This window comes from Aedes albopictus, chromosome 2 (genome assembly GCF_035046485.1).
Source record: "Aedes albopictus strain Foshan chromosome 2, AalbF5, whole genome shotgun sequence".
Classification (NCBI taxonomy): domain Eukaryota; kingdom Metazoa; phylum Arthropoda; class Insecta; order Diptera; family Culicidae; genus Aedes; species Aedes albopictus.
The window spans coordinates 190,698,034-190,829,385 of record NC_085137.1 but is presented as its reverse complement, the minus strand read 5'-3'; the positions used below and the strand labels follow the sequence as shown (position 1 = coordinate 190,829,385).

Genomic DNA, 131,352 nt, shown 5'->3' with positions numbered 1-131,352 from the left:
CTTTTGGATGAGACCTAGGGTTTTGAAATCGGACGCAAATTGGCAGAGATATGCTGCCGTAATTCTGCAAAGTGACGTAAGCGCCATTGAAAATGTCGATATTTTTTGGTATATTATATATAATATCTGGTGTAAAAATAATACTCTGGTATGATAGCTGTTTTAGAATGCAAGATCTAAACGTAATCTATCATCTATGGAAATAAACTTAGAGGATAAGCAAGAGTTGTATGCATAATAACCAAAAAATGGCCAAAACTATCAATGTCGCTTACGTCACTTTGCAGAATTACGGCAGTATGGGCCTAAAAAAATACATGTTTTTGAGGGGGTGACCCCAAACTTTTGATCGGGAGTGTAACTGTTTTCAAGAAGGTCCGCTCACATGATTCGGATGTCGACTCAACCATCTTAGCATGATGTAGTAAGTAAAAAGCACGATACATAGATTTTCGTTCCTCCCACTAAAGAATCGAATTATTAGTGCGAGTCGGACACACAACACGAATGAAAAACGATGGATTCGCAAAAGTTGCGATGTTCTGCCAACAATCATTATTAAAATGAGCAGCCAATCCCACTTTTCGGCAACTTGTTGGACTCGTATTGAACTTCAGTGAATCGTAACTCTTTTGAAAAGAATGATGACTCACTCACTCGGTTTCGCGAATCGATTCTTTGAGTCGATTCGCGAGTGAGTTACTCATGTATAGTGTCAGGCCCTACGAGCCAGCCGTAAAAAACATTGCAACGGAAAATCAGCAAGAATAATACGAACCGAGGCCAACGGCAACGACCCCTGCGAACAAAAAGGACTTGCGATTGGAAACTCGGAACGTGGAACTGCCGATCTCTCAACTTTATTGGAAGCACCCGCATACTCGCTGATCTACTGAAGGACCGCGGGTTCGGCATAGTAGCGCTGCAAAAGGTGTGTTGGACAGGATCCATAGTGCGAACGTTTAGAGGTAATCTACCAGAGCTGCGGCAACACACGCGAGTTGGGAACAGCTTTCATCGTGATGGGTAATATGCAGAGGCGCGTGATCAGTTGGTGGCTGATCGACGAAAGAATGTGCAGGTTTAGGATAAGGGCCGATTCTTCAATTTCATCATAATAAACGTGCACAGCACACACTCCGGAAGCACTGATGATGACAAGGACGCATTTTACGCGCAGCTCAAAGGCGAGTACGACCGCTTCCCAAACCACGACGTCAAGATCATCATAGGAGATTTAAACGCTCAGGTAGACCAGGAGGAGGAATTCAGACCGACGATTGGTAAGTTCAGCGCCCACCAGCAGATGAACGAAAACGGCCTTCGACTCATTGATTTCGCCGCCTCCAAAAATATAGCCATACGTAGCACCTTTTTCCAACACAGCCTCCCTTATCGTTACACCTGGAGATCACCACAGCAGACGGAATCTCAAATCGACCACGTTCTGACTGACGGACGGCACTTCTCCGACATTATCGACGTCAGGACCTATCGTGGCGCCAACATCGACTCCGACCACTATCTGGTGATGGTCAAACTGCGCCCAAAACTCTCCGTCATTAACAATGTACGGTACCGGCGACCGCCACGGTACAACCTAGAGCGACTGAAGCAACCGGGTGTCGCCTCAGCATACGCGCAGAATCTCGAGACCGCGTTGCCAGACGAGGGCGAGCTTGATGAGGCCCCTCTAGAGGACTGCTGGAGTACAGTGAAAGTAGCCATCAACGACGAAGCTGTGAGTGAGCACCGTCGGGTACGTGGAACGGAATCGACGGAACGAATGGTTCGACGAAGAGTGCAGAACGGTTTTGGAGAAGAAGAACGCAACGAGGGCGGTAAAGCTGCAGCAAGGATCCCGGCAGAACGTGGAACGTTACAAACAGAAGCGGAAAAAGTGGACCCGCCTCTTTCGGGGGAAAAGCGCAGCCTGGAAAAAGCGAAGTGCAAGGAAATGGAACTGCTGTGCCGTTTCCAAGAAACATGGAGGTTCTACCAGAAACTCAACGCATCCCGCAACGGCTTCGTGCCGCGAGCCGAAATATGCAGGGAAAAGGACGGACGGGCGAAAGGTGATCGAATGGTGGAAGCAGCACTCCGACGAGCACCTGAATAGCGTGGGGGACGTAGGCACTGGAAACCACGACAACGAATGGAACGACTAGGCCCAAGTAACAATCAGCATGCCTTGAAGGTTTATTCATGTTTTATCCTGGTTTTATACGAGCATGTTAAAAAGCTATTTGTTCTAAATTAGTTTTATGTGGTTGTTTTTTTTTTACTTTGAACCTTTGGCGTTCCATAAAACTATCATATAACTTCTGCTATAAACATCTTCAGTTAAAGACTTGCAAGTAGACATGAGTTGGTTTTATCACTTATTATATACCATTTCTCCCTCTTTCAAAATTTTTAGTTAAAAATAAATAACAATAACAATAATATATACCATTTCAATAAAACGTGCATTTGCGGTTGTTGTCGGGGAGATTTTTTTTGTAAACAAGTACACAAAACTGTGCGGCAATGCATAAAACCAACAAAATATTTCGTGGCCCTAACATAAACCAAAAAAATGCTGTGATAAAACTGCTAGTTCTATCATGAGCTCAGTTATGACTACCTCAGGAGGGTTAGCCCTATTGGAGAAATCATCAGGAACACAGAGTTTTATCAGAAAAATATGTCGCCTAGCCGGGATAATTTATGTAAATACAGAAAAATTATTACTCAATTTTATGATTTCATGTACAGCTTAAGATCAAATTAAACCATACAAAACGTTTCCGTCATTTTATTTTGTTAGAAAAATTACATTATGTCTTTTGAACTCCGCTGTGTTGAAAAAACCTTTTTTGCACCCAATTCCACCGAGTAAATTAAATGCATTTAACTTCCAAATTATTCATAGTTTGTGTGGCGCACTTAGTTTTTGTCATTATCACAGTCACATTCACCACAAATTTTCCGTGGCATGTCTCCTGACACGTATTAAATAGGAAAACAAATCTGAATTCCATATTTGTATCTTTCCAATTGATGGCTGGATAAACAACCAAGCATAATTTATTCTGACGATCGAACATTGAGAGTGAAAAATAATCAAAACAATTATTTGACAAGACAGAAGATGGTTTTATTTGGAAGATTGATAAAACTATGATACAACCCGAAATCCTAAGCCGGTTTGCATACGAAGTCCTGTAGACCCTAATAAGACTGGGCCAACTAGCCAGAACGTGGGCTTATTGAGGCAAACAAGAACTCGAGAGCATTTTCAAGTCGGCATCAATGGTTTTATGTTTAGGATTTTTGAATCGCTAAAAAACTTTGATAAAATTAAAATTGTTACTTGGGAGGGTAACGGTCGAATTTTGGACCCGTAGAGGACATTAGTTTTAATTTATGCGAAAATGAAATAGATTCAGAGGATTTTATACATGATGATGATGTTAGTATGGCACGGTAAAGGCTGGGTATGCTGCGCAATTCAGATCCCATTGTGATCCACTAGCCTCTGCCCAGCAACTCCTATCCCTACCTCCACGCGGTACCGGCCGGAAACTATGAGCAACCTTAGGGAAGATCGGGTAACCCCCGGTGGGAACTTTGGTCGTAGGCTGACAGGGAAGGGGGGGTTTGCTTCGGCAAACCTGAGCGTCTGTTCTCCAGGAGGAGCGGCTCACAACAGCGTCTGATCCCCATGTTAGGGGCGGCTGATCTACGTCCGAGTGCCAGGGAAGGACTCTAAGCTCAACTGTGCACTATGGTCCTCCGGAAAGTAGGGGGTTGGTGTCAGGCCCTACGAGCCAGCCGTAAAAAACCATTGTAACCGAAAATCAGCAACAGAATAATACGAACCGAGACCAACGGCAACGAAATATGCAGGGATAAAGACGGAGGCCTCTTGACGGACGGACGTGAGGTGATCGAAAGGTTTTTTTTTTTTTTTTTTTTTTCCTTCTAAACCATAGGGGGATAAATCTGCTCATCAGACACCCTAACAGGAAGGTTAGGGTAGTGTGGGGATGAGGCCGTCTTCTACAATGCCGGTAGAAGCCAGGACTACTCTCTCCTCGACCCACTAAAACACATTCCTATGGTCGCCAAACCCTACGTCCCTCCGGAACCACCAAGAAGGTATTGCTTCAGAGAGGGGCTAGTGCATATCGCACCCTCAAGGTTAGCTGCCGTAGCCTAGCAGCAACGAACATCGATGACTCGCACTGGAGAGTCCATCACGATAGCATGCTGGCGCTTAGCCAGTTTCCCGAGTGGTCCTCGCCACTCCCTTTGTCCTCGGAAGGCGGGCAGGGTCAACCCCGCCCGCGCCCTACTGCTGAGCGGACATCAAGAACTGATGCCCACATGCAACCCGATCTGACCTGCTGAAGGCAAGGGTATCACTACCCTTCAGGCCTTATCAGCTGCATCCGTAGGTTGCAGACAGCAGGGTCTCACCTACCCCGACCCTTGCCGGGGACCCCTTTCCAACCGCGGGCTCAGATCCAACCCAGTAGACTGACGCCACGACAGCACCGCTACCGGGACTTCCTCTCCGCGGCCACTTAATCGCTGTAAGGGTCGATCTCGACCGCAGGGCACCGGTATGACCTACGAAGCCGACTTCGAACCCCTGGACCACCTCTTGTACTGCATCTGGACTAGCCATTCTCTGAGTCCACGCGCCACCTCCTTTGTAGCTCCCAGACGATATGGGTGATAGCCGTTGAAACGGCATTCCAGCTAATCTCATCCCTACACATTCTCTGGACCAAGTTGTCCGGAGTTGTGTCCTCCCCGCATGTGGCAAGCATGCGGTCACGCATTGTGCGAAAACGCGGGCACACGAACAAAACGTGTTCCGCCGTTTCCTCTAAACCATTGCACACTGGGCATTCGGGAGAATCCGCATGCCCGAAACGGTGTAGATACTGTCGGAAGCAACCATGACCTGTAAGGACCTGTGTCAGGTGGAATGAAACTTCCCCATGGCGCCTATTAATCCAACTATCTACCCTCGGTATCAACCTATGGGTCCACCTTCCTTTGGTGGAACTGTCCCACGCGCGCTGCCATTTGACCATAGAGGCCATCCTGACAGTCTTGCGTATGCCTCTTGTGCCGCGCATTTCGAAGCACTCCATATCCTCACTGATAAGAATGCTGATGGGCACCATACCAGTAATGACACAGAGAGCGTCGTGTGACACGGTACGGTACGCGCTTGCAACCCTCAGACACATAAGCCTGTAAGTACTTTCCAGCTTCCGTCGGTCGCATTCAGTACTTAGCGCGGTACCCCACGCCGGGCCGCCATACCTAAGTATGGACGTAGCAACACTAGCCAGAAGCTTGCGCTTACTGGCGTACACCGCTGAGCTATTGGACATCATCCGGGACAGTGCCGCAATAGCTGTGGAGGCTCTTTTACAGGCATAATCGACGTGGCTACCGAAGGTAAGCTTATCGTCGATCATCACGCCCAAGTGCTTGACAGAGCGCTTCGACAGGATAGTGCATTCTCCTACACTGATCTCCGTCTGCTGCGCCGACTGCATGTTGTTAACAACCGTCACCTCTGTCTTGTGATGAGCCAGCTCCAGTTTTCTGGACCGCATCCACGCCTCCACAACCTTGATCGAGTGGTCGGTAGTCAACTTCACCTCCTCGATCGTTTCACCGTAGACTTCGAGCGTAATATCGTCGGCAAATCCGACAATCACCACTCCCACTGGGTACTCTAACCTCAACACCTCGTCGTACATGACATTCCATAACACCGGACCCAGGATGGAACCTTGCGGGACTCCTGAGGTTATGTGAAAGCACTTCCGACCCACCTCCGTGTCGTATACTAGTACGCGATTCTGGAAGTAGCTTCCGAGAATCTTGTACAAGTACTCCGGTATCCCCAGACGCAAGAGCGCATCAGCAATAGCAGCCCAACTGGCGCTATTAAATGCATTCCTTACATCCAGAGTCACTACCCCGCAAAAGCGAATTCCCCTCCTCTTAGGCTCGAGTGCTTTCTCGGCGGTTTTTGTAACCGACAAGATAGCGTCTACGGTGGACCTCCCCTTCCGGAAGCCATACTGATTGCTCGAGAGACCATTTACGCCCTCAGTGAACTTCAACATTCTATTGAGGATGATCTTTTCGAGCACCTTCCCCGCCGTGTCAATCAAGCATATTGGTCTATATGCCGACGGGTCTCCGGGTGGTTTCCCCGCCTTTGGCAATAGTACCAGGCTCTGCCTCTTCCAAGCTTCTGGGAAAACTCCCTCATCCAGGCATTTCTGCATAGCAGACCTGAACATCTCGGGAGCTTCTGCAATAGCTACTTTTAAGGCCAGGTTCGGAACTCCGTCCGGACCTGGGGCCTTACCTACGCTAAGGGACTTAGCTCTCCCCGCAAGTTCCACATCGGTGACCATTTCCTCATCGCCAGCCCCAGTCCCCGGCTGTCCTACGAAAGGAGGCCAAGGACTAGGATCATGACGCGGAAAAAGTCCTCCAATGATCCCCTCCAACATCTCTGGAGATTGCTCTGTAGGAGCCATCACACCTCTCGTCTTGGCCATAACGATCCTGTAGGCATCACCCCACGGGTTCGTATTGGCACTCTGACAGAGACCCTCAAAGCAGGCCTTTTTGGTGATCGAAAGGTGGAAGCAGCACTTCGATCAGCACCTGAACGGCGTGGAGAACGTAGGCACGGGAGCCCACGGCAACGGAAGGAACGACGACGCCAGTGCAGCGGAGGACGGAAATGAACCAACTCCCACGCTGAGGGAAGTTAAGGATGCCATTCACCAGCTTAAAACCAACAAAGCAGCTGGTAAGGATGGTATCGCAGCTGAACTCATCAAGATGGGCCCAGAAAAGTTGGCCACCTGTCTGCATCCGCTGATAGTCAGGATCTGGGAAACCGAACAGCTACCGGAGGAGTGGAAGGAAGGGGTAATCTGCACCATTCACAAGAAAGGCGACCATTTGGAATGTGAGAACTTCAGGGCGATCACTATTTTGAATGCTGCCTACAAAGTGCTATCCCAGATCATCTTCCGTCGTCTGTCACCTAAAACAAATGAGTTCGTGGGAAGTTATCAAGCCGGCTTCATCGACGGCCGGTCGACAACGGACCAGATCTTTACCGTACGGCAAATCCTCCAGAAATGCCGTGAATACCAGGTCCCAACGCATCACCTGTTCATCGACTTCAAAGCGGTCGATACTGTCGACCGCGCAGAGCTATGGACGAAAACGGCTTTCCTGGGAAGCTGACTAGACTGATTAAAGCAACGATGGACGGTGTGCAAAACTGCGTAAGGGTTTCGGGTGAACTATCCAGTCCATTCGTATATCGCCGGGGACTGCGACAAGGTGACGGACTCTCATGTCTACTCTTCAATATCGCGCTGGAAGGTGTGATGCGACGAGCCGGGCTCAACAGCCGGGGAACGATTTCCACAAAATCCGGTCAATTTGTGTGCTTTGCGGACGACATGGACATTATCGCTAAAACATTTGGAACGGTGGCAGAACTGTACACCCGCCTGAAACGCGAAGCAGCAAAGGTCGGACTGGTGATGAATGCCTCAAAAACAAAGTACATGCTGGTAGGCGGAACCGAACACGACCGGATCCGTCTGGGTAGTAATGTTACGATAGACGGGGATACTTTCGAGGTGGTGGAGGAATTCGTCTACCTCGGATCCTTACTGACGGCTGACAACAACGTGAGCCGTGAAATTCGGAGGCGCATCATCAGCGGAAGTCGGGCCTACTACGGGCTCCAGAAGAAACTGCGGTCGAAAAAGATTCACCCACGCACCAAATGCACCATGTACAAAACGCTAATAAGACCGGTGATCCTCTACGGGCACGATGGACCATGCTCGTGGAGGACCTACAAGCACTCGGAGTTTTCGAGCGACGCGTGCTAAGAACGATCTTCGGCGGTGTGCAGGAGAACGGTGTGTGTCGGAGAAGGATGAACCACGAGCTCGCTGCACTTTACGGCGAACCCAGCATCCAGAAGGTGGCCAAAGCCGGAAGGATACGGTGGGCAGGGCATGTTGCAAGAATGCCGGACAACAACCCTGCAAAGCTGGTGTTTGCAACGGATCCAGTTGGCACAAGAAGGCGTGGAGCGCAGAGAGCACGATGGGCGGACCAGGTGGAGCGTGACTTGGCGAGCATTGGGCGCGACCGAGAATGGAGAGCGGCAGCCTCAAACCGAGTATTGTGGCATACTATTGTTGATTATGTCTTGTCTTAATGATGTTGAACAAATAAATGTATGTATGTATGATGATGTTAGTATGATCGTAAAAGCCTCCACTATTCGTTTAAAATACCCACATTTCTGACTGAATATTTAATGATAATAACTGATTTTTTAAGCATCAGTTTTCACTGTTTTGGACACCCCAATACTTTTTGGACGCTCTTAAGTATATATTTTGGACACCCGGTGTTTAAACCCGTTTGAAACTATTTTCGAAGAATCTGCCACTTGAATATGCTGGTTCACATTGTAATGACTTGATTGACAACGGCTGATTAGACGAACATACGTATTTAATGCGCTAGAATGATGGACGTTTTTGTTCACATCTGCACAAGTTTCCTCAGCACCACATTCTCTTTTCGTAAACATGTTGCGACACTCGCACGGATGACGAGAATGACAAAAAAATAATTTCAAGGCAAATAATGATACTTCCAGTGGGGAAATGATTGCATCCCGTGCAGAGCCATCTAATTTAGCGAATGATTCAAAAAATGTTCGTCATCTCTTATTAAATCTGTGAAAATTGTGATAATACGACCCAGGGGGTCCAAAATATATGGGGGGTCCAAATTATATTGGTTACCCTACGCCAAAGCAGCAGAGGACGGAAATGAGCCCACGCTGAGGGAAATCAAGGATGCCATTCACCAGCTCAAAACCAACAAAGCAGCTAGTAATACCATCCTGCTGCTACTGCTACTGCTGAACTCATTAAGATGGGCCCAGAAAATTTGGACACTTGTCTGCACCGGTTGATAGTTAGGATCTGGGAAACTGTGTGGCAGTTTGTGTGCTTTGCGGACGACATGGACATTATCACCAGAACATTTGGAATGGTGGCAGAGCTGTACACCCGCCTGAAACGCGAAGCATTGTCTGTGCAATGTGAGTTGTGAAATTCGAAGGCGCATCATCAGCGGAAGTCGGACCTACTACGAGCTCCACAAGAAGCTGCGGTCTAGGAAGAGGACCTGCAAAAACTCGGAGTTTTCGAGCGACGCGTGCTAAGGATGATCTTCGGCGGTATGCAGGAGAACGGTGTGTGGCGATGAAGGAAGAACCACGAGCTCTGCACGCTACGGCGAACCCCACGTCCAGAAGGTGACCAATGCTATAAGGATACGATGGGCAGGGTATGTTGCAAAAATGCTTGACAACAACCCTGCTAAGTTGGTGTTAGCTAACGATCTGGTTGGCACAGGGAGCCATAGAGCGCAGAGAGCACGATGGACGGACCAAGTGGAGCGTGATCTGGCGAGCATTGAACGTGATCGAGGATGAAGAGCGGCAGCCACGGCTCGAGTATTGTTACGTCTTGTTGATTATATATTATCTTGATGTTGGACAAATAAATGTATGTAAATTTTTGCCTACTCTATTTATTACAATCATAAAAGGGAAAACTAAAATCACATTATATGCACAACATATTGCCTTCGCTCCAAGGGTTTCCAGACTTTTCAAAAATCTTAAAAGCTATTGGTTTGAGTCACTTTGTTCAATTCCTCGACAGATGCTGGGATAAGTGTTTTGAGTTAATTGTTCAAGATATCTGATTGTAAAGCGGCAGTTTTGTCCGCGCGTTTCGTTTACACACGCAAATAGCTTTTAGGATTTTGAACAGTATCGTGAACAGCAGAAATGCCAACGGTATGGCCACCACAATCACGTACGAGATCAGCTGATGGAAGCGCTTGGTGGTCCACAGTACCGTGTACTTGAGGTTGGTACCATCTGTGGAGGAAGCAGTTGAATGAAGATTAAGTCGAAGGGTGAATTCTGAGACAATTTTACCTATTACAGCAAATCCATAACCGATCTCTGGTACGCCCATTCGATATGAACAGGTGGGAATAACGATCTCCAGTAGCTCTTCGGTATCCTTGTGGTAGCTCAAATCGAACGTATGCACTTTGTAAGCCGTCTTTTTATCTCCGCTAAGTGGTTTGTAGGTTGCCGCTCGCAAATGCTTTCGATGTATTCGAACGTAGCGTGAGGCATGCAAATGCCCGGAAAATATCACATTGGGTTTAAGTTTTCCTATTGCCTCGTAAGTAAAGCTACCCGGGTTGCTCAAGAATGGCAAGTGACTCAGGAAGATACGGATATACCGATCGGAGCCATCATCTCCGTCTGTTATATCGAGACGAGGATCTTTTAGGGGTCTCTCCAGTGTTATTTTGTTGATATTGTAGATGGTAACGTTATCGTTGATGATCCATGCAGGCTTCTCGCTAAAATATTGTCGGAATCGGCGCACCTTCGAAGGTTTGAGTTCTTCACCATCATCACCCCCAATATCGTTATCGCCGGGTATATAGACTATCTAGATGAGGATGAAGTTTATTTTATTTTAAATACACTATCTTTAGCAAAGAAAGTCAGTTTCCCAACCAGCATACCTTCGCAGTCGGATGCGTTGGGAAAATTTGTCCAAACCGTTCGTAGTATTCCTCGAAATGTTGCTCATTGGCAGTGGTTCCCTCGTCCATCAAATCCCCCAAGAAACATATCACATCCGGGCGCACGTGTTCCACGGCTTTCTCATAGTACCACGCCAGATATCGATCCGAGTCGAAATTGGCCAGCGGCGAATAGTAACTGGAATCGTACGTTTTACCCAGAATCTGCGGATCTCCCACCAGTAGCATTCGCAAGCAGTGATCTAAAAGTTGGATTCTTAGCAATGTTTGTTATTGTTAAGGTATTATGATGTAATTCAACCTTCTTGACAGCTTATGTTGGACCATTTGAACTTCTGCAGAACATAAATAAAAACTTCATTGTATAGGGTAAGTAGAACAATTAAAATACTGTACACACGCCATATAGGATGAAGCCTGCAAGCAACCAAATCATTAATCTTCCAGGACATTCTACGTTTCAAAGTAGGTGCTGGGTAAACTCACCGCATAAATTTCTTTCTCATTCTGGAAAGTGATATTCTAGCCATTTTGCCCTGATGTCCCAAAAATTGAACGGCATACTTTACACGCTGCGGTTCGTCATCAATTAACACTTGTTATAGCTGCCTTATGCCCAATATGTGCAAAATATCTTAATTCGGCTAGGGCCTCGGGATATCTAACATATGAAAAATGTATAAACAAACGATACAATCACTCACAACCAGTAGTCCACCAACTACCTACATCGGTATATAGGAGATGCAAATGTCAACGAGAGGTTGTTATTTAGTTAGATGCAGTGTGCAGCTGTTTCGATCGTAAAGTGTCCACGCGTACAAACTTAGGCGTATGCTGACGTATAAGTAAGCGATGAATCCTATAGGAATCGTGAGAAGAAGGAAACTCACATGGCGAGGTGTGCTCAAAAGCTTGGGCTATGCTTGGATGATATGAGAAAAATTTAAATCGGCCAGTAAAACACCATTATCCCAACTGTAATAAATTGGATGCACAATAGCATTTCTCACGAAAAAGTAGAACACAAAGTTCCAGTTTGATTATTAAAGTTTTATTATTGAGAAGTCTGCTGAAAAGATCTTCAAATCTTTTGGCATATCTTCTGGACCTACATTACATTGAAACTTTTCAAAAAAATGATGGCGAAGTTTCACTTTCAAGTGTAGAACCAGCAATTAAATTAAAATACACAAAAATAAAAATTAGAAAAAATTTTTTCTTGGTGTGACGTCGCTTCTAATCTCGCTTTTTGTACTCAGCATTAGCGCTTTTTGCAACAAGCGCGCGTTACGGAAGGTTAAGGACCTTCTTAACCTAATCCAGTGATAGTTCCACTGCTTGCCTGTCATCCATTATGTTTATCCTGTTCCTGGGTGCTCCTTCACTGTACTGCCCATAACTGCATAACAGTCACATCCGACAAAAGTAGGCATTGGAGAAAATGGAGCTCAAATTTTGCAATTTGCATTATTATGGAACAGGATCATAATTTCAAAAATTTGGCAGAAATTCAAAATGAATCATTTTGCAATGAAATCTTCGATGGGTCTTCTTGTATGCTGGGCGAATAGTTGAAAAATTAATTAGATCAAAATATGATCGACGGTTTGCTATGAGACCAGTTTGTATTCCCAGTGTGACTGTTATGCGGTTACATTCGTGAATATTTGATAATGAGACAAAACGTACAACAAAACTTGGTATTTATTTCACATTTTGTAGAACAAACTTGTTAAGTTCATTTGGGTGGATGCAAGTACTGATGATTTGGAGATAATCCTCGGTATTAACTCAATATTGACAAAAACTGCGAATGTTACAAATATGCAGTTATGGGCAGTAGTAACCATTCAACAAATCTTTGGAGTGCTCCTTCTACCTTTGCAGATTTCATTTCCGCCCCTGCGGAAATTCCTGAAGGGATTATTGGCAGAAATGTTAGAGGGTTCTCTGGTGAAATTTGTAGCGAAGTTCCAGTAGGAATTTTTCGAATTCTTGGAGGGATTATTGGAAGTGTTCTAGGGGACTTCCGTGGAATCCGCGGGGAATTTTCGGAGGAATTCCTGAGGAACTTCTGAAAGAATTCCAGCATAGCTCCTGATGAAATTTTCGAGAAACTGTTGGAAATCTTCTGAAGAATTTCTTGGGAAGTCCTGAGACATTCCCTAGAAACTCGTAGAGGTATTCCCGGAGAACATCACGATGAACTTCTGAGGGACTCCTGAAGGAATTTCTGAGGAACGCCTTGAGGAATGCCAAGACACTTCCAAATACCATAAAGATCATTTGTATGTCAGTGGATGCACAAGGAACACAAATAAATACTCAACATATTATGAGATACAACAGAGGTAATCGTGGAAGAATTACATCGATAAAGTAAAGAGATGCAAGAGTAGAGCTTGTAGAGCTTGAAGGTCTCAATTCCAGAACAGTTTGGATGACCTAGATCACCAAGTGAATGTTGCCAAGTTATCAGAATTGCACTCTGAGGTTCTAACAGTAGCGTAGATTATATTCCGCGAGCATTCGCTACAATAAAAATATCCTAAGATTTACAGATATTACGACCCATACTTCAAAATACATTGGGTCCATTTATATGCCAATGGACACCCAAATAGCAACAAATAGAGATCCTCGCAATATAATAAGGTGCAACAAACACAATCGTGAAAGTACTATGCCGTTAGAGTGACGAAAAACAAGAGTAGAGCCTGCAGGCCTTGAAGTTCCTAACTCCAGAATAGTTTGAAAAGCCTGGAATATCCCATGAATATACCAAAAGCATTATAGATGTGCACTGAGGTTCCATCAGCAGTATAGACTACATTCCACGGAAAATTTTTACAACTAATACAGTATGTAGATATCGTAACCCAAACTTCAAAATGTATTGGAGGCCATTTGAATTTCACGGAATGTCCAACTACTACAATATCAAATTGTTCATAGCATTGTGAGGTCTAATGGACATCAACGTGACTAAATTTCTTGAACAGAGTATACACAAACGATGGTAGATGTTTTAGATCATAGGTTCCCAAACTTTCAGGTCGCGCGACCCCCTTTTGCCAGCAGACGTAGTTTTCGCGACCCCCCATAGAAATTCCCTCATTTGTTGTCTGTTACAGTAAAATATTTTACTGTCCCTCGCGACCCCCTGAATTAAGGCCGGCGACCCCCCTGGGGGGTCGCGACCCACAGTTTGGGAAACCATGTTTTAGATCTTAAGAAAATGAATTCCAGAGTAGTTTGGATGACCTAGATCACCCAAGTAATGTACCGTGAATTTTCTAGGGGTGCTTTGAGGCTTTTTGAGTACCGTAGACTATGTTCTGTGATCATTCAACGTGCATAAAATTTGGTTGAGAGTAATAGATCTGTGTCAGAAACTTCGGAGTACTTTGGAGGCCTTAGAATAACTCTGGGATCAAAACTTCAACAGACTATGATGGGTAGTAATACATTGCATGTCTAGGATCAGTGAAAACTATTGATTATTAGCAAAACGATGAAATTTGAGCAAAAACATGCGATGAGGAACAGTAGCGGTGATAGGATACATCCTTGCCTCACTCCAGCAACGACCCGGATGGGATCAGACAAAACACCGTTGTGCAGTACTCTGCACGAAAATGCCCTGTACTGTGCTTCAATGAGGCCGATGATTTTCTCAGGGAGACCCTTGTGCCGGAGGGCTTCCGACATGTTTTCGTGATTGCGACGGTCGAAAGCTTTTTGGTAATCAATGAACACCAGGTAGAGACTTTTGGAATTCATAGATTTGCTTCAGAATGATACGGAGCGTGATAATATAGTCCACATCGTCCGGCACGGAATCCTGCTTGCTGCCGTCGGAGAGTTGCGTCAATCTTCTCCTGTAACGACCAAAACGACCAAAATTTTTGAAGCATAATTTAGCGCTGATTTTGAAATCGTGCTTCAAAAAATTTAATGTAGAACAGTTTTTGAGTTAAAGCTCAATATCGAGTTTTACAACTTTTTAAAATATGGAACTCTCAACGTTTATTTGACATGTCATATGTAGGCGAGTTACAGCAAAAAATTCAGCTCAATCGGAGCATTGGTTATGGAGAATAAGATGTGTGAAGTGCAGGCTTGTAAACATTCGACACTTTTCACTACCTTCGTTTCGTTGCCGCGGTCGGGTGTCAGCTTGCTTTGTTTCATTCGAGCGCGACCGCTACCTCTTACACACAACACGAGCGGCAGAACGAAGATCAATAAACAAAAAAGTGGATCAAATCATCGTCGTCTGACACGGTGACATTTGTCTAATTCCAGTTTTTCGCAAGATTTCAGCCAGTTTTGATTAAGATTGGTATAATATTAGTTTATTCGTGTGTGATAAATCGATTACGACACATACATTTATACAAAACAGCTCTCTTTAAGGGAAAGACAGGAATAACAAAAACCGAACCATCTCCCGAAGACGCAATCGTGGTCAAGCGCATTCATTCGACATTTTTGTTCCGGACAGTAGTTTGATCGCTTGTGTTGCGAATGTTGGAGACAAAGGCAGCCGAATATCGACAAAAAGGTGTCAAAGACTGTTATCGTTAACAAGACTGGTGAAGTGAGCGACTTTGCTTAAAAATAGAACAAAAATCGGTTTCAAATCATCAACGATGTATGGAAAGTCGAAAAAATTCCGCTCCACTGTATTTTTTTCCTTCGCGTTTTCGAACTCAGGGCATGATTTTACACCAAAAACGATCATCAGCTTACCGAGTTCAAAAATGCTGTAAACTAGTGTTATCGCATACAGTTAGGTCACTCTTTTTGGGCACCTTTTCTAAGACGCCTTACATCCAGTCGGCCGACAATGTCGCGGTTTCCCATATGTTGCAGAATAATTGATGCAGTAGTTGTGCGGATACTACGTGGTCAGCTTTGAGCATCTCAGCTGATATGCGATCGACCCCTGGGGCCCTGTTCGATTTCATTCTACGGATGGCTGTTTCTATCACCTGCACTGATGGAGCTTCGGTGTTGATACGGGTTATGCGGCGAACCCTTGGCGGATCATGCTGAGGTGTTGATGGTGTGACCGACACTTGAAAAAGGTTTCCAAAGTGCTCGAACCAGCGTTTCAACTGGTCAGTCGGGTCGGTCAGTAACTGTCCAGATGTGTCTTTCACGGGCATCGTAGCATTCATCTTGATTCCACTAAGGCAACGTGAGACATCGTAGAGGAGACGGATGTCGCCGGTGATTGCGGATTTGTTCAATGTAAACCACCGGACAGTCTTTGCAGGAAATCTGGTGTGGGGAGATTCAAAAATTACATCCATCGTTTTTCGGGATTTCTAGACCCCCCTCCCCCCTCTGTCACGCAATTTCCCTATACCCAATACACGTACTGTCACACTTTTCTAGACCCCCCCCCCCTCCCCCAAATGTTGGACGTAATTTTTGAACGTTCCCTGTATGTCAGACTGCTCGTCAGGTGGAACCTTGTCATCGAGGTAGCAAAGCAGGTCACTCAGTGTTCTCATTTGGCAAGCTAACTCCTCTCTGGTGTCCGACTGTACTTACCTTACCGATGAGACTAAGGACTGGGTGGCCTCTGCTGTACATAGTAGCCGTCTCCATTCCACTCGGTCCATGGCTGTGTGTCTCCACTTCCACACTCTGCGTAGGGTCCGCAGATCGTCCTCCACTTAGTCGTCCCACGTAGCTCGCTGCGCACCACGTCTTCTTGTACCGGTCGGATAACTCTCGAGAACTATGTTAGTCGGATTGCTATCCGACATCCTGATGGCGTGACCGGCTTTAAGGTAGTTATATTGTCCCGATGTGTTTTCGGATGCTTTTATCCACAAAAGACCTGTCGTACCCATTCACTTCGGCTTCTGAATAAATACGGTCTTTCCAACACTTCCTTCGGTATATTGAACAACCAGCAGTTTGCCATAGAGTGGACGGCAGGTTGCTTTTGGGCACCGAGGTGATTCCGATGTCCGATGTGATATATCTATTGATGGAGTTAAGCTTGCGGTAGATCCGAAATTTTATCGTGCTGTCTTCTTTTCTGTAGATCAACAAATGGAGAAAGGGGAGTCTCCCGTGTACTTACTTCTCTACAGTAAACTTTATTGTATTGTGTTGGAAGTTTAATAAGCTCAACTTTTGATCCAATTATTCCTCTTTAACCAGAGCAAAAATATTGTCAGCAGACCGAAAACCTTTCGTAGTTTTTGAGTATATAGTCGTGAAAGCAATTCTCAGTAAGAAACAAGAATACGGTGAGTAACGAAAATTTAATGCACGAAGAATAAAGAATTGCGGTAACAATATTCAGCAGAGAAACATGTAGAGATCGGCGACGTTCAGGAAACTATAGGAACATCGCTCATTGAAGACGAAGATAGAGCTCTGTTATACGCTCGACGCTGGTGAAAAGTTTTGCTGTGGCCATCAAGGCATCAAGGCTGGCAACAAATTTTTAAAAATGAATCGAAGCGTAGGTTAAAGGCAAATCTGGATCACGGTAAAATAAAACATCCGTTGGTTTTGTCTGTTGTGTATTTATCAACTAATCATGTATTTCATTCTTACTTCTTATTCAGTATCATTTTGTTAATTTAACAGTAACAATCATAGTGGTAAATTTTGATAAAATCCTCCTACAAGGTTCCTGACTTAAATACGGAGGTACTCGGATTATGCTCGGGATGTTCGGTCCCCGCTAGTGGGCATTGATTAAAAACCTGATTTCCAACAAAAACATGAAAGCCAATTTGCAAAAGCTCCTGATAAACGATGCCGGAGCGTGTACACACACACTACTTACGTGATTATAACAGGTAGTATTCCACAGGTTTAACGTTCTTTTTGTTGCTTTTTATGAGGGTTAGAGAGTGACAGACTATGAACTACTCGCTCAAATGGTATGTGCTAAGTTTAATCGACACAAGACTGGAACATTTACTGCGGGTGACGGAAGCTCTTGCCGGCGAACTTGGCGGCAGAGCCGAGTTCCTCCTCGATGCGGAGAATTTGGTTGTACTTAGCCAAACGTTCCGATCGGCACGGGGCACCAGTCTTGATCTGTCCAGTGCTCAGACCAACGACCAGATCGGCAATGAAGGTGTCCTCGGTTTCTCCGGAACGATGCGACACCATGGTGCCCCATCCGTTCTTCTTGGCCAGCAAGTGGGCGTTGATCGACTCGGTCACGGTACCGATCTGGTTAACCTTCAACAGCAAGCAGTTGCAGGCCTTCTTCTCAACGGCAGTGGCAATACGCTTGGGGTTGGTCACAGTCAAATCATCACCGACGATCTGAATGCTAGTGTTGGCAGTCATCTTTGCCCAGGCATCCCAGTGGTCCTGGTCGAAGGGATCCTCAATACTGACGATGGGGAAGTCCTTGATGAAGCCCTGGTACATACCTTCCAGCGCATCCGGGGTCAACCAGGCGCTCTTGTCCGAGTTGGGGTTCTTGAAGTCCAGATCGTACTTGCCGTCCTTGTGGAACTCGGACGCAGCCACATCCATACCGATCTCGACCTTGCCGGTGTAGCCAGCCTTGGCAATGGCATCCTGGATCAGGTTCAGGGCTTCCTTGTTCTCCAAAATGTTGGGGGCGAAACCACCCTCATCGCCGACGGCGGTGGCATCCAGACCGAACTTGGCCTTGATGACGTTCTTCAGGTGGTGGTACACCTCCGAGCCGATCTTCATGGCTTCGGTGAAGGACGAAGCACCCGTGGGCAGGATCATGAACTCCTGCATGGCCAGCTTGTTACCGGCATGGCTACCGCCGTTGATGACGTTGAACGCCGGCACCGGCAGGATGATGTCTCCGTTTCCGGCCAATTCGGCAATGTGCTTGTACAGTGGGATTCCCTTCTTGGCGGCACCGGCCTTGCAGACGGCCAGCGAAACACCGAGGATGGCGTTGGCGCCCAGCTTGGACTTGTTCTCGGTGCCGTCCAACTTCAGCATCATTTCGTCGAGCTGGAATAGGGATGCAGAGAACGCGATTAATCGGTTAACTCTTTCAGTTATATTTTTGATGTTGCAGCACTTCCAACGTTTATCTTAATTCGCCATCCAGGATTCTGGATTCCGTTCCAATTAACTGATAAATTGAAGTAAAAATGCTTCAGTTTTCAAAGTAATTTGTATATAAGCTATTGTTTGTATAGAACTATTAGATAATTTCCTAAAAAATGTGCATAAGAAAGACTAATGTTCAATGGAAATTTATTTATGATGATTAACAGGTATTTGTTTACAGGAAAACTATATATCTGGCAAAATGCCATAAGAAACTATCGAAGAAAGTATAGAAGGGCATGTAAAATGTAAAGTTAGTGATAAACAGTGTTCAAGTTGGGCCCAAAAAACATTTCCCCTAAAACGTGATGGATATCCAAGCTTTCAAAAAGAACGAAAGTTCATCGGAAATCACATAAACCATGCAACATTAGAACCAAAATAAACAGAGTAGAAACTGAAGTCAATGAATTCCTATATTGCGCAATCGGCCGTTGATTCAACGTGAACATAAAAATAACATCTCCTCAGTGAGGAATCGCCAGTCAACGTGGCGACAGTCGGAACGACTATAAATAGATGCTTTCTTCGTCGCCTGAACTGAAGCCAATCAATTGAAAGAAAGCACTACTGTGAAGCATTCAATCTTAATTTCATGTTTGATTACATATATGGTTTGGATATACACATACCTCCTTCTGCTGAGTGACGCACAGTCCGGAGTTCAGCACGGCCGGGGCGATGGTCTTGTTGATGTTCTCGACGGCCTTTAGGACGCCCTTGCCGTGCCAGTCGGCCTTGACGTTGTCGCGCAGTTCCAGGGCCTCGTGGACACCGGTCGACGCACCGGACGGGACGGCGGCACGGAACAGTCCCAGGTCGGTCACCAGGTCGACCTCGACGGTTGGGTTACCGCGAGAGTCGAAGATCTGGCGGGCCTTAATACTCTTGAATGGCATTTTGGATCTGCGGGGAACGAAAAAAAAAACGGAAGATGATGGATTGCCGATGAGACCAAGTCGAACGATGGATGGATTGCGACTGAATGGAAGGTGATGAAGAGATGACCGCGAATTAGCAGTAACCGTCATAATTTCTCTTATCAGTGACGATAGACGGCAGCAGGTTGTTTTCGAAACTGGACAATGTTATTGTTAATCGCCTATAAACTACGTAAAAAGAAATGGAACGGTGCTTACATAACTCCTCGTATCATCACAAGCAACTCTCACTTCTAGGGTGGCCGAATTAAATTCCTCTTTCTTATCGGCTGTGTTTAAATATTATAACCTGAGGGGGTTTCTAGAACATATAACTAAATTTGCGACTAAAATATCTTCTAGAATGGTCTAAGGTAGTTAAAAATCTCAGAAAAGCAAGCTTGTCAAATATTGGTTGGCAGATAGATCCACGCATTTGCATGTTCTAGCCGAAGGACTCCACTTATAGTCAGGTGACACTTAATTTAGTGTGGTATGCAGCTATATGCTTGCCGTGAATGGTTAGCGAAATACAACCAAACCACAAGCGGAGCCTGTGGAGTGGAGTACCAGGGCGCCAGAGAGCAGGGAGCAATGGTGCAGTGGACCTTGTGTTTCTCCGAGACGATCAGCTGCCCTTCAGGCAGCTAAATAAGGGTGCGATAATGAAGATGCCATTTTTTAGTAGGAATATTCAACTATGTCATTTCGCATTATGCGATTTGCACAGTGTATTCTGTATATCCTCGCCTTTGGCGTTTTCCAAACGATACCGATCCGGTTTTATTGCTGCTGTTCTTTGTTATGCTGTGATTGTAAAGAGTTTAATCTTACCTAGTTTGGGCAGTGGCTACGGTTAGGATACACAGCGTAACAAAAATTTACCTTTTGCCTGTCTCAAGAGCAAACTTATGTGTCTCCGAAGGATTTTGGGCCGCTGAATCCGAATCCGGGCTCAGATTTGCTCTAACACGTCACAATTTTGAGTTATACCTCAATTTATAGGGCAAAATATGCGATTTTGGGCTTTTTTGACTGCAAGCCATTGAGCAAGGAAATATTTTTTTTAAGCAATCAAAAGGTTAATTGGTCAATTAACATCCAAATTAACGACTCATGCAAAATATTTCACTTTACCAAATCGAATTTGATAGTTTTAAGCGATTTATGTTAGGTACGATATTTCCCATACAAGTCATCCTCCAAAAGTTGCATGCAAGTTTTTATACTAACATAAAATGCTTAAATCTATCAAATTTGATTAGGTAAAACGAAATATTTTGCATGAGTCGTTAATTTAGATGTAAATTGACCAATTAACCTTTTGATTGCTTAAAAAAAATATTTCCAAGCTTAATGGTTAGCAGTCAAAAAAGCCCAAAATCGCATATTTTGCCCTATAAATTGAGGTATAGCTCAAAATTGTGACGTGTTGGAGCAAATCTGAGCCCGGATTCGGATTCAGCGGCTCAAAATCCTTCGGAGACACATAAGTTTGCTCTTGAGACAAAAAAATGTTGCGCTGTGATATCAATCAATCTTCAGCATAAAAGAATAGCAATGATCAATCTTTGCAGACTTGTGCAAAATGGTACAGAACAAGTGGCCTTAGTCCAAGAACCTTACTTTCGTAAAGGGAATTTCTATCTAGGAAACCTTGTAAACCTGATGTTTGAAACTTTCAGTAAAAATGAAATGACAAGCTCTCGTATCATGCCTCGAGCCTGTGTGCTTGTCAACAACACAATCGTTGCTACACTCGTCTCTCAATTAACCACCAGAGATGTATGTGCTGTCAGCTGTCACAAATGGTGTATCTGGTGGAAGACTAAACAGGAAATACGCCTATTGAACGGTTTATTTACCGCATGATGAATCATCCCCTACGAATGGTTCCAAATAAATCACTGCATAGTGCACTTCAACAGGCCTTCTGCTAATTGTTGGCAGTGATGCTAATGCTCACCAGATCATCTGGAGCAGCTCAGACATTAACTTGAGGGCGTCAGTTTGATGGAGTACTTAAGTGGTACAGGTCTTGGATTATTTAACAAAGGCAACCGCCCAACCTTCATGGTATCTGCTACAAAGAAAGTGTTAGGCCGTTCGCAATGCTGTTTTATTTTGTATGGCGAGTTTTAAAAATTTTAAAACTCGCCATACAAAATAAAACAGCATTGCGAACGGTCTTAGACATAACACTTTGCTCTAGCAGAAGTAGTCACGAGATGACCAATTGGCATGTTTCAGATGAAGCATCATTATCTGACCACCGCTACATCTTTTTTGAATACTTAAATGTTACTTCGCAAACTTTGCGTTTCAGGAATCCCCGGTCAACAAACTGGAATTGTCACTCCAAGTAATTTAGATGATGCCGTTGATACTACAACGACCTTCATCATGAAACATTTTGAAAAAGCTTGCCCTCTACGGTCTGTGAAGACCACAAGAGGAATCCCTTGGTGGAACTCTGATCTGGCGAAACTTAGTAAACATTTGTAGAAAGAGTTATAACAGACGACGTTTGGCTGATTCGAAGGCTTTCAGGTTTTGCTGGCAAGGCCTACCAGAAAGTTCTTCGGTCTACTGAACGATCCGGCTGGAAAAACCTTTGTACAAATGTTTCCAGTTTGAGTGAAGTCAGTCGGTTGAACAAAATCCTTGCAAATTCTGAGGATTTCCGAGTGGAAGAACTTCGTTTGTCAAATGGTGATTTCACTTCCTCTGATAAAGAAGTTTTGGAATGTTTATTCAGTACATACTTCTCCGAATGTGTGGATATTACATCTTCGGATGAACCTGATGTCTTTTCTCGTAGTTATGATTCTTTAGCTTCGGATCGGAGTAACATAACTTTAGAATCGATTGAATGGCCACTAAATAGCTTTGCTCCTTTCAAATCTCCTGGGGCAGATGGGATTTATCCTATTTTGCTTCAGAAGGGATTTGATTATTTCCAACATACAGCTACAGGGTATATTCCCAAATCCTGGCGCGATATTACTTGCGCGTCTCCGTGGTCGTGCGGCTAGGGTCACCAAGCTCTTAGTCGCATCGTGCTGAGGAGCGCGGGTTCGATTCCCGCCGCAGCTGTCAGGAAAAGTTTTCGGCTGTGCCACTGGGCGTTGCATGCTAGTCCGTTGTCTAGTGTCGTGCTTCCTTAAAAGAGCGAAAAGCTCACTGGAAGCATTGAACGTGTCCGCGTCTTTTACTGTTAAGTTTATTCCGAAAGTGGGTCATGCGTCGTACGAAGAAGCAAAGAGTTTCAGGCCTATCAGTTTTCTTCTGAAATGCTTAGAACGCATTGTCGATCATTACATCCGTGATGTTCATCTGGCCAACGTGCCTCTGCATGTGAACCAACACGCTTACCAATCTGGAAAGCCCACTGTAACTCTATTACACAAGGTTGTTTACGATATCGTGAAAGCATTCACTCAAAAGCAATCCTGCTTGGGAGTTTTCTTATATATCGGGTGTGCCTTTCGATGCGATATTGGAAGCCGCACGTAGTCATGGTATATCTCCAATGATTTCCAATTGGATTCACTAAATGCTCAAAAACCGACATCTCTTCGCGACATTGCGTCAAGCGGCGATTAGGAAATTGAGTGTTTATGGATGCCTACAAGGGGCAGTCTTATCACCACTTTTGTGGAATCTCGTAGCAGATACGCTATTGAGGCAACTCAATAATAGCGGTTTTCCTACTTATAGTTTTGCCGACGACTACCTAACATTGTTAGTCGGTATGTGAATCAGCACCCTTTTCGACCAGATGCAAAACGCTCTTCAGGTAGTTGAGGGTTGGTGTCGCCAATATGGCCTTTCGGTAAATCCGAGTAAAACATCTATTGTTCTTTTCACGGAAAAGGGAAACCGTAATGGTGTTCGACCTTTACGTCTCTTTGATTCTGAAATCAATAGTCCTGTTCAACGACATAGGTTGAACTTGCTCGAAGTTGTTGCATCCCACTCTTACCCGTTTGCTGACAAATGGGTAAGAGCAAGATGCAGCAACATCGAGCAAGTTCAACCTGCGTCGTTGAACAGGACTAATGTGACTATACAGGTAAAGTAGGTTGGAGTCTATCTTGATTCCAAGCTTTCCTGGACACCTCATGTTGAGATCAGAATCAAGAAAGCTTGTATGGCCTTCGGGCAATGCCGGCGTACTTTTGGTACAACTTGGGGTCTAAAACCCAAGTATATCGAATGGATTTACACAACTGTGGTCCGGCTAATATTGGCTTATGGATGTCTTGTGTGGTGGCAAAAGGGCGAAGTGAGAACGGTCCAATCAAAATTAGGCCATCTCCAAAGGATGTGCTTAATGACGATGTCTGGAGCGTTCTCTTCAACTCCCACGGCAGCGCTCGAAGTTCTCTTTGACGTTGCCCCACTACACATTCATCTCAAACAAGAAGTACTTCCTTGCACTTACCGGTTACGGGTACTCGGTCTACTAGAGGAAACTCCTATGAACCGCACATCAACACACACCTCGTTGTTTTCACTTTTGATGAATTGGGACAACATTGTTCTTGCTCCAAGTGATCTTACAATTGCTTGTAATTTTCCATATAGGACATTTTCCACGAAATTCCCTTCCCGGGAAGAGTGAGCATCTGGATATCTGGAAAGAAGTATTTCAGACGGCATCGTATGTTACACTGATGGCTCCCTTCTCGAAGGTCGAGCAGGTGCTGGTGTTTATTCTCGTGAGCTAAGGCTGTATCAGTCTTACTCACTTGGTAGACACTGCACCGTTTTTCAGGCCGAAATCTTTGCTCTTATGTGCGGAGTGCAATCAGCACTTCAGCTGCACGGAATGGGCAAAGTAATATACTTCTGTTCAGATAGCCAAGCTGCTATTAAAGCACTTTCTACGGCCAACTCCAGGTCGAAGATCGAACTCAAATCGAGGAGCTGAATTCAGCAAACGCTGTTCAACTTTTATGGATACCTGGCCATTCTTCCATCGCTGGAAATGAATTGGCTGATGAGTTAGCTCGCACTGGAGCATCACATGACTTAATTCGCCCTGAACCAGCTATTCCGCTATCCAAGGGTTGGGTAAAGCTTCAGATTGACACCTGGGCTGCCACTCAGCACAAACAATACTGGAATAGTTTGGAGTCATGTTGTCAAACAAAATTGTATTGTACTGAGCCATCTCTATAGGTTGCAAAGTATCTAACAAATCTGTCAAAGCTGAATCGCAGCATACTGGTCAAAGCATTGACTGGCCACTGCCGACTAAGCTATCTCATGGTGAATATTCAGCAGACTGATTTATTTGCCTGTGATAGCTGTGAATCCGATTATGGAACTTTGTATTATTTGATATGTAACTATCCAGTTTTTGCGCTACTGCGTTTCCGGATACTCAGTAAACACTTATTAAGTGAAACTGACTTCAGAAACCTGAATCTTCAGGATGTTCTGTTGTTCTTAAGGAGGAACTTCAGAGAATACAAACATGGCTACCACAATGGCCGACTTGGTCCCCTACTCACGTTATCAAGAGCACCAATCTTGAAAATTCGTAAACAAATGCTCTCGATTTGGAACAGCAGCCTCTTTTTGCAAGTGAGCAAAGCCAGGATATACAAGTGCGGCTTGGCTCGATGCTTCGTTCGTCAGATTTGTGCCTCTGAAGTTTGTATGCAAAATCGCAATGGGATTTCTTGATGTTTCACCTTAACTAGTCGTGGTAAAGAGCTATAAGCTCTCTTTACCCCATCCTTATCCTAATTTACTTCCTTTTCTCTCAAGTAGATGATGAAGTAGGCTGTTATTATGGTGATGGCACAAATGTCCCAAATGGAGGATAACGTGCCTCTGGAGCCGGCCTTATGATACCTGATCCTAACTGGACACTGCTCGAGCAGGTATCACTTAAATCATGCACGTGCTTACTTCGATCTTTGCATGTGATAGATATTTTTTGAACTTTATCCGATATAGGCTACATGTCAAGTCCATAAAACTAAAGCCCATATATGTTGCTGGCTGATCTAAAAGATCACTTTGAATGCAGCAAAATGTTCTTAACTTTTACAACAAATAAAAAAATGCATACCTACTTAGTTTTGCTACATGCTCTAAACAATGGCCAATCCATTTTTTTCATATTTCCAATTATTTATTTTTTGATTTGTTAAAATAATCATGCAATTTCTCAAACAAGTTAAGGATTACCTTATAATCAAAAAGAAAAGTAGTAGTATATTCGAATTATTAAGAACACGAGTGCATAGAAAAAACACCAGTTTCATCATATGTTCGCTACAAATTCAAGGTCAAACAACCGAATTTTGGACGAGCTGCATAAGATAAATTTGCAGCTGTCTGTTAACGAAGCAGTCAGAGCATATCACGACTTCTGATGTCGACAAATAAAAAAAAAACGATTTTTTCATTCGACCTCTATCCTCGCCGTAAGGTCACATCCACTATGGAACAGTCACCTCAACGAAACGAGACAAATGCTCATCACATCACCATCTAATTACGATATTAACCTATTGAAACACTTCTCAAAACGAGCAAAGCTATGCCAATCTGTAGAACTTCATTCGGATCGGTTATCTGCAGGACACATCTTATATAACGAGTACAGTCAGCCTTTTCCAAAATGAATCCTCCATCTTTTCCATTCACTGCAGACGCCCTAATGCAATGGAAAATTCCCCATTAAGATATTCCACAAGGGTTTTCCCTTTTCAACACGAAATGAGTCCGTGGTTTCATTATTCGGCACAAAATCTGGCATGCTTAGATCTATCCAGCTCAAACCAACTTTTTCACTTTCGATTCCATTTGAAAATCCTTGACATTGATCACTATGATTGACCGAAATGACACACCACATGCACCCCGGGTGCAATTTCACCTATATTCGATAGAACGCCCTTATCAATCACCGGCGAACAAATAAGTAACAAATCTACAATCACACTTCCAGCTATTAATCCCTAATAACGATCGTGTTACTGATAAGAGAACTTTTACTTCCACATTTGGCCACAGCTAAAACATTAAAAAAGTGAATTCAGCACATACAGAAAAAAAAACTTACACTTTGGAATATCACTGACTTAGACCGAATGCACCACACTGTACAGTACAAGCTCTCTGGATAAACTGATGGGTGAAATTTTCTGCCCGATGCCGAATAGCGGTCGTCGCTTCGCTTTCGTTTGTGGATGCGCGGAGTCGCGAGGTTGCGTTGGTCGACACACAGCCTGTATAATGTACAGCGAAAAGCCGCTACGACCTTGCTAGAGGTGAACAGAGTGGAACTTGGGAACCGGCGTAGGGCATCGCGGTATAACACGGTGACGGGTCGTAGTGAGCGATGAGTTGGTGGTTTCCCTTTTCACGATACGCGCGGGTTGCTATGCGATGCGATTGTGAGCTATGCGATACGTTCAGGCGTATAAGCGTGGCGTTTGTACTGACCGTTATTTCACCATCCAATTCGATTATTGCGGGAATGTTGTGTGGCTGCTGTGCTTTTATGAAATCCTAGATGACCCAACGTAGCTAGGCGGGCTAACCACGTTCAACAATAGTTATTTATGTAACGAGTTGCAAAAAGTTGATTTTTTCAGCACGAGTCGTACATTTATCCAACGAGGCTTGCCGAGTTGGATAAATACGAAGAGTGCTGAAAAAATCGAGTTTTGCAACGAGTTCCATACAAAATTTTATGCAATGACTTTTCATAATGCAACCCATTTGAGTTGCATAATATTCATAATGCAACTCAAATGAGTTGCATTATGAACATTATATAACTATTTTTCATTATGCAACTCATTTCAGTTACATAATGAACCAGTTCGGAAAAATAGGCCATTATGATACCAAATTGAGTTATATAAAATGTAAATTATGATACTGAATTGCATAATAGTAGTTTACGCAACAAGGTGCAGAATGAGGATTTTTACAGCACAAGTCGAACATTTATGGATAATTACGACGAGTGCTATAAAAATCGAGTTCTGCACCGAGCTGCGTACAACATTTTTTGCAATTTGATAAATTTCCACTTGAGGATAGTTTTTAACAAAACCTTTTCATCAAACTTCACACTGATGTTCACAGCCATGTTTAAGAAAGTCTGATCATAGCAGGTTATACTGTGCAGTTGTCACAATTTTTCAAAGTTGCGTCCATAAAACATCAAGAAGTTGATCAAAACTGAAAATAGTGCTGTAATGGTTCATTACGCAACGCAAATCGGTGCTGTAATGAACCATTACAGCACTGCTAATTTGGTGTGCGAAAGTAGGCCCTTTCCTGTCAGATTTGCGTGAGGTAAAACAGCCTATTACGATGAGAAATTGCAAAAAAGTTTATTCAGCACGATAACTTAAGGGCCTTTAACAATACTTATTTTTAGTTGGGCTATTGTCGAACGGAACCTGTACCTAATGTAATATATCTAAGAATCTATATATGTAAAAATGAGTTTGAAATTCCTTTGAGGCAACAAACCAATCAGAATGACTTTTGCACGGTTCGGTTCGTATTCGTGGTGGCTGTGTTTATATGCTAAAAAAGTTAGGGAAATGAACTAAAATGTAGGAAAATAGACAAAATGCTGATTATTTATGACCTGGGAAGAAAATCAACACGATTGAAATGAAACCAATCTCGAATGCCATGCTGCAATGACATTAACAATTGTCAAACCACCACAACTTTGGCAAGACAAAGTTTGCCGGGACTAGTCTATATATATATAAAAATGAATTTCTGTCTGTCTGTCTGTCTGTCTGTCTGTCTGTCTGTCTGACCGCTATGCATTCGGAAACTACTGAACCGATCGGTGTGAAATTTTGTATGCGGGTATGTTTGAGACCGGGGAAGGTTCTTAGCTTGGTGCGGGATCTCTCCGGTCTCTGGAACGGGGGGCTCCCATACAGATGACTTTGCGGGGGACGTCCCTATGGAGCTGTACGTCAAAAAACACAGTAGGCAGGCAGAACGACGTTTGCCGGGACAGCTAGTATGTATATAAAAATGAGTTTGAAGTACCTTTGAGGCAATAAAACTCACGAACAGCTGAACCGATCAGGATAAGTTTTGCATAGTTAGATTCGTATTCATGGTGGCTGTATTTATAAATAAAAAAAAGTTACGAAAATAAACGGAAAAGGTAAGAAAATTGATAAAGTACTGAATTTTCATGGCCTGGAAATAAAATCAACACGATCGAAATAAAACCAATCTCGAGTGCCATGCTGAAATGACCTTAACAATTGGGCATTCTTTTTTATTCCCGTGCGGGATTGGGCCGAAGGGTCCCAGATTTTCATGAAACTTTTTCCACAAACAGGGCTCATGGATATATGAACAAAAAAAATTGAGAAAAATTCAGGGTTGCATATTTTCCCGGAAAACTCAGGTGGAAATTCTTTGTTTTCCCCTGACACTACCTACCTTGAAAAATCATAACTCAAGAACGAAGCATCAAGTTTTTTTAGAAAATGAAAGCAAATTTTTGCAGAAATAAAAAAAAATGAAATGGAAAAAGTTTTCCACAAAATTTTCCACAGTTGAAAAAAATCGTAAAGAAAAGCCGGAAAAACAATGCCCGAACTCGTAAAAAAATATCAAAAAAAATATTTTTGAGAAGGTTATTCCATAAGCTTTAATCGCTGAAATTTTTGGAATGCATTTTTTGTTTCGTTTTTTAGTTATGGCCAATTTTGTTGAAAAATGTCCAAATGTGTCATATAATAAGCCTTTTCTTTAAAAAATCTTAACTCAAGAACGAAACAATGAAATAAGGTTTTTTTTTGGAAATGAAAGGAAATTTTCTCAGGAATCCAAAATATATGAAAAGGAAAAAGTTTTCCACAAAATTTTCCACAGTTGAGAAAATTCGTAAAGAAAAGCCGGAAAAACTATGCCCGAACTCGCGGGAAATTTTCAAACAAATACTTTAGAGAAGGTAGTTTCATAGTTTCAAATTTGATGGCTGAAATTTTTGGAATGCACTTGTTTTTCGTTCTTGAGTTATGGCCAATTATCACTACATTTTTTTTTTGATTCCTGAGAAAATTTTCTTTCATTTTCATTTAAAAACTTTGTTTCTACGATGCTTCGTTCTTGAGTAATAATTTTTCAAAGAAAAGGCTTATATACATTTGGCATCATATATGGTAAGTGGGGGCAGGATGGGTCACCTAAGAAATGGACCCCTATAACTGTCTGAATATAAATCGCATTTCTCTGTATTCTACCACGACTCTCAGATACACTAGTCAGCTATGATATAAAAGTAAAGAAAGGCCATATATTTTGAAACCTGCTTCTTGACAAGCAATTTTCAAAACATGACCCATCTTGCCCCACCTCATTTTTACGGGGGCAAGATGGGTCAGCTATCAGAAAACTCGATTTTTCTCCAACAAACAATACTATATCTTCTATTTTTCTCTATACATCTAAGCTTCACAGACGTAAAGATTACATGAAAAAAGTGTTGAAACATATCGGTAGATTATTCTCAGAACTAGAAGATTTTTGTTCAGGTAGCCATGAACGGACTTTGAAAACCTATATTTTTTGTAGGAAAATTTCAAAAATAGTTTCACAAACTCTCAGTGCTCTAATTGCTTCGATAATGTAGGTCACAGAATAGCCTTTCAATGAAGAATAAAACATTTTCAAAAACTATGCAAACATACCGAAAAATTAGGGTGACCCATCTTGCCCCGTCTACACAATACACGTAGTTATATGGGATGTATAGCATAAGGAGTATAACGAAAAAATATTTTATTTTTTTCTGTGCAAGGAGCGTAAAGAATTCCCAAAACAATATATCACTTTTTTGTGTATCCACTTCGTTCATCTGGGAAAATTATTGAAAGATTCAAAAAATATATAGTACGTTTGAAAACGGTACTGACCCATCTTGCCCCCACATACCATACATTTGGCATCATATACATTTGGACATTTTTCAACAAAATTGGCCATATCTCAAAAATGAAAAAAAAAGTGCATTCCAAAAATTTCAGCGATTAAAGCTTATTAAATAACCTTCTCAAAAATATTTTCGACGAGTTCGGGCATTATTTTTCCGGCTTTTCTTTACGAATTTTCTCAACTGTTGAAATTTTTGTGGAAAACTTTTTCTAGTTCATATTTTTTTGGATTTCGGAGTAAATTCGCTTTCATTTCTTAAAAAAAAACTTTGTTTCTATGATGCTTCGTTCTTGAGTTATGATTTTTCAAAGTAAGTACTGTCAGGGGAAAACAAAAAATTTCCACCTGAGTTTTCCGGGAAAATAGGCAACCCTGATTTTTTCTCATTTTTTTTTTGTTCATATATTCATGAGCCCAGCCTGTAGAAAAATTTTCATGAAAATCTGAGACCCTTCGGCCCAATTTGTACGATAATAAAAAAAAACAATTGTCAAACCACCATAATTTGGCAAAACAAAGTTTGCCGGGGCAGCTAGTTCTTAATAAAATGCCATTTTCGTCAATTTGGTTGGTTAGTCCCCTAAGACTTAACGCCGGCCCAACGTATTTGTAATTTAGTTTTGTTTGGAAATATGATACATCTAGAATTTTGTAAGCAAATAGCAATGCTTTATACAACTTCTTTTGTTAATCCACTTAAAGCCTGTACCCGCAATATTCGGGACACAGAAACACAGCTGTAACTCTGAAATAGATGCATTAAAATTGCTCAAATTTAGTCTAATAACATCTTAAGATGTGTTCATTTCACCTACAAAATTTCATGTGAATCGATGCAGTACTTTTTGTTGTAGCAACGAAAGAGTAAAATGTGCGCCATTGATTTTTGTACAGCCCCAAGTTTTGCTTGTCAGCGCTGTAACTTTTGAATTTGGCAAAGGAAATGGCTAAAATTTTGAACACAAACCTCTCAATCTATATTAGTTGCATGGGCAAAATTTCAAAAAAATCGATGCACTATCAACAATTTTATAGTCAAAACATGTATTGGGACTGAACGTGATTTTAGCCTCTCAGACAGAAATTAGTCAGCACCCTTTATTGTTTAGATTGTACTATTGAAAGTACTACACCAATAATCATCAAATTTTGCAGGCATAATATATACATAACAAACTAGCTTCTGTGAAAATTTCATGAAAATTGGCAGATAAATTCAAAAGTTATGAATAGGCAAAAATCGTACATTAAAAACACGGAAAATTTCCACCAACACTCACCCCTATCAACACCAGTAGCTTTCAAACCATTTGATCAAAGTTGATGAAATTTTGCAAGAAAGTGTATCTATAAGTATCATAACTGCTAACGAAATTTCATAATTATCATCAAAGAACTTTGAACTTTAGCGTAAAAGAACCATCTACTATGAGAATGAAAATTGGTCATGATTGTACAAAATGCTTAAAACCACGTTTGATTGTTTTTCATCCAAAGCTTAAAGTAATGCATCGATTTTTATGAAATTTGGCACAAATAATACACATACACCAAAGAGTTCTCAGTCAATTATTCGGCCAATTTTACCGATTCATTACAGAGCTACTGACGTACTTCTGTGTCCCGATTATTGCGGATACAGGCTTTAGAAATAAAATCTAAATGATAGTTTTCAAAAGAATTCCGAATTCTCAAGCGGCATTGCAAAATATTCTTAAGTGGGGAATATTCTGATATTGATATTCTGATTGTGGGGAAAAAATCTGGTAGAATTCGCAATGGAATTCCAGCAAAAATTTTTGAATCCCTAGAGAAAGTAGATGTCACATAATAAGTAAGGACCTATACTGCCGTAATTCTGCAAAGTGACATAAGCGCCATTCAAAGTTTCGACATTTTTTGGTATATTTATATATAATATCTGGTGTGAAAATGCCACAGTACCATGTCTGCTGAATTAAAATGCAAGATCTAATCGTAATCCATCATCTATGGAAAGTAACTTAGAGGATGACCAAGAGTTTTATGCATAATAACCAAAAAAATGGGCCAAAACTATCAATGTCGTTGACGTCACTTTGCAGAATTACGGCAGTATATAGCTAAAGTGTAAACGCGAGTGTATTCATTAAAACCATGCTGAAGGTGATTTCCAGTCGGTCATTATGAATTCTCTTGACTTTCTTGGTTATCGAGTATTTTGCGCGTCTATCAAACAAGGCACAAATTGAAATGGTCCTTGAGAAAGTTACTGCGCTGCCATAGTGCAGCGTCAAAGTGAGAGTGGGAGTGCGCGTCCAAAAATTTTCGTGGATTTGCTGTTGTTGATATTCTTCTTTGCGGCTTCGTACACGCGCACTCCCACTCTCACGCGTAAGCTAAGATTCAGGTGTTATCCTAGTTTCAACCTTACGCCAAAAAGAAAAAGAAGACAAGGGCGTAGTCAACTTTTCGGTCAGGGAAAGGGGGCGAGCAGCCTTAGCACATTTATAACAACTACCTTTTATAACTACACGTAACACGATGAAATTGAAAATAATAACATTTAATTCTGAACGTATTACTTCCCCTTTCAGCAGCCACGCTGTTGTATTTTGTACATTATTTAGAAAAAAACCTCGCCTATTCTATCTATACAAATCAGCTGATTTCCGGATAAAAATTTCAATACAACTACAATACAGTATGCGGCAGGAAAAATGCGAAAGTGTTTTTCAACTTCAAACCTCGTTTTCGTCCATTTGACGTTAACCAATCTATGTTTCAACGTTCCATGATATCTAATAGGCTAGTTTTCTGAAAAGTTAATTAAAAATTTTTCCATTTTGGTCACTAACCTTTACAGGGCGGCGCTTGAAGCTGAAGACAATCGGAATTTTCAAACCGCTGAAAAGTACACAGGTCGCTAAATTTTGTATCTGATAAAACACAATTTTTAATTTTCTTTACAATATCATCAAATATATGTACTTATTTCATATAATATGTGAAACTATATGGCTCTGGATCAGTGTGGTCTGGTTGTTCATCGAATTTAAGCTAATTTTGTTACTGTTATAGTCATTTTGTTTAATGACCATTGGGCGCGCAGTTTATTGATACTCGCTTATAAGGCTTACATTATCACATGTTAAACATCAAATATTGACCCCGGACATTGACTGATACACTGTCATGAAAAAATAGTCATATATATCTCATATTTAGCGTGTAATAGTGCCTTGAACTTTTCACATTTTTTCCTGCCGCACCCTGTACATATCAATAATACTACAATACATTATTTTGCAAACAATTCATTATATTGTTATTGTATGGTTATACAACAATACCATCTATTGTATAAAAAGTTCAAACAATATCAAAACAATATAATGTATGGTTTGCGTTTCACATTTGTTCGAGAAAAAAATATTTTTTGTATTGTTACGATACTTAACTATAATGCACATACATTATATTGTAAAATGTTCATTTACAATACATTTTATGGTGCATATTCTTGTTTTTATATTGTTCTTCTGTATGGTATCTAAAATGAAATGTATTGCGAATGTATTACTAACAGTACAATGTATTGTATTTGCAGTGTCGGATGTAGTGTGGGGGGGTGGGGGTGGGAGTGTTGGGGGGTGGTTCGGATGTAGTGGGGGGTAATGGGAAGGGTCCCAGGTGCACGGGGGTGTTTTATGGGGCCGTTTTTGCTTGTTAAACATTAACTTTGAGAAGAATCCCTGGAAAAAAAATCTGAAGAAATCTCTTGAGGAATTCCTGGAGAAATTGCTATACAATATTCTGGAGGAATCCCTAGAGGAATTCTTGGGGAAATCCTTGGAGGAACTCTTGAACAAATGCCTGGCGGAATCCCTGGGGAAATTCCTGGAGTAATTTCTGGAGAAACCGCTAGAGGAATCCCTGGAGCAATTTCTGAAGGAATAACTGGAGGATTTCTTAGAGGCATCCCTGGAGAAATTCCTGGATGAATTCCTGGTGGAATCTCTAAAGGATTTTTGGGAGGGATCTCTGGAAGAAGTCCCGGAGCAATCCCTAGATGAATTTCTAGAGAAATTCCTGGATGAATCTGTAGAGAAAATCCTGGAGGAATACCTAGAGAAAAAGATAAATTCCTGGAAGACTTCTTAGAGAAATTCCTAGAGAAAACCCTGGAAGAAATCCTGAAGGTATTCCTGGAGGTATTCCTGGGAGGAATTTCTGAATAAACCTCTTGAGGGATTCCTGGAGAAATCCTAAGAGAAATTCCCGGAGGATACCCTGGAAAATTTCCTGGGAGAAATTCCTGAAGGAATTGCTGTAGGAATTTCCGAAGGAATTCCAGGATCAACTTCTGGAAAAAAAAAATCCTGGAAGAATTCTAGAAGGAATTTCTGGATGAGTCCCTGGAGAAATTCCTGGATGAAATTCTGGAGGGTTGTCTGGAGGAACTTTAGGAAGAACTCCTGGAGGAATGTCTGGAGGAATACCTGGAATAACCCCTGGATAAATTCCGGGAGGAATTTCTGGGGGAATTTCTGAAGGAATCCCTGGAAGGATCTCAGGCAAAATTGAGAACACTCACTTGCTCAGCTCAGAAGCATGCAATCCAGGAACGACGCATGGACAACTTTTGCCTTGTGGTTTTGTCTAAAAGTTAGCCGAGTTAAGTAGGAGTCCCACACACATACCGAAGTCGTGAGGGAGCTGCGAAGGCTACTCTCCACGAGGTGAATGTAAATTATACTCACCTCGTGGAGAGTCGCTTACACAGCTCTGTCACGACAAAAGTTCGGCAAACTTTTAGACTAAACCACAAAGCAAAAGTCGTCCATACATCGTTTCTTGATCTCGCGCTTCTGAGTTGAGAAAATAGCAAGTGAGTGTAACTCTTTCCAAGTGAGTGTTCCCATACCTGCTCAGGAGATATTCATGCAGGAATCCCAGGAGGAATTCAAGGAACAATTCTTAGATAAACTCAGAAAGGCATTCCTGGGGGAATTCCAGAATGAATCCCTGGAGGATTTCCTTGAAATAAATCTTGGAGAAATTACCGTAGTAATTTCTGAAAGAAATTTTGGAGGAGTCCCTAAATTATATCCTGGAAAAATGCCTGGAGGTATTACTAAAAGAATCCTGGAGGAATTCTCAAAGAAATCCCCCTACAGGAATTCCTGAAGGAATGCCTGGAGGAACCCCTGGAGAAATTTCTGGAGACATGCCTGTAGGAATTTTTTAAGGATATTTAAAGAAATTCCTTGACAAATCTCTAAAGGAACTCCTGCATAAATTCTATGAGGAATCCCAAGAGAAATCCCTTGAAAAATCACTGGATCACTTTCAGGAGGAATCCCTGGGAAAAAAAATCCTTAGAGAATCTCTAAACAGTTCCTGGTGGAAGTCTTGGATAGTTCCTGGAGGAGTTTCTGAAAGAATTCCAGTACGAATTCCTGAAGCAACAAATATAAAACAATCATTTTGATTCCTCAAAGCTGCAATGCCGGTTTGCATATTCCAGTGCTTCCCAAATTGTGCGCCGCGGCGTCCTGGTGCGCCGTGAATATTTCGCTGGTGCGCCGCAAAGTTTTGAGCCAAATGTAATTCAATATCAGAACGTATTTTTTTTATTTGATGGATCTTTGAAGTGTTGTTGCAAGGCATTTTTCCAAAAATTATACCAACCTTCTAATATTCTTGCAATTCTGGTATCCTCTTAAAACATTTTGATTTTTATCAAATTTTTAAATTCTCGGAGTTTTGAGAAATTTTTGGTTAAGATTGAAAAAAAAATGATTGGATTTCTTATACTCCAGTTCAGTTTTCGATTCTATCAACAGCTTGTAACTGAAAGTAAATATTTCAAAGATCCTATTACAGTTCTTTCTTGATTCCATACATTTCCATACAGTTCTCAATGCTGTATTCTGCTTTTAGGGACGACATTTTTTACTAACGTCACAATCATAGACTACTTCTGCAAATTTTCGGTTATGTGCAAGTAGATCACATCTCAAAAATGATTTTATTGGAGCTGTGTACTCCATATATCTTGTCTTTAATGGAAAATTATGAAAAAGATAAGTAAATTTTGATCGACATTCAGACATTTTTTTATGAAGTTTTTGCACAAAAGGCACTTTTTTCAATTTTAGGACGAAATAGTCATCCAAAACTTATGTGAAAGGATAGACCTTCACGCTTTTCTCAAGACATATTGATCAAACGCATGGAAATGAATGATCCATCATCAGCCTAGATCTGAACATTATATGTTTGTACTTAAGTTTGCTGAAATTTACCACACTACATTCTTAAAAAACCGTTTTTGAAAATTTTGTACTTCCAACAAAAATCAAAGGTTTTTATAAAATTCTGTGAAATCATTTAAATGTACCCGGAATTATTGAAATATTGCAACAGTTTTACTATTTTTTGTTGAATTATAAGGCATCAGCAACTCGCTTTATCTCCAGAATTGTTTGATATAGAATAGAAGCTTTAGTTTTGGCCAGCCCGGACTTTTGGCCATAGTGCGGTATTCAGCCTGTTACGATATAAATTGATTTAAATTTATTTTTTACTAGTAGATTCTAATATAATATGATGATGGAAGAAAAAAATAATGTTCCTTAAAAAACAGCTCCCATATATCTATTTTGGCCAGGGTGCTTCTAATTTGGCCACTCCCATAAGAAATACACGTGATTGGCCAAAATAGAAACCAAAGCTGAGAATATGGCCAAAACTGCGGCAATGCTTCTATTTTAGCCAGAGCCATTTTTAATACAAAAATCAAGTATCAAGTAAGAAATCAAGCTAATTCCTGCATTTTTCTAATAAAGTATAGATCGAAACCTTTCATTTAACACATTGGTAGTTTAAGTTTTCATTGGATTATTGGTTATTTTCATAAAAATGATTTCCCTTAGACAGGCCAAAACCGGTGCCCGCACCCTATTGGTTTACCTTGTTCAAAAAATAAATATGGCATTTGAAATCTAACAAATATTAATGAAATTTTAAAGCATTTTTTATTGAAAATACGTTTTGACCCAAGAAATACAATTTTAATTGGATTTTGAGAAAACATGGTATTTTGGATTTAAATGTTTGAACTGAAAATTGTTCGAAAATAATGAAAAATCTCTGTTAAAAGATGTGCACTCAGCGAAACAAATAAGCGAAATTCATCGAAATACCTCATGAAAATTGGCTTCTTTAACGCTGTTGAGATAACTCAATATTCTGAATCTGCATGTCAAACTGAGCCAAAATCCAAATTTTCATGAATTTTGGTGCCTGGGAACCTATTTAAAAATCAATTTGAAGATTGTATGGGAGCGATTTCTCGCATCACCCCTCGTCGCAGTTTGTACTGGGCGGAGCTGTCAAACTGTAGCCCAGCTGTCAAAAGATGATTTCAAAAAATCTCTTTGAAATTGATTTTAGGTACCAAAATAAAGTTCTAAAAATCTGAAAAAAATCATAGTGGCTCAGAAAAAAGTGCTCTTTCGTATGAAATCAAAAAATCAATACATTTTTCAAAATTTAAAAACCCAATTTGCTATAATTAATTCTTATGGATGCCATAAGAATACCTTATGAAAATTGATCGTGCTTGCTATGACAAATCTCATAAGATAGACTTATGAAAAGAACAAAACAAATCCTCAAATGATGCAGACTGGATTCGATCCATGAACGTCGGGATCACCGAGCCCGTGTTTTATCCACACGGATACCGACGCTTGAGAATATCATGTTGCTAAACATGAATAAAAGCCAAGCTGTGAGACGATTTTACGTCATAGAGTGACCTTATGAAATTCATCCAAATCATTATGAGTTATTTAAAGGCCGTTTCATAAGTTGGGCCTTATGGAAATATTAAGGATATTTGGCTGAGTGTAGGTGCACCGCAAAATTTTTGAAAAAATCAAAAGACGCCGCGATAGCAAAAAGTTTGGGAACCTCTGTTCTAGGGGTTTCACGGGTTTTCCAGGGCATTTCAGCGACGTTCTATGGGCTTCCGGGTTCCAGGGGGTTTCAGAGGCGTTTCAAGGTTTTCCAGGGGTTCTTGGGGAGTTTCAGAAGCGTCAGAAGAGATTTTAGAGGTATTCCAGGGTTACAGGGACTTTCCGGTGATTTAGTGGCGTTGCATGAATGTTCCTGTGGATTTCATGAGTGTTTTAGGGGCTTTCATGAGGTTTCAGAGCGTTCCAAGGATATTCCGAGGGTGCCAGGGCTTTCTAGAAGGATTCTAGAGATATTCCACGGGATCTCCAAGTACGTTTCTGGAGTTCCTGGTAGGTTTCAGGATTTCCCGATAGGTTTCAGGAACGTTCTAGGTATGTCTAGGGGTTTTAAAGAATTGCAGCAGCGTTCCAACTGATTTCAGGGGCGTCCCCTCGATCCAACTACCGTGGATAAATTTAGAAGGTTTTGAAAAATGATTGGTTTTACATATTACAAGGAATTTTTTTGGAATTCACAGAAAAAAAATATTTGTGAAACTTTCCCACATAATTTTACAAAATATTTAGAAAATGGCAATACTGAAAACTACGTTATTGCACCCTATAGCGATTGAAGAAGTTTTTAGTGAATTATGTAATCTTCATGAAAATCATGTGAAGATTTTTCTGGCAAAATGTATCGATAATCATGCACATCTATTTCCGAATAATCAATCTTTGACGAATTGGAACGCCTAGGTAAAATAACACACTATGCTTCCTTAGTCCGAACCTGTGAAAAATGGGGAGCCCAACAGTCGACATAATATGTTACCGAGCTCTGCGCATGACCAAAACCGCACTTCGTGAATTTGAAACTTGCACGAAATAGGCACCTTCGGCCACCTACGTCATTTAAAAGTTTGTACAAGTTGGTTGGATGACGGCTTCCTAACGAATGTTGATATATCACTACACGGTTCGTTCGACGCGATAGCTAGTTGGCATTTACCCTTTGACCTACGGTTCTAAGATTGAATGAACCCGGTAGACGCGCGCTTTCGGTGGGCGTGCGACATTTCACTTCTATGCTTTTACTTTCTATAGATTGCTAATTATATCACATCGCACACGCAAGGCAGTGAAATGCCAGTTATATGCGAAACAGTAATTGCCATGAGTTACACGGTTCGAATTTCAGAGTGCTTCAGTGGATTTTCTTTTGATTGATTTCTTTCCTTTTATAGCTTTTCCAAGACGTTTGCTAATGTTTGATGAAGTTATTCAGGAATTTCCTCAATTCACTGAACATTTTAGGCATCAAAAATTTTACTGGAAGCTCTTTTTAAAGCTTCTCAGGTTTAGAAAATTATCAAACCCGAAGCTTGGTCTTGCTAAGAGTCTTACTATGTTCATTTCAGTAGCGTAGTTAAGGTTGAATCTCCATGATACTTCAATAAGTATTATCTTGAGTTTGGGTTGTAGGGGAACTTATGTATTTTCGGCAGTTTTGTTTTATTCGTCATGACGGAACCAATGACAGTGGCACAATGAATCAATTGAATGGTGGTTGACTGGGAGTGAGAACTATTCTTACTGTGCACGCTTTAAAGAATCTCTTTAACCCTTATGTGGCCGGCAGGGTACCCGGGTTCCCAGCACCCATTTAAAATACACGGTGTAGAAAAAAGCAAAAAGTTTGCCGGCCACATAACGGTTAACGGTACAATAACGGCGCTAGCCACGTCTTTGCAGTGAGATTGGAAGAGGGAAGAAAAACCTATTAGTACCAACTTTTACTCTGTGGAAGACCGCGTTTACCGCTGCGATTCCACCAAAATCTGTAGGAGTGCTTGTTGGAACGGTATCGTTAGGTCAGGATTTAGGGGTAGGCGGGGCATTATGGACACCCGGGGCAGAATGGACACCCTCAATATTTTGAAATATGCGAACTTTTTTGAACTTTTAATGAATGGAGAATATAGTCCATTTGCCTAAAACGTAGTTTCAGGAAAGAAACATTCGAAATTAAAATTATACTTGATTTTACACGAAAAAGTTGCGTCCTCCATTTTTTGTGCATGAAAATTATAATTTTCACACCATCCAAAATAAGATTTAGTGAATAATTTATTGCAGGTCGAATAAAACCTGATATTTCTAGAACACATGCAAGTAGTTTTGCTGTATCTACATGCTTAACATGTTTATATTTTCTTCTTTATTATATCAAAAATCAAGTTTGGAAATATCTTCTGCTGTCGGGGCAAAATGGACACTCACCTTTTTGAAAGAAGCGGCAAGGGAAAAATATAACCTAAATCACAAACCAACCAAATTCTTCGATTTCAGTATATTTTCGGTTAAATGTAGGGTGAAAAAATTGGTCAAAAAACGACAGATGTGAAAATAGTTGTTCTAGGCACAGCTGTACATGCCGACAAAAACGAAGCTTTATCCAAAACAGCCTAAATTTAAATTAACTGAACAAAAATTAACTACTTCGACGTATTATTCATCCATAATAGTTGTTTTGTAATGAAATTACTTAATAGGTGTAAATAATGTACGAAATTCGTAAAAGTCTCATGGTGTCCATATTGCCCCATGGGGGTGTCCATTCTGCCCCGTATGCTTGAAGACGGTCATGAAAAACTAAAAATTTTCATAACATTCTTTGAAGTGGAAAAATCATTTTTCCTCGTGAGCATTCTTATGCAATAGATACTAAATAGACTATAAAAGGATACATGTATCATAAAACTAAACTTTTTTGACATCTTGCCAGGTAAAATGGGCAAAAACCTTAGGGTGTCCATATTGCCCCGCCTACCCCTGCTTTGATTAGTAATATGACCATTTCACTGTAAATCATGCTATACAGACTGCCGCGTTATTGTTCGCTTCACGCGATAAATAATCGAGCTCAATACTTACTACAGTTGGATTCCGTTTTAAGCATGCTCCTAGCATGGCACTCCCCAAACTTGACAACAAAGGTATCATTTCCACGAGGAAATTTGATTAGTATGGCTTTCTTTCCAAAACGAATAGGTACTTCCATGAGTATTGCTTTGTACTTGGTCACACAAAAATGTCGTTAATTATTTGTAGAAATGTGAACGCTTTGACCCTACACTAGAACACACATGTAACTAGTAGTCAGTGTTGTATGGATGAAAATTTAAATTAAATACGAACATCAAAATAAATCAATAGAATACAATTACTTATCTTTAGTTGGCCTCGACAGAGACCTCCATCGGCTGCTGCTGCACTGGTTCCAGTACGTTTTCCTTCTGGGAGTCACTTTGCTCCAGCGAATCTTCCGTTTTCTTCTTCTCATCCTTGGGCACCGATTGATCGAGCCCCGGGTCCGACTGAAGGCTCAAATTGGGATTGAAGAACGACTGCGACTGCTGCTGGGTGGATGAATGGTGGAACTTGGGCGGATCGTTCTGGATCGTTACCGAGTTGGTGCAATCGGTCACCTTGTAGATTCCGACCAGGTAATCGGACAGTTCGAACATGTTCGACCGAAGCGAAATGATAACAAACTGGGCGTTTTTCGTTCGTTCCTGCAGGGAAGAAACATATGAGGAAATGTTGAAAACTGGGTTGAAATGTTTCTTTTTTTGGAAGTGAGAATTCAGTAAACCAAAAAGACCATTGCAAGAACAGCTGTGCTTTTGTAAGTACTGGTGTTCCCGTTCTTAAAAAAACTTCGGCGCTAACTGATAAACAACACATACCTTAATGTAATGAGCGACGATGGAAACATTCTTGAAATCCAACGCGGCATCGATTTCGTCCATCACGTACAACGGCGACGGCTTATAATAATGCAGGGCAAACACCAGCGCCAACGACGAGAGCGTCTTTTCGCCTCCGGACAGATTGGAGATCATCTTCCAAGATTTTTTCGGCGGTCGCACGCTAAACACGATACCCTCGTTAAACGGATCCATCGAGTCGACCAGCTCGAGTTCGGCATCGCCACCCAGCGTGATCATCTGGTACATCTCCTTCAGTTTTTTCGTAATGATGTGGAACCCTTGCATAAACTCGGTGAACCGCTTTTTCCGCACGTCGTCGTACAGTTGACGCATTTCGTTTCGCTTGGCGGTGATCTCCTCCAGAATGGCCACCCGTTGCAGGTAGGCTTCCTGCTTTTTCAGGAACTCCTCGATGACGGAGAGATTCGGTTTACTGGCGTTGAGTTTTTCCTCCTGGATGGAGAACTGGTACTGCAGGTCGGAGAGTTTGTAGCTGTTGAGCTCCTCTTCGGTGTATTCTTTCAGGGGCTCCGGAGTTGGTTCGCCGGGGATTTCGTGCAGTTTCAACGGTTTCAGCTAGAAATAGAATGGAGAACAACGATATTTTGAATGAGTTTGCCAATGGTGGAATTAGATGTTTTGCGCTAGATTACCAATGGAATACCATTAACATTTTCGATCCGAGAGTGTTTCTCGAACTTTCTGCCAGAATACTTCTGAGACTTCTTCTCTCGGAACTTTTTTACAAGTTTTCCACAGATGCAACACAAAGTTCGTTCTGGAAGTTTCATCAAAGTGCCTTTTGGGATCTCTACAATAGTCCCTCCCGGCATTCATCCTAGTATAGTTTTTTCGCGAGATTTCACCTAGATTGTTCCTGGTGCTACTCGCAAGAAATTCCGAAAGTTATCTTCGGAGGTATCTTAAAAGAAACTCCGTACAGTTCCGGAAAGAACGGTGTAGTTTTGGAAAACTCCAGGAATGAGCTCCGTATGAAATCTTAGAAAGAACTCCAAGCAAAGTCTCACGTGGAACTGCAGGAAAAATTCCAGAAGAAACCTCGAGAAGCAACTCCGGTATAGATCTGGGTAGAATCCCGAAAAAACATATGAGCATGAACATAGTTAGCCGTATGATTTTAGTTCAGCTATCATTACCATTATCGACGACAATTCAGCATGGATACTTGTTTGTGACTTCCAATAAAACTTCTAGAGGAACTCAGGTAGAAAATCCAAGAGAAATCTCGGGAGAAAACCCTTGAGAAATCCCGAAAAACTTTGGCAAAAATTCCGGAAATAACTTTAAAAGAAAGCTTTGATGAAACTTCGGGTTCAACTCTACGATAAATTCATGGATAACACCAGGAAAAAATATCATTAGAAATTCCTGGACAAACTCTGAGAGAGATTCTGAGAAAACCTTTGGGAGAAATCGTGAGAAGAACTTATGGGGGAAATCCGGGGAAAAACTCCAAGAAAACTCTCAAATTTGAAATAGCTTTTCCAGTCTTAACAAAAATCAAATACAACTATTTAGTCTTACAGAACTGGAAGAGATAGCTATATTTGAATTTTGTCAAAACTAAAAGAAAAACATTAAATTCTATCGCAGTTGAATCCGAAAACAGAATACATTCAAGAGCATCCCCCGCAGAAATCTTAGAAGGAACTGCAAAAAAATCCGCAAGAACCTCTTGAAAATATCTCGAGGAAAACTCTGAGAGAAAATCCACGAAAATTTCTTGAAGGTTGCACAGGAGAAACCCCGGGGGAGATATCGACAAAACATTTGGAAGAAATTCAAAGGAAAACTCATGCAGATATGTAGGGAGCACCAGGAGTTCCAGGAGATAGTGAATGACTTCGAAAAAATCTATGCATTTTATAGAAATCATGCAGTTCTGCGTGTATAATAGTTTTCAGGATATTCATAAAAAGTTAATGTGGAAGAATAGACATTTTTTCCAATTGTCCTAAAAATCCTCCAGGAGTTCTACCAGGAATTACACTAGAATATTCACAGGAAATTTCAATAGAAGATCCACCGAAAATACATCCAGATGCTATACTGAGCAGTCTAGGAGTTTCACCGGAAATTTCTCACGGTGTGCTACTGGTGGTTACGACACGAGTTTCACCGGAAATTCCTTCAGGAGATTCACTGAGAATCCACTAGAAGTTCCACCAGATTTTTTTTCTAAAAGTTCCAACGGAAATTCCATGAAAAACACCTGAACGATTTTCCGGAGGCTCTTCTAGAAGACCCCTGCTAGAGAAATTACCGGCAGATCCCCTACATAGCTTTTCAGTGGAACTTCTTGAGGAATTTCTGGTAGAACTGCTACAACAATTCCCGGCGAGATTCCTAGAAGAGTTACCAATGGATCGTAAGTAAATTTCAGATGAGGTTTCTAGAGGATTTTCTGATAAAACTCCAATAATAATTCCGGTGAAACTGCTGGGAGACTTCCAGGTGGAATTCCTAAGACATTTACCAGTGGAACTTCTACTGGAATCTCTGGTGGAACTTTTAGATGAATTCTCGGAAAAACTCCTGCACAAATTTGCTGTGAAATTCCTAGAAAAACTCCTAAAACCACCGGGAATTCTAAGCTAAATTTTCGATGGAAGTCATAAAAAAATTCCTTGTAGAACTCCCAGAGAAGTTCGTGGTGGAACTTCTAGATGATTTTTTCAAGTTACTTATACAGGATTTTCCGGCGAAACTCCTCGAGGAATTCCTGCTGTAAGGCGGTTGAACTTCCTACATACATTCTCAGCGAAAGTCTTAGAAAAAAATCCGATTGATCTCCTGGAAAAATGCCTGCTGGATCATCTGGACGAATTTACAGTAGATGCCCTTCAGGAATACCCGGGTTATAGAGTTCGGTTATTAGGTAGAGTTCTTACAGATATTCACGGAGGACTTTCCGGTGGAATGGTCAGAAAAATTATCGTTCAAACTTCTGGAAGAAGTTGATAGAACTCTTGTAGAAATTCTTGAGAGATCTCCCAAGGAAATTCCCGATCGAACCCCTAAAGGAATGTTCGGCTCGATTGTACTCCTAGAAGACTTAAATTTAACGTGGAACTCTTCAAAAAAAAAAATCCGGTGGAACTTCTATCTACAGGAATTTAGAGTGAAACTCCTTCTTTGGAGTTCCCGATGAATTTGCTAGAGGTTCCTGAAGTACTCTCAAAATAATCAGAAATCTCAGTGAAACTTCTTAAGTAATCCCTGATGGAATTCCTTGTGGAGATACCGATAGAACTGCTAAAGCTAGAGCTCCTAGACCAGTGATTCTGTACCTTGGTGCTTGCGACCCCTTAGTCCGTTGTTACCCCACATTTCGTAGAATAATTGAAGCGTGCCTGCAAGCAGTTTGGGGTCGCAAAACGAAGGTTGGGAAACTATGGCCTAGACAAATTAAGATACTACATCTAGAGGAATCGCCGTTGGGACCACTGTGGGAATTTGTGGTTGAACTTCTAGAATAATTTTCTAATTGAGCGATTGGAAAAAACTATCGGCGTAAATTTTAGAGATAGAACTCCAAAACCAATTTACAGTGGAACTCCTAGAAAATTCCCAAAGAAACTTTCAGAAGAATTCTCAGTGGAACTTCTGTGATAATTCGAGGTAGATCTTCTGCGAGGGATCTCGATAGCTTTCCTGCAAAAAAAATCCTGAAAATCCTAGGTGGAACTGCTGGAGAAGATTCTGACGGAACTCCTAGAGAAATTTGTGGTGGAACTTAAAAAGAATTTTTTGTTGAACTTCTGCAGGACCACCCTATGTAACTTAAAAAAAAAGTTCGGTGGAACTCATAGGAAAATTCTCTTTGGAACTTTTGGAACTCCTAGAAGAATTCCCAGTAAAACTTCTAGAGGAATCCCTGGTGGAACCACTCATCTAGAGGAATTCCCGGTGGAACTTCTAGAGAAATTCTTGATAGATCTTCCGCGAAAATTCACAATCGATCTTCTAAAGGAATTGTTGGTTGTACTTCTAGAATGCTTTTTAATTCAACGTGGAACTCTTAGGGAAATTTCCCGGTAGAACTTCTATAAAAATTTAGGGTGGAACTCTTTCAGAAGTTCCCAATGGATTTGCAAGAGATTTCTAAAGAACTTCTAGAAAAAATATCCATCTACGGTTGGCATTTCGGACCGGATAAATTATAAGCGGGGTGATTATTTTTCATCTGACGTTTCGGCCCTTGGTTTGGGCCATCCTCAGGGAGATTATAGGGGTACCGCTACTTGTTTGTCGTCGGTTGCTTGATTAAGTCTTGCGTTGGCTATTTGTGCGTAGATGATGAGGGTGTAGTTTTCTAAATTTCGATTTGCCACTGCACCGAACACTAACATGGCGTCTAGCCACTGAGCACTGAACTGCTAGAAAAATTTGTAATGGAACTCCTGCGGGAATTCGTGGTGGAAATCCGTTGGAAATTCTCGGTGGAACATCTAAACATCCCTGGTGAAACTCTTTGTGGACAAACTGCTAGAGGAATTTTCGGAAGAGCCCTTAGACGAATTTCTGGTGGTTCATCTAGAAGAGTTCCTGATGGAACTCCAGCGGGAATTTGTGGTTGAACTTCAAGAAGAATTTTCTAGGGAATTTTGAATAAATTCTCGGTGGAACTTCTAGAGCAATTTACTATACTTCTAGCAAATTCCCAAAGGAACTTCTAGAAGACTTCCCAGTGGAACTTCTACGGGAATTTTCGGAGGATCATTTGTGAGGATTTTTGCTAGATTTCCTACAAAAATGCCCAGAAATTCTTCGTGGAGCTCTTCAAAGAGTTTCCGGTGAAACTGCTGGAGAAGATACCGACAGAACTTCTAGTGAAATTACCTGTTGAACTCCTACGGGAATATTCGGTGGAATTCCTTGGAAAATTATCTCCTAGAACTCCCAATATAATTCGTAGTAGCTCTTAGAGGACTAATTGGTATAACTCTTAGAGAATTTCTCATTGGAACTGCTAAGAGGAGAATCCGGTTGAACTGCTAGAAGAATTTCCGGTGGAACTACTAGAGTAACTCCAGTAGAATCTTTGAGAAGAATTTCCAGAGGAATTTTTGGCGGAACTTTTCGAGGGATTTACGGTGAAATTTCTGAAAGATTGTTTAGGGATACTCCTAGAGGAATTTCCGGTGAAGGTTCTGGAAGAATCGTCAATGGAACTCTTACGGAAACTGTCAATGAAATTTCTGCGAAAATTCCAAGTGGGACATCTAATGGAATTTGCGGTGGAATTTCTAGCAGAATTCCTGGAAGAGGTCCCAATGGAATTCCTTCGGAAATTCTTGGTAAAACTTCTAGACAAGCTCCCAGTGGAGTTATTGAGGAAATTGCTAGAAATTTTAAGAGAAATACCAGTGAAACTCCTACGGCAATTCCCAGTGATACTACTAGAGGAAAAATCAGTAGAACTCCTAGAAGAATTTCCGGTGGAAATTCTAGCGCGCTTTGCAGTGGAACTCATGGAAGAATTTCCGGTGGTGCTCTTAGAGGAATTTCCATCGGGACTTCAAGAAGAATTCCCGGTGGAACTACCACAGGAATTCCCAGCGTAGCTCCTGTGAGAATTCCCGGTAGGATTCTATAGGTATTTCCGGCGAAATTCCTTGATCAATGTCCGGTGGAAGTGCTAGACAAACTTTGCAGCAGTTCCTAGAGAAATTCCAGATGAAAATCTTAGAGAAATTCCAACGGAACTCCTGGATACTTTCATAAACCCGGAACTGCTGGCGTTTTGCTTTGGTGATCTGTCAAATGCACAAAAGGGCACACAATTCGAGTTCCCCCGGTCATCTCTCCAGTAGTCTGGAAAGGCCAAAATCATCATTTGTTCATTTTTATACTAAAAGCATCACAGTCACGAACAATCATGGAAATCGCAACAAAATACAGATTTCTCCAGTGATCACTCCGGATAAAATGTATGGAACATTTCCTGCTCAACGTAGTAATCACGTAGACCCGGCCTTTTATTTTGCATGGTATTTGTTTTTCAATATTCTTCACTTAACTTTTGAACAGGGCATATGAAAAAAAAACTAATTTTCTTTTTCAAAAAAAAAATAACTAGAAGGCGGTTTGTTGGATTAAAATGACGTCCTCGGAGATGCCTGAGGATATTTGAAGGACTTTAAGAAAAAAATAAAATAAACTGAGTGTAATATTCATCGCGGATCTATGGTAGATGTCATATAATTTAAGTTCTCCCAAAAAAACCTTACCCTTCGATTTTTTTTTATTTTTCTATAGAAAGCTGACGTCTAGCCTCAAAATTTGCCAATCAACCTAGGTTGGTTCAATGCTTCTAACCATTTTTTTCTCGAATTTTTATTATTCATCGTCAACCATTAGAAAACAATGTTTGGGATTTTTTATATGGTACTGGTTCCCTTATTAAGCATGTGGCTCCCATTTTCATCCTACGAAAAACAAAGGATTGAAGCGTTGTTATTTTTGTTTTTTTTTTTCTTAGGAGTGAGCACGCATGAAAACAAAAAGAACGGAATCAATCGGTGCCGTAATCGCTAGTTTTCGAATAGGATGAATATGGGAGCGTGAGATTACTGATGGAACACATACCCTATAAAAAAAGATTCTACGTACAAGTTCCAATGAAAAAATTATAAGGTCTAGGACCATTTGGGCAGGGAGACCTATTTTGGGCACTTGCTGTTACAACTTAGTCAATTTTAAACCAATTGACTTTTGACCTTTTGAAATACGGTGAGATACTCACAGTATCTATCCATGTACAAAAAATCATATTGGTTTGACATTGACATTGAGCAAGTGCCCAAAATTGGTCCCCCTGCCGAAATGCTCCCAGACCCTACATATTTTTCCTTAGTCCACAGTTCCACAGTTATTAATTGAGAGCTTCCTCTACTAATCACCATTTTACATGTATATGTCGTGCGCCTGACACGAAGAACTCAAGGAAGGCTGTATAAAAAAGTCAAAATATTTTCATTCCGACCAAGAATCGAACCCGTTACCCTTAGTATTGTCTTTCTGAATACTCCCGCGATTATCGCACCGGCTATGTCATGACATTTTTTCATGAAGTTCCGTGACATTTCCCATCACTGCTTCGCAGAAACTACAAGATTTCGCACCTCATTGCATAAATATCTAATTCATTAGTAAGTTAGCAACCTCGCGTCCTTTGCTTGGTGCTACGAATATTTCTACCCAATAGCATTTGAAATCTGAACCCAAGCTTATCAACCGTAATCCCACACTGCATGATTTTTATCGCCTTATCATTAATTTATTCATCGCAGGCTAGACAATCTCCCTTCACACACACACATCACACCAACCGAATCGAAACAAAATAAACAGAGAGCGGGCGCCATATGATAATCAGCAGGAGGAGAGATTTCCCCAAACTCCCAAGAATGTGAAATTTAGCGTCTGCGCAGTGCATACATGACATGTGCTATCTCTCTGGCATTCTCCATCAGAACCAAACAGGCGGATGCATTTATAGGTACATGTGGAATTGTGTCATATAATAGATAGTACCTACTAGTGCACTTCTGGAGTGACAAATAATTAATATTCTGGAGAGCAACTTGGTAGCATTATGTTGTAATTTTGAGTGACAGACAGTAGGTAACAAGGCCAGAGCATCCGGAAGAGTATCGTAGAGACAATAAGTCTAGAGAAGTTACGTAGAATTACGAAAAATTGCCTTTTCCGATTTACGTTTCATTGAAAACACTGCGTGAAGGTTTCATAAAAGTTGGAAATAGTATAAAAGTGATTTAAGGTTGAACTGTGATATCCTCTGTTAACATTTGTAAACGATAACTGATAAGAAAATCCGAACAAAATGGGAAGCTTTTTCTCGCATCCAAGTGGGGCGGAAGTTCTCAAAAAGAACCAGGAATACATTTCCGAGATGAATAAAATCAAGGTGAGACCACGGAATTCCGTGAATCTATTCCAACCTCCAATTTCACCGAATTCTCATCATTCAGATGGAACGATGGATTCAGATGCACTTTCAAATGAAGGAACGGGAAGCGGCGATGGAAATTTCTCGAGCCCGTGAACTGTTCTATTGGCTTGCGTCGTTCTATTGTGTTTCGACGGTTGGCTTCATCGGGCGATTCAATCGGACGAAACGACCGGGAACGCTGGCACCGATAGTGCCCCTAACGTTCATCGTGGCCTATTATGCCGATTTGGCGTACGGCACGAAAGTTCATCGAATAATAGGTTTGAGAATAATTTATAAGGCTCTAATGATGGCGATAACGATCTTCTGTACGAACTTTTCAGCTGAAGCCGAGATGATCATGCAACACGAACCGGAGCTACTGGAATGGCCCAGTGGGTTGCCTACGATATCGGAAATCGATACCGCTCGATTGGAGAACGATGACAAGATTCGTTTACATCCCCATCAAAACTAGAACAGGACGGAACAAAACAATAGCTCAAAGTATAACCATCGCGATTGGTGGTGGTTGTGGTGACAGTGCGAATGACAGAGAGATAATACGAAGCAGTATTACAGAATAGGAGAAAGATACCTTATGCAATATGTAAGGTTTAAAACGGATACACATCATTGCATTGATAAGGATATATCATTCCAAGCGACCATAACAGCACATTGATAAATCGTGTAAGGTGTAAGGGTGTAAATTAAATTTTAATATGAATTCCTATATTTCCCCTCTAATGTTCTGCTAAACTTTCACGTATTCTCGAAGAGGTTATTCATAAATGACGTAATGTTTTTTTTTGTCGTGGACATTGATAAAACAAACAATTATTCGATCAACAACCGAAGTACGTAATTTATGGATAATCTCTGCATGTTACAGATAAGAAAGCGATAGAATAAGCGGTGTTGAATGTTTCTTCAATCTAGTCAATTTATTTGGTTCCATGTAACGTTGTAAGTGCCAACAGTCAGTACAAACGTTTTGGAAGCGTAGTTCTACACTTCTCCAGATCCTCAAGAGCACATATCTCAAGATGTAAGCTTCTAATAATCACAGTGGATTTTTTTTATAAGAAAATGACGAAAAATTTAATACCTCTGAATACCGCTGAAATATAGTCATGTTTTTGTTAAAATGAAGATATTTAATTAGGTAATTTTATGGTAGGATATTCGAACACAGCGATTATTTCTTACAGTTTTGGTAAATTAAAGGTAATTTTACCCTATTTGTAGTGCAAAGTAGATTCGAATGAGTGTAATCAGTTTCGTACCTTTTAATTCCGCCCTATGTTGCTTATCCTTTGACAGATACGCGTATTTCGACTACCACTTGTAATCTTCCTCAATGTCAGTTAAGGTATGCACACAGCAAAATCTAGCCACCGTATTTTGGATAGAATTTTTACCATTTTCAATGAATCATGGCAACCTATGGCGCAAATGAAAGCTTATTGTGTAAGGAATCGAAAAATATTTACTTCGGGTGATATTTTCACATTGTGTTTAAAATAGAGTCAAGGGATCAACAAGTCCTCGAAAAGTTTTTGCACAAACGTGCTGAAAATCTGACAATGTACATTAAAACGACCATCCCCGCAGACTTGAGTTAGCTTTCAAGTATTCGGTTCTATACATCATTGCAACGTGGAAAGGCTGCAGATTAACTTAAGACCAAGAAATAATCAAAGTTTAGCAAGAAATGCATAGTTTGGTCAACAATATGAATTTGTGGTTTGAAAAACCGAACTATCAAAAATACATGTACAACAAATCATCTTTTTCACTACGGGAAATGTCGGAAAAAATGGCTGGCATCTCTTTTTTAAAAGCTTAGATATTGTGTATTGATTTGGATTGATTTTTGTGCCCTGCTTATGGCGGAGAATCCTTGCGTTTGTATGCAGAAAACTATGTGGAAATTGTACCACATTTTTTCTAAAATCGTAAAATTTCATACACCTCAAAACCCAACCCAATTAAACAATATTGAGTAACCGTGAATTGGAACCTTCAAAAAATGTCAAGAAAGGCAGCTTTCATCGAAAAATAAGATTGATTTTGACACAAAGGTGGTAAGAATTTCTTGGCAAGCGATGGAAGGTACTGTGCAAAACTTTACGCAAGGACTCAAGCGCAAAGCTTGGGATGACGGATATAATAAGTCAAATCAACAATGTCTTGATGTTGATTTAAAGTCAATTAATGGTTTTTTTATGATGAAATGCTTCTGGTTTGGGAATAAGTTAGAATGCATTATTACTGCTTGATTTTCTTTGGCTAGATTTTGCTGCTTTTTTGGCTAGATTTCAGATGCAATATCTAGTCTAATCTTGTCTAGTCTATTTACACATACAAAGCCGTCACTTGGATGAATCCTGGAAAATGATAGATAGTCATTATCTATGCTTGCAGTGAATCAGTGATCCATAACAAGCATTGGAGTGGCCAGGGGCCAGTGTGCAGCGTCATTGAATATCAAGTTAAAACCATAGAACGGGGACATCTCGTACCAACCGTTCCGTATAGCGTGTGGTATGAAAGTACAGCAAAAACGATGGGAGTGACGTTGCTAAGAAAGTTAATGTCACTCCTTCTAAGCTCCTCTTCCTGGGATGGGACATAGGATTTTCCTCTTATGCGCTGGCTCAAAAGCCTAGATTTGAGCGCTATTGCTTGCTCTCTAAAACGAGCTAAAAACATGGCGATCCCTTTTCCGGTTGTACTAAAAAATTAAATTGTAAGTGATTGAACTATGAAACGTTTACAGTCTCCACACTTTAACATCAAGGTATCTAAAAAAAAATTAGAAAGATCTCACTAAATAATAAACCGTCCGGAATCCTTTTTTTTCATAGGTACAGCAACGCGCTTTGTTTAGTAAAAAACATAATCATAAGATAAGACAGCACGCCATCGCCATTTTTCCGCTTTTTTGGTAGTAGTAGTGCTCCGAAGAAGATTCCTACAACTAGGAACACCATTCTACCCACGAATTTTGTCAATGGCCTCACATAACCTTTCTGACTAGTTTACTAATACCACAAGTTTTTTTTTTTCAAATCTTCATCGCTGTTCATCAATGTCACATAAAATTCACTATACACAGCCGGTTTGTTGAATTTTTGTCGCCCAAACTGTTAGTCACTTCGAAGCGAGAAAATACGTGACGTTTCAATGCTTCTTCCGATGGAAAACATTACATAGAATAATAAAAACTTAACTGGATAGCGTAGCGCCACGAATCCACCGGCGATACAAAAAAAACACCGCCAAACTCACATTTTATTTAGATGCAATATCGTTTATAAACTCCCGATCAAAAGTTCGAAGTCATCCACTCAAAAACATTGTATGTGATTTTCAAGCCCTTATCTCTGCCAAATTGGATCCGATTTTTAAGTGATTAGGTCTCATTTAAAAGATAATCAAAGAAACTTTTGACAATAATCAGTCAAAATTGTAGAAAATATTGAAATCTGAAAAAATGTGAACATTTTCTAAAATATAATAAAAACTGGGTCGACTAAAGATGTTTTTATCATATTCTAGCGAAAAAGCAAGCACAATTTGAAATCTCTTACTTTATGTAAACAGCGGCCAGGTATCAGCGAGAATTACCCTGGTGTAGGAATGCTGAGAGGATTACTTCGATAACATTTCGAGTTATGTCTGAAAGTATCTAGGGAAACTTTTCTGGAAGAATCTTTAAATAGAAATCTTTCAGAGAGAATACCTGAAGGAAATACTTAACAAACACCTAGAAACTTTGCTGGGGAAATGAATGAACAATGATTCAAAAGGACCCTTCCTCCGCTGCTGGATTTCTGAATGAAATCCCCATGAGAATCACTAGAAGAAGAGCACTTCTGGAAAAATTACAGGACGTCAAAGTTGTTTTTTATGAGATTTTTTTTACTAGAATTCCTTAAAAATGTTCTTCAGAAAGCCAGTTTGCAATTCCTTTACTGTTTGTTCCGTTCAGCACTTCTGTAGGAATTCCAACGGTATTGTTTTAGGTGTCCCTAAAGATTCCTCAAGATTAAAAAAAAAGTTTTACCTGGAACTGCTTACAGGAATCTTTCTTAAAGAATTGTGTAGTGGATCACTGGTGACACAAGTAGATAGAGAAGAAGAGATGATAGGAATTCATTCACAAGGATATCTAGATAAGTATCAGAAGAGATCCATAGAGGAATTCCGGCACACATTGTGAATACCAAATTCGGTATTTTTTTTTGACGAAAGTGGAACACCGAACTTGTTCAGTAAGAACGAATTGTTTGTTTTCCAAGCGTCATTACAGTTGTTATACTGACCAGGGTCGTGCAATTTCGAAAGGAAAACATGACGTACGACGACTGTAGCAAATCGTTTCCCATGCGAACGGACTGCTGTGATGCTTCATCTCTCACCCAGCAACCCACTCGTTCGTTGCTGCTACAGAAACAAGTGTGTATGAAACATGGGATGATACACTTGGATTTTCGTTTCATTTATGAGTCATTGAAATACTTCAACATGCTAAAAACACTATTTAAACCACATTTTTAAATAGTGGTGCACGCCAATAGGGCACTGCATTGTTTTGATTTTGTATGGGATTTTGACGTTTCTTGGCCTTGTTGTTTACAAAATGTCTGTGTGAGTGAAAGAGAGGGAAAGAATTTCATGCAGTGCCCTATAGAATGATAATTATGTTTTATGAAAGAGGATAACAAATTCGACCACTTAAATCCAATTAACCGGCGCCCGTAACCATTGAGAGACTAGCGCGCACCAGTGAGACACTAATGCTCTGACGGGTGAAGCACAAACAATGCGACCGGGTGGGAGACTACCGAGTGCTACGATGAGTGGAAAAGTTTTTTTTAACGACCGAGTCATTAGAAAAATGTATGAAACACTTGAAGTGACTCATTCAAATGTTGCATGAAAGTGTATCATTGAAACGAAATTGTACGCCCCTGATACTGACTCTCAGAAAAATGATTACCAAAACTACCGAAATAGATCTCACACAGACAAATACACGTTAACGTTAACATTTTCCGATGCAAATCATAGCGACGAAAACATATTCACCCAACTCGCAGAAAAAATATGGTTAAATCAATAATATTTGAGGTAAACTCAAACAAATTGTCAATTTGAATAAAATATGAAATAGATTGCAGAAATTAAACGGCTAAGCAGTATTCAATACGGAAAATGAGGTTTATTGTTTGCCCGACGTTTCGACATTGGGGTTTAGTGTCATCTTCAGGGGTAACTAATTGGTCGTTTTTAATCTCATGTTTCGTCTAACTGCGCTAGCGTACGTAAGCGTACAGCCCGTTGCAAAACTAGACAAGCGAAAATTGTCATATACCAACAAAAAAAATCAACCAGACAGTTACAGTTAGACTCACTTGACTTGCAGTTAAAAAATTAAACCGTTTGCACCAATGCAATCGAACGTCTTCTGTATTGATGTGGAACATATGGTGAAAGTGGACAAAATATGAACATTTATTTCGATTGTTTTTTTTTTCATTAAAGAAAGGCCGGACAAGAAGGCCACCCTACCCTTGTAACAGAAAGGACGCATACCTAAAATTAATCAGCGTTCTTCGAGAAACGCCGTTTTGGGTGAATGTTCGTTTCACCGACATGCTGAACTCGGTCATCGCTTTGATTGTCGCGGTTAGGCTGGCGGATTTTCATTGTTTCCGCGTCGAAATCTGCTTACACCTACACACCGGACTCAATCGGTCACTACGAAATCACAATAACAACAGTTTGACAGTTGGATTCAAGGTTATGTTCAATCCAAAGTATGATTTAAATACTGTCCCTTTTGCCCCTAATCGACGAGATTTTTACGACGAGCCCCTAATTAACGAGATTTTTAGCCCTAGGTTAGTTCATCTCGGGACCCACGCCTTACTTTCCTTCCGAAGGAAGAATTCACATTTTGTGAGTTTGTCGGGAGTGTGATTCGATCCCAGGTCCTCGGCGTGATAGCCACGTGCTTTAACCATCACGCCAGGTCCGCTCCAAATCGTCAATAGTGCACAAATAATCAAAATGCATATTTTCAACAAAAATAACGCCACGGTCAGTAGTATTGTATTGCAAATATTTATGGTTATTGTTAACATGCTTTCAAATTCGAATAACCCTAAAGACATATGAAATACTTTTTGAAAATATTTGTTTTGTATTTTGGTATTACTGTAAGTGACTATATGCCAAACAAGTTTGTCGAAGACCGCAAAGTGATCCAACGTCTGTGAAAAAAAGTTATACCATAGGTAAAGTGAGGATAAACTTTATTGTTGTTTTTCCAATAGGGTAAGAAATCAAACTTTGAACTAGTCAAATTGTAATCTTAATTTGAACCATTTCGAAATTCATTAAAACGACGTACTTTTTAGGCAAATATTGTCCCGAAAAGGATGTAAAGCAGCTTTCCGTAATATAACCTGATAACATGGACTTTAAAAGCATTGAAAAAAAGCGTTTTTGTCATGGAAAACAGGCAATTGAAAAATCACTGTGATTTCACCCATTTCCCCCCAGAGAAAGCACATTTTCGGTGCACTCGTACAGCTCATGCATTGTATCACACGCAATATGTGAACACGTCAAATGAAAGCTTATTTATTGTAGAATCGACCAACCGAATAATATTCCGCATTATTTGTCATCAAAGTATCAAATTTAAGTAATTCTTACTTGGAGAATGTTATCTTAAGTTGAACCATTTGTAATCTAAATTTGAACTAGTAAACGGGGGCGAGCTTCCAGTGTTGGCCAGCAGATTGCGGTAGTAGTTGTTTTGTTTACTCTTTGGGGATGAAAAATTCCAAATTTAATTTCCAAGTTCCTGAAGAGTTTAGAACATTCTTAGTTGAAATTCCATTGCCTAATGAAAAATAGTTATGGGAATTAGCAAATCCATGTGTTTTTCTGTTGTTCAGCACGAAATTGGCTGTTGTAGGAGATGCTCGAGCTGCTGCCGCCAGTAGTTCAAATTAAGATTAAAATTGGTTCAAATTATGATTACGATGGTTCAAATTAAGATTAAAATCATTGTTGACGAATAATCGATTTTTTCAATGAAATTCGGTGCAAATACAAACTTTTTACCACTTAACAGAAAGCTTATACCCGTGGCTTTCATGTACATAAGATTTTGCCGTAGTAAATTATTTCCATGTGGGAAAAAAAATCACTCAAAATTTGCGCTACTTCGGAAAGCCTCAATTTGGTTCAAATTTTGATTACCTACCCTACATGTAAAGGAATAATATCAATAATGAAATCTCAATACTTTGCCTCACTTTGCCTAGGGTATAACTTTTTTCACAGCCGTCGGATCACTTCACGGTCTACGACATAGTTGTTTGGCATATAGTCACCTACAATAACACTAAAGGGTTTATTTATTGAACGCTTACAGTGCCACCTAGCGGCAAAATTCGAAAACTTAAAATTTCTGCACACATTTGCCCAAGTTTTCCCATACAAACTTCAAGCGTTTTGAGCGCCCCCATAAAATTAATTGATTTTGCTCAAATTTTAAACGTAGCTCCTGGGAGCCCAAAACAACTGATTTTGGAGGTAAGACTTGGCATTTTTTCTAAATTTTTGTTTTTCATATAAGTGTGGGCCACCCTAATGCCCATATTATTATATTTAATAGAGAAATCAAAGGGTGTCGTTTTTGCCCGGTGTCCTTTGGGCCGCAGGGTCCCTAGCATGTTGATAAAAAAAGATGTCCTTACATAGAGGAAAGGGAGAAAATAAAGATATAATGCAGGAGGAAATAGAAGGACCAGCAGTTTACCCAAGGAACTTTTGCATACGAATCAGAAGAAGTAGATGATGATGAGGTATATCATTCAACACCGTATAATTCCGCTATCAACAACCTTGTTCGTCCCACTTTGACTTTTCGCATATCTTTGACTACGAAATAACAATAACTTTAGTGCATTACTCAATCGGATTGAGATATCGTAATTCATGTTCCCCATAAGACTTAAAAAAAAATACGCATTACATATATCTTATTAACACTAATCACCTAGCCGTCGTCACTTCACTTAATGAGAGTTTATCCTGTTTGTAAAACAGTGTGTTTCAATACCCCTTTGATCTAACTGTAAGCTATAAGTATCGCGTAAGCCATTTCAAGTATAAGTGATCGTTGAACGTTTGATTGTACAATACTCGCCCAAACAGTGGGCACAAATAAAAATCCCGAATAAATTATAAGTCGTGCGTTGTAAAATAAGAAGTAGTAAACTTCACTTCCCTGATTGTACCTATTAAATATCCACATAATGTACTACTTTAACCCCAACTATTTTTTTACTTTGTGATATTTTTTTATAATTCCAGTAAATTTTGATTTCTGGTAGGACTTCTTTAAAGATCCTATAGTAGATAAAAATAAACTTCAATTAGTTCCCATAGATATAAGTCTTGTAGACTTGATCGTATAAAACTACAGAAATTTGTGTGGATCGCAGATATAACCCTCCTTTCCAGAGTCTGTATAATTTATTGGCCCTATGTTCATATCTGCTCCTGTGACATTTTTGGCAATATTATTAAGATTTTGATATATTACTGAATATTTGTGGGAATCCAATGAATTAGGGAAATTATGAGATGGAGGATTTCATTACATTCTGATAGAATGCAAGATATTCTAGTGAAAATAATGATGTTTCAACCGTTTAGTCCAAGTTTAGCGGAAAAATAGATAAACTCACCTTATTCTTCCAATGCGGAATGGTGTCCTTCACCTCGCTTAGCTTCTTCTCGATCGACTGCAAAATCTGCTCGAACTCAAGCCGTTTCATCTTGCCTTCCGCCTCCTTCTTCTGGATGGCGACGATTTCCTTCTTGATGCTCGATGACCCTTCGTGGGCCTTCTCGATTTCTACCTTCAGTTCGTCGATTTCCTGCTTCAAATCGCTGGCTTCTTTTTCCAGCGCTTCCCGCTCGTCACATCCGGCGCGGATGGCCTGCTCCGCTGCGACCACCTCATCTTCCATGTTCTTGATTTTGTCTTCGGTTTTCTTCACGTTCCTCTCGGAAGTTTTCACCTCGACCGTCAGTTTCGAGATGTTGGTCGTCAGTTTGTCGATCTGCTTGGTAAAGTTGTTGATCTTGGTCTGCAGATCTTTGACTTTGCTGTTCGTGATGTCGTTGATCTTCTTTGTCACTCCATCAACCTGTTTCTGAATTTTGTTAGCGGCTTCACTACTCTTTGTGTGCGTTTCCTTGCACTCCGCTACCTGTTCCTCCAGAGCTCGAACTTTCTCCGGATCGGAATGGGTTTGGGCCACCCTAGCCTGCTGCCGTTCGACTTGATCCTTCAATCGAGGCAACTGCTCGGCCAAACTAGAAACGTCCAACTTCAGACGTTTCACTTCATTTTCCTGTCCCTTTAGCTGAGAGCTCATCCTCTGGATCTGTTGTTCTAGTTCTCCTTGCTGTTCCTGCAGGTAGTTGATTTGCGACTGGATCTCTTGGGCTCGTACCTGCAGATGTTCCAGCTCCTTGTTGGACTTGGGTGTATCGGAGGCGGACGTCTTGGTTTGTACCTTGGTGCCCATGCGGCCTCGTTGCATCGATCGACCACCACCGGACATGGTACCGGATGTTTCGATGACATCGCCACCCAGCGTGACCACACGGTACCTCTTGGCACCGTAGGCGATCCGTTGACCTTGGTCCAGGTTCTCGGCCACTAGCGTGTCCCTTAGGGCAAAGTAGAACGCCGGCAGGACTCGTTCGTCTTCCACTCGGATTAGGTCGAACAGGCGGTGCACATTTTCCGGGCTGAAACGAGAACAAGTTAACGGGTTACTCTTAGTCAGAATAGAATTTTAAAGTCTAGAGGAGGCATTACGAGACAAACCCGAAAGAAAACAACATATAGGTCATAAACATTTACTTACGTTTGAATCTGCCGGTTACAGTACTGCGCGTACTGTTGGATCTTCTCCAGCGCAATGAACGATGCCCGTCCGATGTCCGACTTCTTCAGGTAGTCGATACAGGCCTGCGCCGTATTGACCGTTTCCACCACAATGAAGTCCAGATGACCGCAACACGTCGAAATAGCCACGTCAAACTTGGAATCGATTCCACCCAGGTTGCCCAACCGTCCCAAAATACCCGGTATTCGGCCTTCGTTTTTCTGCTTCATAAGAGCGTCCAGCACTTTGCCCTGTGACCGCGTGGATTGCGCGGCTTGCATCGATTCCTGCAGCTTTCCTTGGACGGCGCGCAGCTGACCTCGGAGTTCCTTCTCTTCGTTTACGTTTTCCTGGAGTTTCCCCTTGGCGGTTTGCAGGTCCGTTCGCAGTTGAGGGAGATTCTTTTCTAGTTCCTGCAACCGCGCTTGCTTCTCCTGGAAGGTTTTGTTTGAATCTTCGAAGGAGTACTTAAGCGTTTCAAGCTTGCGCTTTTCCGTTGTTTCGTTGTGCTGGCAGATTTTCAGTTCCGATTCGGCCAAAGAGAGGGCGGATTTGGAATCGTCCACTGCTTTCTTCAGATCTATCAACTCCGTTTGAAGTTTCTCCTTCTCTTCCAGCAGAACTTTGGTCTCGTCTTTCAACGTTGCGAGATTTTCCGTCAATTTGGCTTCAATATCGGTTTTCTGTTTAGACAAGGACTCGATCTTCTTCTCGGATTCGGCAATTTCCTTGGCGTTCTTTTCCGGAATTTCCTTCAACTCCAGAAGCTTCTTCTTTTCCGACTCGATTTGATCCTTCGTCTTTTTACGTCGATCGTTGGTCGCTTTCATGTTTGCTTGTACTTTTGTATAGTTCGCCAAAGACGCCTTCAGGGCAGCTTCCTTGTCGTCCTTTTTCTTGACCAATCCATCATACTGTTTAATTTCCTCTTTCACTAAATGTTCTTTCTCAACACGTTCCTTCTTCAAAGCCTCATACGTATCATCGTGCTTTTTGAGAATTCCTCCCGCCTGCTCCCGCTCGACCTCCAACTCAGCTATTTTCTTCTTCTGTTCGCTGATGTACTTCTGAATCTGTTGGTTCTTCGTCCTAGTCAACGAATTTTCCAACTTCAAATACTCCACGGCTTCGTGCATTGGCTTCTCGAGATCCTTCATCTCTCGTTCGGCCAACTTGCACCGGTTGTGCTTTTCCGTTCGTTCCTCGTTCAACAGTTCCACTCGCTCGTTGATCTTCACCAGTGGTTGTTTGTACCTCGTCGTTCCCACAATATCCTCCAGGTACTCCAGCAGACCGCAATCGTTTTCGGTCATTGCTTTCGGTTTCATCATTGAAATCGATTCTACCTCGCCCTGCAAAATCAGAAACCGATTGTGGTCTAAATCGATTCCATGTTGCTTCAGCAGCTTTGATACCTGAAAGAGAAAATACATTTAGGAAAATTAACGTTTTTTGATTTACTGTATAGTAAGGTTTTTCATAGTTATTCCGTTTGGACGTATGGTTTTTCAGTAGCTTCAGGGATATGGACACGAATGCCACAGGAGTGGTAAAGTGTTGTTAATAAATATCAATAAAAATAATAATTCATTTTCATTTTTCATTTTCAATTTGCAGCATTTGGTGGGGCAATGAGAGCGCAAATCAGTCCAAAGCCGATGATAAGGAGGGGTAATGGCTGAATACATAGGCTTTGCTGACCACATAAACGCCATGTGATAGGAAAAGGGTATTTTGGTGTGGGATTAGAGGGTGTTGGTACAGACTTGACAATATCAATGCTATTCAGATGCAAAATAATTTAAGGCTCAATAGTGAATCGCATACCTTCCAAAACCAAAAAAAAATCCACAAAATGTCATGCAAGTCATAGAAAAAATGCGCCCGATTGTTTATTTTGTCAATTATAACAAACGGAAACTTCTGCCCTTTTCGACTCGCCAGTCACCCCGGAAAAAATGTCCCTTCAGTTCTGGAAAATATTTTATTCCTAATTAAGCCTTTAATCGAATTTTCCGCGTGGTCCTGTGGTACCCCTTCTAGGTAAGAATTAGTCATTGCCATACTTATTAAATGCTAGACATGACCCCATGGATAGCATTTGCATATATAAAAGCTTTGCTGATGTGACTTTCCTATTAGGCAATTCTCTCATCTCATGTTTGTCTTCAAAACCATTTCTTTGTTAAAGTACAGGGAATTTTCTAATCGTAATAATTTTCTTCCGTGTTAAAAATATTAAGTTAAGTCAATGGTTTTTCATAGCTCATTATATAAGACATAAATGGTCAAAATTTCATTGCATTCTGTTTACTGAATCCGGAGATATAACAGCTCAAAGTTGGCTATCGGATAATTTTACCTTTTTCAAGAATCTTTATAACTTCGTGGAGAATGGCCCGATATTTTCTAATTTTGGACCAATGATCAGTGCTGAAAAATTCATTTCGTCATATCGAAATTCAATCACCTACAGCTCATTTTAGAAGCTGAACCTGAGAATATGATATATGAAAAACTTGTGCGGCTAGACCAGTTCTCCAAGAAAGTCACGGAAAAAATGATATTTTTCGAATATTCAAGGTAAATGTCACGGACTACTTTCGAAAAATGCAAATGATATTCACGGTGAATATCATTTGGCATTTTTCAAAGGTAGCCCGTGACATTTACCTTAAATATTAAAAAAATAGCGGTTTTTCCGTGACTTTCTTGCAGAACTGGTCGAGCCGCACAAGTTTTCCATACATCATATTCTCATGATCAGCTTCTAAAATGAGCTGTAGGTGATCGAATTTAGGTATGACGAAATGAAATTTTCAGCACTGCCAATGATACACATCCAGTTGATGAACTTACAGTAAAAAATTGAGAATATTTGATGCACTTTTCGAAAAGTTACAGCTAGTTGAACACTTTTTGAAAAGTGAAAATTTTGCCTGTCCCGATCATTTTGTCTATCCCCTGTATATTTTTAATGGTACATCAACATAATGATTACATGATATTCATGATGAGTTCTCTCTTTTGTGTTGTTTTTTAATGTTTATTAACAAATTTTGAACACAACAGATTTAACTACATAAAATAACAAGGGCATTGCATACTTTTAGGCGTTTAACAATGTATGGAGATGTTCCAATTTACAAAATTGATTCCAGTTCATAAAAACACACTTCGTTAAGAGATTCAAGGCTATCTACTATGATTGATCTACCAAGAATAAGAGGCCATTCATTGAAGAAATAGTAGATAGAACGAAGTCGTACAGCAGATTGTTCGAAGGGGTTGACAAATGACAAAAATATCAACTATTTTTATTTTTTGCCCAAGTAGTTTAATGTAAACTCGGTTTCAATGAAAATACGTTTAAGATGGACTTTCATATGTATAGTTTTGATCTACGTTTGCCTTTTTCTTAAGGAGAAACTTTAGAGAGTACCAATATGGCTGCCACAATGGCCGACGTGGACCCCTACTCACGTTTTCAAGAGCACAAATCTTAAAAATTCGTAAAAAAATGCGGTCGATTTGGAAAAGCTGCCTCTTTTTGCAAGTGAGCGAAGCCAGGATAATCAAGTGCGACTTGGTTCGATGCTTCGTTCGTCAGATTTGTGCCTCTAAAGTTTGTATGCAAAATTCCAATGGGCTTTCTTGATGTTTCACCTTAACTGATTGAAGGAATCATAGTTATACGACAAACTATAAAATGTCTGTCGCACTATCAAAGTTACCTGCATTATCAAGGATACCCCGTTTTACGGTACTCCCGTAGCTGCAAGACTACAAAAAACGCTTGCAAACAATCAAGCAAATCAACTTTTACCAAAACTCCTCATGAAACTTTGGATTTAATGATTTTTACCATAAGGCGAAACTGGAAGCATTTCCTCACTTTTTGGTTTTTGATTTTTTATTAACAGTTTTGGCCCATAGTGCCTCGGTGCATTAACGCGTTTTTTGATCTCGTATAAAAAAATCAATTAATTAGTGTCCCCGGTGTGTCCGCCAACAATCTGGGGAAGGAGAAGGCTACTAAGCCGCCTCCGCGGCCAGGCGATGGACACGGGTCCTCGCAGATCGTGGTTCGGATGAACTACGGCTCGAAAAAGATCCGCAAACAACAGAAGGAATCCGTGATGAAGCCTCCGGTTGCTGATAAAGTTGCGCATCGCCGCCGCAGGAATTCGTTCGGCGGATTGCCGTCAACAGTTGACCAGTGCAGTGTACAGTTGCCGCTGACCCAGCAGGAGGGCTGTTCCGGAATGTTTTCGACGTCGAACCAGTTTGCGCTGCTTTCCGATGACGATGATGAGGATATCAACAATGGCGATGGCGATGCTTCTGCCACTGCACAGTGGGCTAGAGAGTGTACTAGTGGTGATGCAAATAGTAACGGTGTGAAAAGTTCGGTTTCAAAAGTGAGATGTCCGCCGATCTTCGTAAACGGTTCTAGTGTTCCGACACTCAATCGAATTATTTCTACGACGACAGTGGCGAAAAGTGACTATCACCTGCGGGTGAGGAAAAATAACATTCAGATTAAAGTGAAAACTAAGCCACACTTTACTGAAATAGTGAACACTCTGGAAGCTTCGCGAACTCAGTTCTACACGCACGGAACCAGTGACCAAGTTCCTGTGAAGATAGTTCTCTCTGGCCTGCCGGTGTTTCCGGTTGAAGAAGTGACGCAAGAGCTTGCGGCAGTGAATGTTCGTCCGGCCAGTGTCCGTCAACTAGCAACATCGAAACACGGTGATTACGCACTATACCTGCTACAGTTTTCGAATGGAGCCGTGAAACTACAGGACCTCCAAAAAGTTACTTCCCTTTTCAACGTCATTGTGTGGTGGAGGTACTATTCTAAAAAGAAGGCCGACGTCGTGCAGTGTTTTCGGTGCCAGCAATACGGGCATGGGATGCGAAATTGCCATCTGGAGGCAAAATGCGTAAAGTGTGGCGAACGTCACCAAACGTCGGAATGCACTCTTCCAGGAAGGAGCGCTTCCGCTGTCAGCGAGGACCGCTCGTTAATCCGCTGTGCAAACTGCAGTCAGAACCACACAGCAAGTTTCAAGGGTTGCCCTACGCGCCTCAAGTATTTGCAGGAGTTGAAGGCCAAAAGGAGGACGAGACCGATCCTCGGGAACAACCGTGCGAAGGTTTCCACAGTACCTGTATCTGCTCCCAGAGGAGCGAGTGGTGACATCAGCCAACTGCTAGGCAGCATAACAAACCCTAACGTTTCGTACTCCCAGATCGTCCAGGGTAACTCGCAGCCCGGGTCCCCCAATTTGTTCACCGTGGAAGAGTTTATGTGTCTTGCTCGTGAGCTGTTCCACAGTCTCTCGAACTGCCAATCCAAGGCAATGCAATTTCTCGCTCTCAGCGAACTAATCATCAAATACGTCTACAATGGCCACCCGTAGATCGCTCAAATTGGTGAATTGGAACTGCCGTTCCATCCGGAACAAGACTGTGGAATGTTTTCACTTTCTTGAAACCCACGAAATAGACATCGCTGTAATCACGGAAACGTGGCTGCAGCTCAACAACTCATTGTACCACGAAAACTACTCTGTTGTTAGAGCGGATTGAGACTCACCGGAAGCCACCCGAGGGGGAGGAGTAGCAATTCTGGTGAGGAAAGGAATCTCTTACTCCATACTGGAAAATTCGGCGCGGGCAATCGAAACAGTCGGGATCTTGGTCAGGGTAGATCCAACTCCCGTGAGCATTGTAGCAGTCTACTATCCTGGCTCTAATCAGAGGGCAGCGCTCTGTCAATACAGAAGAGATATCCACCAGCTCATCAACACCGACGGACCCTTCTTTCTAGTGGGAGATATGAATGCGCGGCACAGGATGTGGAACTGTGCTAGGGCCAACAAAGCAGGACGTATCTTGCAACAAGTCTATGAGTCCACGGATATCTATATTCACGTTCCTGATACTCCCACCCGCTACCCGTCTGGTCGAGGAAAGCCATCAACCTTAGATCTGGTGATCTCGAACAACCGGATACAAATGTCGAGGCCAGTATCGCATGCCGAATTATCGTCGGACCACTTGCCCGTAACCTTCACCATCGATGCTGACATTCCAGTACTTCCGGCGGGAAGGCTCATCCGCTGCTACGACAAAGCGAACTGGAGTACCTTCGCTCGAAGGATTGATCAAGTCATCGACCTCACAGCAGGTTGGCTGAACAATCTAGATCGTCCGGAGAAAATCGATGAGGCCATCGACAAAGTCACCGACATCGTCAGGGCGGCTGAGGAAGCAGCACGAAGGATTTTGCCAAAGAAAAAGGACATCCCCGACGAGCTGAAACTTCTGATTCGGCTGAGAAATGTGCGCCGAAGGCAGTTCATCCGCAGACGGGATCCAAAATAGAGTTAATAAACTATAGAGGACGAATGTCGCTGGTGCTCCCTTTGTTCTCGCTCGAAAACATACCGGGTATCTATCTGTCAAACTCCATACTTTTTCGCTTTGACACTTATAGCCCTGCCTATCTCCGCCAGCAAAAGATGTTGCTGCGGCGACGCCAGCGACATTCTTCCTCTATAGTTTATTAACTCTATTGGATCCAATGATTGGTGCGGTAGTCAACCATCTGAATAACGTCATCAGCGTTAAAAGCGCAGAACACCGCTACAGGGACTTCGGTTCGATGTTGAAAAATCTGGACAACGGCAGCAACAAATTCTGGAAGCTAACCCGCAGCCTCCGAAATACGGTCAAGTACAGCCCACCGCTCAACGTCGATGGAAATCTGATTGTGAGTCCATCACAGAAATCCGAAGCGCTTGCAAGGGCGTTTGCAACTGCTCACAACAACGAGGAGCCGGGAGATCCTGAAACTTCGGCTGCAGTGGAAAATGCACTCGTCCAGATCCGTGCTGCAAGCTCTCCAGTGCCTCACGCTGCTCTGGTAAAGCCGAAAGAGGTGAAGTCAATCATCCGAACGCTAAAAAATCGGAAATCTCCCGGGCAGGATGGCATTCGGAATATCTGCCTTAAGCGCTTGCCAAGAAAAGGGCTGGTGGTGCTGACCAAAATCTTCAACGCATGCCTGGTCCTGAGTTACTTCCCAATTAGATGGAAACACGCCAACGTGATAGCTATCCCGAAAGCGAACAAGGATATCACCAATCCAGGTAACTACCGACCGATAAGCCTCCTAAGCAGCCTGAGCAAAGTGCTCGAAAGGGTAATCCTCGTCCGTTTGAACCGTCACCTGGAGACAGTGCAATGCATTCCACCCGAGCAGTTCGGCTTCAAAACGGGGCACTCAACGGTGCATCAACTCGCTCGCATAACGCAAAAAGTGAAGCGAGGGTTCCAAACGGGAAAATCGACTGGTATGGTTCTCCTGGATGTCGAAAAAGCCTACGACTCGGTTTGGCAGGAAGCCGTGGTTTTCAAGCTCTTCCGCTCGAATCTACCTCTCTACCTAGTTAAGATCGTGCAGTCCTTCCTTTCGAACCGATCTTTCTCGGTAACGGTAAATGGTGAATACTCCCGTGCCCACAACATTCCGTTTGGTGTGCCCCAAGGTTCAGTGCTAAGCCCGACTCTTTACAACGTCCTTACCTCTGACGTACTGATGGTCGACGGCGTAACATACGCATTTTTTGCGGATGACACCGCTTTCCTGGCGTCAGACAAAGACCCGCACATCGTCGTCACTCACCTACAAGCGGCAATGAACAACCTTGAGGAATTTCAACGCACATGGCGGATCAAGCTCAACGCGGGGAAAACACAGTCCATCTACTTCACTAGGAGACGAGTCGCTCGTCACCTCCCACGTCGATCAATCATGGTCAACGGCCAGCAAACTACGTGGGATGACGAAGTAAAGTATTTGGGAGTGATTTTTGACCAGAAGCTCAAGTTCGATAAGCACGTAAACTACATCGCTGGAAAGGTGGATCGGTCGACCAAAGCCCTATACTCTTTGCTGAGTCGCCGATCGAAGCTGCACGTGAAGAACAAGCTGTTGGTGGTCAAGTGTATCATCCGGCCAATGCTAATCTATGCGTCCGCGGTTTGGGGCAACTGCGCCAAATCGCACCGTAAACGACTACAGGTGAAGCAGAACAAGCTGCTCAAGATGGTCTACAACCTGAACCCGTGGTATCCGACCGATGATCTCCACAAGCTGGCTGGTGTCGATACAATTGACGCAAGCATCGAACGTGCTACAAGATCATTTAGGACTTCCTGTGCGATGTCCGCAAATCCGCTCATCGAAGCACTCCACCTTCAACATCTGTGATATTAGCGTTAAGAATCATGAAATCTAGGGTTTTTTCAATCTTAAACTCGTTTTCCCTAAAAAAGCTAGGGTAAAAACACTAGACTTCGCCCCCCTAAAATTCTGCTCTAATCTTCGCCACTTCATACATAAAAAATGGGATTTGTATGAAGGGGGCGAAGACTAGAGCAGTGGCGAAGTCTAGTGCTTTTACCCTACTCGTAGCTAGCAATTTCTAAATGTTGTACATACGTCTCTATTATTGAATTTGAATTGTTCTCAGTTGTAAGGTTATCCAAATCTCTGAATTGTTAATGTTAAGTTCTTTCTTTAAAATAGTATTATCGACTACAGAAAAATTAATTTAATTGAATTGAAATTTTTTATTAAATAACGAAGCAATATTTTCAAAATCGGTTTTCGTGCACATGTAGAGTATGGATCAAGGTATCTTCTGGATTTTTTTTTTTTGTAGTGGAAAATGTTTTTCGTTTTTGCAGAAACCATTTTTGAACGAAATTTCACAAAAAAATGGTTTTTGTAAAAATGGAAAACATTTTCCACCTCAAAAAAATTCAGAAGATACCTTGATCCATACTCTACATGTGTACGAAAACTGATTTTGAAAATATTGCTTCGTTAGTTAATAAAAAATCAAAAACCAAAAAAATGAGAAAATGCTTCCAGTTTCGCCATAAGTATTCCTTGCGGAAATCATAGTTACAAACTTTGATTTTGGATTCAAAGCACCAACTATTATTGTCATACTGTTACTGTATAAATTTCATAAGACTTTCGTATGAACATCGTACCAACAACGTACGAAAGTTGAAATTATGTCTTATGATTGTCATACATACTTTTATTATGAAATATTTTGGGCAAAATTTAAAAAAATCGCAACCTGGAATTGAATCAGGGATTAGATTAGCGACTTCGTGCTTTACTCATGCGCTCTATAGTTGAAGGGGTCAGGAGCTAATAAAAGGTTTTATTGTTTTTTAACAATGGCGTTTCATAATGTATCGTATATTCATAATTATCTTCTTAAGGTTTATCATACAACAAGTTTTGTGGATTTCTTTACCCCGTTTATGAAAAGCATACGAGTACAATGAATCATTAGAAAAATAAAAATAAATGATTCATAAGACGAAAACTATGAAAATCATAAGTGCAGTATGCTCAGTGTTCGTAAGTAACAAAGGTGGAAAAATCCGTTTTCAGCGAAAGAAATAACTCTATGCTCCTTTTTAGACATAGAAAGAGCTTTTCATAAAGCATCCAATTCATGTATATATTTATATATAGGTATGGTCCACTGCACGAATTTATTCTGGCCTGCTTACTCTCACACGAAATTTGACGTTTGAGCGGTGTCGGCACCTCTCAAACGTCAAATTTCGTGTGAGAGTAAGCAGGCCAGAATAAATTCGTGCAGTGGACCATATTTTCATTGAGAATAAAAACATTGACCAATGTATCATACATTGGATTTAAATAATAGAAATTCTAATATTTTAACTGTGCAAAAAAAAACAAGAAATTACCTCCAAGCTGGAAGTTCTTCTGTAACAGTGAGAGCAACAAAGTATTGCGCCAAAGGAGGAGTCCTCTCGCCACTAATGTGGTCCTTAGTTGTAGACGATTTAGAAGCTCGAAGGAAAAAGGTTTGGAAGTTACAGGCTTTGCAGATGATATAGTCATTAAAGTGAGAGGAAAGTATGACGAAACTGTTTCGGAAAGAATGCAAAAGGCCCTAAACTATACACATTCATGTTGTATTGAGGAGAGCCTTAGCATCATCCCGTAAAAAGTCGTAACTGCCCCTTTCACTAGGAGAAGGAAGATCAACCTAAGAGCTTTTCGGCTTGGGTGGATACAAATTAATCCTAGTGATTGGATCAAGTACTTAGGTTTGATTCTGGATGCCAAACTGAATTTGTAAATCAACAAGTGCGTTTTGGTTGAATATGCAAAACTATTGGCATAAAGTGGGGCTTGCAATCAAAAATGATAATCAAATTTTAAGAATAGGCATAATCAAATTGAGGAAAATATATACTCAACTTCAGGAGGCCGAAATCGAACATTAGAGGGGAGGGAACGAAGATTCAAGGGTCAAAATCTAGTTCTTTTACCCTATTTATGAATGAATGAATAATCGAAATAACTGTGAAATACTTATACTTAAAAACAATCCACAAGCTATCTTCGCACTTCCAACGCAAAAACTTACCTCTTTAAAATGTACCCTCTTGTTGTCCACCGTGTAATACGAAGAGTTGTCCCGGAACGCCGTCCGGGCCACCACAAACTCCGAATTCGGAACCGACTCGAACGAACCGTCTTCTTTGTCAACGATCTGCTTAAAATGCACCCCGACCGAGCAGCTGTTCGTGTTCGGATGCTTTGACGAACTGTGCAGCAAAACGGACAACTTCTTCGAGCGAATCTTCTGCGCTCGGTAGCCGAACACGAAGAGCATCGAATCGATCACGTTACTCTTGCCGCTTCCGTTGGGGCCGATAATTGCCGAGAAGCGCTGGTGAAACGGACCCAGCATCACATGACCGGCGTAGCTTTTGAAGTTGTAGTTCGATATGTGCGTGATGATTAACCGGGGCCCTTTGCACTCCGTCGAGCAGTACGGTGGCACCGGCGGCGGAATGTAAATTCCTCCGACACGGGTTCCTCCTACAAAACGGTAAAAGGTCAATAATTTCTCGCTTGTGCACCCACTGGGACACTCCTACTCATACCTTCCTCATCCTCGGACAGATTGGCATCGTCGTCGATGTCCACTTCCATCGCTTCGGCCGGAGGTTGCTGCTGAGCTGCTGGCGGAGGTTGTTCGGCCGCTCCTCCGCCCGAGCGGCGCTTGTTTTTACTCATTTCTTCTTTCCAGTGCACTCGCGAACGCACGAAAACACAATTAATCAACCGAAAAACACAAAATCACCACGAAACCACTATTTTTATCGGAGACATTAACGAACTTTTGGGCGTCCCGAAAAATTGAACAAGATTTTTGTTTACAAACTCCGCTGCGAACGCTTTTTGGAGGTTAGCGACAGTTTTGACAGTTTTTTAAATCTTTTTTCATCTGTCAGCGGACGGCGCAACGGTCGGGTCGTGACGGCGTTTTTGAAGGGCTGCGCGTAAGGGGTGCTGTTCAAAAAGCAGAAATTTTGTAAAGCTGAAAATAGATGTTGGAATCAAGACAGACATTCAATCAAAAATTGCCATTTTCTTGGTCCACAAATGTCGCAACTGTTTCGCATCTAGTGCGCTGTGTTGCTGACAACAACGGGAAGGATGCGCACTACTTTTGACATGATTCAAAAACGTCGCGAGTTGGGTCGCGCCGCGACTTGATTGTGCGACGTCCGGACGTCCGGTTTGGTGGCGGCCCGACAATATTTTAATTATCGTCGGAGCACCAGTCACGAAGTTGCAGCTCCGGAGTAAGTTTGAATCGCATAGAAGGCAACTGGCGAGGTACTAGATTGAAAATAGTTAGCTGGATTTTTGTATGGTGAGATGATCAGTTCTCAATTTTTACAATGAAATGGTGCAAACTTGATTTCTTGCTAAGTTGATGCTGTTTGAGCAAAAGTTTGAGTAACTGGACAGAAAGAAATAATGTAATATGCATCGATGTAATTGATGCCGATGTACCGATTCACCGATGTAAGCGTGATTTTCAGATACAAAATCACACAAGTTCGATGCTATTGTACATCGGACTTAATATTACACATAATCAGAACCACCAAGCTCCTTTACACTAAATCTGTGTAATATTCACATCAAGTGAATGTGAATATTACACACAAACAGCTGCAACCAATTGGTTACGCTGACTGTGTTGAAAATTACACAAAAAGATGCCATATCACAATCATTTTCGTGCAATATTAAATCTAGCAACACTTCCAGTCTTGTTTTGATTGTTTGCTCAAAATGGCAGCCGGTTGGTCGAATCGAAGTTTTTCCGAATCTTTGGTAAGTTTTTTAGCATAATATTCTTTTGAAAGAAGTTTTAAACTTGCAGAAATTCATAAATTGTGTTATTATTTAACAGATGCGTCCACTACTGCCCCGATAATTCAATAATGTGGGCTCGAATGAGGCATCTTTAACATTGCATCGCATCGCTGGGTGCATCTCGGTACATCTGGCATGGAGAGAACCTCAGACCTCAGTCCCGGCGCAGATTCCGCCGGTTGTAGCACCGAAGCTACCTGCGGTATCCCTTAAATTCGAGTCACTTTGTCACTGACCAGTGGATGAAAAACGGATGAGTTGAATATGAGAGATGTGGAGGTTTTGGAATGTGCTGCAACCGAGATCCCTGGATAGCAACATCAATTCTAACCGGATCATTCATCAATGACTGCAATTGTGTTATTGAAACTGCAACATCCGGACGGATATTCGATTTTGCGTATACTGCTCTTTGGTGGTAACATTCTTGAGAGCAACCATATCGTAGCCGTTTCTTCAAGAATATCAACCCCATCCCCATGGACTCGAAAAATATGGAGATTGAATTTGAGAGAAGTGGACGGATTTCTTCTAAGCTGAAAAAAGTGCTGGATATACACGATTCAGCGGAGAACAGATGTTGTCACCGATGGCGAAACAGGTATGAATGGGGGGAGGTAAAAACCGCAAAGAACATGCTATATTTTTCTTCTATATGTATATGTAATTATTACGACGATTATTATTTAATTTATGATAGTTTTTGATTTTTTGCTATATGATTACGTTACACGCAAATGCGTACTGCGTTTCCACTGGAACTTCCCAGTGTCTATAGCTAAAGGCTTCTTGTAAGCATTTCCATAGCTGGGAGCGTTCCCTGCCTGCCATTTCATGAATTATTCATTGTGTAGCAGGCAAAATGATGCATTATGGACAGAAAGCCAAGAATATTTACATTTCGAAAAGATCCTTGCCGGAGGGAATCCAACTCGTCACGCTAGAAAGTTTTCAGGATTTTTTCCAGGATTTCCTTCGTGAATTCCTCCAGGAATTCCTTCAAGAATTCTTCCAGGAGTTCTTAAGGAAATTCCCTCTTGAGTTTCTTCGTGATTTCCTCCCCGAGTTCTTTAGAAAATTTCTTCGATAATTCCTCCTGAAGATCTTCGGGAACCCCTCCAGAACTATCTTTGAAATTCATCCAGAACTGAAAATTCCTCCAGAATTTCATTCGGGAATTTCTCCAGCTTCCTTCGGGAGTTCCTTCAGAATTGCTTTCTGGAATGCCTCCAGCTGTTCCCTTGGATATTTATTTTTTTTTTTTTTTGAGTTGGAGTTTTTTTTTCGGGAATCTCGTTGGGGGTTCCTTTGGCAAATCCTCCAGGACCTCCTTCGGAAATTCCTCCACGAATTCTTGCGATAATTTCTCCAGGAGTTTTTTGGAATTCTTCAAGAATTTCTACGGTAATTTCTCCAGGAGTTGCTCGAAAAATCATTCAGGATTTTTTTTTCGGTAATTCAGGAGTGTTTCCGGAAAATCTTTCAGGGGCTCTATCGATAATTCTTTCAGAAATTCATGCAGAAGTTCTAACGGGAAATCCTGCAACAGCTCATCGGGAATTCCTCCAGGAGTTCTGCGGGAATTACTCCAGGAGTTCCTGTAGGTATTAATCCAGGAGTTCCTTTGGGAATTCATCCAGCAATTCTTTCGGCATTCATGCAAGAGTTCTACGAAAATTCTTTCTGGAGTTTTTTTTTTCGGAAATCCTTCTTTTTATTATATTGTATGAGTGAATCCCTCCAGGAGTTCCCTTGAGAATAGCTCCAGAAGCTCTTTCAGTTCTTTGAGAATTCTATCAAGAGTTGTTCGGAAATGCTTCCATAAGTTCTTGGAATTCCTGCATGAGTTTTCAGGGAATTGCTTCGGGAATTCCTCCACGAGTTCCTGCAATAATTCCTCCTGGAGATCTACGCAAATTTCTATGTAACGTCGTTCTAGAATTCCTTCAGAATTTCCTTCGGGAATGTCTCCAGCAGTTCTTTTGAGAATTCTTCCTGAAGTTGCTTGGAGGATCCTTCCTGGAGTTACTTTGGCAATCCCTCCAGTAGTTCATTTGGACTTCTTCGTGAATTCTTCTGGAAATTCTACGGCGATTTCTCCAGGAGTTCCTCGAAAATTCATTCAGATTTTTTTTTTCGTAAAATCTTTCAGGAGTTGTATCAAGAACTGCTAAGGAGTTCTTTCGGAACATCCTCAAGAAGTTCATTCAAAAAATTTCTATGAAGTTCCTTTGCGTAATCCTCCTGGAATTCCTTCGGGAATTCCCCTGAGAGATCCATCGTGAATTCCTCCAGGAGTTCCTTCGGGAATTCCTCCACGAGTTCATATGACAATTCCTTCTGAAGGTCTTCGGAATTCCTTCAGAACTTCCTTCCGGAATGCCCCCAGGAGTTCCTTCGAGAAATACTCCAGGAGTTCAGGAATCTCTCCTGCAGTTTCTTCAGGATTCTTTTCAGGAGTTCATTTGGGAATTCCCTCTGTAGTTCCTTTGGGAAATCCTCCAAGAGTCGCTTCGGGAATTCCTCCTCGAGTTCTTTAAAGAATTCCTCCAAGAGTTCCTTCTATAATTCCTCCTGGAGATCTTCAGGAATTAACGGTCTCCAGTTAGCCTAGTGGTTAAGGCTATGGATGGCCAATCCGGAAACGGCGGGTTCGATTCCCGTTCCGGTCGGGAAAATTTTCTCGACTCACTGGGCATATGTACCATTGTACTTGCCTCACAATATACAAATTTATGTAATGGCAGGCAAAGGAAGCCCTTCAATTAATAACTGTGGAAATGCTCAAAGAACACTAAGTTGAAGCGAGGCAGGCCAAGTCCCTGTGGGGACGTAGAGCCAGAAAGAAGAAGAAGAAGAAGATCTTCGGGAATCCTTCCAAAACTTCCTTCGGGATTTCCTCCAGATTTTTTTTTAAGAATTGCTTCAGATCTTTTTACGGGAATTCCTCCAGATTTATCTTCGGGAATGTCCCCAAAGTTCTTTCGAGAAGTGCAGAATTGCAGGAAAACCACCTGCAGTATCTTCTGGATTTTTTCCAGAAGTTCATTCGGGTATTTCCTCTGGATTCTTTTGGGAAATCTCCAAGAGCCTTTCTGGAATTCCTCCTCGAATTCTTTAAAGAATTCCTTCAGGAATTCGTTCGTTAATTCCTCCTGGAATTTCTCGAGAATTCGTCCAAAACTTCCTTCGGGAATTCCTTCAGAACTTCGGGAGTTCCTTTGAGAATCACTTCTTGAGTTCCTTCCTGGAGTTTTTTTTTTGGGAATCCCTCCAGTAGTTTATTTCAGAGGAACCTTCGGGAGTTCCTTAACGAGTTCTTTCGAAAAATCATGGAGTTTTTCGGGAATTCTTCCAGAAGTTCTTCCTACGGCAAGGGAACGTCCATAAATTACGTCACGCTTCGAGGGGGGATGGGGGGGGTGGGGTTCAGAAAAGTGTGACACCTATACACAAATTTAAAAGGTCCCATACAAAAAGTGTGACATAGGGGGGAGGGGGGGGGTGGGTTGAAAATGGTCGATTTTTGCGTGACGTAATTTGTGAACGTTCCCCAACAGCTCCAGGAGTTCCACGAGTTCTTTTAGAAAAAATCTCCAGGAGCTCTTTCGAGAATTCTTCTAGGAGTTCTTTCGGAAAATCCTCCGAGAGAATTCCTTTGGGATTTCCTCAAGAACTTCCTTCGGGAATTCCCCCAGCAGCTCTTCGGGAATTTATCCAGGAGTTCTGCGAAGCTCCTCCAAAAATTCCTCCAGAAGCTACTTCCCGCATTGAGGTGATACACAAATTATGTCACGCAAAAATCGACCTTTTTCAACCCCCCCTCCCCCCTATGTCACACTTTTTGTATGGAACCTCAATTTTTTTTGTATGGGTTGTCACGTTTTGCAAGAGACAGCTTGACAGCTCCGGGCACCAAAATTCATGAAAATTCGGATTTCGGCTCAGTTTGACGTGCAAATTCAGAATACGGAATATCTATGGAATTATCTCAACATCGCTTAAGAAACCAATTCCTCCAGAAGTTCTTGAGGAGTTCCTTCAGAACTTTCTTCGGATATTTCTCCAGGAGTTCTTTGATAAATCCTAATAATTCTACGGAAATCCCTCCAGGAGTTCTTCAGAAATTCCTTAAGAACACTCTTCGGGAATTCCTCCACAGCTTCCTATGGTAAATCCTCCAGAATTACCTTCAAAGATTTCTCCAGCAGTTTCTTCGGTGATCCCTGCAGGAGTTTTTTCGGCAATCCATCCAGGAGTTCATGTAGGAATACTTCCAGGAGCTCCTTTGGGAACTCTTACTCTTCAGTAGCTCTTCGGGAATTCCTGCAGGAATTCTATGTAAGTTTCATAGAAAATTCCTTCAGAAGTTACTTCGGGAATTACTCCAGGAGTTTCTTTAAATATTAGTCCAGGAGTTCATTTGGGAATTCTTCCAGAAGATCCTTTGAGAATTACTCCCGTAGTTTCTTCTCGACAGGAGTTCGTCATGAATTCTTCCAGGTGCTCTTCTGGAATTCGTTCAAAAGTCATTCTGAAATTCCGACATTCTCTCCAGAAGTTCCTTCGAAATCTCTCCAGGAGTTCATTCGAGAATTTCTTCAACAGTTCTTCGTGAATTCCTCCAGAAGTACTTTGGGAAATTATCTAGGACTACTATGAAAATTCCTTCATGAGTTTCTTTGTAAATTCTTCCAGAAATTTATTCGAAAATTCCTTCAGATGTTCTATATCAATTTCTTCTGGAGCTTCTTTGGATATTTTTTCAGGATTTTCTTAGGAGGGAATCCTTCACGAGTTCTACGGAAATTCATCCAGGAGTTCTTCGAGAATCTCTCCAGGAGTTATACAAGAATTCCTTCAGAAGTTTCTTCGAAAATTCTTCCATGAGTTCTTAGACAATTCTTTTATATCTTTCAAATGAAGAATAATAAAAATGTTGACAAGTCCAAGACTTGTGTAGTCACTGCTGTGCGGTTCAATGACCACCAGTATTTATACTACCTTAGGTAGAATCATACCTAGACATTTAGGAACTCACTGTCACGAATAGTATACCAATAGGTAGATATTATATGTACACAACCATCAGGTAGACACTACAAATTCCTCTAGGAGATCATTTAGAAGTTCTACGGGAATTTCTCCAGGATTTCCATGAAAATTTGTTTCTTCGGAAATTCCTTCCGAAGTATTTTTCGGAAATTTTTCCAGGAGCTCCTTCGAGCAATCTTCAAGGAGTTCTTTCGAGAATATCTCGAAGAGATTCATAGGAAATTTCTTCTGGAGATCTTTTTGGTATTCTTCCGGGAGTTCTTTCGGGAATCTCCCCAGGAGCGCTTTGAAAATTCCTTCAAGAATTTTATGAAAACTCGGTCACGAGTTTTCCTCCAGAAGTTATTTCTAGAATCACTCCAAAAATTCCTGCAGGTATTAACCCAGGAGTTCCTTTGGTAATTTAATTCTTTAAGAATTTCATTCATTCGATAATTACCTCCAAGATTCCCTCTTTCTGAAAATCCACCAAGGATCCCTTCGGAAATTCCTCCACGAGAATAGAATTCCTCCAGAAACTCCTTCGACAATTCTTTCTGGAGATCTTCGGAAATTCCTCCAGAACTTTCTTCGAAAATTCCTCCAGGACTTCCTTTGAGTATTCCTCCAAACTTTGAGAACTTCGTTTGAGAATTCCTCCAGAACTTAATTCGCTGATTTCTCCTGAACTTTTTGCGGGAATGCCTCCAGGAGCTTCTTTGAGAATTGCTTGTTGAGTTCCTTCGTGGATCGCTTTTCTGTGTTCTTGGCAATTCTTCCAGAGGTCTTAAGGGAATTCTTTTTGGAGTTCCTTCGGAAATCTCTGCAGAAGCTTCTTCGGAATTCCCATAGGAAGTTATGGAGGAATTTCCGAAGACAGTTCTTGGGGAAATCCCAAAGGAACTCTCCTGGAATATTTTTCGAAGCAACTCTTGGAGGATTTTCCGAAGAAACTCCTTGATGAAATCCCAAAGAAAGTTCTTGGAGAATTTCCGAAAGAACTCCTGAAGGGATTTCAGAAGAACTCCTGGAGGGATTTCCGCAGAACTCCTGGAGAAATATTCGAAGAATAGCTTAAGGGAATTTCTGAAGAACTCCTAGAGGATTTCCAAAGAAACTCCTGAACAAAAAAAAATCTGGAGGAATTCCCAAAGAAGTCCTACGAGAATTCTCTGAAGGACTCCTGAAGGAATTCCGAAGGATTTCCGAAGGAACTCCTGGAAGAATTTTCCAATGACTTCTGAATGAATTGTCAAGAACTCAGGAAACTTCATGAAGAACTCCTGCCCTTGCTCCTGCCTATCAGGTATCAGTAGGTCGGCTCTCCTCCATTCGGGAAATTTGTGCCATCGCCATGAACACGAGCCTATTCATCATTTACCTGACGGAGAAGGGAAGGAAAAAGGATAGGACATGGGAAAGGACAGGTAAGGGAATAGGATCGTCATACTCGCAAAAGCGTACCACAATGGGTTCACATAGCGTCCTGAAAAGGACACTGTAATAACGCATAAGCGTGCCACAATGGGTTCGAACAGCGCCCTGAAAAGGGCACTGTGATAATGCATAAAGCGTAAAGAGAGCCTATAGCTCTTTACCACAGCGGGTCAAGAACAACAGAACGTCCTGAAGATTCAGGTTTCTGAAGTCAGTTTCACTTAATAAGTGTTTCCCGAGTACTCGGAAACGCAATTGCGCAAAAACTGGACAGTTACATATTAAATGATACGAAGTTCCATAATCGGATTCACAGCTATCACATGCAAATGAATCAGCTTGCTGAATATTCGCCATGTGATAACTGAGTCGGCAGTGGCCAGTCAATGCTTTGACCAGCATGCTGCAATTCTGCTTTGACAGATTTGTTAGATACTTTGCCACCCCTAGAGATGGCTCAGTACAATACAATTTTGTTTGACGACATGACTCCAAACTACTCCAGTATTGTTTGTGCTGAGTGGCAGCCCAGGTGTCAATCCGAAGCTTCACCCAACACTTGGATACCGGAATAGCTGGCTCAGGGCCAATGAAGTCATGTGATGCTCCAGTGCGAGCTAACTCATCAGCCAATTCATTTCCAGCGATGGAAGAATGGCCAGGTACCCATACAAGGTGAACAGCGTTTGCTGAATTCAGCTCCTCAATTTGAGTTCGACAAGCGATAACTATCTTCGATCTGGAGTTGGCCGAAGCAAGTGCTTTAATAGCAGCCTGGCTATCTGAACAGAAGTATATTACTTTGCCCATTACGTGCTGCTGAAGTGCTGATTGCACTCCGCACATAAGAGCAAAGATTTCGGCCTGAAAAACGGTGCAGTGTCTGCCAAGTGAATAAGACTGATACAGCCTTAGCTCACGAGAATAAACACCAGCACCTGCTCGACCTTCGAGAAGGGAGCCATCAGTGTAACATACGATGCCGTCTGAAATACTTCTCTCCAGATAACCAGATGTCCACTCTTCCCGGGAAGGGAATTTCGTGGAAATGTCCTATATGGAAAATTACAAGCAATTGTAAGATCACTTGGAGCAAGGACAACTTTGTCCCAATTCACCAAAAGTGGAAACAACGAGGTGTGTGTTGAACTGCGGTTCACAGGAGTTTCCTCTAGTAAACCGAGTACCCATAGGCGGTAAGTGCAAGAAAGTGCTTCTTGTTTGAGATGAATGTGTAGTGGGGCAACGTCAAAGAGAACTTCGAGAGCTGCCGTGGGAGTTGAAGAGAACGCTCCAGACATCGCCATTAAGCACATCCTTTGGAGATGGCCTAACTTTGATTGGACCGTTCTCACTTCGCCCTTTTGCCACCACACAAGGCATCCAGAGGCCAATATTGGCCGAACAACAGTTGTGTAGATCCATTTGATATACTTGGGTTTTAGACCCCAAGTTGTACCAAAGGTTCGCCGGCATTGCCCGAAGGCCATACAAGCTTTCTTGATTCTGAACTCAACATGAGGCGTCCAGGAAAGCTTGGAATCAAGAATGACTCCAACGTACTTTACCTGTTCAGTCACATTGATTTCAGAATCAAAGAGACGTAAAGTTCGAACACCATTACGGTTGCGCTTTTCCGTGAAAAGAACAATAGATGTTTTACTCGGATTTACCGAAAGGCCATATTGGCGACACCAACCCTCAACTACCTGAAGAGCGTTTTGCATCAGGTCGAAAAGGGTGCTGATGCACATACCGACTAACAATGTTAGGTAGTCGTCGGCAAAACCATAAGTAGGAAAACCGCTATTATTGAGTTGCCTCAATAGCGTATCTGCTACGAGATTCCATAAAAGTGGTGATAAGACTCCCCCTTGGGGGCATCCACAAACACTCAATTTCCTAATCGCCGCTTGACGCAATGTCGAGAAGCGATGTCGGTTTTTGAGCATTTAGTGAATCCAATTGGAAATCATTAGAGATATACCATGACCCCGTGCGGCTTCCAATATGGCATCGAAAGGCACGTTGTCAAAGGCACCCTCGATATCTAAGAAAACACCCAAGCAGGATTGCTTTTGAGCGAATGCCTTCTCGATATCGTAAACAACTTTGTGTAAAAGAGTCACAGTGGACTTTCCAGATTGGTAAGCATGTTGGTTGACATGAAGAGGCACATTGGCCAGATGAACATCACGGATGTGATGATCGACTATGCGTTCTAAGCATTTCAGAAGAAAAGAGGTCAAACTGATAGGTCTGAAGCTCTTTGCTTCTTCATACGACGCGCGACCCACTTTCGGAATAAACTTCACAGTAATATCCCGCCAGGATTTGGGAATATACCCTGTAGCAAAACTGCAAACAAGTAGTTGTTTCAAAACATGTTTGAAATGATCAAATCCCTTCTGAAGCAAAATAGGATAAATCCCATCTGCCCCAGGAGATTTGAAAGGAGCAAAGCTATTAAGTGCCCATTCAATCGATTCTAAAGTTATGATACTCCGAGCCGAAACTAAAGAATCATAACTACAAGAAAAGACATCAGGTTCATCCGAAGATGTAATATCCACACATCCGGGGAAGTGTGTACCCGCATAGTGAAATACAATTTGTATCACAGTCCACACAGTATGTCTCCTTTATCTGTTACTATTATTGTGCGTTTAGCACTAAATTGATTTCCGAAAAAACTTCGTTGACTTCCGCTGCCTTTCCTATGCGTTAAACATTACGTCGGAAGTAGTGCGCTGTATAGCAAACCAGATTTACTCTACAGCGCACTACTTCCGACGTTATGTTTAACGCATAGGAAAGGCAGCGGAAGTCAATGAAGTTTTTTCGGAAATCAATTTAGTGCTAAACGCACAATACTGTACCACGAACAGTTGCTTTTGTGGTGATGGTGAACAGTGTAGTTTGTTTCTGCAGTGCAGTGCTATTTTAATTAAATTTTCGTGTGAAATAGTGGATTTGCCGCTAGAAATTTATTTCTACAGCGAGCATAATAGTGTTTTGAAGCAGGATAAGTAGGAGGCAAATTGTCTCGAGTGCTTGTTCTTGTATAATTGTGCATTTATTTTTGCCCCAGCGCTGGCTGGCGGCTGGTAAATTTTTGATTTATTGTGTTGTCTCATCTGTGTTAGCGTTGCGTGCGTGTTTGTCTGTAGTATCGTGTATGTGGTAAGCTATACGAGATGGCTGAGTGTGTTTGCGGTAGTGCCATACTACCGTCGGACATACCGACTGCATGCTCGAGGTGTTCTAGAGTGTACCATTACAAGTGCACTCCTCTGACGAAAGCTGTAGCAAAGCTAGTCAGTGAGAACGAAAATCTGGAATTCAAATGTGGTGATTGTTTATCGGGCCAGTGTTGTGGCGAGCAGAATTTGGCGCTCTCGACCGTCCAAAAGTTCGAAGAAGAAATGAAGAAGATCTCTTCGATTTCTGACTCGATCAGTGGCGTTCGAGAGCAAATTGCTGCTCAGATAAATGACGCGTTAAAGATCGGGATGGAAGAATTGGGGAGAAGTATAAATAGTGCTATGGAAAAGGCTGTTTCTGAACTTGGTAGATCTGTGAGCAAAGAGTTGGAAAGTATGAAATGTTCATTTTTCGAATTTAATCCGTCTAAAACAGTAGCTGCGATGAATAGTAAGCAAGGTACATCAAGAACGGCTTCGGAGCCGAGCCTGAATCCCAGAGGCAAAAAGCGAAAGGTTCAAGAAGACGTTGACGCGACGTCGGATAATGTTTTTTGTGAAAGTATTAGTTTCGCGGAAGTAGTTAAAAGTAATATTAGGACTAAAATTAAAAAGAAAAGTTACAGAAAGAAAAGCACTGCGAATGATGAAGTGACTCGTAAGGCTCGTCCGGTCATTGTGATCAAGCCAAAAGAGTCCAATCAGAGTAGCGAGGATACTCGCAAAGTTTTGAATAGTAAATTAGATCCAAAAAAACACAAAATCAGTAACTTTAGACACGGGAAAGATGGCTCTATTATCGCTGAGTGTGCAACAGGCTACAATATTAATGTTGTGAAAGATGGCATTCAAAGCGATTTGGGTGAAAACTACAATGCTGTTGTTCCCTCATCGGTGCCAAGACTTATAGTGAAGGGCATGAGCGAGAAGTTTTCCTCCGATGACTTCATTATGATTTTAAAAGATCAAAATGAAGACATCGCCATTAATGAAGTAAAAGTAATAAGAATGTATGAAAATCCACACCTTAAGTACAATAAGTACAATGCGGTAATTGAGGTCGATAAAGAGACCCATAATTGTTTGTTGACCGCCGGAAAGGTATTCATAAAGTTTGATAGATGTCGTATTGTTCCCGAAATTCATGTTTTGAGATGTTTCAAATGTGGAGAATTCGGGCATATGAGTATGAATTGCAAAAATTGTGAAGCATGCTCTAGATGCAGTGGAAGTCACAAGACATCCGAATGTACGGCAACCGTTTTGAAATGTATAAACTGTAAAAAGGTCAATGTAGAGCGTAACATGAACTTGGACGATAACCACGGTGCATTCAGTCATGAATGTGAAGTTTTCAAGAGGTTGTACAATAGGAAAAAGAGCAGCCTACATTTCAATGAATAGCAACCAAGTTCCAGAAGCAATGTGAATCTTTTTGATATTTTATATTTGAATATAGCCGGGTTAACTACAAACTACGTAGAATTACGTCAGATTGTAGAAGAAAAACGTCCAAATCTAGTATTTCTGTCTGAAACGCATATTGTTGATGTAAATGCTTTTGATCAGTATAGTATTCCGGGATATAATGTGGCTGCCTGTGTATCACATTCGAGACATACTGGCGGAGTTGCTATTTATGTCAAAGAATCAGTTCAATACAAGCTTCAATTGAACGAGGTTTGTGAAGGAAATTGGTTCTTAGGCATTGCGGTTGTACGTGGCATGAGGATCGGTAATTATGGTGTTTTATATCACTCTCCCAGTTCAAATGACCAGCGATTTATTGAAATTTTAGAAAACTGGCTTGAGGTATTCTTAGATTATAGTAAATTAAATATACTTGCTGGAGATTTTAATATCAATTGGTGTGACAATCCGAATTCGAATCATTTGAAACGGTTAGCTGACTTTTTTAATTTGAAACAGACAGTAAATGTTTATACGCGTATTTCCCAACACAGTAAAACTTTGATTGACCATGTATATTCAAATTTTGATTCTGTTAGTGTCGTTGCAAATTCTGATTTAAAACTTACTGACCATGAAACTTTAGTTATCAATATTAACGAATCTAGTAGCGAGGATAATGATCTTGTGAAATTGAAGTGTTGGAAGAAATATTCGAAACAAGCAGTTTCGAGTCTCGTCGCAAGACATGTGGATTTTCATGCAAACGGCGGTTCTTTAGATCATAAATCAGCTGTTTTAACTGACGTCTTGAAAACTTGTACCAATCAATTAGTGGAACAGAAATTAGTTTCAATTAAAAACTCGAACAGCTGGTACAATTTGGATCTTTTGCGCCTTAAACGCAATAGAGACAAACTGTATAAAAAATGGCGTAGAAGAGAAAATTATAGCAATTGGAAAAGGTACAAGGTCGTGCGTAATAAATACTCGCAACTGGTTAAACAAACTAGATGCGAGTATATTCAGAGGAAAATTGATCATCATCAAAACAACAGCAAAGAGTTATGGAAAATTTTGAAATCTTTGTTAAAACCTAGTAATTGTAAACCGCGGTCCATAACCTTCAACGGCACACTAGAAGAGTCTGAACAAGTTATAGCGTGTAGATTTAATGAATATTTCGTCGATAGTGTTTCATCTATTAATCAATCAATTGAATTAGTAGATGAGCCTGACGAATTAAAACAGCCAATTAGTATTAACAGTAGATTTGAATCTTTTCACCCAATAACTTTGGAAGAATTGAAAAAGATTTGCTTTTCTATGGGCAAAACGGCTGGCGTAGACAATGTAAATGCGAGAGTTATACAGGATTGCTTTGATGTCATCGGACACAATCTGCTGGACCTAATTAATGAATCGTTACAAACTGGGCACGTGCCGCACGTTTGGAAGGAATCATTAGTGATTCCCATTCAAAAAGTTGCTGGAACGATTAAAGCCGAAGAGTTTCGTCCCATCAACATGTTGCACACTTTAGAGAAAATTTTAGAACTTGTTGTTAAAGGCCAGCTGTTAGCATATTTAAATAGTTTTGATTTGCTAGTACCAGAACAATCGGGATATCGGGAAGGTCATTCCTGTGAAACCGCATTAAATCTGGTGCTAGCAAAATGGAAAGAAAAATTAGAGCGCAAAGATACGATTGTTGCTGTTTTTTTAGATCTGAAACGCGCTTTTGAAACAATTTCTCGGCCCTTGTTGTTGCAAACAATAAAGCGCTTTGGATTTGCGGGTTCTGCATACAGATGGCTCGAAAGCTATTTGTGTGACAGAGCCCAACGGACTGCTTTCAATGATTCAATTTCGAGCCCCGTGGCGAACAGCCTTGGCGTACAACAGGGGAGTGTATTAGGGCCCGTTTTATTCATTATGTACATAAATGACATGCGGCGAGTCTTACGATTTTGCGATATTAATCTTTTTGCTGATGATACCGTTATATTCATTGCAGCCAAAGATTTAGGGGAAGCCGTTTCACAAATGAATGCAGATTTACGTTCTCTGAGTAAATGGTTGAAGTACAAACAGTTGAAATTGAACATAACTAAAACTAAATTCATGGTAATATCGCGGAATCGAGTAAATTATGAAGTCTCTGTAGAAATTGATAGTGAGACAATTGATCGCGTGCGCGAAATTAAATATCTTGGCGTGATTATTGATGACAGACTAAAGTTTGACGCTCACATCGACAATGTCATCAAGAAAATAGCCAAAAAGTATGGTATTCTATGTCGATTAAAAAACGATTTGACTATTGCTAGTAAAATACAGTTGTACAAATCAATCATTTCTCCACACATTGAGTTCTGTCCATCCATTTTGTTTTTAGCTAATGAAACACAAATATCAAGGCGTTTGCAAAATAAAATAATGCGATTGATTTTAAGATGTAACAGATTCACTTCCTCAACTTTTTTGTTGGACGCTCTTCAGTGGCTGTCAGTGAAGCAAAGAATTGTCTATCTAACGTTGGTGTTCATTTTTAAGTTAAAGAATGGTATGTTGCCTAGATATTTGTGTGATCGAATTGAAAGAGGAAGTGACATTCATAGTTATAACACTAGAAACGCGGATCAAATACGAACACCCCACTTTTTGCATGGTGCTTCACAAAATTCCTTGTATTATAAAGGTATAAATGTTTTCAATTCGATGCCTGACCACATCACGAATGCAGTAACTCTATCACAGTTTAAGAGACTATGTATTTCACACGTAAAAGCTGCTTTTTGAACAGCTACTCTGTTGACTTTTTATTCTTGACTAGATTTTGTATCTTGACGAAGTTTACCAACGGATATTTTGTGTGGACAATTTATATTTTTGTAATAGGAGGCACGAACAAACTATAATGGTCGCCCCGATGATGATGATGGATTTTATATTTATTGACGTAGTATTATTAACTGAACTTATTTTGTGTAGTCTACAAAAGTTTGAGTCTCGCGCGCGGTGACAGGTATAAATGACATTTTTGTATTTATTTATCATATGGAATATTTCTACTGTTGAAGGATTCTGTAGATTAGTAGTGAGTTGTCTAGTTGAATGTCGGGAATTTCTTGAGAATGAGAATATTGCCGACTGTTTTGACATCGCGCGAACGTTATCAATCCTCGCAATATTTTTGATTTTCTGATCTTTCATGATCACTAGTAACGCTTGCAAACATCTGAAGATGAGAGCAGCAGTATTTCGAAATTTATTTTTTTGCTGTACAGTATGACAAATTATAATGTTGTTTATATCTGTGAAAAGAATCAGACCGTATTTAGTTTGCAAATCTGATTTCATTGATCATAATTAATAATTATCTTAAAGATATATCGTCTAGCTCAAACCTTTGTAGGGGTATGTGGCGGGACCATCATCATCATCATCATTTTCTGTTGAAATCATGAAACTCGAAGCATTCGATCACAAAGAACGGTTTATGTAGCCCATTCCAAGCTGTTACAACATATAATATTGTGCAGAAATGGTCAAATAATATAAGGATTTTTCATCCTCGGGAGGCATGGTGGCAATATAGAATGACCTTTTCTCAAACGGTTTGTGATTATATTTGCGCAACACACTTACACCTGTGTATTTCACTGTATGTCACTTAAATTCGACAGTTTGTCAAATAGTTGCATACATTGGTATTTGTAACGCCCGGACTTTGCAGTTTGCAGATCTTTATTTTATAGAAAAAAAACCCGATTTAATCCACCTATGGTGAACAGAACCCTTCTTACACTTATTAAAAATATTGTTGTATTATGCGTATTAAGCATGTGTGATTGACCAAAAGTTCTAGAAAATATTGTGGATTTGACATCTAGTGAATTGGTTCCCAAAATAGCATCAGACCTTGGACTTACCAGAAATGCCAGACACCTCCTGGAATCTTATATGGAATGTTAAAAAAATAGCTTTCATATTCTGGAATATTTTATCTTTTGTTAACTGCCAAATAATCTTGAATCGATTAACAAATGGATAAGAAAATCAGCGAGATGCACTTTGTCTAATATCTCTTAATCAGTCGATTAAATTAGCTCCAAAGTACTTGGTATTCATGGTTATGGTGTAAAAAGGACAAAAATGACATATCTACTAAGTTAATCAGTTTTGGCATTAGCTAGTTATTTTGGCTGTCCGGTTCTTGCATTTTTCCCACAATATATAAATTCAAAGCTTTCATTTAACATATTGTTAGTTTTCATAAAATTCCTGTGTATTTGTAATTTGTTAATTATAATTTTGTTGAAAACAAATACCCTGCTAGAATACACTTTGTATGAAATCAGCATTATTTATTGAAAAATAATTTCCCATAGACTGGTGAAAAACTAATGCAAGATAACAAGTGAATATAATAATAAAAAAGAATTTATTGAAATATTCATCGTAAGATATCTCAGTAATCAAATGTCGAATCGAAATAAAATTTCAGGGCCTTATACAAGGATATTGTAGCTATCATTTGGTGCTTAGAGAACCCAAATCGGTTGACAGATGGCTGAAATATTTATTATGGTACCCTTGGTCCAAAATCTTTCAAAAAGTTAACCTGTATTACTCCCAAGTACTCTTTGAAAGATATCTCGGTAATCAAATGTCCAATCCTAATGAAATTGTATGGGGCTCTACTAGAATGTTGTAGCTTTCATTTGATGCCAGGGTAACCAAAATCGGTTGACAGACGGCTAAGATATTTATTATTACACATTTGGTCAAAAATCTCAAAAAGTTTAGTTGTATAAATCCTAAGTACTCTTCGAAAGATATCTCTGTAACCAAATGTGCAATCGAAATAAAATTTCTGGGTGATCTACTAGGATGCTGTAGCTTTCATTTAATGCCAAGAGAACTTAAATCGCTTGACAAACGGCCGAAATATTTATTATGATACACTTGGTCAAAAATCTTAAAAAGTTTAGAAGTATGACTCATAAGTACTCTTCGAGAGATATCTCGGTAACCAAACGTCCAATCGAAAAAAAATTCAATAGCGTTCTATTAGGATGTAGTAGCTTTCATTTGCTTCCAAGAGAACTCAAATCGGTTGACAGACGGCTGAGAAACGTGCGTGACTTTTTTTTGTAACGCACATACACACACACACACATACACACATACACACACACACATACAGACATTTGCTCAGTTCGTCGAGCTGAGTTCATTGGTATATGAAACTCGGCCCTCCGGGCCTCGGATCGAAAGTCGGTTTTTCGAGCGATATTTATACCCTTCTTATGGGTGTAAGAAGGGTAAAAAACAAAATCTTTCGCGCTGTCGCTTGCCAATTGAGTGAAAAATAATTTGGAATTCGCTGCGGTTAACGGCTTGAAGCGCCTGCTAGGCGGTCTACATTATACAGAGGTAGGTTTTGCGTGATTATTTTATTTTGTTTTTGTTGGTATGTATAACTCATTGAATTAATTATTTCACAGAGTTCGCGTACTTTGCGGGGTTCCGCATAAAGTCGGGTACCTAGTTCCCGCTCCAGCAGACATCACCTTGGACATCATCATTGCCCATCCGATCGGAATCACCCGAAGTGCTCGAGGAGGTGGTTTCATGAACTCGGATTTATACGTTGAGGACATTCGGACAAAAGTGATGCGTTTTGGACGGGGTCTTGAGGATGAGATCGAGGATAAATATGAATGATTGAATAAAAAAAATCACCGGAAATAATTAGCTTTTTATTTTAACGGTTTCAATACAATATAACCATATGCCATACATTTTAAATACCATAGACGACAATAAATCAATAATACCACATACATTGATCATTTTTATTCCTGTTTTATTGTTTAACTGCTCTTTAACCGTTTGTTATGCAGTGCATTTTTTGAAAAAGTGGATAATAAATTGACCGTATCCTTTACTGTTTTGCGAAAAATTTGTTCGAGAAAATGAGCGATTTTTTATGGTAACCTATCTTAACCGCCTATTCCACATACTGTAATTTGGCGGATTACCATTTGTCAAACTGGCAAATCTGTACATGGAATGGTTATCTTACTGTTATCTCGGACAGTTTGGTGAATGGGTAAATGGCAATTACTAATAGTCATCTACAGTATGAGAAACGTTGCATTTACAGTTGGTGATTATGCGGGTATTGAATAAACATTCTAAAACTTCCTCATCAGAGGAAGTGAAATCACCATTTGGCAAACGAAGTTCGTTCACTTGAAAATCCTTAGATTTTGCAAGGATTTTGTTCAATCGACTGGCTTCACTCAGACTGGAAACATTTGTACAAAGGTTTTTCCAGCCGGATCGTTCAGCAGACCGAAGAGCTTTCTGGTAGGCCTTGCGAGCCGACCTGAAAGCCTCCGATCCAGCCGAACGTCGTCTGTTCCAACTCTTTCTACATTGTTTCCTGAGCTTCGCCAGATCGGAGTTCCACCAAGGGGTTCCTCTCGTGGTCTTCACAGACCGCAGAGGGCAGGCTTCTTCAAAAGCTTCCATGATGAAGGCCGTTGTAGTATCAACGGCATCATCTAAATCACTTGGAGTGTCAATTGATGGTGAGTATCCATGAAATTTGGCTGCAACCAAATCGGTAAAGAGATCCCAGTTGGTTGACCGAGGATTCCTGAAACGCAAAGTTTGCGAAGTAACATTCACATGTTCAAACAAGATGTAACGATGGTCAGATAAAGATTCTTCATCTGACACATGCCAATTGGTCAGCTCATGACTAATTCTGCTAGAGCAAAGCGTTATGTCTAACACTTCCTCTCTACCAGATACCATAAAGGTTGGGCGGTTGCCTATGTTAAGTAATCCAAGATCAGTACTACTTAAGTATTCCATAAAACTGGAGCCTCTCAAATTGATGTCTGAGCTGCCCCAGATTATATGGTGAGCAATAGCATCACTACCAACAATTAGCGGAAGGCCTTTTGAAGTGCAGTATGCAATGACTTGCTTGAAAGCATCCGTAGGGGATGGTTCATCATGCGGTAAATAAACCGAACAATAAACGTATTTCCTGTTGAGGTTTCCAACAGATACATCTATTGTGATAGCACATACATCTCTGGTAGTTAGTTCAGAGATGAGTGTAGCAACGATTGCGTTGTTGACAAGCACACATGCTCGAGGCATGACACGTGAGTTTGCCATTTCATTTTTACTGAAAGTAGCAAACACCGGATTCACAAGGTTTCCTAAATAGAAATTCCCCTTACGAAAGTAAGGTTCTTGGACTAACGCCACTTGGGCTGTACCATTTTGCATAAGTCTACAAAGATTGATCGTTGCTGTTCTTTTGTGCTGAAGATTGATCTGAGCTATCCTAACCGTAGCCACTACCCAAACTAGGCAAGATTAAACTCTTAACAATCACAGCACAAAAAAGAACAGCAACAATAAAGCCAGATCGGTATCGATTTGAGTGCGCCAAAGGCGAGGATTCACAGAATACACTGTGTAAAACGCATAATGCGAAACCATATAGGTGAAAATCTAAACTAGGCTCAGTGTACCAGTTATGGCTATAGTACCTCAAATTCGCCATAGTTGATTTTCAACCTTCAACGATGCAAATCATCAAGAAAAAATATGTGAACAATCGGTTACGTTCAGACGCGCCAACTTGGTCAAATTATTGGGGGGGCAAATCCTGGTTTTCGGATTTTTTGTATGGGAAAATCGAAAAATCAATAAAAATCGTCAAATATTGGGGGGGCAAAACCATGCTTGCCCCCCCTAAGTTGGCGCCTATGGTTACGTTCATAAAAGATTATTGCACTCATTCAAATTTCACATTTAGCTCAAATTATGATGGAAATAAATCATTTTCCTTAAAATTTCGGCTTCCTTGTACCCTATTTCGCCATAGTGTACCAGTTATGGCAAATCCCATAAGGAATACATGTAAATAGTGCGAAGTGGAACCGAAATTAAAAAGTATGTCCATAACTGGTACAGGGTTCCTATCATTGGCACACGCCGTAATAACTAGTAAAAGTGGGTTTGGCTCAGATTTTATATTTTTCCTGTAAAGTATGAAAACAAATCTATCATTTGACATATCGCCCACATTCGTCGGTCTTCTTCTTATTTTTGTAGAAGTAGTTTTCCTTAGGTAGTGCGATAACTGGTACAGGCACCCTAATTAATAACATCTTCATAATCCCGCCCTTATTCAGCCTCAAGTATGAGATTGAAGAAGGGCAGCTGATTGTCTCGGAGAAACACAAGGTCCACCGCGCTATTGCTCCGGTTAGCACAGTAAGGGCAAATACTGTGGAGGGTGCCCTGGTACTCCACAGGCTCCGTTTGCGATAAGGTTTTTATAAGACCCCCCTAACCATTCATTCCTAGGCACGGTAAGCATAAAGCCGCATAACACCATGAATTAGGGGTCACCTGTTGGTGGATTCTTACCACCGGAACAGGCGGTCCGTAGTGTTATTCTTAGCCAATTGAGATAATCGCTACCGACACTACACAGCTATCTAGGCTGATCGAGAAAAGAAGTTAATATTGATGATCAACTTCATACGGGCTCGAACAGCTCCTGCCTAAATTCGAGAAAGAACTACTGGAGGAATACTCAAAAGAACTCCTGGGCCGTAGAAAGTTCTGCAGAAATTTCCAAAGAAAGTTTTGGATGAAATCCCGAAGGAAGTTATAGAAGGATTCCCGAAGATCTCCAGGAGGAATTACGAAGAAACTCCTGGAGGAATTCTTTTAAAGAACTAGTGGAGGAATTCCCGAAGCGACTCTTGGAGAATTTCCCAAAGGAACTCCAGAGCAGGGCTGAAAATCGTCGCCGTACGACCAAAAACGTAGACGACGAGAACGAAAACTAGATCGTCATCGTTGCTCGTTCCACATCGGATGACTCATTCAAGCCAGCGAATCGTCGTGATGGGCTTGCGTCGTGACGAAAACAAAATCTTCATTCGTTTTGTTTCGCTCTTCGTCCAAGTGCGTCTAGCCGACGGAGTCAATGTTGCCACCAGCAACACACAAAAAAAAAGATTTGAATAAAAAAATAATTGCACCTGGAATCAAACGGCGAACCTCTAGATTGCCAATCCAGCACTCCTACCAACTAAGCTAGTGAGGTTCCACACAACTGTTAGTGCCGAAACGCCAATAAAAGCTATTCCCAGTTGGCGTTCGCTTGGCCCGTCGTCGCTCATTTCCAGGGAACAAAGAGGACGACGAAAAAGTTGGTGGGAATTCACGATGGACCTCTCAGAAGGAATCCCAGGACGGTTTCCAAAGGAACTCCACAGGGATTTGTTCCGAATGAAATTTCGAAGGATGTTCCGAAAGAGCTCCTTAAGAGTTCTTGATACAACTATTGAAAGATTTTCCGAAAAGACTCCTGAACGAATTCCCGAAGAAACTCCTTAATGAATTTTCATCGAACTCCTGGAGAAATTGCAGTAGAATTGCTGGAAGAATTCACGAAGAACTCCAAATGAACTACTGGAGAAAAACTCCAGGAGAAATTCCCGAAGGAATTTCTGGAAGAATTCTCAAAAGAACTGCTGGAGGCATTCCCGAAAGAAAATTCTGAAGAAATTGCCGAAGGACGTTAAGAAGGAATTCCTAAAGATCTTCAGGAGAAATTATCGAAGGAACTCGTGGAGGAATTCCCGAAGGAACTCCTGGAGGAATTCCAAAAGGACTTCTGAAGGAATTCCTGAAGCAATTCCCTAAAAACTTTTGGAGGAATTTACGACTCTTGGTAGAATTCTCAAAAAGCTGATCTTCTGGAGTTATTCCCAAGGCAACTTCTGGAGGAATTCATACAATTCATATAATACAATATAAAGAAGGATTTCCGAAGAAACTTCAGAAAGAATTTCCGTAGAACTATTGAATGAATGCCGAAAGAACTGCTGGAGGAATTCGCAAAGGAACTCCTGGGCTAATACCTGCAGGAACTCCTGGAGGCATTCCTGAAGTAACTTCTGGAGGATTTCCCGCAGAACTTCTGGAGGGATTCCCGATAGAACTTCTGCAGGAATGTCTGAAGGAACCTCGAGAAGTATTCTCGATAGAGTTCCTGGAAGATTTTCCAATAAGACTTCCTTCAGAAGTCATTGGAATTTTTTTCCAGGAGTTCCTTTGAAAATCCTTTGGAATTCCTTCAGGTATTTTTTAGAGAATTGCTCCAGAAGTTCTTTGGGAATTAATCCAAAGAGTTTTACGAAAATTCTTTCAGAAGTTTCTTTGGAAATCCTCCAGGAATTTCTTCTAGGGTTCCTCCAAGAGCTCTTCAGGAATTCCCTCAAAATTCTCTTCGGATATTTCTCCAGGAGTTTTGTGGCAAATTTATCAATAGTTCTACAAAAATTCCTCCAGGTGTTCTTCGGAAATCCCTTCAGGAGTTCTTTCGAGAATTCTTTCAGAATTTCCTTCGGGAAATCATCTAGGAGTTTCTTCGGAAAATCTTCCAGAAGTTGCTTCGGAAATTCTTTCAGGAGAGTTCTTTCGGGAATTCCTCCATAACTTCCCATGGGAATTCTGAAGGAGCTTCTGCAGAGATTTCCGAAGGAACTCCTGGAAGAACTCCTCTAAAACTTTTGGTGGAAGTGGCAATAACACAGGAAACGTCATGAAGAACTCCTGCATAAATTAGAAAAGGAACTCCGGGCGAAACGCCCAAAAGAATTTCTGGAGGAATTCTCGAAGAAACTCCTGGAGAAATTGCCGATGAGCTGTTGGGGGAATTCCCGGAGGAAGTTATTGAGGAAACTCTAAAGGAACATTCTCGGAGGAATTTCTGAAAGAACTTTTAAAAGAATTTTCCAAAGAGCTCCTGAAAGATTTTTCGAAAAGACTCCTGGAACAATTGGGTTTTTAAATTAAGAAAAATTCATTGATTTTTCGATTTCATACGAAAGAGCACCTTTTTCTGAGGCACTATGATTTTTTTCAGATTTTTAGAACCTTATTTTGGTACCTAAAATCAATTTCAAAGAAATTTTTTGAAATCACCTTTTGACAGCTGGGCAACTGTTTGACAGCTCCGCCCAGTACAAACTGCGACAAGGGGTGATTCGACAAATCGCTCCCATACAAACTTCAAATTGATTTTTAAATAGGTTCCCGGGCTCCGAAATTCATGAAAATTTGGATTTCGGCTCAGTTTGACATGCAGATTCAGAATATCGAATTATCTCAACACCGTTAAATAAGCCAATTCCCGAAAATGCTTCTGAATGAATTTTCGTGGAGCAATTGCCGTAGAACTTGTGGAAGAATTCCCGAAAAACTTCAGGAGGAATTGGGTTCTTTAGGGGTATCCAGATTATTCCATAATCGGAATTTCCGTCCAAAAAATAGTCAAAATACAAAATTAAATCATTTTTGGTGCCCGGGAACTATTTTTAAAATGCATTTGAAGTTTGTATGAGGAAATTTTTTTGTTCGGGATGAACTGTCATTTTATCGATTGAACTGTCATTCTATCCACAAACATAAAAACTGTTTTGTTTATTTAACCATCAAAACTAAGGTATTGGAACGCAATAAAATCACATTATACTCAGAAAAATGAGCTCTTTCAATTAGGATATTGAAAATAGCAATATTTTGTTCACTAAACAACCCAATTATCGAAAGAGGAGTTTTTGAGAGAACTCCCCAACAAACATTTTAGCTATATAAGAGTTGAACAAACAATTCTCAGGCAAACTTTAGCTTAAGAAACTGTTATTCAGCTGTCTCTGTTTCTTGGTTCGTGGAGGATTTCACGAAGGGGCTCCTGGAGGGTTTCCCAGATACTCCAGAGGGAATTTTCAAATGTACTACTGGAGGGATTTCCAAACTCCAGGTTGGATCCCCGAAGGAACTCAAGAAGTAAATCCCAAAGGAGCTCCTGGAGGCATTCCCGAAAAAAGTTTTGGAGGAATTTCCAAAGAAAATTCAGGAGAAATTATCAGATGAAGTTCTGGAGAGATTCTGAAAAAAGCTCTCAAAGTTTTGGAGAAATTCTCAAAGGAGGTTCTGGAGAGGTTATCGAAGGAAGCTATGCATCCATGGAAGAGTTCCCGAATATCTCCAAGAGTAATTAGCGAAGGAACTTCTGGAGGAATTCTACTCTCGTGTAGGAATTTCCGTGGGGACTTTTGGAGGATTTTCCAAAAGAGCTCCAGAGGGCATTCTTCAATGAATAGAATTCTCAACGAATTGAAGGATCTTTTGAATTTTTTTTTTTTTCAAGGGAACTCCTGAAAGAATAATTAAGAACACATTTGTTTTAATTCTTGGAGGGAATTTCCTGGAAAAATCCTAAAGGGCATTCGTGGAGGAATCCCGAAGAGAATTCGTGGAGGAATCCTGAAATGGCATTCTTAGAGGAGTTCCAGGTATTCCTGGAGCGATCCTGAACTTTGGAGCAATTCTCAGAAAAAATATTAAAAAAAAACTGCTAGAGGAATTCCCAAAGGAACTGGGCTAATAGCTGAAGGAACTCCTGGAGTAGGAAGAGCTTCTGCAGGGATTCCCGAAGAAACTTCTGAAAGAATACCAGAAAGATCTCCTGAAAGAATTTCCTATAGATCACTTGGAGAAATTCCCAAAAGAACTCCTTGAAGAATGTCCAACGGAACTCCTGGAAAAATTTCCGAAAAGACTTCGGAAGGAGTTCCCGAAAAAACAAATTTGCGTAGAAATCCTGAAGAAATTCTCGTAGAACTTCTGAATGATCTCCTAGAGGAATTGTTTAAGAGCTCGTGAAAGAAATTTTCGAAGAAATTTCAGAAAGAATCTTAAAAAAAACCCTGGAGGAATTTTCGTAGAAGTCCTGGAGAAATGCCCAAAGAACTTCTGGAGGAAGTCACGAAGAACTGCTGAAGAAATTCTCGAATGAACTCCTGGAGGGATTTTGAAGAAACTTTTAGAGTGAAATTTCACGACTTCTGAAGGAATTCCAGAAGAACACCTGGAAGAATTCTTGACGAGAAGAAACTACGGGAGTAATTTTCGAAGAAACTCCTGGAAGAATTCCCAAATGAAATCCTGGACTATTACCTGAAGAAACTCCTAGAATAATTGCCGAAGTAACTACTGAAGGAGTTCTCGAAATAACTCCTAGAAGAATTGTAGAAGGAAATCCTGGAAGACCAAAAATACTCCTGAAGGAATTTCCGATTTAATTTTCATGCACATCCTGGAGGAATTCCTGTAGAACTTAATGAAAGAATTTGAGTAGAAATCATGGAGCAATTATCGAAGGAACTCCTTGAGAAATTAAAAAAAAAAAATATTAGAGGTATTCCCGAAGGAACTCCAGAAGGGATTGAAAGTTATAATAATGCGCCAAGAATGTCCGCATGGTTACAAGAATGATGATTTTCTATTAACAGTTATTTCTTTTCTCGTATGTTTCAGGATGACAATGCATACGTCTTCGAGTAAATGCTGCATTTGCCGTCGGAAAACCGTTATTAAGCTGATTAGTTCGACGATCTGTGTATGGCCGATGCGGTAAACACTCATGCAATCAGCACAAGCTTGCTTCCCGGTCGGTTCCAGATACTTTCGTAAATGAAATAATGTTGACCTCCTTGGGCGTAGAGTATCTATGTTCCAGTGGCATAAATAAAAAAAAAACGAAATTCGAGGCTCATTTGATTCTTGAGTGCCTATAGGCCGAAGGCTAATGTGTAGGATATGTCCCAGTTGGGACGTTAAGTCAAGAAAAGAGAAAATGAGTGAATAAATAAATTATGGTACTAACTAAGTTCATCCATCCATTAATCTTCTCTTCTATGGCTGGTTAAATTATGTTTTTATCCTTTTTCGTTCGGAATTAAGTGTATCTCTTGGGTTTTCTTCAGCAATATGAAACTGAGCGAAAAAGGATGAAAAGATAATTTAATCTGCCATTGAAGAGCATTTCAAATCGATTCCATTTTACATCGCTTCAATTACATCATATCGTCGTTTACGTCGAATTTATTACATCGCGCGAATTACATCGAATCTGTTATTTACATTAAAGCCATCGAGTACATCGGGCTGTGTAATATTCATCATTCGATGTAACGACCTGGTTGCAGCGATTTCGATGTAATATTCAACAACTTTTTTTGCTGTGTGTGTTGTTTTATTTATTTCTTTGCAACTTCAACAACACAGTTACCAAAACTTTTTCTCAAACAACATCAAATTAGGCAAGAAATCAAAATACCCGAGAAAATACCCAAGCCAATACCGTTTTATTGCATAAATGGAGAATTATGACACTGATTTTTCATTTGGGCCTAGCTGATATTTTGGATTTCTTTTCATCGATCATCTCTTTGTGTTGTCATAGAATGTGTATTGAGTTTTCCAAAGATTTTTTGGTTGAAATGCGAAAAAGACGACTACATGTTGCTATAGAAACAAAAAAAAATGATTTTGTTTGTTTTGTTTAAGTTATTAGCGAAAGAGAGAGTCGACGAAGAGAAATCGATCATGTCAGTTAGGCCCTTATGAAAAATCATTGTCGTATTGATCATCTCATCATACAAAAATCCATCTCACTATTTTTAATCTAGTACTTATCTGATTGCGTCATATGCTTTTAGATGAAATCCTAAGTGACCTGGGGTGCGAAAATTGGGTTTTCACCCACGTTTATGTGTCGCAACTCGATTCGGATGAATGCATATTGTAGCTCTTAATTGGACAGATCTATGAAGTACTAAATTTGTAGTAATGAGCTGAATTTTAGTATGGTGAGAAGGTCAATTCTCGGTTTCTGCACTGAAATTGTGTAAAAAGCGTAGGTATTATAATTCCTTGGCTAATTCCATGCTGTTTGAGCAAAATTTTGGGCAACAGTGTTGTTGTTTTCTCCATTTCTTACAACATAAACAACATAGTTATCTAACACATTTAAATTCAGAAATTGATCTCGGTTAACGGTTTATTGAGAATCCAACAGCTGATATCTCGGTAAAATATTTACTGATTCTCGGTAAAAAATTTACCGAGATTTCGGTAATCCATCACCGAGACTCGGTGAACTTTGCCGAGATCTCGGCAAAGTTTTAACGACATCTCGGTAAAACTTTTACCGAGATTCAGTCAAAATTATTACCGGATTCTCAGATGTTGGCAGGCTTGATAATCCTCCTCGAAATCAAAAGAGTTTTGCCACATGCTCTAGAGCGGTGTTTTGCTTTTGCCTCGTTGCGAGGGAGCGAACGAACCCCAAACTGAGAGGCAATAAAAACTGAGCGAGGAAGAGGGGAACGAAAAAAGAGTCGATGATTATTTCTGGTTTTTGAGTGCGATTTTCGCCTCGAGAGTCTTTCTTTGTACAGTGAGGATTCGCTCGTTGGGTCACGACTGCGCCCCGATTAGCGAATCGTGTTCGTTCGTTGGGGCAACTGACAACTGATCAAAATGCTCTAGACACATGCAAGTGACAAGAAATACGTCACGGAACACTCACATACTTGCACAAACGTTCTGTACACAGGAGCTGCGATGCGACGGCGGTCAGACGTCAAACTCGTTTTGACATCTATTTTGACATTGACAGTGCTTTTTAGTTGGGTTTTGCCCCAACCAGTGAACATTCAACCATCGAGACAGCCCATCTAACGAGCCGCCAACGAATGAATCGGGACTGTATAGGAGTGGAACTCGCGAGAGCTTTTTGAGTGTGAGTGGACGTGAGAAACACAACAAGAAATTATGAGTGTTGGACGAACTCCTCGCTGCGCGGCAAGCTCGCGCTCGGTGCTGTTGAGGATTTGTGTTGTGATTTCTGAGTTTTATTTTCACTCCTCAGAAAATCGCCAAAATCGCTTCCTCATTTTCTCGCGAGGGAGTTTCTGTCAAGCCTGGATGTTGGTTTCTCGGCAATCCGGCAGGTCGGCGATATAATTTAAGTGTGAAAGTTTTGCTCAAACATCATTATATTAGGCCAGAAATCTCGCCAGAAATCATAATGCCCACGCTTTTTGCACCATTTCATTGCAAAAACGGAGAATTGACCTTCTCAGCATACAAAAATTCAACTCATTACTATTGCGACATTTGCACCCATTTAGACTCGGCCGAAATTCATTATCATCACAGCCGAATTTTGCACACGACTTCGCAGCGGCTGGCATACACAAGTTCGGTTGTGCTCATGCCAGGGGCGTCGGATGCACAACAGGTGAACGAAATAAGTTTAATTAGTGTGAAATTTCGCTGGGAAATGATGATTCAATGGATTCTCAAATTATCACAGTTGTCTAAACATTGATGAGAAACCCAATACAAAGGTAGTACTAGAAATCCTCTATATAGAGATGAGCGGAAGTTTTATATGACGAATCGGCAACGCTGTTTGTTTTGTTTACAACTGCTTCCAACACTTGCCACAAAGCTAGATGTTCAAACTTTGTGCGTGACTTTGTGTGGTGCAAGTTGTTTTGTTTACGATTGCTAATTAATTGTCGGGCTTTATTTTACAAAATTTTGGAAAAATAGCAGCGCAATCGAAAAAATATGAAATGCATTGCAAAGAGCAGCGCAAATCATATCAGTAGAAGTGAATCAAGCAGCAGCAATGGAAGGTTTTACGAGAAGAGAAGATACAGAAGTTTCTACATGAACATGAGTACTTGAAAGCATAATTAATTAATTATTATCTTTTTTACTACAATTTAATATGCCATCAATTCATCGATATCAAAAGTAAATAATTATAATTTGTTTAATTCTGATTCCAATACCGTTCGAACGACGCATTCTTACAAACAATAAACATGTTCGTTTGGCTCACACTTTGACATTTCTCACTGCACGATTGGCTCACAATGGCCGCTTCCGCAGATCTCTATAATGTAGGATTACTAGGTAGTACTACATTGAGCGTGCCCCATTAACTGAATGATCCGCAATGAAAACAATCAGTTCAAATTTACTTCGCATCTGCAACCTCGTCTGCAACTTCGCATGTCGCGCGAGTCGCGACTTCGATTTGGTGCTGCGACGATAAATAATATTTTTGTGGTAGTTTTTTCTGCTTTCGGGCAAACCGTGAATTTGGCAGCACTGTTGTAATTGTCCTTTAGAAACGTTCTTCACTAATGTCAGCTGTGGTTTGTTTACTAGTTTCTAGAAAATATTTTTGCGTGCGGCTGAAACCTCAGAACTTTCCTAACAATTTTTCAAAAGTTTTAGTATAAATCGTTGTTTTAATAGTGATTTCCTAAATTATTTGATGCATTGAAGTGTATCGATTGTGCTACATCGAAGGATCACCATACATTTCGTCGGATTGCTCAATATATCACATCCGACGTAGTTGTTAGATACAACCGCCGACGAAAGGTTTGTAAACGTTTCGGAAACCCGGATCATAGAAATTTCAACACCCCGTTTAATGTCTTCCCTGTTTTCAGAGCCGACCACCAGCCATGGCGACCAGAGGAGGAGTCGACAAAAAGCGTCGCTCGCGGTCCCGGGAGCGGATTGATCTAGATCGCGACCGACGGGATCGTTACCGCGAGCGTGAGTATGAGCAGCGGGACCGCGAAAGAGATCACAGGGACTACCGGGACCGTGAGCGGGGGATGAGAGAACGTGACCGCGAAAGAGAACGGGAACGGGAGCGGCAACGAGACAAGATCATAGCAAGGAAGAGATCCCGATCTCGGGAAAGGGATCGTGAGGAAACGAAGCGCAAAGAAGAGAAAGATAAGAAAGACGATGATGTAGAGGAAGTTAAGATTGAAGTTCCGAAGAAGGAGGAGAAGACTAAGAAGGAACCACTTTCGCTGGAAGAATTGCTGGCGAAGAAGAAAGCGGAGGAGGAAGCCAGAAGTAAACCGGTGTTCATAACGAAAGAACAGAGAGCGGCCGAAGCACTGAAGAGAAGACAAGAGGAAGTCGCTGCAATGCGAGCAGGCGCCTCGGCTGCAGTTCCCAAGTTTGGAGATGTCCCGGTGACGACCCTGTTGAATAGGGAGAAGAAGGATCCACTGGAGAAGTACGACAGACGGGAGCGGGAACGAGAGCGTGAAAGGGAAAGAGGAAGAGACCGAGAGAGGGAGAGAGATGGAAAGGAGAAGGATCGAGACGATGATAAGAGACGATCCACAACGGAAGATACGACCGTGAAGGATAAGGAAAAGGAACAGGAAGCTATCAGAGAGCGATATCTCGGTATCATTAAGAAGAAAAGAAGAGTTAGGAGATTGAATGACCGCAAGTTCGTCTTTGATTGGGATGCCGCGGAGGACACTTCCATAGATTACAACAATCTGTACAAGGAACGTCATCATGTCCAGTTCTTTGGGCGAGGCAACATTGCAGGAATTGACATCAAAGATCAGAAGCGTAAGCAGAGCAAATTTTATGGAGATCTTCTGGAGAAACGTCGAACGGATGCAGAGAAGGAACAGGAGAAGGTACGACTGAAGAAGGTCAAGAAGAAGGAAGATAAGCAAAAGTGGGACGATCGCCACTGGTCCGAGAAGGATTGCGACGAAATGACTGAAAGAGATTGGCGTATCTTCAGAGAAGATTATAACATAACGATAAAGGGCGGAAAAATTCCCAATCCGTTCAGAAGCTGGAGCGAAACCGGATTTCCCAAAGAAATTCTGGACATTATCGATAAGGTTGGGTACAAGGAACCAACTCCCATCCAGAGACAGGCCATCCCAATTGGTCTTCAGAATAGGGACATCATCGGTATCGCTGAAACTGGTTCTGGTAAGACCCTGGCTTTCTTGATTCCTCTCCTGACATGGATTCAGTCGCTTCCGAAGATCGACCGCCTGGAAACGGCAGATCAAGGTCCGTACGCAATCATTTTGGCTCCCACTCGAGAATTGGCCCAGCAGATCGAAGAAGAAACTCAAAAATTCGGGCAACCCTTGGGCATCCGAACGGTCGTCGTCGTCGGAGGTTTGTCCCGAGAAGAACAAGGCTTCCGGCTTCGATTGGGTTGTGAAATCGTCATTGCCACGCCCGGTCGTTTGATCGACGTCTTGGAAAATCGCTACTTGGTACTCAATCAGTGTACCTACATCGTTCTGGACGAAGCCGATCGTATGATTGACATGGGTTTCGAACCAGATGTCCAAAAGATTCTAGAATACATGCCGGTGACCAATCTCAAGCCGGACACCGAAGAAGCGGAAGATGCTTCCAAGCTGATGGAAAATTTCAACACCAAGAAAAAGTACCGCCAGACGGTGATGTTCACAGCTACTATGCCTCCCGCCGTGGAACGACTCGCTCGAACATATCTCCGACGTCCAGCCACAGTCTACATAGGTTCCGTGGGCAAACCGACCGAAAGAACCGAACAGATCGTCCACATCATGACCGAAAACGAGAAACGCAAGAAGTTGATGGAAATCCTCTCGCGCGGAGTCGAACCCCCGTGCATCATTTTCGTCAACCAGAAGAAGGGCGCCGACGTGCTGGCCAAGGGCCTGGAAAAACTCGGCTACAACGCTTGCACGCTCCACGGAGGCAAAGGCCAAGAACAGCGAGAGTATGCCCTGGCGTCGCTCAAGAACGGTTCCAAGGACATCCTGGTGGCCACGGACGTGGCTGGTCGTGGTATCGACATCAAGGACGTCTCCCTCGTCATCAACTACGACATGGCGAAGACCATCGAGGACTATACGCATCGTATCGGACGAACGGGTCGTGCCGGAAAGACCGGTTGCGCCATTTCGTTCTGCACCAAGGACGACAGCCACCTGTTCTACGACCTGAAGCAGATCATCGTGGCCAGTCCGGTGTCGGTGTGTCCACCCGAGCTGATGAACCATCCAGATGCGCAGCACAAGCCGGGCACGGTGGTTACGAAGAAGCGAAGGGAGGAGAAGATTTTCGCTTAAGTGTAGGTAAGTCGAACTGTATTGATGAGGACAGTTTTCCTTCTCTTCCAATAATTATCGTCCAAACTATATCGATGTGATGTACTTTTTAAGATATCACCATTTCCTTGTAAGTTGCCGTACATATACAGGGTAGATAGGCAAACTGATTTTGAACCACGATCTTCAGCCGACGTCACTTCCTCCCAACCCAGTCGCATCGAGAGATGGGCGCTTGCTTAGACTATGCAACCGTTCAAATTTATAAATCTTGTCTTAAAAATCCTGTTGCCCAACTCAACGGACAGAAGCCGTACCTGAGGCACCTACATGGCAAATACCGCGCCCCTTAAGGATCGGATGCCTGTGCCGTAGCGGAAGGTTCTAGACGGCTAGACCAACGGTATTAAAAACTCAGTTTTAATAAGTTCAGAGTTTGTAACATCGTCATCCAGTAGACTTATCGCTTAGCGGAGGTAATAGTGCATATAGTAAGGTTTTGTCTGTAACTTTTAATTTATTAGCTTGAAAATTTCAGTATTGGTATATTACCACCGTTTAAAAATTCCTCGATAGAAGACTCCTTGAAACCCCACAGTTCCATACAAATTAAACCCCGTAATCCCTTCAAATACTCATTGATTGTTGCCGGTATGCTTCTGTATGCTTACTCATTGACAAGAATAGTCAATTGGCATTTGATTGTGTACAAAACTGGTATTGATCATCCTGCCCCACCTAGGGTGCTCATCATACCCCCAAAACGCAACTCGCGATTTTATACGTTTTTAAAACATACAATTTTACAACATTTATAACTTTATTCAGAATTTCAACGATTAACTTTTGCCAGTTAAGGTTTAAATGGGGATTGAACGTTAAAATTACACATTGGTTGCACTTAATTTACTGGATTTGGTGGCAAAATGCTTAAGCTGCTCATTATGCCCCGCCTACCCCTACGCATTAGGGGCCAGAAGATGCGTTGAGATAACAGAATAACAGAATAAAAGTATTCTTTAAAAGTGTAGGGTGGGGCAAAATAAAGGGTGGTACGGTTGAAATTTGCTCACACCATTTTTGGACCAGTAATGGTACATTATATAAAGCTTATACCATAACATTTTCATCAAAATCAATTAAGTATTGGTTGATATATAGATTAGACCTGGGAGGGAGAAACCGACTCGAAAAATGTGTGTGTCAAGGCAAGCCGAGATTTCGCTGTCATGAGCTGTCAAAGCGAGCCCAAATTCAAAACAACGCGTTGCAACGGATTAAAGTGAAAAAAGAGCGTAACTGGAATTAATATGTTTTTTTGCAATCAAAAATGCAATTTCTTCCCATAGAAACATAAGTGAACCGCAACAATTTGCATGTTGAACAATAAAATACAGTTAAGCGCGTTTGTCTGGAAGTATTATGATATAAAAAATAATCTTAGTAAAACATTCAATTCAACTTCAGCCTTTATTCGAGGTTTGTCCGGAAAAGCAAAAGTTACACACCAAATGAGAACTAACGATATGTATGGAAGCTGTCTTGATTGTTGTTGACAGACTGCAATTTTCTTGAAGTTCGATGACTTTTTGTTTTGTATTTCGTGTGTAGTATCTAGAGCACCCAGGATAAAACCAACGACCTGCCTTTTCAAAATTTTGTACAAAGCATAATACATTTTCGGCAATTTAAGGACAGTAAAGCACAATTTTGATTATAGAAATACCAATACTGCTCCGATTCTTATGAAAATTTTACAGTATAATACTATTATAAAAATATGTTCTTAGTCAAATTTGAGCCATTTTGTATGAATACTCTCAAAGTTGTAGCAGTTTGAATATGAAAACAAAACTGACCAGGGGCCACTTAAAAAAATATAACTTTGTAACGGCTAGATAAAATTGAATGAAATTTATTTTTGCACAACATTTTGACATGCGAACAGAAAAATTTTCATTGAAATCGGTTAACTTTTTCTGGTTATATAAATAAAACAGTAAAAATGTGTTCTTATTTTTAAATCCTCTTTTTACAAAACTTTAAAATTGCAGATCTCAGGATTCAACAATATCTCCGCAAATACTAAACCGATTTGGATGAAAATTTTATGGTATAAACTGCATACAATGCACCATTACTGGTCCAAAAATCAGCTATTTTGATGTACGCAGTCTAAAGTTATAAAAAAAATGTATGACCAAAATTTGACCGTACCACCCTTTAAGCAACTGGTGAAACAAAATAATAAACATCTCAATCAAACGAATTTCAATTTTTATTTTCATTGTTTTGATAGTAAGTATAATAAGGATGTATCATTAATTTTTAACTTTAACTAAAAAAACAGAACTTGTATATGTATTAGGGTGGCCCACACTTATATGAAAAACAAAAATTTCGAAATATACCAAGTCTTACCTCCTAAATCAGTTGTTTTGGACTCCCAGAAGCTACGTTCAAAATTTGAGCAAAATCGGTTGAGCCTAAGGGGACGCTCAAAACGCTTGAAGTTTGTATGGGAAAATTTCGATAAATGTATGCAGAAATTTTAAGTTTTCGAATTTAGCCGCTAGGTGGAGCTGTAAGCATTTAATAACCAAACCCTTTGGTATTATTGTGGGTGACTAGACTATATGCCAAACAACTTAGTCGAAGACTGCAAAGTGATCCAACGTCTATGAAAAAAGATATACCTTAGGTAAAATGAGGATAAAATTTATTGTTGTTCTTCCAATACATGTAAAGGAATAATATCAATAATGAAATCTCAATACTTTGCCTCACTTTGTCTAGGGTATAACTTTTTCACAGACGTTGAATCACTTTGCTGTCTTCGACAAAGTTGTATGACATATAGTCACCTAGAATGATACCAAAGGGTTTGATTAATGAACGCTTACAGCGCCACCTAGCGGCCTAATTCGAAAATATAAAATTTCTGCATGCATTTGGCCAAGTTTTCCCATGCAAACTTCAACCGTTTTGAGCGCTCCCTTAGGCTCAACCGATTTTGCTCAAATTTTGAACGTAGCTTCTGGGAGTCCAAAACAACTGATTTAGGAGGTAAGACTTGGAATTTTTCGAAATTTTTGTTTTTCATGTAAGTGTGGGCCACCTTATTGTATATGTACTGCGCACAAATCTCAAGAAGCAAAACAGTGCATGTTTTATTTTGTTCTTGTTCAAAATCATAATAAGAAGATCGAGTGCGCTGATTTTGATTTTGAAGATATTTGTGCGCTCAAAATCGTAAGTAAGTGTCAAAGTCGGCCATTCTGGCGGCAGTTTTGGGATTCTAACAAGTCTATCCTTAACAGTAGACTGCATATAACTTCACATTTTCTTATGAGATAAACCCGTAATCCATACATGGATTATTTATAGTGATGGTTTAGCAATGGGAAGAATCATCAATCTGTATTTAATATGTACATAACACGGATTGCTCATTCTGCCCCACGCTCAGAACGCAACTCACGATTTGACACGTTTTTCAAAAACATGAAGTCAGTAACAAATTTTGAAAACGACGTATAATCAATGCTACACCATTGATTATACGTCGTTTTCAAAATTGGTTACTGAAGTTTTGCACTGTTTATTACTTTTGTCAGAATTTCTACAAGTAGTTTTTGTCAATTAAGGTTCAAATAAGGATTATAGGGTGGGGCGGGGCAAGATGGGTCGCTTAAGGATGGATCACCATAACTTTGTGAATACAAATCATATTGGTTTGTATTCGTCCGCCACTCTTGATTACACTAGTTAGCTATGCTAAAAGTCGATAAAAAGTTCATTAAATACAAAATACGATAGGCAAACAGTTTCAAACAATAAACAAATCGCTTTCGCTCTTCGTACATATGTACAACAGAGATGGTTATATTTGCGGTTTTTTTTTCTGTTCGGGTGAGCCACTGCGACCAGTATTTAGATCTTTTGTGGCATTACCCGTATCCTTTGTATTTAGTGCATGTCGTACTACTCCATTGTCATTGAGAGGCAATGAAGCATCGATTTATGTACAGTTCCTGTTTTGTTATCCCAGAGGTGCAAGAAATAGATTGAGATAAAAAGGTCCCGTTTTCATAGAGATTTAAATCCCAGCGAAAGAGCGCCCCTAATCAAACACAATCTATTTGAATTCTGAGAAAAACAAAACGGTGGTACTGATATTTATCCATGCATCGGAACTCTAGCCCCATCCATGTCTTGCTTCTAGTTTAGTCCCAGGACAACAAAGAAAAACCCGGGACTTTAGGCTAGTTGCAAAACTCTGTCAAATTAGAGAATGTGTTCTGCAATAAGAATGCAGGTGAGTCCTTGAATTACCAGAACTAACAGTCCTTGATAGGTTAATACGCAATTAGATAAGTAAAGCATGTTTGTTTTCCTAACATCGAGTGTAGTCTCGGGTGGGCAAAGTCCGATTCTTTAACTATCAGCAAGGCAGAATAAATGCAATTTTAGAAACTGTCACCAGTAACAAGGACTTTGTACCATGAACCCTTATTACCAAAACACATTACCCCAACTTGACAAACCGGATGTCGCTAGGGTTCGGTTTGGTAGATCTTGAACCGTAACGCAACACATAAAGGCGATCTACCTACGTTACGGGCTCCGTTAAAGATCGAGCATATTTTAAACCCCCTCAACCATTCATCCATCAGCACGGGTCGCCTGACACCTTGGATTGGGGCTCCCTGTTTAGCGGACTTTTACCCCTTGAACAGGTGGTCCGTAGTGTTATTCTTAGCCAATTGAGACAACTGCTACCGACACTACACAGCTATCTAGGCTGATCGGGAAAAGAAGTTAATATTGATGATCAACTTCATACGGACCCGAACAGCCGCAATTTGCGGTTTAGGGGAAGATGATATAGATCGATGAGATTAGAATTGAACCTTATGACAACTAAGTTGTCGGGTCATTAATTGGCTCGGTAGCTTAGTTGGTAAAGCACTTGTCTAGCGAATAAGGGTCGTGAGTTCAAATCTCACCTGAGCTGTGGATTTTTCCCAATTTAACCAATAATTTACCCATCTGTACATATGTACGTTGAGTTATTTGAATTTCACAAAATATGATGTTAAACAAGCAGTTTTAAAAAGTGATCGATTTTGCGCCGTGAAAAAAGTGCGGGGCAAGATGGGTCACCTTTTAGGTAATTCACATTTTCTCAACGAAAAACGTCAAATATAATATTTATTCCGCATTCATATCCATACTGAGTAAACAAGAGCTACTAGTAAACATTTTATAAAATTATGTGAAATATAAAAAAAAATTACGATTTGAGTGGTTCAAAGGCGACTTGAAAATCGATGTTTTCACTAAAAAAATAGCATAATTTTATGTTATAATTTTGAGCGTTCATTCCGCTTGATTGAAGTCGTTTATGAGATAGTCTTGAAATAAAAAATAAATATTTTTTGAATGCTCCAAAAATACGTTCAAAATTGAAGGTGACCCATCTTGCCCCGCGGCCGTTTATATGGAGACTATATGGAATGTATCGCATAAGAAAAATGGCTAAAAACCATTTTATTTTTTATTTCCAATGAGAGTGAATATTTTTTCAATCAATGCCCCAAACTTTTGTATATTCATGCTGGTCATCTAACAAAATTATTAACATAATCAAAACATGAGTAATGCGCCCGAAAATGGCACTGACCCATCTTGCCCCGCGACCCATCTTGCCCCGCGACCCATCTTGCCCCGCCCCACCCTACGTAGAAATTACACATTATATTTGTCTAATTTACTGGGTTTGATTACAGACATACATACATACTCCACAGACATATATATGTACGTATTTCACGTGGCTTCCGAATTTCAGCTTATCGTCGATCATGACCAGAGTTGATGTACACGTGCCCTAGCTCCATGTAGGGGTAGTCGGGGTGATTTGGCCAATGGGGCAATTTGAGCACCACTGGAAAATCACCTAAAATCTAGTATTTTTTGAAAATTCATCTACGAGCTCCAAAACTGGCCTGATATTGGAGCGATTGAAACATTAGAACGAAGTTATTTAGTCTCATAGTAAATTAGAAAAATAAAATTGAAAATTGTTGGCCAAATTACCCCGGCGAGGGCTGAACAAAAACACCTCATAAGACTTCTCTTATTTAAATAATAACTTTCAAATTAGTCTGTTTTCTGTACACTTCAAGTTGATACTATATGATTCAACATCAAGCGAAGCATATTAAGTTTGTATTGCATTCGGCGATATAAATTCTTCATTGAAAATAGGGTGCTCATATTACCCCGACGCTTCAAAATCGACCCAAAAACAACACTTTTTTTTTTAATCTTCTTTTTTTGGCATTTAAACACGGTTAGACTATGTTATGTTTATGCAACTAGTATAGTATTATCAGAAACATTCTAACCAGTGTCGCGAAGCATCAGCGTACAAGTCACAAAAAAGCTGATAAACACCAAACTTGTATCACCCTGTCTCTGCGGTTTCTGATTCGCTCTCTCTACAGTCGCTAACACCAGAAAAGACAGAATCCCATCATAGTCACCCGGTCACCATTGTTTTACTACAATCATCCTGACTTGGATACGGCTCATGTGAGTGTCATGACTCTCTCCGTCGCCTCAAGCAGATGCACCCGCAACAGCATGTAAAACTATGCATGTGTATTATCACAAGCACGGTACTACGTCATAAATCCTATTCGTTTTGCATAGCTCAGTTTAAACGCACACATTGAGCGCACCACGCAGTTCGCCCTGGCTACGGCAAACGCTCTCACTTCGCCCGTTATGCATCGTTGCTCAGGGAGATTGATTCTCTCGCAACCCGCCTGAAGCATACTCAGCAACTACTATCGCTGCAAAGCTGCGAAGGGTGGAACCCACAACATATTTGTCATTCCAGGCGTGACATGCTAGCTGGTTCGTATCACCTTGGGAAGGGTGACTCCAGAAAGCGGTTCAAGTGATTGTCTCGTGATGGTCGCGATTATTCGCAAGACTGATTCTAACCATAACGATGTATGAGAGATTCAACGTTGTTTTCTGCATCTTCAATCGACTTTTGCTTAAGGTGGCCAAATTACCCCGATTCACCCTACGGGAGCCGCATTGCAAGCGAGCTCCCAAGGAGCACTGTACATTTTAAGACTCAAAGTTGTGTGCCTCATTTTTCTCAAAATGTGCCTCATGCGCTGATAAAAGTAGAAAAGTTCATGACAAAAACTTCTTAACGAACAAGAATTGAAATCTAAACTTTTGCCTTGAGAGTTCCGCATAGACCAACCAGACACTTGTGTTATGTACAGAAAAAAGTTAAATAAAAAGAAAATCGGGTTAAGTACGGTTCCTTTGAATTCCACTAAGAATTTGCATCCTTTGACAGATACGTATTTCGACCTCAACTGTAAGGTCGTCTTCAGTGTCTTGTACTTGACTCGACTCGACTCGAGTCAAGTACAAGACACTGAAGACGACCTTACAGTTGAGGTCGAAATACGTATCTGTCAAAGGATGCAAATTCTTAGTGGAATTCAAAGGAACCGTACTTAACCCGATTTTCTTTTTATTTACAGATATTCCCCTAACAAGCCCAGGTTAATCATCATCAGAAAAAAGTTGTTGAAGTTCTTCGGTACCATGAAGTTGTTTTTCACGTTTTTCACCTTAGATACCAACAGCTCATGCATCGCATGAGACGAGCTCCCCGGGAGCTATTTTTTATTACACTAACGAACCGAACCTCAAAATGACTGAAAATTCTCATCTCATTTTGACAGATGTAACATGAACATGAAAGGCAACAAGATCGATAAAGTAGAATATATGATCCGTCTTTTTCGTGTATGTGTGTGGTCTGTCAACATTTTCAGGACTTGCTTTGTTGATGTAATGAAGAATGCGCCGAGCTTGCACCCACAGGATTTTCGTGTGCCTCCTAGCAGCGCAGCACACTGCGATTTTGATGAGCTAGGAGACAATTTGGTGGGAGGCTCGCTATCACATTTATGTACACATGAGCAATGGGAAACTCTGATCATGACCCCCAATTGCCTCAGTGAGCGCTTGGAGTTGATCATGCACCCGGCTGTGACGATCGGGCCCAGGATAGAGCTCTGAGGTACCCCCGCGGTGATGTTGTAGCTCCTCTCACCTTCCTCGGTCATTCGTCACCGGGGCAACCTCGCTTTGGCCGGTTTGGTCATGGGGGACGGGGCCTATGGTTTTACATATATCGTGTCATTGGAACAACGACTCCACTCTGAAGCATCTCGGTGGAGCATTCTGGGGACATGATTATTCTATAGGCATAGACCCAAGGGGTTGTGTTGGTTACCTGGCAGAGATTTTCGAAGCACGCCCACTTACGCGCCTTCATCTCTCTGTTCTGTGCCAGTTTAGCCAGGGTTCACTTCGCTCCATTCTACCCTCATCGGTGCGAGCTCTTTGCATCCTCCTCGTAGTTTTTAGGCAGGATGTGCGAAGTTCTGCGATTTCTGGACACCACCCGTATACCGTTTTGCGTTCATTCCTGGTTACTAACCAGTGGTTAGGGATCGCAACTCTAAGCCATGCATGCGACGCCCATGGCACACTGCGGCGTCGCATGCACAGTTCAGGGTTCTGAGATCATCGATGGATAGGTTATCGTTGTTACCCCACATAAGCAATAGATCCATAAATGCCGGCTTATCGAAGCGTGAGGTCAGCCCCATTTTTTTGACACCTCCCTCATCGTAGCCTGTCTAAATACATGGATCATGGCAAAATCGAAGAGTCCTTCCTTCCCCTACGTCATTTATTGATGCTCCCTTTCAGTGATCGCGATCAAAGTTTCCGTTCCAATGACAGGTCGAAAGAAATTTTCGCACATTTGCATCTCCGATTACTATTTTGGCATCTTGTTTTAGGTAGGGAAAAGTGGGGTTAGAGCCATTTTTCAAACTTTCATTGTTTTCAACTAGCCTCGTTTGTTAGGATTTCAAAGTGGTAACAGTAACTAAACAATATTTGCTTGATACTCCAGCAGAAATTTTCATGGGATTTTAGCGATTTGAAAAGTTGATTCGTAAAATGGAAGTGGTACAAAAAGGCTATCTGCCATGGGGTAAGATGCCACTTCATGAAAACATTCAAAAATTACGTCCATCATTTTTCGGGCATTTTTGACTCCCTTTTCCCTCCCCTGTCCCGCTTTTTCGTATATGTATGTACTCTCCCTTCCTTTCTAAACGATGGTCGTCATATTTCAATGACCCCCAAGCATGTTTGGCGTAACTATCAATAACCATGTGCCTCCATGTGTTTCTCAATCTTTTTCAACCCGGGAGCTTCTTGACAGCTGCCGAACAACGTCAGCGTACCTAAAAAATTTGGTTCGGGTGGTACTGTCAGATTCTTCTTCTTCTTCTTTTTTTCTGGCCAACTAGCACCGTTCGGCGCCAGTTGTGTTTTACGTCGGCTGGGTCTAGGAGCTAAGCCTTAAATTCCGACGCCCCAGGGAGACAGCCACCACACCTGAGGACCCTACATATCGAGCCCATCAACACATGGGCCGGGACCTACGGCTTTACTTCCTATCCGAGGGAAGACGTGATCACGGATTTTATGTCTCAGAAAATCCCATCGGCGTCGACGGGAATTGAACCCCGACCGACTGGGGTGAGAGGCAACCACGCTTACCACTACACCACCGACGCCGACCCTGTCAGATTCAAAGCGGCAAGTGCTACATTTGAAAAGGACGAAAACCGACAATAACAAAACATATAAAAACATTAAACAGAAACCTTAATTTTTGTTTCCGTTTTTTTTTGTGGTAGATAAATGCAAATTAAGTGCGGCATGATGAATTTGTTTAATAGAAGCGAAAATTATGTCTATAAAACGGGTAAAGGCAAAATAGTCGACTTTCATAAAATAAAAAATAATCATTTGCAGATGTTTTTTTTTTCGAGTTTGATCTTCGGTTTGGTCTAGCATGCGCATCGCAAATTCATATGCAAGACCGTTTAAACATGTGCTTTTATTACATTTCTTACAGCAACAAAAAGAAAAATCGAAATGATTTCAATTTAATGAACATCAGTTTTTGCGCTTCTGTTGAATACGTCCTTTTGATACGAAACGCTAGCCTCTTGTTGGCTTCCACTCACCACGAAACAAAAAAATGTTTACGCATGGACAAAAATTGTTGCGTCAGTGAAGGATGGACCCGTTGTTTACGAACAGAAGCGACATCTGCGATTTGCAAGTATTGCAAGATTTTATCAGTTGGGCCATTTTACCCCATCTTGGCATTTTGAACTTTGTTTCCCTACTTTCCGTAAGCTTTATCAAGGTTTCCAACTCATTCATTTTTAAACCGAACATGATAAGTACTATCCGTGTACAAAAAAACAGGTCAATTGGTTCAACATTGACTGAGTAAAAAAAAAACAACTCAGTCAAAAAAGGAATAGAGTATACATAATTCGTTACCGGATCTGTTGCCGTTGAAATAATCCGTTAGCTCTGCTTTTGCTATTCATGGTGGTTGAAGGTTTTCAACAGGATACCTTACCAGGGACGCGCTGAAGGAGTTGCCTATTTTGGTATAACTGATGCGATACATAATTTCATACTCAGCCATTGAATGCCAGAACAGACGCTGTTTGAGCCTTATTTTTTAAGTGAATAGACGCTCGGGACGGGACGTACCTCCTCAATCTTGCTTAAGTCAGAAGGATGGCAGTGATCCGGCTGCACTATCAGCTAAGCAAAGTAGGAATTTGTGAATACCAGAGCAATATGGGACGTTCTTTCCAGGTTGTCGATTTAGCCCTAATCAATGGAGGACAGCCTCCAATCTGAAGAAAGTGTGGAACTAAAATAATAAGGCTGTTTGCCCGCCTCTTCGTAAACAAGCTTGGGCTTTCCCAAAGCTTCTCCTTCTTCTAAGTTATCTACGAGGTATAAGGACGACCCCTAAGGGAGCATCCATTAAGTACGTTCCAAATTTGACTTTCAACTCCCTTCCCCCTTCGTACGAGTTTTCCCTTTCATTCATTCAACATCAAATTCATGATAATACTGAATCAACAATTTGCCGCCATAATACTCGATTTGCAGCTCCAGCTCTCCAACGTCGGTCACGCCCAACACGCTCCACCTGGTCCGCCCATCGTGCTCTCTGCGCTCCACGCCTTCTTGTACCAACCGGATGGTTAGCAAACGGTTGTTGTACGGCATTCTTGCATCATGCCCTGCCCACCGTATCCTTCCAGCTTTGGCCACTTTCTGGAAGCTGGGTTCGCCGTAAAGTGCAGCGAGCTCGCGGTTCATCCTTCTCCGCCACACACCGTTCTCCTGCACGCCGCCGAAGATCGTCCGTAGCACCCGTCGCTCGAAAACTCCGAGTGTTTGCAGGTCCTCCTCGAGGATCGTCCATGTCTCGTGTCCGAAGAGAACCACCGGTCTTATTAACGTCTTGTACATGGTACATTTGGTGCGGGGGTGAATCTTTTTTGACCGCAGTTTCTTCTGGAGCCCATAGTAGGCACGACTTCCACTGATGATGCGCCTTCGTATTTCACGGCTCACGTTATTGTCAGCCGTTAGCAAGGAACCGAGGTAGACGATTTCTTCTACCATCTCGAAAGTATCCCCGTCTATCGTAACATTGCTGCCAAGGCTTGTCCTGTCTCGCTCAGTACCACCTACCAGCATGTACTTTGTCTTAGCCGCATTCACCACCAATCCGACCTTTTGCTGCTTCACGTTTCAGGCGGGTATACAGTACTGCCACCGTTCCAAATGTTCTAGCAACAATATCCATGTCATCCGCAAAACAGACGAATTGGCTGGATTTCGTGAAGATCGTACCCCGGCTGTTGAACCCGGCTCGTCGCATAACACTTTCCAGGGCGATGTTGAATAGTAGGCAGGAAAGTCCATCACCTTGTCGTAGTCCCCGTCGAGATTCGAATGAACTGGATAGTTCACCCGAAATCCTTACGCTGTTCTGCACACCGTCCATCGTTGCTCTTATCAGTCTAGTCAGCTTCCCGAGAAAGCTGTTCTCGTCCATAATTTTTTATAGCTCTGTGCGGTCGATACTGTCGTATGCCGCTTTGAAGTCGATGGACAGGTGGTGCGTTGGGACCTGGTATTCACGGCATTTCTGGAGGATTTGCCGTACGGTGAAGATCTGGACCGTTGTCGACCGGCCGTCGATGAAACCGGCTTGGTAACTTCCCACGAACTCATTTAGTTTAGGTGAAAGACGACGGAAGATGATCTGGGATAGCACTTTGTAGGCGGTATTCAAAATGGTGATCGCTCGAAAGTTCTCACACATTAACTTGTCGCCTTTCTTGTGGATGGGACAGATTATCCCTTCCTTCCCCTCCTCCGATAGCTGTTCGGTTTCTCAGATCTTGACTACTAACTGGTGCAGACAGTTGGCCAACTTTTCCTGGCCCATCTTGATAAGTTCTGCTGCGATACCGTCCTTACCAGCCGCTTTGTTGTTTTTGAGCTGGTGGATTGCATCCTTAACTTCCCTCAGCGTGGGAGTTGGTTCGTTCCAGTCCTCTGCTGCACCAACATAGTCATTTCCTCCGCTGCCTTGGTCCTCCGTGCCTACATTCTCTTCACCATTCAGGTGCTCGTCGAAGTGCTGCTTCCACCTTTCGACCACCTAACGTTTGTGCGTCAGGAGGCTCCCGTCGTTATCACTGCAGATTTCGGCTTGCGGCACGTAGCCTTTGCGGAATGCGTTGAGCTTCCCTATATTTAGTTTATAGTTTGTTACACTTTCACAAACTCCAGGACTTCGAGAGAAAAAACCTAGAAAGACGCGTTCTTTGAACTCAGTTGTCTGATTTTGGGGGTAAATATGACCCAGTAAATTTCCAAAGTTAACAGTTTATACATATTTTCAAAATGGCTTTTTTTCTGTAAAATTCTGAGAATCAGCTTGAAAAGTTATATTAAATACTCATGCAACACTGATATATTCGGTGAGCAGGTTAAACCGTAGGCTCTGATAAATTAAAAAAGCCCCGTTTGAAGTAAAGTAAAATCCCCAAGGCAAATTACCAGAAAAATAAAAACACTGATCCAACAGCTTCGGGAACATGATTCCTCATCAATTTGATCACATGACCATAATTGACGACGTTAACCAATTAGTTAAAAAAGCAACATTTTAGGTAATTGATTTACTGTTTCAATCGCAAACAGAGCCACCGTTTAGCAGCTGAACGGGGAAACCGTAATTACTAGCACGTGCACAGAGCCTTGCATATAATTTTTGTTTGTCTGTGACCAGAAAGCCAGTACCGTGGATCCTTCTGTTATACTTCTTTTAATGTACAGATATGCGTGCATTTTCAACGAGCAAAAGCTGAAAGTTTTCGTTTGAATGAAATAAAAAAGTACGACCCAGTAGGTATGTCGTCCACTATAGAGCTCCAAATGTTGTCAGGCGCCTGTTTCAACGCCCTAAATCGCTTGGCCAAACACATCATTAGTAATCACGTACCGTGTAGCAGGTCGTTTCTCGAGAACAATCATTATCATTAGGAGTGGATGCGTGTTTTTGAGAGCTAAATTCAATTTTGTTTGTTTAACAGGTTATTACTTTTCGGGGATGAGCTTACATAGTTAAACATTGTAGTGTTGACACGTACTTGGAGTAAATAGTATTTTTACAGACGTGAAATGTTGATATCACTGTAGCACGACTGACTGTCCTGTCCATTAAATGAGTTTCATACTGATACTGAAAGACGCAGACGTGAATTTAAATTGCGTTGAAACGACTATCTCAGTTTTAATTTACTGACGATTTATTTTATTCTACTCGACGTTTCGGCCATGGGTATTGGGTTTCAATCGAAAAATTCCATGTCCTGAATTTTAATTTAAGCTAATTCTTCACACTCAAGACTTTTCGACTAAAGTTATTTTTTCTGTCGAAAAGTTACTATTTTCAATCTGTTTTGCCAAATGATAATCTAGTTAACAATTAAAACAAAATTTGGTGTTTCAAATAGCGAACATCATGATTTGTGTTACTAGGACATTGTTGATCATCAGCTGGTGGGCGCTGAACTTTGCCATCGCCGGTCTGAACTCCTTCTGTTGGCCACGGTGTACAATATTTATGCCGTGCTGTTGGCCTTACTTAGAGTTTAGGTCTCCTATGATGATCTTGACGTCGTGGCTTTGGCAGCAAGTACGACCTCGCATTCCAGCTGTGCAAAGGATTCGTCCTTGTCATCATCAGTGCACCGGAGTTCGGGCTATGTACGTTGATTACCCAGGTAACCAATAAGCATTTAAATAAGCTGTATTTCAGCTATAAAACTGCATTATATCTGCTTGCTGCTGTAACATAGCAGTTCTACTGCTGAATTGCTCTGTATTAGCATTTCAAATGTTGATTAAAATCTGACAGCTGTTGTGTAGCATTTCAAATGCGCGATATTTTTTGGTAAACAAGCATCCTAACTGCTTCTTTATTGCCATCAAACTGCTAAGAGAGATGGGCGATGTTAAAAATGTTACACATTTCAACTTTTCAATTCATGTGCCACGACTGTAGGATCCATTACCATTCAGATGTCCTATCATTTACTGGTAGCAACGAAGCAAACCAATGAGAGAACAAATGTTCCCATGGAATAAGAAACCAATTATGCCATCGTGTATTCTGTGGATGGTTTGATTAGCAGCCCGAGCCGCTGTCCGGGCACAGAAAAATAACTTCCACACCGTACCACACCGAAGCCTTTCAATAGATCAAAAAATCAACGCAAATTATCTGATCGTTTATAGCTCATCCTGTAGCGCGGTTAAGCATCATCATCAGCCAGATGATCGTGGGATCGAATCCCAATTTCAGCGGGCATAGCAAAAAACAACTGCAAAAATAATCAAAAGCCCCAAAGTCGCACAGGAAAGTGTGAGTAAAAATAGAAAGGGAAGAATATGAAGCGACTGAAATGCGCAGGGCAAAATATTTTTGTTTATGTTCGATTTTTTGGGGATGGGAAAGATAAGCATTTAATCAGCCGTACTTACCGGTCAGGCTAAGGCCGGGGTGGCCTCTGCTGTACATAGTAGCCGCCTCCATTCCACTCGGTCCATGGCTGTTTGTCTCCAGTTCCGCACTCTGCGTAGGGTCCGCAGATCGTCCTCTACTTGGTCGACCCACCTAGCTCGCTGCGCTCCACGTCTTCTTGTACCGGTCGGATGACTCTCGAGAACCATTTTAGTCGGGTTGCTATCCGACATCCTGATGACGTGACCCGCCCACCGTAGCCTCCCGATTTTCGCGGTATGGACGATGGTTGGTTCTCCCAGCAGCTGATGCAGCTCGTGGTTCATTCGCCTTCTCCACGTCCCGTCTTCCATCACTCCGCCGTAGATGGTACGCAACACCTTCCGTTCGAAAACTCCAAGGGCGCGTTGGTCCTCTGCACGTAGGGTCCATGTTTCGTGCCCATAGAGGACGACCGGTCTAATCAACGTTTTGTAGATGGTTAACTTCGTGTTACGGCGAACTTTATTCGATCGTAGAGTTCTGCGGAGTCCAAAGTAGGCACGATTTCCTGCCACAATGCGCCTCTGAATTTCTCTGCTGGTGTCGTTGTCGTCGGTCACCAGTGAGCCCAAGTACACAAATTCTTCAACCGCCTCGATTTCATCACCGTCGATATGAATTCGGGGTGGCGGGCGCGGTGATTCCTCCCTGGAGCCCTTTGCCATCATGTACTTTGTCTTCGACACATTAATGACTAATCCGATTCGCCTGGCTTCACTCTTTGGTCGGATGTACGTTTCCGCCATCGTCTCAAATTTACGAGCAATTATATCAATATCATCGGCGAAACCAAGCAGCTGAACGGACTTCGTGAAAATCGTCCCACTCGTGTTTATCCCCGCTCTTCTTATTACACCCTCCAAAGCAATGTTGAACAGCAAGCACGAAAGACCATCACCTTGCCGTAACCCTCTGCGAGATTCGAAGGGACTCGAGAGTGTCCCTGATACACGAATCCGTATTCGTGCATAATCTGCCATAGCTGTTCTCGATCGATTGTATCATACGCCGATTTGAAATCGATGAACAAGTGATGTGTGGGCACGTTGTATTCGCGGCATTTTTGCTACACCAGGCGGATGGCGAACATCTGGTCCGTTGTAGCGCGTTCACCCATGAATCCAGACTGATATTGCCCCACGAAATCTCTTGCAATCAGTGATAGACGGTGGCATAATATTTGAGAGAGTATCTTGTAGGCAACGCTCAGTAGTGTGATCGCGCGATAGTTCCCGCAATCCAACTTGTCGTCATTTTTGTAGATGGGACACACGATACCTTCCATCCACTCCTCCGGTAATACTTCCTCCTCCCAAATCTTGGTAATGGCCCGGTGTAGTGCTCTCACCAGTGCTTCTCCACCGCACCGTGTTTTAGAAGCTCTCTTGGTAGTTGATCTGCTCCAGCGGCTTTGTTATTTTTCAACCGGCCAACCTCCGCTTCAATCTTTTGGAGGTTGGAAGCTGGAAATCCTTCGTCCTGCGCACGTACTCCTACCACGCCACCTTTGGTGCTTGCAACGTCGCCATTCAGGTGCTCATCGTAATGCTGCCGCCACCTCTCGACCACCTCACGATCGCTCGTGATAATACTCCCGTGATTATCTCTGCATATGTCGGCTTGTGGCACAAAGCTTCTGCGTGAGCGGTTCAGGTTCTGGTAGAACTTTCGTGTGTCCTTAGCGCGGTACAGCTTTCCCATCGCTTTGCGATCTCGTTCTTCCCGCTGGCGCTTCTTCATCCGGAAGACTGAGTTCTGTCTGTTCCTCGCCTGTCTATAACGTGTCTCATTAGCTCTCGTACGGTGTTGCAGCATTCTCGCTCATGCTGCATTCTTCTCGTTTTTCAACTGTTCACATTCGCCGTTGTACCAGTCGTTTCTGTGATTCGGAGTCGCGAAGCCTAAGTGCTGTAGCCGAGGTACTACCTATGGCGGATCGGATGTTCCTCCAGCCATCTTCAAGTGTAGCTGCGCCAAGCTGCTCTTCCGTTGGTAGGGCCACTGCTAACTGCTGCGCGTAGTCTTGAGCCACTTCTACGTTCCACAGCTTTGGTAGAAGGTAGCCGCACGATGCCCGCTTTTCCACACTTTCTGTGCAGTTCAACAAAGTTCAGGCAACGCCACGATGTCGAAGTTGGGGGGTGGTATTCGTCGTAGATTATCCTGTCACATCCTGCGAAACCAAGTGACTTACAATTCCATGTTCCAAGTTTCCAATCGTAGTCCTTTTTTCGTTGCGTGGGTCTTTGCCGATTGTATCGAGTCGTATTTACTCCTACGTTATTCGCAATGGGGATTTTTACAAATGGCTTATTGGGCCTACGTCCTGTCTCGCCGGAGGGCCATCGTGCCAGTTCTGTTTAACGTCCCAACCAACACTGGGACGACCACGCTGATGGGGCTACCACCTTGGATCTAGCTGGGCGTGGTGCAGCGTTTCTTACTCAGCCGCTGGATGCCAGAACAGACGCTGTTTGAGTCGCACCTCCTTGGTGAACAGACGCTCGGGTCGTACCTCCTCAATCTAGCTGAAGTCAGAAGGACAACAGTGCCCAGGCTGCACTACCAGCTAAGCACACAACTCTTAGCTGGCGGCCTTTTTATCGTTTGACCCGTGGAAGCATGAGGTAGGAACTTGTGAGGATCAGAGCTATGTTAGACGCTCTCCTTATCGACTCACCGTTTTGCAGCCCAGATCAAGGCAGTGGAGGAAATGATTATGTTACTGGAGCAAAGGACGAAAGCAAAACGACTCCCACGCTGAGGGAAGTTAAGGATGCCTGGTATGGGGATTCTTTCGGATTTTACAGTCGCAACAAAAACAAATTTGCCTCAGATTCCGACGGCTTCGGTTTACAGTAGACGTTCGCTCGGTGCAAACGCTTTAACTGCTATGCTTTTTAACTGCAAGTCCGCTAAGTGCAACAATTTTGCAGTTATCGCACCGCTATCCGTCAAAACGAAACGTCAACAGCGATGCGATGTTTTTCGCATGCACTTTTGTTGCAGTGCGATGTTTTTCGTATGCACATTGGCTGCATTCTGCAGCACCTGACAGTTCTTTGACGTCTGTCAGTCGTTGCAGTTATCGAATTTTATTCGCTAAGTGAAACGTAAACATGTTGCAGTTAACGAACGTCTACTGTATTTTAAACCTTCTTCAGTGGATTCTAAAAAAGCAGGGGGCGCTTATTTTCGAATAGTTTCGAGATGTTTTTGACGAGAGAATTCCCATACCCGTTCGAGCCTACATTCGATAAACAATGAGGTTAAGGATGTCATCCACTAACTCAAAAACAACAAAGCGGCTGGTAAGAACGGTATCGCAGCAGAAATTATCAAGATGGGCACCGGTTAGTAGTCAACATATGGGAAACCGAACAGCTACGGAATGAGTGGAAGGAAGCGATAATCTGTTCCATGCGCAAGAAAGGCGACAAGTTAAAGTGTGAAAACTTTCGAGCGATCACCATTTTGAATTCCGCCTACAAGGTGCTATCCCAGATCATCTTTCGTCGTTTTTCACCTAAAGTAAATGAGTTCGTGGAAAGTTACCATGCCGGTTTCATCGACGGCCAGTCGACAACGGACCAGATCTTCACCGTACGGCATCCAGCATCAAGAAATGCCGTGAATACCAGGTCTTAACGCACCACCTGTTCTTCGACTTCAAGGCGGCATATGACAGTATCGACCCCACAGAGCTATGGTTAATCATGGCCGAGAACGGCTTTCCCGGGATACTTATTAGACTGATAAAGCAACGATGGACGGTGTGTAAAGCAGCGTAATGATTCCGGGTGAACTACCCAGTACATTCGAATTCCGACGGAGACTGTAACAATGTGATAGACTCTCCTGCCCTGGAAGGTGTTAGGCGACGAGCCGGGCTCAACAGCCGGGGTACGATCTTCACGAAATCTGGCCAATTTGCTTGTTTTGTAAATGACATGGATATTATTGCTAGAACATTTGAAACGTTGACAGAACTCTACACCCGCCTAGAACGTGAAGTTGAAAAGGTCAGACTGGTGGTGAATGTGGCTAAAACAAACTACATGTTGGTAGATGGGACTGAGCACAAGTCTGGGCAGGAATGTTACGATAGACGGGGATACTTTCGAGGTGGTAGAAGAATTCGTCTAACTCGGTTCCTTGCTAACGGCTGACAATAATGTGAGCCGTGAAGTATGAAGGCGCATCATCAGTGGAAGTCGTATCTAATAGAAGAAACTGCGATAAAAAAAGATTCACCGCCGCATCAAATGTACCATGTAGAAGACGCTGATAAGACCGGTGGTCCTCTACGGACACGAGACATGGACAATGCTCGAGGAGGACCTGCAAGCACTTGGACTAGGGGGTTGGTAGGGGGTTGGTGTCAGGCCCTACGAGCCAGCCGTAAAAAAACATTGTATTTATAACCCGTTTGACCCCAGGTAAAAAATAAAAGTTTAAAAAACCGCCAACAGCCCATTTCTCGACAGAATTCAACCAAATTTTGAACACAAACTCGCTCAACACTAAAGTTTTGGAAATATACGGGATCAACATTTTCTTGGACTTCTGGACGGAGTAAGGCCGGTGGGTCACTGGGTCAAGTCGGGCAATAAAAGGCCAAGTACGATTTGCACCCCCATAACTTTCTTCTTAACAAAGTTTTTCAATGGGAGTTTGCACATTCCGTTGCCTAAGGATAGTTGATGTTGCTACAGGTTCGAGTTTGAGATTTTCCGATTAGTTTCTTTTGAGTTCTTGAGATATTCAACGTTTCTGAACCATCCAAGTCTTCATTTGCGTTTGTTGTTTTCAAATGAAATTAATCACTAGATATTATTCCCTTATTGACCCCATAGGTCATCCGAGACATCTTTTAAACATGTGTTGCCCTCGTAGTACTATTAATATTTCCTGAATATCTCGATAGATTGTCCGAATCCGTCCTTACAAAACACGAACACTCAAAATAATCACAAAGGATTATTTTCCATTATTTTTATCGCTTTTATTTGCACCAATACTTGAACATCTGTATTATGTTTGTTATATCAACGAGCAGTAGACATTTTGGTCGATCTGATTGAAGTCATGCCTTGACTACAGAAAACCGTAGATGGACTACAATGGGGCACGTTTGGTGTAGTACTAGATTTGTAGTAATGAGCTGAATTTCAGTATGGTGAGAAGGTCAATTCTGCGTTTCTGCAATGAAATGGTCCAAAATGCGTGGGTATTATGATTCCTTGCCTAATTTGATGCTGTTTGAGCCAAACGTCGAATAACTATGTTGTTTATGTTGCAAGAAATGGAGAAAACAACAACACTGTTGCCCAAAGTTTTGTTCAAACAGCATCAAATTAGGCAAGGAATTATAATACCCACGCTTTTTGGACCATTTCATTGCAGAAACGCAGAATTGACCTTCTCACCATACTAAAATTCAGCTCATTACTACAAATCTAGTACTTCACCGATTTGTCCTATTAGACCTATTTGTGTGCGGAAAACAACGGTTTGTAAGAACGAATTCGGACAATCCATCGAGATATTCAGGAAACATTAATAGTACTACAAGAACAACACATGTTCAAAAGATGTCTCGGATGACATATGGGGTCAATAAGAGAATATAATCTCGTGTTTTATTTCATTTGAAAACAACAAACGTAAATGAAGACTTCAAATGTTGAATATCTCAAGAACTTAAAAGAAACCTATCGGAAAATCTCAAATTCGAACCTGTAGCAACATCAACTATCGTTAGGCAACGGAATGTGCAAACTCCCATTGAAAAACTTCGTTAAGCAGAAAATTATGGGGGTGCAAATCGTACTTGGCCTTATTTTTGCCCGGCTTGACCCAGTGACCCACCGGCCTACTCCGTACAGAAGCCCAAGAAAATGTTGATCCCGTATATTTCCAAAACTATAGTGCTGTGCGAGTTTGTGTTCAAAATTTGGTTGAATTCGATTGATAAATGGGCTGTTGGCGATTTTTTGAACTTTTATTTTTTACCTGGAGTCGAACGGGTTAACGGAAAATCAGCAACAGAATAATACGAACCGAGACCAACGGCAACGACCCCAGCGAACAAAAAGGACTTGCGATAGGAAACTCGGTACGTGGAACTGCTGATCTCTCAACTTCATTGGGAGCACCCGCATACTCGCCGATCTACTGAAAGACCGTTGGTTCGGCATCGTAGCCCTGCAGGAGGTGTGTTGGACAGGATCTATGGTGCGAACGTTTAGAGGTAATCATACCATCTACCAGAGCTGCAGCAACACACGCGAGCTGGGAACAGCTTTCATCGTGATGGGTGATATGCAGAGGTGCGTGACCGGTTGGTGGCCGATCGACGAAAGAATGTGCAGGTTGAGGATCAAGGGCCGATTCTTCAACTTCAGCATAATAAACGTACACAGCCCACACTCCGGATGCACTGATGATGACAAGGACGCATTTTACGCGCAGCTCGAACGCGATTACGATCGCTGCCTTTTTCCAACACAGCCTCCCTTATCGTTACACCTGGAGATCACCACAGCAGACGGAATCTCAAATCGACCACGTTTTGATTGATGGACGGCACTTCTCCGACATTATCGACGTCAGGACCTATCGTGGCGCCAACATCGACTCCGACCACTATCTGGTGATGGTCAAACTGCGCCCAAAACTCTCCGTCATCAACAATGTACGGTACCGGCGAACGCCACGGTACAACCTAGAGCGACTGAAACAACCGGATGTCGCCTCAGCATACGCGCAGAATCTCGAGGCCGCGTTGCCAGACGAGGGCGAGCTCGATGAGGCCCCTCTAGAGGACTGCTGGAGTACAGTGAAAGCAGCCATCAACGACGCAGCCGAGAGCACCATCGGGTACGTGGAACGGAATCGACGGAACGAATGGTTCGACGAAGAGTGCAGAACGGTTCTGGAGGAGAAGAACGAAGCGAGGGCGGTAATGCTGCAGCAAGGGACTCGACAGAACGTGGAACGTTACAAACAGAAGCGGAAACAGCAGACCCGCCTCTTTCGGGAGAAAAAGCGCCGCCTGGAAGAAGCGGAATGTGAAGAAATGGAACTGCTGTGCCGTTCCCAAGAAACACGGAAGTTCTATCAGAAGCTCAACGCATCCCGCAACGGCTTCATGCCGCGCGCTGAAATATGCGGGGATAAAGACGGAGGCCTCTTGACGGACAGACGTGAGGTGATCGAAAGGTGGAAGCAGCACTTCGATCAGCACCTGAACGGCGGCGTGGAGAACGTAGGCACGGGAGCCCACGGCAGCGGAGGAAACGACGATGCCAGTGCAGCGGAGGACGAAAATGAACCAACTCCCACGCTGAGGGAAGTTAAGGATGCCATTCGCCAGCTCAAAACCAACAAAGCAGCTGGTAAGGATGGTATCGCAGCCGAACTCACTAAGATGGGCCCAGAAAAGTTGGCCACCTGTCTGCATCGGCTGAAGGCAAGAAAGGCGACCATTTGGAATGTGAGAACTTCAGGGCGATCACTATTTTGAATGCTGCCTACAAAGTGCTATCCCAGATCATCTTCCGTCGTCTGTCACCTAAAACAAATGAGTTCGTGGGAAGTTATCAAGCCGGCTTCATCGACGGCCGGTCGACAACGGACCAGATCTTTACCGTACGGCAAATCCTCCAGAAATGCCGTGAATACCAGGTCCCAACGCATCACCTGTTCATCGACTTCAAAGTGGCATACGATAGTATCGACCGCGAAGAGCTATGGAGAATCATGGACGAAAACGGCTTTCCTGGGAAGCTGACTAGACTGATTAAAGCAACGATGGACGGTGTGCAAAACTGCGTAAGGGTTTCGGATGAACTATCTAGTTCATTCGAATCTCGCCGGGGACTGCGACAAGGTGATGGACTCTCATGCCTAAAGCCTGTATCCGCAATAATCGGGACACATAAATACAGCTGTAACTCTGTCATAGATACATTAAAATTGCTCAAATTTGGCCCAATAACATCTTTAGATGTGTTCATTTTACCTACAAAATTTCATGTGAATCGGTGCAATACTTTTTGTTGTAGCAATGAAAGAGTAGAATGTGCGCCATTGAATTTTGTACAGACCCTAGTTTTGCTTGTCAGGGCTGCAACTTTTGAATTTGGCAAAGGAAATGGCTGAAATTTTGAAAACAAATCTCCCAATCTACATTCGTTGCATAGGCAAAATTTCAAAAAAATCGATGCACTATGAACAACTTTATAATCGAAACATGTATTGGGACTGAACGTGATTTTAGCCCCTCAGACAGAAATTTGTCAGCAACCTTTATTGTTTCGATTGTACTATTGAAAGTACTTTACCAATAATCATCAAATTTTGCAGACATAATATACACATAATCAACTACTTTCTGTGGAAATTCCATTAAATTTTCTAGAGAAATTCAAAAGTTATGAATAGGCAAACATCGCACATGAAAAACACGAAACATTTTCACTAACACTCACCCCTATCAACACCAGTAGCTTTCGAATCAATTGACAAAAGTTGATGAAATTTTGCAAGAAAGTGTAGCTATAAGTATCATAACTGCAAACGAAATTTCATAATTATCATTACAGAACGTTGAACTGTAGCGTAAAAGAACCATTTACTATGCAAATGAAAATTGGTCATGATTGTACAAAATGCTTAAAACCACGTCTTTTTGTTTTTCATCAACAGTTAAAAGTAATGCATCGATTTTTATGAAATTTGGCACAAATAATAAACATACACCAAAGAGTTCTCAGTCAATTATTTGGCCAATTTTACCGATTCATTACAGAGCTTCAGCCGTACTTCTGTGTCCCGATTATTGCGGATACAGGCTTTACTCTTCAACATCGCTCTGGTGTGATGCGACGAGCCGGGCTCAACAGCCGGGGAACGATTTTCACAAAATCCGGACAATGTGTGTGCTTTGCGGACGACATGGACATTATTGCCAGAACATTTGGAATGGTGGCAGAGCTGTACACCTGCCTGAAACGTGAAGCAGCAAAGGTCGGACTGGTGGTGAATGCCTCAACAACAAAGTACATGCTGGTAGGCGGAACCGAAAACGACCGGATCCGTCTGGGTAGTAGTAAAAAGTAGACGGGGATACTTTCGAGGTGGTAGAGGAATTCGTCTTCCTCGGATCCTTACTGACAGCTGTCAACAACGGGAGCCGTGAAATTCGGAGGCGCATCATCAGCGGAAGTCGGGCCTACTACGGGCTCCAGAACAAACTGCGGTCGAAAAAGATTCACCCACGCATCAAATGCGCCATGTACAAAACGCTAATAAGACCGGTAATCCTCTACGGACACGAGACATGGACCATGCCTGAGGAGGACTTACAAACACTCGGAGTTTTCGAGCGACGTGTGCTAAGAACGATCTTTGGCGGCGTGCAGGAGAACTGTGTGTGGCGGAGAAGGATGAACCACGAGCTCGCTGCACTCTACGGTGAACCCAACATCCTGAAAGTGGCTAAAGGTGGACGTATCCGGTTGCAACATCTGCCCATGTTGCAAAAATGTCGGACAACAACCCTGCAAAGTTGGTGTTTACTAACCATCCGGTTGGTACAAGAAGGCGTGGAGCGCAGAGAGCACGATGGGCGGACCAGGTGGAGCGTGATCTGGCGAGCGTTGGGCGTGACTGACGTTGGAGAGCTTCAGCTGCAAATCGAGTATTATGGCGGCAAATTGTTGATTCAGTATTATCATGAATTTGATGTTCAACTAAATAAATGAAATGAAATGGTGTCAAAATTTTGAAAATTCAACAAGAAATGGCTGAGTTATTCATGCTCAAAATCTCTTTTTTAAACGTAACGCGACCGATTTCTGAAAATTCAGAATGACACCCAGAGAGACGTAGTCCTACGTCAAAACTTGAGCTTGAGCTTGATTGACCGCCCGTGGATGCTACTCCAGTATCGCCAGACCAGCTCACACAAGGAACCAATGAGATAATCTGCCGGGGACTAGCAGGCATCTTCAGTGTGTGAACGTTAGTGATATTCTATTTTTAGGCGACAATGGCACCTACCACGTCAGGTTGCTGGTCAATGTGGGGAAGGGGAAGAAAGTGATGATTGCAATTGAGGGGCCCAGAGGACGATCTTCGGCGGCGTGCAGGAGAACGGTGTGGGCGGCGAAGGATGAACCCAACATCCTGAAAGTGGTTGAAGCTGGACGAATACGGTGGGTAGGGCATGTTGCGTGAATGCCGGAAAGCAACCCTGGTTGGTTGGTGTTGGTGTTTGCTAACCATCCGGTTGGCACAAGAAGGCGAGGAGCGGACCAGGTGGAGCGTGACCTGGCGAACGTTGGGCGTGATCGACGTTGAGAGCTGCTGCTGCAAATCGAGTTTTACGACGGCCCATTGTTTTTTAAGTGTTTATCATGAATTTGATGTTGAACTAAATGAAAGGAATGGTAAAAATTCGCAACCTGGGTACAGCTCTGCCCATTTATGTAATTCGACCCAATCCGTATTGGCGGCGGTGTCCCCGTTGGCAAAACACGCACCTTACCATTAGGAAGGCATCAGAAAACATAAACATTATGCACCATCAACATCAGATCAGCATATCTCGCACATCGTTCGGATGTTGCTGCTGGCAGCCTATAGGCACTCTTTCCGATCAGTATCGTACCAGTCAGTATTGGCTCGAAATGTGCGTGGCGCTTTTTGCTCTGATGCATTCAATTTCCTCCTTTCCATCGTGGATCCAAACGATGACGCCCAGCGCTACCGCCAACCGAGATGATGCTGATGATGGGGGACTCCACCACTAAAGTTTTGGCCCGTGGCGGAAAAAGTAGTTTTCATTAAGACGTAAAAAAAAGTGTCTGCATTTGCGCTACCGAGGGTGCAGAAGCGGAAAAAAATCTCAGACTGCTGACTGACTGCCCTGAGTGCCCTGGCTGCAACGGCGGCAGTTTTATTTGTCCGTTTACGTACGTCGTCCATGGCAAACCGAAGGATGACAAAGGATGAAAAAACTGAGACGAAAGTTCATCTTTATGCATACAGTTTTTATGGTTCGACCTTGATTTTTGGGGTTTTTGCTTTCGTTTGTGATCGATGGAATCTGAATCTGATACGATATAGAATGTTGCATCGATTTTGGGACTTATCATATTTGCATTAATTAACTTTCACATACCAGACAGATTTTTAGAGCCTGGGGTATTTTGTTCAATTTACATAAGGATCTTGACAATCTGAAAGGAGCCTCTATCACAACTCTGGTCTACACAAGTCCTACCTCATAGACACCGGCGCTCAAATCAGAAAGAACTGTTTCTGTTCAATTATTGGTCAGTGAGCATCTATAAATGACGTCGGCCGATTTTCTTCGTCGTATCCTATTTTACCACGCCTAATACATGGCTCGTGGCAGAATCAAAGACTCCCCCTGAGAAGAACAACCTGCTAGCTGACTAGGAGGCCTTATTTGTCCTTTTTACAAAAGGGAATCGCCGGATCAAATGTTTACCGTGGGACAAAACCTAAATAAAGTACAACTTGTTGATCCAGTTATTGCAGGTCGAGGTGAAGAACACGGTTGTCCGACGAAAACAATTAGACTGTTTCGTGCAATGCTTGATGGATCGAAATCATGTGTACGGGTAGCGAAAGTTGTTGAAGACATGGGATAGCTGGTTTGAAAATGTCCGACCATCGTCATTCGGTCGCACAAGCTCCAAGTTTTTGCGGATGATATCGATATTACCAGAATTGACAGTGACAGCAAAAATTGGTCTCACAATCAACCCCAGCAGACGATATGTATATGTGTTGTGTATGAAGGTTTCTGAAAAAAATATGCACTAGACTAGCAAATATGTGTTAACAAATTAGAATAAAATAGAAAAATGCCAAAATAAACGATTGAAGTTCGTAGTGGAAACCTTGGGTAACGAAAACGCTAGATGACAAATAATAATACGCGTGTTTTATATCGCTTCATAACCAAAACGTGTTATTTTTTTAAATTATTTTAATGTTTATGACACTTATGAGATACAATCGGCGCTTCACCCCAGTGCAGCAATTTTACCAGCAACATCGGCGACCTTCCCAGCTACGCCAACGACCTTCCCAGCTGCTCCAACCACCTTCTTGAAAGCGTTGCTTAACCATCCGTGGGCCACTTCAGGATCAACTCCATGATCCACCAGCACACCGTGCAAGTCCTGGACCATTTCCTCGGTCAGCTCATTCTCGGGCTTTGGCATGGCAAAGGCAACGGCCAGCAGCATGGCAAGAACAACGACGAATTTCATCTTAATGATTGGTTGGTTGGTTGATTGAAAGTAGTTGAGGACTGAATGTAGATCTAACGCAAAATCGAAACAATATATAGCGAATGAGATTTATTTGAACAGGTGCGAAATCTTTCGAAAAAGATACAAGCACGACAAGTGTGTTTATCTTCTAGAGAAATTTGAAACTACATGTATCAAGGACGTCTACAAAAAAGGTCCCGGCAATTATGACACACTTGGTCGGCGATAAGTCAGAGAGGACCATGTGTCTTTTACC

General features: G+C 41.6%; 5 protein-coding genes and 1 long non-coding RNA gene across 7 annotated transcripts; 3 read left to right on the top strand and 3 right to left on the bottom strand.

Moving 5' to 3' along the window:
• Positions 1-9,665: 9,665 nt before the first annotated feature.
• Positions 9,666-11,495, bottom strand: LOC109419028 (uncharacterized). Its single transcript, XM_062848059.1, has 5 exons — positions 11,212-11,495; positions 11,027-11,142; positions 10,705-10,967; positions 10,097-10,628; positions 9,666-10,036 (listed from the first exon to the last, which is right to left on the bottom strand). Exons 1-5 carry the CDS (start codon positions 11,253-11,255, stop codon positions 9,846-9,848), a joined length of 1,146 nt encoding a protein of 381 aa, XP_062704043.1. The 5' UTR covers positions 11,256-11,495; the 3' UTR covers positions 9,666-9,845.
• A 5,770-nt stretch (positions 11,496-17,265) lies between these two features.
• LOC109408124 (enolase) lies at positions 17,266-26,990 on the bottom strand. Of its 2 annotated transcripts, XM_029873567.2 has the most exons (4): positions 26,551-26,671; positions 19,962-20,077; positions 19,455-19,728; positions 17,266-18,720 (listed from the first exon to the last, which is right to left on the bottom strand). In XM_029873567.2, the coding sequence occupies exons 2-4, from the start codon at positions 19,976-19,978 to the stop codon at positions 17,686-17,688; spliced, it is 1,326 nt and encodes a 441-aa protein (XP_029729427.1). In that variant the 5' UTR covers positions 19,979-20,077; positions 26,551-26,671; the 3' UTR covers positions 17,266-17,685. The 2 variants fall into 2 exon arrangements, with proteins under 2 accessions (XP_029729427.1, XP_029729428.1); XM_029873568.2 differs by lacking the exons at positions 19,962-20,077; positions 26,551-26,671 and adding an exon at positions 26,830-26,990.
• Positions 26,991-41,714: 14,724 nt separating this feature from the next.
• On the bottom strand, positions 41,715-71,744 carry LOC109408120 (structural maintenance of chromosomes protein 4). The gene is made up of 6 exons (XM_062850876.1): positions 71,428-71,744; positions 70,905-71,362; positions 60,379-61,814; positions 59,185-60,259; positions 42,400-42,999; positions 41,715-42,225 (listed from the first exon to the last, which is right to left on the bottom strand). Exons 1-6 carry the CDS (start codon positions 71,558-71,560, stop codon positions 41,884-41,886), a joined length of 4,044 nt encoding a protein of 1,347 aa, XP_062706860.1. The 5' UTR covers positions 71,561-71,744; the 3' UTR covers positions 41,715-41,883.
• Positions 49,730-51,094, top strand: LOC109408121 (plasminogen receptor (KT)). Its single transcript, XM_019681340.3, has 3 exons — positions 49,730-50,377; positions 50,442-50,682; positions 50,746-51,094. Exons 1-3 carry the CDS (start codon positions 50,294-50,296, stop codon positions 50,877-50,879), a joined length of 459 nt encoding a protein of 152 aa, XP_019536885.1. The 5' UTR covers positions 49,730-50,293; the 3' UTR covers positions 50,880-51,094.
• A 559-nt stretch (positions 71,745-72,303) lies between the features above and the next one.
• LOC134287844 (uncharacterized) lies at positions 72,304-97,947 on the top strand. Its single transcript, XR_009997584.1, has 3 exons — positions 72,304-72,673; positions 72,753-73,316; positions 97,243-97,947. It is a non-coding gene; the product is annotated as an uncharacterized LOC134287844 (long non-coding RNA).
• Positions 97,948-101,219: 3,272 nt separating this feature from the next.
• Positions 101,220-103,774, top strand: LOC109408119 (probable ATP-dependent RNA helicase DDX23). Its single transcript, XM_062850875.1, has one exon. It carries the CDS (start codon positions 101,262-101,264, stop codon positions 103,701-103,703), a length of 2,442 nt encoding a protein of 813 aa, XP_062706859.1. The 5' UTR covers positions 101,220-101,261; the 3' UTR covers positions 103,704-103,774.
• Positions 103,775-131,352: the final 27,578 nt, after the last annotated feature.

What these genes read in the sequence shown, in the direction of transcription:
- LOC109408121 (XM_019681340.3), top strand. Translation starts at nt 50,294, where the DNA reads ATGGGAAGCTTTTTCTCGCATCCAAGTGGGGCGGAAGTTCTCAAAAAG. An exon ending in CCGAGATGAATAAAATCAAG is followed by an intron (nt 50,378 to 50,441) that starts GTGAGACCACGG and finishes CTCATCATTCAG; the next exon opens with ATGGAACGATGGATTCAGAT. An exon ending in GAAAGTTCATCGAATAATAG is followed by an intron (nt 50,683 to 50,745) that starts GTTTGAGAATAA and finishes CGAACTTTTCAG; the next exon opens with CTGAAGCCGAGATGATCATG.
- LOC109408119 (XM_062850875.1), top strand. Translation starts at nt 101,262, where the DNA reads ATGGCGACCAGAGGAGGAGTCGACAAAAAGCGTCGCTCGCGGTCCCGG.
- LOC109408124 (XM_029873567.2), bottom strand. An exon ending in GCGTCACTCAGCAGAAGGAG is followed by an intron (nt 18,721 to 19,454) that starts GTATGTGTATAT and finishes TCCCTATTCCAG; the next exon opens with CTCGACGAAATGATGCTGAA.
- LOC109419028 (XM_062848059.1), bottom strand. Translation starts at nt 11,255, where the DNA reads ATGGCTAGAATATCACTTTCCAGAATGAGAAAGAAATTTATGCG. An exon ending in ATGAGAAAGAAATTTATGCG is followed by an intron (nt 11,143 to 11,211) that starts GTGAGTTTACCC and finishes GGTTGCTTGCAG; the next exon opens with GCTTCATCCTATATGGCGTG. An exon ending in CAACGCATCCGACTGCGAAG is followed by an intron (nt 10,629 to 10,704) that starts GTATGCTGGTTG and finishes ATCCTCATCTAG; the next exon opens with ATAGTCTATATACCCGGCGA.
- LOC109408120 (XM_062850876.1), bottom strand. Translation starts at nt 71,560, where the DNA reads ATGAGTAAAAACAAGCGCCGCTCGGGCGGAGGAGCGGCCGAACAACCT. An exon ending in AGAGGGTACATTTTAAAGAG is followed by an intron (nt 61,815 to 70,904) that starts GTAAGTTTTTGC and finishes TTTCTCTTTCAG; the next exon opens with GTATCAAAGCTGCTGAAGCA. An exon ending in TTCCGCATTGGAAGAATAAG is followed by an intron (nt 43,000 to 59,184) that starts GTGAGTTTATCT and finishes TTCTATTTCTAG; the next exon opens with CTGAAACCGTTGAAACTGCA.